Below are 121,896 nucleotides of genomic sequence, written 5' to 3' on the forward strand. Positions count from 1 at the left end.
TGTGATAGGTTTCGTTTGTGTCCGCTACTTTTCGAAAAGTGGGGCAAAAAGTTCCCAATGTCATTTGAACAAAATTTTAAATTACTTTAAAGTTAACTCCTTTTTTTATATTAAATGGTACCGTGAAGAAATTTGTCCGCGACTAAAAGAATTTAGTTTCCTACTAGAAGCAAAACAAATTATTTTCTTTGAAAGTTTGAAACCACCAATCATTCAAAAATTTCAACCTATTCAAAATCTTAAACAGACATAAAGATAGACATTTAGAGTAAGTATAAATTTAGTTTGTCTTGTGAACTAATTCACTGACCTATACTAACCTCCACATTTGAACGATCTAAGAATTACATAACATCTGCTCCAGACAAGACGCAAGAAGCCGTACTGGTGCTAAAGCTATTACTCAAACAAACATATACAACATATATGTATACAAAGGCTCCACACTTCCAACTAGTTCGTTTATTCAGTCCACAAGTAGGCTTAGAGTGAACAAGTGTATACTCGGTGCTAGATTATAAAAGTTTATTGTCGTACAGTTAGTGGATTTAAGATAGGTGTGATTGTAGTGTTGAAAGCACAGATTATTTCATACTAGTGGCCGCCCGCGACTTCGTTGGGGTTGAATTTTGTATTATCTCGCTTTAGTGAGCACCTACATTCTAAAAGGAACGTTCAAAAATCTAAGACTCCTAGAACTTGTAGTTTCTGAGATTTCGTGATGAGTGAGTAAGTCAGTGACCTCCCGCTTTTATATCTATAGACAAATACTTCTTCTTCTTATTCGTTACGCTCTTGGCAGAGCGGTCGTGGTCACGTTGAGGCGTTGTTCACATCGGTTGTAGAGGCGGATACAACTCTCCGCACGATCTCCCTCCATCTCTCTCTATTGGCAAATACTAGACAACCATGAAGGTCATGGTACTCGTGCCATGAGACCTAAATCAGTTGCATTAACCACACATCTTAACACCTGAATATTTTTATAGGTAGAGCCACTTCACTTGGATCTTTTTTCACATCACTAAGCAGGTGAATGTGTGTGCGTTATCCTCAGGCTGGATTGCACCATCTTAATTCAACTTTAACAAACGTCAAAAGTCTGTCAAACTCCATACAAAAACACCGGTTATCGTCAAAGTTACGGTCAAAGTTAGGTGGTGCACCTCAGCCTAAAAGTGCAGATGCAGTTTTGGATATACTGTACAATATCAATATCCACTCCTAACCTGAACTTAATTTAAAGCATAATAAACACAGTAACGTATGTATGCTAAGACAGGGATGAATTAAAATGAATTAGGATCATCCAATTCAGACAGCAATGAGTAAAACGATTAGGAAATCCTATGTTAATAAATTATGACTATCAAAGGCCAGAGAGGCGGAAGATTTTGAAAAGTATCATATTTTAAGCTAAAAAATACGAGCAACTTTTTAACCAGACTAAAAACTTCTTGGATTTTTTGTGCCAAAGAGTATTGACGTATTGACCATGAAAATAAGACAAGCATTGACAAGGTTCAACTTTCAACGCCAAAATGTCAGAGCTATCAAGATTTATGAATGAATCAAAGATGCGTTGCTTTCTGAATAACGCAAGGAAATTGAGAATGAGATTCATCTTACTGGCTCTAGCAATTCTCAGCTTGTATTTATTCATCTCGTACATTCTTCTTGAAGTGTGGTTCGTCAAAAGTGGTCAAAAGACCAAGTCTACTCCTATGTCAGTGAGTTTGACGTACGTCACGGTGCACGTAGACTTGAAGGGAACGCCTTTGAAGCTGTCATACTTGGAGTCTCTTCTGCCCTTGATGAAGGAGAATGGAGTGAACAGTCTGCTGATGGAGTATGAGGATATGTTCCCTTATGAAGGGAAGCTGGCCAATTTAAGCGCTGAGAACTGCTATAAGAAACCAGAGGTAAGCTGTTAATGTACTATCAGCCACAGTTCCAGCTACCAATTTCTGATCATGTCGTCTCGATTTATCGCAATGACTCGCCATTTGATGAGAGCGAGAGAAAAAACGAAAATGAGTAGCTGGAACTGTGACTGACACAGTCAGTCGTACAACCCGATCAAGTTAACTGCACACCTGGCAGCCGTGACGTCACATCGACGATCTGGTACGGGTGTGGGGCTGTGTGGGAGGGAGAGTCGCATTCCAACCAGGTGCGCATTTAACTTGTGGTTGTAGATGCACATGTCACCGTAATATTGTGAATTCCGTCAGATTATAAACTGACGTAGTTCGATTACAATCTAACCTAACCTAACCCACTTTTAGTTTACAATCTCACGCGTTATATTATAAACTGACGGAGTTCACAATTTCGCGTTGACACATTATAAAACGGGGCTAACGCCCGTATTCATAAACATTACTATGAGGTCTCACAGTGCACGTGAACGCACAGGGTCACACATGAACCAATCACAGAGCTATTCAACGCTGTACGTTCGATTTGCTGCTTTACTTGAGCAAGCATCGTTTGTGAATACGGGTGTAAAGGTGAGAGGTCTTACGGGGGTGGGCTACATTATATTTTTGTATTGGAAGACCCGTGCCCCATAGAGCTTTGTTTCCTATACTCCAACCAGATGGGCTTTCTTTCTCACCGCTACAACTCCTGTATAACCAGGATCTACAATTGGCATCCCATGAAACCCAACCAGTGAAGGTTCGAAAATCTAGTTCTTACATTTTGAAGTACTTACCGCTCACCTTGAGATAAAACTGATGAAGGCCACTGGAACAATTTTTGATTTAAAATAAACAACTGTGAGCTATAAAACGTTACAAAATTCGCCTAGTAATTTATTAAGATAGGCACTGAATACTTAATGAATATTACAAATGCTTGAAAGCGTTAAAAGGTCTTCTAATTTTGATACTGAATTACTATATTTTGGCTTATTAATATTTATCTTAACACAAAATTGAAACTAAAATCTTAATTACGAGATTTTAAGCACTACTGAACTTAGGCTTTTGTATTCGTATATTAATAACTAATTATGAATGCTCTAATTATTTGCTCCAAATAATTATCACAGCAAATCCGTAATCAGAAAACAGGAAAGCTTGTGCTAAAGAAACATACATTACATAACGAAGATAATTTATCTTGAACGTTTATTCATGATTCCAATCTAAAACATTTGCCTACTATACAGGGTGGAAACGATAAGTGATCTCACTCGATTATTTCTAAACTACACAAGATATCGAAAAACTGGTTACTCATCCTGAAAGTGCTTCACAAGCTCTTTCTAACGGTATCAGTAAATAGTTACAGAATTAACTGGATCTCTCCGAAAATTCAATGTTTTCAGCCTCCATACTAAATGTATGCCAGCCACACAATATTAAAAGTGTTATTTTTTTTTTACTAAATAATAAACACTTAAAATGAACTCGTAAATTGCATTCTTATTTAAAATTATTCATGGAAAACATTGATTCTAGGCTTTACTTGCTATAATATTATCAAGACATGAGTGCCATGACTGTGGCAGTATGGAAGTATGGAAGTTGGAAACATTGAATTTTCGGATAGATCCAGTTTATTTTGTAACTTATTATTATTACTATTAGATAGAGCTCGTGAAGCACTTTCAGGATCAGTAACCAGTTTATCGATATCTTGTATAGTTTAGAAATAATCGAGTGAGATCACTTATCGTTTCCACCCTGTAGATAGACTAGAGGGAATTATAGGTCTAGACCTACAATTCCCTCTAAGCGCTAGCGCTTAATTCCGTCAGTTCCTGAGGTATGGGAGCGTCACGACAGCGAGACTTATCTCCTTCAAACTTGTATGCTCTATCACGTCATAAATGTCAATGTCACCGCTCCCGTGCCGCTCCCATGCCTCAGGCACTGACTGAATTAACCGCTAGAGTTATTATAGACACGCTGCCATTAGCTGACGTTATAATCAGGTTCTTCACGCAACCTTTACCAGATCATCGGTCCACCTAGTAGGAGGCCTGCCAACGCTACGTCTTCCAGCCCGTGGTCGCCACTCGAGAACTTTTCTGCCCCTACGGCCATCGTCTCTACGAGCTATATGCCCCGCCCACTGCCACTTGATTTTAGCAATTCTGCGAGCTATGTCAGTCACTTTGGTTCTCCTGCGGATCTCCTCATTTCTAATTCGATCGCGCAGGGAAACTCCGAGCATAGCCCGCTCCATCGCCCTTTGGGTGACCTTGAGTCTTCTTGACTTGACTCATAGTTCTTACTTATTTCAGCTAGAAAGTTTTATCTACAAAGCATTAAAAGTGGGAATTGAAGTCATCCCTCTAGTACAAACCTTTGGACATTTAGAATATGCTTTAAAACTTGAAGAGTTCAAACACTTGAGAGAAGAAGTTCTATATCCTGACTCCATTTGTCCCAGCAAACGGGAGACCATGGTGTTCTTAGCGCACATGATAGGACAGGTATGATTTTTCTTTAATATACCTCAAAACAACACTTTTGAATGTAAAATGCGATGAGAATTTTTTTGCTAATACATAGCTTATAATTTGATAATTTAAAGGTTTCTATGTAACCGATTTTCTTTACCAATTTAAATGTCCCAATAGAAAATAAAACCCATTCCCCTCATTCTTTAATTTATTAACTTACTAATTGTGTTCCATAACATGTCCCATAATAAGTAATTTATTTATAAGTATGGCGCTGGATGCAGGCCGCCAACCCGCCACCAACCGAGTGATGTGGAAATCATTGGGGGAGGCCTATGTTCAGTAGTGGACGTTCAATGGCTGAAATGATAATGATGATGATGAGTAATTTATATTGTTGTTAAACTTCCAGATAATGGATTTCCACAATTCCATACGAACATTAAGGTATATTCACGTCGGTTGCGATGAGGTTTTCCATATCAATAAATGTCAGCACTGCTTGAAGAGAGATCTGGTTGACATGTAAGTAAACTAACTAACCTATCTTATTTCCATTATTGCTACTAATTTAATCATTATGTTGTAAAATATGTGCTCTATTTCAATTTGTGGAAATGTAAACCCGTGCAAAATAAAAACAGTTTCATTATTATTTTTTTATATCTGAAATCTCAATTAAAAAACGCAAGTTAGTTTATTTAAATTTTAATTGCTTGCATGTTTATTATAATAGGTATTTTTCGTAGTTGTCATAAAACAACATACAAAGCTTTTTGCTCATTGAATTTTATAGTGTTCCCGTTTTTACGACTGTTCGAAACAGATATATCAAGCTGACTTTATTCTACATTCCCAGGGATATCTTCCTACATCACGTAAAAACCCTATCCGACGTTATGAAATCCCAGTACAGCGATACGACACTGCTCATATGGGACGACATGCTCAGGGGGATCAAGCCAGGCGAATGGGACTACATCGAGGGTCTTGAGAACGTACAGCCTGTGTGTTGGGATTACGGAACCGAGATACAAATCTCGCACGCGAACCTGTTTAAATACCATAAAAAGTTCCAGCACTTGTGGATCTCTACTGCCTTTAAAGGCGCCGATGGAAGAACAGCCACCTTCCCAGATCTTAGGAACCGCTTCATGAATACCTACAGTTGGATGAACATGATATCCAACTACAAGTTTGGAGGGGAAAGCCAAGTTTACAATTTCAGAGGCGTAATTCTGACTGGCTGGTCCAGGTATAGCCACATGGATGCCCCGTGCGAACTTCTGCCTGTCGCTATACCCAGTCTGATTCTGAATTTAATGGTGATCCAAAAGTTTAAATCAGGTGTTACCACTGATGAGGGCAGCGACTTCTTGGAAGACTTCTTCAATAAGTACCTAGGCACAGAAATGATTCAAAGTCTGAAATGTGTGATTGACATCGATAATTTCGATAACTCCGAATGCGAATTCGACGGCAAACAACTGTATGAAGTTTTGAAGGCATACACTACTATTTCTGGTAATTTGGATGACATTTTCAACGATGATAAGCTTGGTTTGAAGTATGTTGAGTTCTATTCAAAACTCAACCTTATAAATAAGAATATAATGTCCAATCATTCGACACTTGTCGTCAAATATCTTAAAGATATCATGAATATTGAGAATTGTTTGGCAAAAGAAATGTCGAAATATTACGAAAGTGAATTTGTTGTTGAGTACGTAAATTACAAGATTAGTCCTATTAAGAAGAAACTCCAAAGGCTTCTAAATATCTACGATGTTGTTAACAATGTAAGCACTTGGACGAGGAGATCGAAAAATAACAATAGCTTTGCCGTTACTTAATATTGTAATTGTACTTTACTAAATACATACTTGTTATAATATATTTTTTAAATAATAAAGTGATTTATTTAAAAAAGCACTTGAACAATGCGCCAACAAAAATATCGAATTCCGTGTAATAGACAAATGTTTACGCGATGAACACAAGCAATAGTACCTAATATTTATCCAAAACCTACATGTAAAGAATTTACTTTAAAAATATTTGTACACGGATATCCGATTCAAAATAAATTCTCTCCAGTTAAAATATAAATTTCCAATGAAAAAAAGGCTAACTTAAAACATTTTAACATTTTTAACTATAGGATAAAGCGCGAACAATGCAAAACATTTGTTAACCTTTTTCTTGTAACCGCCAAACTCTGAAACCGCAACATTTGAGAAACATTTTTATTTGAATTGTTTCGGAGTTTATCCTGTTAAAGCGGAGTTCCTAATAATGTAAATTTATCTTCTATATACAGACCGTTTAGGGCAGTTACATCTCCCAAAGGACCTACCTAGTTAGACTTTCAACGTTACACTATAAGTTAGAAGTGAAACTTTTAGTGTAGGAGCGCTCTTACAAAATCTTCGATTCTTCATTATATTCCCTGTAAAACTAACTACTCATCATCATCATCATCATCAACTCAGCTATAGGACGTCCACTGCTGAACATAGGCCTCCCCCAATGCTTTCCATGTTGCTCGGTTGGCGGCCTGCATCCAGCGCCTTCCTGCTACATTTATAATGTCGTCGGTCCTATAAAACTAATAAATATAAAACTAACTACTATCAGGTAATATTAATATCAAGTAGACTCTGATGCAAATCAAATAATGAACATGGCAAAGAATACTAATTTTGTGCTAAGCCCGCATACAGCAAGCCATGCGAATCAGCGAATTTGGAAAAGACTCTATTTATACAGAATCATTGTCCACAAACAATGAGATCCTTAATCTTTTCTCCATTTTACATTAAAACGTTTAATTTTAAATACTTCAAAGACCATTCTAAAGAACCCAAAGCGAAACGATCGGGGTCCAATTAGTTTTAAACATTTTCTAAACTGAATGACAATGGGGACATCAGTTTAAGTCTACGATAGATACTTAAGATGAGTTGCACCGCCTTATTTTGACTTAATAGTCACGGTCTAACCATAACCGATGTTTTTTGTATGGAGTTTGACAGACTTTTGACGTTTGTTAAACTAAAAGTTTAAATAAGATGGTGCAACCGATCCTTATAGCTATAAAACGATTCGGTTTTCATTATTTGCCTACCTAATTGTTTAATCACACCGAGCATCCCTGAACACTTTTCAACTGTATTTATAAAAAAACTTCTAAAACTCAGACAGTATCCCCAAAAGTTCGAGTAATAAAATGGATACAGGGGTTTTTAATTCCCTTATTGGCTACTGCGACTTCGAAATTTGTTTTTTGTACCTTTAATTGAGAAGCCGTGTTCCCAGGCATTCACTAGACCAGTGATTCTCAAAGATGGGTAAATGGGTAAACCCCTTAAAAATAGAAAAAAATGACACCTAAATAACCTCCTTTTTCAAGTCGGTGAAAAATAGGCCCAATTTATAAAATATCTCCCTTTTACTTACCAGGGAGAGAATATCATGTAAATTTAAGACACAAATTACTCATTAGTAAGATTATTCTTGCTATTTGTAATTTTGATTATTGCAGACTTTATCATTATTATTGATCATTGCAACGAGAAAAAGCCCAACTGTCACTTATTAAACTGATTTTGTTTGGTTATTCGACTAGCGTGGTGGTGGAGTATTGGTGTCTTTTCGATTGTTTTTATAGCCGTTTTAATGCTGTTTTTTTAAATCGAAAAAAGTTACATGTAGCCATAAGTTTGAGAATAGCTGGACTACACAATCAATCAGGAGCAGACACAAACCCACACACGGAGGAAAGATAAAATCCCGAACTGTATTTCACGATCGTTATTCAGATAATGGCAGTTGGAATAGTCTAACGAACAGTTGTTGATTAAATGTGATTCCATTTGTTTCGTAATGTATTAAGTTTTACGTCCAGCCGTTTGTTTGATAGTGTTTTGTTTTTGTAGTGCGACTTATTTACGATTGGTAAATGAACTGACATTGGTATAGGTCGCGCAACAGACGGGTCAGAAGGGAAGTTGAGGGAGGCGAACACACTCACACTGATGTAATATTTGAATACAGAACACAGATCAGTCAGAATACATAAGACGTCAGCACAAAAAACAAAATCTTTGCTTGTGTTACATTAGTTAATTTAAATAATCGTTTCTTCAATGAGTCTAGGTATGTTAGTAAGTCCTTACCTAGTCCCTAAGGTAAAAAGCAATACACAAGATCTAAAGAGACTTAGCCGAAAGGATCCGTATAGCTCTTCATCGTTTGTCCCTAAGTATAGGGTTCTCCGCCGTTTGTCCCTAACTATGCATGAATAATTTTACATTTAAGTCACCCAGGAGGATAGTACCTACTTAGTCCCTTCGACCTACAGAGGTTAGGGCCCATCTGGCAAAGCCTACACCTCGACTAATATTGTCAGTAAGTACGAGACTGCCAATATGTACCATTTTAAGTATGCGCCATTATCGTCCAAAATCAATAACAACTTTTTGTTTATGCTAAGGTTTAGAGTAGGCGCACACCGTTGATTTTTCGTCGGCCGATAGTTTAGTCGGGCAGTTGATCAGTATGGGCATGTATGGGAGTGCGCACACTACGCCGATTCGATTTGGCCGATTCTTCATACAAATTAAAATCGGGCACAACTATCGGCCAACTAAAAATCAACGGTGTGCGCCTACTCTTAGGCAGACTGTATCTAAAAATAAAGCTATCGAATTGATTCCGCTTACATTTCGGATCGACTAGACTCTCGACGTCTGAATTCCGAGCAGCGTCCGTTACATGTCACTTTTCCAGCGATTCCACGAAATCGTAGTCCAGAGAGCTGTTGACGTTTCCGTAAAATTGGGAAAACGGTCCCATAGCACTGGCAGTTCTGATATTTTTCTTTTATGGTACATTTTGGGGATGATATCCTTCGTTTATTGACTTGAGGCGGATAGCTTGTTTATGTATGAAAGGAGGTCAATATTATTTATTACTGTTATGTCAATTTTACCTTGTTGACTCTTTATTATGAATACTAAAAATCGTGGACGTGTACAATGCATAATATAATAAATTAATTGTGTAACTAAACCTAATCGCTTTTTATGCAAGATATTCCCTATTGCCTGTTTCGTTGGTCCTTCGAGCCGGATCCATGTAACAAGTTAGTCTGGGATATTAGGATGATAGTGTTAATAACACCACCTGTAGACCGAGTAGGCTGGCCTTTTGAAATAAATTTAGGAGCAACTAATTCAAGACCAATTTTTTTGGTCTGTCTTGCAGAAATACCCTGCTGTTAGGGTAGCTATTTAATAAAAAAGTTCAAGATCAAAGTTGCAGAGCGTGCTATGGAAAATGCAGCGTGGGAAGTGTGAATCTACCAACGACTGTCAACCGAAGTCTTCAACACTACTGCGTGTATCTGCTAGCGCCTCTAGCGACAGAAATTGACAACTTGCTTCAACTTTCAACCAATTGTAACTGTATTAGGTAGCTGCAAACGCAAACTGGACTAAACTCCAGGTAAGACGGAGGTTTGTTAGCATCTAGTTTGCTAGAGTTTGTCACAAACTTTGCAGACGAACAAATCTGGTGTACCGATCTCCTCAGCGAGAACTACTGGAGGAATTAACTGTTGTTTGTTTTGGTAATGTTTCATACTTTGACAGGTTCTTTGTAAGTTAAGGTATGGCAACCTTTTCTATCTTTAAGGTCCGTATTACAAAACACTGCTTCAACAGTAGGAGTTCGATTCGATTTCAGTCATAAGTTAAAATAAAATCAAACAAAAGCCTCAATCTATGCTTGAAAATGTAAATGCGCTAACATTTTGTGGTAGAGTTGCTGTTAAGTGTACCAATCCTTTAAGCCCCTTATTAATAAAAGTTACGTTGAACTCTGGCTTAAATTGTCATTTAGTATGGAAATGTCATTTTAATCCTGTGTTCATCCTAGGTGTAACTTTTTATTAATAAGGGTGTGAAACTTTTAAGGCTGAGTTGCACCACCTAACTTTGACCGTAACTATAGCGATAACCAGTGCTTTTTTTGTATGGAGTTTGACAGATTTTTGATTAGTATGATACATTCCCTTTTAACCTGCGTTAAGTATACCTATTCACAGTTAAACTATTTATAACTGCACCGTAGAATACAGACACGTCCGTTTCATTTCTCCCGCATTGTCCGCGCAGCGCGGGTACAGACAATGGGTAGATGTCTCATGTATGATACAGTTGAGATAAATGAGCCAGGACAGATGCTCTTCGTGGATCAATTGCAGTATTTTTCGCTGTATTTTTTTCCTTGGTTGCAGTCATTTAGTATGTGCTGGATGTGTATTTCTAATACATTAATCGTTTAGCTCAGTGAAGTCAAAGTTAGCCATCTGCAAACAGCTGTTGCATAGCAGGAGTTAAGATAAATGAGCCAGGACAGAGGCGCTTAGCAATTGCCGTATTTTCCGCTCTATTTAAACGCTAGCTTGATGTACTTACCTCAGTAGCAGTGTGCTGGATACATGGAGCTGCATCATGACATTCTTATGCAGTTGTTCTGAAATGGAGTAGATGTATCATGTATAACACTGTTAGAAAAAATGAGCGAGGACAGATGCTCTTCGTGAGGCAATTGCCGGATTTTCTGCTCTATTTAACCACTAGCTTGATTTATCTCGGTTGCTGTCATGAGCTATAATGTGCTGGAAATACATTAAACGTTTTTTCTTATAGTTTTAAGCCTCTGGCAAACAAATGCTTGCTGCGTGCCATTATCTACATTTCTACACAATTGGATTTTGATACGGTTTTTTTTAGTAGATAGAGTGATTCAAGAGGAAGGTTTATTATGTATATTTAGCACCCGTGCGAAGCCGGGGCGGGTCGCTAGTCTTTATAATAAAACTACTACACGAAATTATTTTCAGTATTTTGTATCTATTCAGACAACATCTTTCAGCAAGATATAGGAATTTGTTAGGTGCAGTTGCTGAACTATTTGGGCTATGGCATTCACATTGTGAAACGATAAGCATGCACAGTGCACACATTAATTAACGTTTAGTTCGTTTAAATTCGCTTTAATCATATTACACAGTTCAAAGGATGCATTGTACATTCGACAACACATCAGATACACAATTATGTTGCAAAATTGCTTCTATTACCACTACATAAGATACACGATTTAGCTTGACGTGCCGTCGTCTATACAATACAATGCAACTATTATTATAGGTACTCCCCTACTTGTAGTTCGTCTGGAAAAGGATTGGTTCATTTATCACAGAAGAATGCTATAAATTCGCCAGGGATTCCCCGTGAAAAGCTTAAAACGTAACTTTTAAGCTTTTTGTAACGAATCTATTTTAAGAGACTTTGATGAAAACTAAAATAAGTTTTATCTGTGGTTGTGTTATACCGATTTTTCCTATATGTGATAAGTTACTTGTCCCAACAACGATTTATTGAGAAATTAGGTCACTAAATTTTCAAAACTTGTCTACGGAAAACATAAGTTAATAAAAATTATGTTAGACAAACGAGAGCAGCCGCATGAGTCTTGCTTTTGCTTTACAGCTTGTCCATTGTCCCCTTCTTAAGGCCGGGTAGCAGAGAAAATGGCGAAAATGAGGTTTTCATTTTTCATTTTTGAGGTACTAAACAGTAAAATTAAAGGCTAAGATTTTTATTGGGCATAGTTGAGGATATTTTCTAGGGCTATTAACGGATGGAAACACGATTTGATGAAGTTGACTCGATAGAATAAATTCCCAAAGTTACCTCTATTCGTTTTCTATTTATGGTTTTATTTTTAAAATAAGCGATTTGAGATTCTAAATCTTTTACTAAACTAAAGTTCAGAAATAACTTGAGGGCTTTTAACGGATGAAATTTTTATATTGCGTCTTATTTAGTTACTATGTTAAAAAATGTGGAAAAAATCGTCCATGACGGCTTGGACAATCTCAATCAGTCGCGCGGTGGCGCTTACGGAGGACGGACGCGTGTCAGTTTTTTGGCCGTGACAGTTCGCGATTTATCAATATTTTTGACAATGATGACTTTGATGAGTCACAGTATAATAATATCAGTGTTACTGGAGAAAGCTTAAATTTTTGATAATTAAAAATTATCAATTTTTTCTACCTATTGAAATTTAAATCGTTCGCATCCTTTTAAACGAAGACTCTACTCATGATACATAGTACATTCCTCAAATATGAGACAAAACCAATGAGTTAAAATTACATTTTAATAGTACCTACATACAATCGTCTTACACTCTTTAGAAGAGCACACTGACACAAATAAATAATAAAAATACTGTCTAAGGTCTGTAGCTAAAGGTCTAAGCTGTAAGATAGAAAAATCTTCTAGCCAAAAAGATGGCAGATGCAGCTGATGTCAACGGATTTAAAACTGGAGTTCATATGACTCCTTGTAGACTTGAGTCTCTAGAGCGTCCCTTCCTCCACCATGCGTAAGAACATTTCAAAAATACTGTCTAAGGTCTGTAGCTAAAGGTCTAAGCTGCAAGATAGAAGAATCTTCTAGCCAAAAAGATGGCAGATGCAGCAGATGTCAACGGATTTAAAACTGGAGTTCATGTGTATCCTTGTAGTTTTGAGTCTCTAGAGCAGTGGTTCTTAACCTTTAAGTCATGAGGGACCATTTTACCAAATTTCTGTCTTGTCAGGGACCACCTCATAATCGGTCAAAACCAGTTTGACTGCAAAAATCAGTTAAAAGTGGTTTTGACCAAGGTGTGCAAGTGCACATCGTGGACCACTTGGAATGCCTCCAGGGACCACCAGTGGTCCGCGGACCACCGGTTAAGAACCACTGCTCTAGAGCGTCCCTTCCTCCACCATGCGTAAGAATGTTTCAAAAATACTGTCTGAGGTCTGTAATAAAAGTCTAAACTGCAAGATAGAAGAATCTTTTAGCCAAAAACATGGCAGATGCAGCATATATCAACGGATTTAAGACTGGACTGGCACCACCTTGCAATGTCATCCTCTCATTGTTATCTGTAATGTAAATTATTTTTAAAATGTATTTAAAAAATAAAATGTTCGTTTTATTATTTCAATAATACCTCTCAACTCAACTACACTACACAAACACCTTTGTTCGCAACTGTACTGACGAAACCTCGATATTATACCGTTCATTTAAGATGGCAAGCTTTTTGCTGCGGTAATGCACTCCAGGTAACCGTGTGTGATGCTTATTGCTCATAGTGATATTCGATACAGAGCCCCGTACATACGATAAACATAAATTATGGAAAGAAAACACCCAGACCAATACAAACAAATATGTATGCAATTTTAGTATGATATTTTTATTTATTAATAAACAAAAAGACTGAACAAAATTGATGCGTGTCCTGATTAATGTAATTAACCACATGCAAAGCTTTGTGAATTGCAACAACTATAATTTATTATCCAAGCTCTAAATAATCGCTACTACGAGTAACTGATCATAAAATGTTTTTCCAATCGCTCAAGCTCCCGAGGATCTACCGATAGGTCGGGTGACGTAATCTTGAAATTCTTTTAGCCGGCGCGGAACTTCCGGAAGGTCGGGTGACGCCACGCCTCTTTGAACCGTGTTTACTTTGGGAGTTATATTCTATATTTATTCGATTCTAAAATATATTCCCAAAAATTTTGAAAGTTGTTTTAATTTGTATCACTTGGATATGATTTGTATTAGAAAGTGCTGTGAGTGTGACGCTTGAACGGAAGGAAGTCAACCTAACCTAACCAACTGCGTATTTCTAAACTGCGTATTTCTATACTGTGTAGCCGCGAGAGCTCTTTGGCGCGCTGTCTTCGGCGGAGTATTGCGCGCGCAGATTTTGACAGCGCGAAATACCTACTTTAGCAGAAATACCAAGCCTTAATTAAGGCTGAACAAGAATGCACAAAAACTTATCACAAAGCGCACTCTGAGACTAAAGCTAGAGCCACATGTACTTTCTTGTAGACCTTACATAATAATGTTATTATATTACGAGTAGGTAATGGAGAAGATTCAGGATAGATTTATTTTAGAAATAAATAGGTATGTGGTTTTTGTTACCATTGCACTTATCTGACCATAACACGGCTCAGATGTTATCATTTCCAATAAAGAAACAGCCAAAGGCAAACTGCAAATTTGCTTATAAGAGAGAATACAGTACTGAAAATATTAACAAGTTTTGCGATTATCTTAAATCCTTATCATTCACAGAGGTTTTGGAGGAAAATGATATAAATAAAGCTTTTGACAATTTTCACCAAACCTTTGGATTATTGTTTAAGTCCTGTTTCCCAAAAATAAAATTAAAAATAAATACAAATTCATCAAAACCTAAGTGGATAACTAGGGGATTGAAAATATCGACTAAAACAAAAAGACTACTACGTTTCAAATATTACAAGGGAAAAGAAAGACTTGATAGGACTAGATACATTAACTACTCTAAAATCCTTAGGAAGTGCATAAACAAAGCCCAAAAATTATGTAATGACCGTTACCTCCAGCGCAGCCAGAATATTTGTAAGGCTTCTTGGAGACTTATCAAAGATGAGACAGAGTGCTGTACAGAGGAAAACGTGATCTCAGAAATCCAATGTAATGGCAAAACAATAAAAAACGCCAAAGACATTGCAGAAGCATTTAATGAATACTACATTAAAGTAAGTAGTAAAGAAAATACTCAGGATCCCGACATTTATCTTAAAGCCTTATCTAAAATAAATCGTACCGCAAACTCTATATTCCTTGTACCTCTGACTGTGACGGAAACTATAAATATTATAACGTCACTAAAAAATACAAATTCATATGGCTTTGACGAAATATGCACTAAAATCCTAAAATTAAGCAAACATGTAATTGCCCCGGTTTTGACCCATATAATTAACTTGTCTTTCGAAACAGGTCGCTTCCCTAAAACACTCAAGCTCTCCGTAGTCAAACCTATTTACAAAAAAAACGATAAATCTGATATGGGAAACTATCGCCCCATAACATTAATACCCATCTTGTCAAAAGTCTTTGAAAGGGCCATGAAAGACAAACTAATGAGTTTTTGTCACAAATTTAAATTAATAGCGCCAGAACAATTTGGGTTTCAGAAGGGAAAGTCCACTACACTCGCATGCTTCAATCTAGTGCACAAGGTAATCTTTGGCCTTGATCAAAAACAATGTTCGACGGTACTTTTTCTTGATATGTAAAAGGCATTTGACTGTGTAGCCCATGACATTCTGTTAGCAAAACTGGAGAGATATGGGATACGTGGTCCAGCACTCTCTTGGCTCGAATCTTATCTTACGGATAGAGGCCAATGCGTTGAACTTAATAGGGTAAACAATAGAAACATTGAAACTTCCTACCGTTCAAATTATAAAATAAATGGGGTAGGTATCCCTCAGGGCAGCGTGCTGGGCCCTATCCTTTTTCTACTATATATCAATGACTTCCCGAAATTCATAGAACATGACTGTATCCTGTTTGCTGATGACATTTCTATAATAATAAATAATAAATCTGAAAATGTGATAAATTATGAATCTGACATTAATAATACAATTAAATATACAATAGATTACTTAGAGGCTAATAAATTAAACATAAACTTGAATAAAACCAAATATGTACAATTCAATGTAAAGGGACGCAAGGAAATCAACCTTAAGTTAAGACATCAAAATATTGATATTGAATCATCAAATGACATGCTATTTCTTGGTATAGTCTTAAACAAGAGCTTAAATTTCTCTAGCCATGTTCAAAGAGTCTGTAATAAGATAAACAGATTTGCTTACGTCCTTCGTCGTCTGACAGTAAAAACTTCTTTAAGTGTAACGCTATCTGCATATTACGGATATGTTGCCTCAAACATCAATTATGGACTTATAATTTGGGGGAACAGCACAGACATCCAAAGAGTATTTATTGCACAAAAAAAATGTATCCGAGCTATTTGTCGAAGTGGACCGATTGACTCTTGTAGGCCACTTTTTACCAAATTACGTATTCTTACTGTTCCTAGCATGTACATTCTCGAAATATTTAAATTTGTAAGTCAACAGCCTCAAATATTTCAGAGGGCAAAGGATATATACCCAAGGAACACAAGATTCCCTGATAGACTCGCAATAGATTTTTGTCCAAAAACTTCGTTATATAAAAAAAACTGTTACTATATGTGTATAAAAATCTATAACAAAATTCCAGATAGATTTAAGAAGGGGTCAACCACTGTCATGACACGGAACTTAAAAGACTGGCTTATAGACAATTGTATATATAGTGTAAAGGAATTCCTAGACACAAAATTTGCATGCTGATATTGTTAAGCAGAATAGTAGCACTCTACCTAAATTTAACACCTAAACCATTGTACCTATTCTTTGCAAATAAATACTTTGACTTTGACTTTGACTTTGTTTTTCATTTGTTTTGGGAAAGTGGTTGTGTTTTCTTACCACCTAGTATAAAATATGCCTTTATTAAATAATAGTCTAACACAATAAAAAAAATTAGATGATTTCCAATATTTTTTTTGATTAGGGGCATCATTATTCGTTCATTTACTAAAAATACAGCAACAGAACCTAAACTAATTTATTTTAAAGTTAAATTTGCACTAACGCTGTACCTAAGAATAGAACTTATAAATTTTTAAACTAAGTTCTACACAAAAAATATAATGCAAAAGGCTTAAATCTGGTAATGGGTTCTTACCCTAACAAAAAGTGACCGAAATCGTTTGCCGGGGCCTCAGAGGGAGTAATTAAATTCCTACAAAGCCTTTCAACTCGTTAGGCTATTTAAGGCTCTATTATAACCACTGTATGACTATAATTCCTTGGTCTCATTTTCTGCATCTCAATTAGATGTGTTTTTACCAAAACGATCTCTAATAGTATCAAGAGAGAGAAAACGGGTATATTCCCACATGTCGTTTCCACCGCTGCACGCTGCAATTTCTGTGAAGCCAGGATCTACAGCTTGTCCGCCAATAAAAACCCAACCAGTGAAGGCCAAGGCTGGTTTCAGTGTCACGCGGACCGTCCGGTGCGGACCCGCTCCGCACGGCCAATCTGTATGAACTTCTAGGGAGCGTTTTAGAGTAATGCGGTCCGGAGGAACCGCTCCGCTCCCTAGCAGTTCATACAAATCGGCTGTGCGGAGCGATCCGCACTGACAGTCCGCGTGACACTAAAACCAGCTCAAGTGGGAAGAAAGAATGAGAAGGGGATAATATGTCAAACTAGCGGCCGCCCGCGACTTCGTACGCGTGGATCCCGTTTTGCCCCTTTAGGGGTGTAGTTTCATAAAATTCTTTCTTAGCGGATTCCTACGTCATAACATCTACCTGCATGCCAAATTCCAGCCCGATCCGTCCAATCGTTTGGGCTGTGCGTTGATAGATCACTATGTCAGTCAGTCTGCAGTCAGTCAGTCACCTTTGAGATGAGGATACAGAATCCCTAGTTCAGGATTCCGACTCGCACTTAACTGGTTTTTTCACAAAAAGTGCCCGCAAACTGCCCGAGTCGGATTACCGGCGCATAATTAAATTCTTCCAAAGCCTTCCGCTGCATTACCGCTTCAACGCTTAGAACAAAATAGCATCGAAGAACGCCGATATCTGTGTTTTTCTTTTCTGCAGTTCTAGGGAAATTGTGTTGCAGTTGCAGCTTTATGAAAGCTAAAAAAAACTTACAACCAGCGCGATATATAACACTGTGGTATCTTATGTATTTATTTAGTGCTATTTATTAACAAAATTGTGTAATCTGTCTGCAGTGTGGCTAGAATCGTCAGAAACAAAGTAACCCACTCTATAGCAAAAGGTCACTGACTCACTCATCACGAAATCTTAGAAACTATAACACCTACAAACTTGAAATTTGGCTGGTAGGTTCCTTAAAGGTTGTAGACATCCGCTAAGAACGGATTTTACGAAACTCCACCCCTAAGGGGTCCATGCATACGAAATCGCGGGCGATAGTTCTCATTGAGTCTTAAAAATAGTTTCATTTAATAATAACTCGAATGTCTACGTTATAAAAATGACATCGGATGCACAAAAATAGGTCAGCTAGTCTAATTTTGTTCCCTATAATTGCGTTGCAGGCAGCTCTCTCGCTACGATAATCTAGGTAACCATTTTGCCGCGGAAAAAGTACCTACTTTTCATGCACTAACATTAATAGCAAAATTGGTCCAAAAAATATGTCACTATCGGGGATTTAAGTGGCTTTTTTCATTATTTAAATAGAAAGAGTAAAGAATTATGATTACTTATGTTCATCAGCAATAACTATCGACAACAACTGGCTAAGAAGTTGCTGTCCACAGCTGGACGTACCTAAGTAGTATCATATCTATCTATCTATAGCAGCCTTTAGGGGGTTCGCCTTCGAACATAGGCCTCCTCTTCAACCCTCCACCAACTTCTGTCCCTGGCCACACGCATCCAGTTCACTCCAGCCTGCTGCCTGATGTCGTCTGTCCACCGTTTAGGCGGTCTTCCCCTACAATGAAATGAGCAATGGAAAGACAGATGCTTGGCGTTTCCCTACAAGATCACAAAAGGAACGATTGTATCAGAGAAAAGACCGGGGTCAGCGACGTGGTGGAAGAGATTAAGAGCCGTAAATGGAAATGGGCAGGGCACAGTGCACGGATGAACCAGGATCGCTGGGCCAGAAAGACCCTGGAGTGGAGACCCCGCAACAACACCGCGCTTTTAAAATACCGTACAGTAAAAACCAAGTACGAGTAACGTCTCAGATTTAGTCCATTATCAGATTTCGACCTTTCTTTTAGCTTGTTTAGTGAATGTACTTATTCAATACATAAAATATGCCGCTTAGCTATTCAGTCTTTATGTTAAGTCCTACTATACTAATTACCTACTAAAAAATAAATAAATAAATCCCAAGCTTTAGCGTAGAAAAATATTGGTAGTACTGCCGTCCTAAGGTAATGTTCTTTGTCATTACTAACAAAGAAATAATGCTAAATTCATTAACCTTCTTTAAGATCTGCAATGAAAACGACCTCGCCATGTCTTATTACGGACCAACAATCTGTTTGATCTTCGCTTTCATAATTACCGCTTTTTTCATCAACCACAAGGTTTTCATTGAAAATGACGAGACAAAGACTTGTCCCGAAAATCTGACGAGATGGAACTGAATAAGGGATTGTGTACACTGGCTGTGGTATAAAAACCGAGATTTAAGAGCATAGCACACTTATCAACTCGGAAAGGGCGATACGGTGACGATCACCACAGTATATATATGAGCTAAAGCAGTACGGAAACTTAGCCCTTTCGGCGAGTTAAATACCTACACTTCGACTGAGTGTTAGGGTTGGCAGTGCCAACCTGCCAACTTGGCACTCTTAATCTTTATAAAATTAATAGGGTTCTTACTTACTTATTTATTAAAACGTTTATTTAGGTTTTTAGGGTTCCGTACCTCAAAAGGAAAAAACGGAACCCTTATAGGATCACTTTGTTGTCCGTCCGTCCGTCTGTCAAGACCCTTTTTCTCAGGAACGCGTGGAGGTATGAAGCTGAAATTTATATCAATTACTCAGGTCTACTGTCCCTTGAAGCTGTGAAAAAATCAAACTTCTAAGCCAACGCAATCAAAAGATACAGCCGTTTATGCCGCAAATTTTCGACACTTGCAAGGGAATCAAAACCTACAGGGTGCTTCCCGTGAACTCAGAATCTTGAAATTTGGTACGAAGCAACGTCTTATAGCATAGATAAAGGAAAAATTACGAAAACCATAAATTTTTAGTTACATCACATAATATATTTTTTTTAAATAATTTTAAACTTACTACCCATTTCCTCATAAACGCGTAGAGGTATTAACGGTCATTCTCCGGATCTGGATTATTTTGTTGATTACCCCGACCTTTTTTATTTTTGAATTTAGAGAAAGTTTAGGTAAAACATTTCAAAATAGACATTATTACGAGCATATTTTTAATATTGGCCCATCTGTAGCAAGCAGGAATAAAAAGTTAAGCGACATCAAAATTTTCAGGGTCGGGGTAATCAAAGTTGGGAGTAAGAGTAATCAAAAATAAAACAAAATATTTTATTTTCTAAGGTTTTTTTTAAGTTATGGTAAAATAAATGTTATTATAACTAGCCATTTGTTATTTTGATGTATAAACGACAATATTGTGAAGTTTTAACAAAATCTGTTAAGTTGTTGCGTAAAAGAGTAAAAAACATACATGTACATTATACATATAATATTAGTGACTCAATGTCCTATGTCTCCTATATGGGACAGAAGGCGTCCACAACAGTCCTCCATCGCATTTTTTTTTTAGACAATTTCACAAAGCGCCAGCTAGCCCCAAAGTAAGCAACTTAATGCTTGTGTTATGGGTGCTAGCTTAACGGATATACTACTTATATATACTTTTTTTTTTAAATACATAAATATTATACATAGTCACACCCAGACCCGTCACAGAAATTAAAATTCATCATTTCAATTTCAGCCCGGCCGGGAATCGAACCCGGGACCTCTCGGCATAGTAGTCCGTTCTGAACCACTACACCAAACGGCCGACATTCGGCATTCGGTCTTGAGCTTCGTGTTTGATCTCGCTCCAAGTCTTAACAGTGCGCCGCTATGTTTTTTTGGCGCGACCACGTTTGCATTTTCCCTGGGGGTTCCAATCTAGAGCCTGCTTGGGGATGTGATCGGGGATCGGATTCGGAGAGTGTGGCCGATCCAGTTCCACTTGCAGCGTTTATTCTGCTGAAAGATCGGTATTTCGTGGCAGCGTTCCAAAAGTTCGTCGTTTGAAGATTTTGGAGAATTCGGCGAAGACAGCGGCTGAAGAAGATCTGCAGCTGGTGCGAGATAACCTTAGTGACCTTCCACGTTTCACGCCCATAGAGCAGAACTGGTTTGACGTTGGACCCGAATATTTTGATCTTGCTTGGGTCAATTTCCGTGACTGCCATACGGCTCGAAGTTGTGCGAAGGTAGCTCTGGCCTTGGCAATGCGCGAAGTGATGTCCTCTTCGGTACCTCCAGGCTCTGAAACGATGCTCCCGAGGTAAGTGAAATTGTGGACTCGTTGGACATCCTCTGTACCAACGGTGTGCAATTCCTCACTCCAGATCGCATCTCTCGGTACTGATACCCTTGCTTTACCCTTTTTTCGGCACAATAATTAGAAGCCCCTTATGCCAGTCGTCTGGGAGTTCCTCTTCCATCCAGATGTTTTCGAAGACAGGTGTCAGGACGTTAACGGCGGAGTTTACATCAGCTTACAGCATTTCAGCGGTGATAAGGTCGAGTCCAGGGGTCTTGCCATTTTGAGGGATAATATTATGTATTAATAGGAGATAGGATTTTATTTTAGTAAAAGGTAATTTTGTTTGTTTAATCATTCATTAGTAAAATTACAGTATTATTGATTACTCGGTGACAAAAGTCGGGGTAATCAAGGTCGGGGTAGTCAAAAAATTAAGGTTTATCCTGAGCCCTGCCCAATCTGTAAGTTGAATCCCATATGTTTTAATACACAAAAATGCGGTTACATGGACCATTATTCCTGTACATTCTCAAGAACTTTCCATGTAAAGAAACCTAAAAAAACAGGATAGAGTAAATCAATCGTGCACTGAACCAAGGTCGGGGTAATCATATTCTTATCTCGATAACTCCGAAATCCTGCGACGAGTTGCATTACCGATCACCTCGGCACGCAGGCCACCACTAAAGGTTCACGGGGGAGGATAGAGCTCGTTTCTAAATTGCGTAGCTAGGGACGTAGGCGCACATTAGTGACGTGTCGGGGTAATCACGGTTAACGCCCGGACACAACTTCAAATAGTTATTTTACAAAACCTTTTAGTCATATAGTTATATCGTATTTAATTTATCAATGTTTATTTAATCAGTAATCGATTACATAAGCATTGAAAGCGGTAATAATAACGGATTAATTTATACGAGCAAATTTGTTCTGAAATCGGGAGCGCGGACACGTCGTGGTAATCAATTTTTGACGACTTACGATTTTTTTTAAATTACTTAATTAACTATTATTAACTATCTCTGTGGTTTAACAACAAGAACCAAAGTTATACTATTAGATAAAAATATTTGTTACTAAAATATTATGATATTCGGGTACTTTTTGGCCCCGGACACGTGATTTTCTTGGCCGGTGGAATGACCCTTAAATTGAAATTCATACCAAATACTCAGGTCTATAATACCTTTAAGTTGTAACAAAATCAAACTTCTATGTCAACGCAATCAAAAGAAACAGCAATTTAAGCTGCATATTTTGAAACTCGCAAGTACTCGCAAGGGAATCAAAACCTAAAGGGTACTTCCAGTCGACCTAGAATCTTGAAATTTGACATGAAGCAACGTTTTATAGCACACATGAAGGGAAAATTCCGAAAACCTTAAATTTTTAGTTACATTACAAAATATATATTTTTTAATAAATATAAACTTATGAATTTCATTTTGCAATAAAAATACCATAGTTATGACTCGATTGTCGTAATGAACGAACTTTGTAAACCTTGCAGGTTTGTACGGAACCCTCGGTGAGCGAGTCCGACTCGCACTTAGCCGGTTTTTTTAGGGTTCCGTACCTCAAAAGGAAAAAACGGAACCCTTATAGGATCACTTTGTTGTCCGTCCGTCCGTCTGTCAAGACCCTTTTTCTCAGGAACGCGTGGAGGTATGAAGCTGAAATTTATATCAATTACTCAGGTCTACTGTCCCTTGAAGCTGTGAAAAAATCAAACTTCTAAGCCAACGCAATCAAAAGATACAGCCGTTTATGCCGCAAATTTTCGACACTTGCAAGGGAATCAAAACCTACAGGGTGCTTCCCGTGAACTCAGAATCTTGAAATTTGGTACGAAGCAACGTCTTATAGCATAGATAAAGGAAAAATTACGAAAACCATAAATTTTTAGTTACATCACATAATATATTTTTTTTAAATAATTTTAAACTTACTACCCATTTCCTCATAAACGCGTAGAGGTATTAAATTGAAATTCATACCAAATACTCAGGTCTATAATACCTTTAAGTTGTAACAAAATCAAACTTCTATGTCAACGCAATCAAAAGAAACAGCAATTTAAGCTGCATATTTTGAAACTCGCAAGTACTCGCAAGGGAATCAAAACCTAAAGGGTACTTCCAGTCGACCTAGAATCTTGAAATTTGGCATGAAGCAACGTTTTATAGCACACATGAAGGAAAAATTCCGAAAACCTTAAATTTTTAGTTACATTACAAAATATATATTTTTTAATAAATATAAACTTATGAATTTCATTTTGCAATAAAAATACCATAGTTATGACTCGATTGTCGTAATGAACGAACTTTGTAAACCTTGCAGGTTTGTACGGAACCCTCGGTGAGCGAGTCCGACTCGCACTTGGCCGGTTTTTAATTATCAAATACCTAATGGAATAAATTAATTGACTAAGTAGTTAACAAAAAAATAAAACGTTAATTAGGTTCTATAATGATCGAATACATAATCGAATAAATTGATTAAGTACTATTAGAGGCCGTTAGAAGATCTATTCTCATAAATAAAATACCGGATACTTACTTTCACATACCTATTGCCTCATTTTAAATACAGTTCATCACTTAGTACAAAAGCGTGGTGCGGAGCAAATTACTTTATCAAATAGAATACATAAATTGTTAAAAAGCGTAATTACGTAATTTAAAAAGAACTATTACAAAATCAGATGTAAGCACTTTATTTAAAAAGTAATATTTAATCATTTTTACAATTCAGAATTATTACGAAGTTTAAAAAATAAAAGTTCTGGTTTTGAAGATGCCGAGTTCAAGCAGCCGTATACTACGCAATACACTCGTGGCATGTTTTTAAAAATACAGCGGACAGTGCATGCAATAAAATTATTATTAAAAACACAACGCGCGCGACACTCGCGACGGATGGACTGCGAGGTTCGCTTAGAGCTCGTGTAAAGCCTGCGTCTGTGTGCGTGAGTCTGATTTCGAGCGTTTGTATGAAGCTTCCGTACTGTTTGATTTATCTACTGTGCGATCACGGTATCGCCGCCTCACCGTCAACTAGGCGTCAACCTACGTAATCACGTAACGTAAGCGGATCAGTCGACACTACGTACTCTACGTACTCTAGTACGTCGACTCGGCTACGGCTAAGCGACAGCTAGTTTTTATTTCGCAAAACGTAAACATGTTGGTAGAGAAACATTTGAGCTCCATGCAACCTGAATGGCAGAGTGCGGAACTTAAAGCTTAAAATCTAGATTGTTTTCAAACCACACACAGAAGTTATTTAATATTTTGCTTAAGTAGTTAGACGTTCATACTTATATATTAGTAATTTTCTGCTTACTCAGAACATGGCAAGTTTATAGTTTCTAAACAATTTTTTGATAATAATTATGTAAATGTTCAAATTTTCAAAATTTATACAGGTTTATTATTATTTTCTATTTTTCGAAATGTTGCTTTCAAGATTCTATAGCAAGGTGGTCTAGTGAACAGGTTCCCTAAAATTACGTGGGTGCACCGCAGTTTATCCTAGCTAGCCGATCTCTTAGCAAGACTGGTTTTGTGGTGTCTTTTGTAGACTTGTAATACACCTAATAATCAAAATGTAGGGAGGTATTATATTTTGTTTGTATTGGACTGGGTGTTTTCTATGTATAATAAGTATGTATTTACAAAAAAAAAGTGGTTAAGTATGTTTATATCCGTTGTCTAGTACCCATAGTACAAGCTTTGCTTAGTTAGGACTGGAGGCGCGGTGTAAAATGTCCAAGGATATTGTTTTTTCCTACTCTATACTTTTCGAGACGCGTTTTACCCCCTTAGGGATTGAATTTTGCAAAATGCCGTCTTAGCGAACAGCTACGTTCTAAAAGGAACCCCAGCAAAATTTGAGGCTCTTAGAACTTGTAGTTTCTGAGATTTCGTGATGAGTGTGTGACTCAGTCAGTCAGTCAGTGATTATTATTTTAATTTTGTTTCGACACGGTGTGTAATGCGGCAACCATCTACTAACTTTTGATGGAATCATGTATGCCTGCATGTAATTTTAACATTCCATTTCATATCTTATTCTATCTATCCTTAATTATCTCATTCTAAACAGAATTAAAATGTGTCCTAATGAAGTTTTTTGTCCAAATCAATCAGGTACTCCAAATCAAATACCTACCAAATATACTTCTTTAAAACTTAGTATTTTCCAAGAACATGGCCTATCCTACTACTGAAGACACTGTCTTAAAAACTGAACTTTCAACATTTCTTTAAGTAGAACACGAGTGAAAACTTCATCCAAAGAAGGCCGTGAATAAGAAATGTTTGCCGTTCGGATGAGACGTGTGGAGATTTAAATTTTCACGGCCTATTTTTATTTTTAGTCGCAGCCTCAGACTGCTTGTGTTACACTCAATATAGACCTATACCACCCAATAAAGGCACGATATAAGAGCCATAGGAACTTATCTGCCAGATAAACTACTTGGGCCTATTTCGCGACTTGCTGTTATAAACCCTAAAACCTGTAAAATAAATTAATTGTAAGTAGGTAGGTGATCTGAAAATGTAATAAACACTTACTTTATATTACGAGTAGCATTATAGATAGGTATAGATGGGAAATAACTTTGAAAAATAAAATTTGTTCAATTACCGTTGGAACTGTTTGAAACTCTTGACCTCAGTAAGAGTATCTTTATACTATGAATCTGCAAATGTAGAGTTAATTCGAAAGGCAGAAACAAAGAAAACGTCGATTGTACAATACATGTTTTTCCTTTTACGATACGCTTACCTAAAAATGTTATTAGGTTACAAAGATTGAAACCCCAATATTTGTAAAGGAACAATGTTTGTTCATTAAGAATAATATAGCTCCGGGGCACGTCTCGTCGTACGAACTCGGATATATTTCTACATCGCAATTTAGCTAATTCTTGACTTATTTTTAGACTCCTTTATTAGATAGTACCTATAAACAAAATATATTTAATTTTGATTAAGTAAACAAAAATTAATCTTCTTTCTGCACTTAAAGTGAATAAGTTTCCATTTAAATTGGAACTATTAAATTAATTAAAATGCCTTTTTTTAATCGGGTTAACCGAAGGTCAGAGAGCAAGTCCATTTCTTTAAAACATTGGACATTTGCCAATAATTCAATTTTACAAGATCACTTCATTAGAAAAGGTGATACCATATTTTCAATCGGCATACCTACGAAATCAACGAAAGAAACGAGTTTCAAAAGTTTTTCAAATAAATATCCTACTCTCAAACCACTACCTAGACAGTATATTAGCTTTTTACTTCAAACTAATTTTGAACAAATACCTACATACCTACTTCAAACGACCATTTATCGTACGTTCATTATCGTTTACTACCTGAATTATACCCCAGCGAAAATAAAAACAAGGACTTCGCCTTTACGGGCCTTTTTTAATTACCTTTGTTTGTGGTAGAATCACCAGGAACAAATAAGGTAGTATCACCAGGAACAAATAATGGAACAGCTTGTCGTAAATCCCAAGATTATTTCTTTGATAATCAAACTGAAAGCCAACATGAGGAAAATATGATAGGTCTTATAATAAGGACAACGCTATGAGTATTTATGAGTTTTTTTTTTATTTTCATTTATATTTCAACAATTTTAAATTTGCAATTATTTACCTAATCGTTCGTTTCATTTCATTTGATTTCTCTAATTAAATAGTCTATAACGAATAAAGGTTCTTCCATAGGCTTTAACTTTGGTCCATACATTTTCAACCTCTATAAATAAAATCTCTACAATGTTTATAGACGTTTTATAATATGTTCTCTGATTTACTAGTGAATGTCGTACAGTAGGGTACAGTGGAAACTACAGGTCATTTAGTCTACATCATGATGAAGATGAATGAATGATAAAGCATTGAAAGCACACAAAAAAGCACAGAAAACTCGTAATCTCGGCAGCTTTAACAAAAACTTAACAAAGCCCCCACAGAAAACTCGTAATCTCGGCAGCTTTAACAAAGCCCCCGCAATACCTCAGCCAACCCAGGTCTAAACTCTAAAGCCAAAGCCCTCAAATTGAAATACAAAGTACCTTCGGAGGTACTTCAAAGAGAATTCCTCTGTATCCCACGCACTACAAAAAACATGTATGCGCGCATACACACGCGCGTGTATTACATGTTCATAAATTATTCCCACTCGGGAATTAAGTACAGGAGGTAGGCTAGGGGACAATGCCTAGGTATTGTGGACTAGGAAAAGGGAAACTCGTTCTTCTTCTTTATATTTTTCTTTCTTTCTTGTAGGTTGTAATAACTAAAACACAAGCAATAACATAAGTGACTGAGTTTCTTGCGCTACTTCTTCTCAGCACTGGCCCAAAAACGCAACGCCTGCTTTAAAAAATAAGCGAGTTTTATAAGTTTTGAGCTTAGACTAGTCGCTAAAGATTATCTGGACATGGTCCCGTAGGACCGATGGCATTTCCCTACGATAAACAGAATCAGTCCCCTTTAGAAATTAGGTTAATTCAAGCCTGGAATATTCTAAACCACGATGAAAAGTATTTCTTAAAGTGTTCTTTAAATGTAAATCTTCTATCTTCTATAAGAATGAATTGATGTTCGTTTGTCTGATTAAAACTCGAGAACGGCTGGGCCGATTGAGCTGATTTTGGTTTTAAAATGTTTGTCGTAGTCCAGGGTAGGTCTAAACGGTGAGCAAATACGCGCGCGATATTGTTTTTCTGTGACAGGCAAAATTCCACGCGGGCGAAGCCGCGGGTGGAAAGCTAGTTAGAAATAAATCTTGGTGAAACTGTGGTGAAACCAAGAGAAAGTTGGGACGACTTAAGGGCTATATTTTTCTCGTTTTCGTTTATACGTCTATAAACCCAAAACTACGAACTATAGCAACTACTTACAAGATTACGGCAAGATTTACACCCACTCCTGTAATGCCACGACACGGCTGTAATACTCATAAAGGTTTCGCAGGAAATCGTAAATCTCCCGGCAGGTCACCGGTAGCATTGCAAACGCCTCGAGTAAGATCTTGGGAGTATTTCGGACATATAATGGTTCTGAGGTCATCGTTTCGACAGAGGTCGTGTTATCGTTGGCTTTTTTTATTTATTTAACAGTCATGTGATTCAAGTTATACTCGTACACAATTTCAAAGGTTTCTTTCCCAGACTGATGGAGAAGTTTCCAGTTTGATTAGAATCTTGGAATATATTAGTTTGAATGCGTGGTTATTTCCGAAATCCTTTTTAAATGATAAACTTTTTACATAACTTTAATGGTGATGATTACTTATAAAAAGGAATGAATATTAAAATATATCGAGTCTTCTTAAGCTTTTATAAAAAAAATCCACTCGCGTGGATAAAAGAAAGGGTTAAGCTACATTCTTTATTAATTAGGTAATTGTTATTACGTAGTTTAACCCTTCGTAGGCACAAAGAGCTTAATTTCTCGAGAGCAATATGCGTAGAAATAAAGGAGATTTTTTTAGTATTTTTATTATAATATTTTTTTGCAACTCTGTCCCCAGGTCTAAGCCTAAAGGTGGGGTTGTGTACAGACAAAGCTTTATTGCACTCCTATAATATTCATACAAGATTGAGTTGGGAGTTTTCGTTTCAACGGCAAACAGTTTTCGGGAGTTCTCCCCGATTTGTCGGAATAAATTGCCAATCTACTTTCTTTTGTTTGATAAACCACTAGTTTGAGAGTTATAATGGTTAAAGTGGTATCCTTCCGTTTGGCCAAATTACTTTTCGCCAAATTTCACTTCGCAAACAACTTATCGCCAAAGTTTCATTTCCCAAATGAACTTTTAGCAACTGTACTTTTCGCAACTAATTCATTTGGTCAAATTATCATTTGGCAAAATTTTACTTGGCAAATGTTTATATAGCAAATGTTTTATTTTGCCAAATATTATATCCCAAATAATTTGTTTGGTCAAATCGACACTTCACATGATCATGGTTTTCACAATAATTTTATGTAAAACAAAGAGATTGCAGAAAATAGTATGGTTGCAGAAAGTAGGTATTGCTGAAAACAGTAGGTTAGGTTAGGTTAGAACAGTGACCCTTAACGCGCGAAGGCGAGCGAAGCGTGCCGCGGCAGCGGCCGCCGAGCGCTAGAATCACCCCTATTGTTAATTAATCATTTGGAAATTTCGATAAAAAGAATGAAATATGAAAATTAATTTAGAACAAATTTTATATTAACTACCCACTATTTAAACAAAATAATAACCACAAGCTAATTTGTATTCCATTCTATGCACCAATCAAATTATTTTGTAAATAGTTTATCGTGAAATATTTTTGCTAAATGAAACATTTGGCAAAGCATACTTTGCCAAAACCGACATTTGCGAATTAAAAGTTTGCAATAAGTTGTTTTGCCAAATGAGAATTTGCCAAATGAAAATTTGCGAAACGTTGTTTGCGATGTGATAATTTGGGAAACGTTTTTTGGCCAAACAATAGTAATCCGGTTAAAGTAGGTATCTATTAAAACAAATCTTATTTGACTTTAATATTCTGATATTCTTATTACACCAGAACATTTATAGGGTAGCAAAACTCAAAAGTAACTACATTATTCTTAAATTTCACCGTCCGAAGTGAGATCTCAAATCACAGAGATTTATCATTTTTGTGTTTCATGCTTGACTTTTGACTCTACAGCTTGATATTCTTCCGTCATCATTGTGAAAAAACAATGTTATATTATAAAAATAAAGAGCTTTTATCCTAAACGTATGTTATTCTAAGTGTAAACACATAACTTTTCGCCAAAACAAATGAACTTTTCAACACCAACACTACCTTAATCACATTAAGTTGGCAACTGCGGTGTGTGGTGAGAGACGCGTGCCGCACCTGATAACGGCGTGGGCTCAACGAATGCCATGATTAATGTCGCAATGGCCTCGCAAGATTATAACGTACCCTTTGGTATCCTGAGATGTATGACACCAGGCCGGGGCTTCCACACTGTGTTTTATAAATTAAAATAAGGTATTTTGCCCGCCAGCCCAACGGATTAGCAAGCTGAAGTGGCAATGGGCAGGGCATACCTATAGTACGCAGAACTGACGGCCGATGGGGCAGCAAGGTTCTGGAGTGGACGCCACGTACCCGAAAGCGCAGCGTAGAACGTCCACCCACAAGGTAGACCGACGACCTCATAAAGGTAGCGGGAAGGCGCTGAATGCAGGCCGCCACCAACCGGCCATTGTGGAAATCATTGCGGGAGGCCTATGCTCAGCAGTGAACGTCCTATGGCTGAAATGATGATGATGATGATGATGATGATTTTGCCAGCAGCTTCACCCGCGTGAAATTTGAACACCAAAATGCGTTCACTAGTTTTTGCGTGAAAGAGTAACATCAGGCAGGATGGATTACTCTCTTAGTTTATGAGGATGATCCTCACATACTTTTACATGTTTAATATTACGATAAGTACGATTTAGTAGAATATATTTCAGAGTAGGTAGGTATCCCTGATTTTAGTAAGTCTCCTGCAGTGTTTCTTTCAAAGCTTAACAGTCCATCTACTTACTATCCTAGGGTATACGACACCATTTCTTAATTAAGTAATGTAATGTTAATATTATAATATTACATTACTTAATCGGTGACCTTACACAAAAATGTTTTCCCTTGCAAACTTTGAGAGCTTAGTAGTAATCTGTTCTTTGAGAGTCAACTGTCAGAAATAACTTTAAGAAGGGAGGAAACTACAAACAATAAATCGTAGCGACAGGATTTCGGAAGTATAACTTTCTCGTATGTTCAGACACGAGAAAAGGCAAGTACAAGTACTTACCTATACTTATGTGTAAAATTGTAGCTATTTCCCGTAAAGTAGCAAAACGCACAGCCCTATAAGCAATGGCATTTTGATAAACGCTTGCCGCCGACATTATGTCGGATTACGACTTAGTTTGAGAGTTTGGGGTCTCAATGCGGGGCTGAGTTTTATCCTAAGCTAAATTAACTAGTTTGTTTGTAATACATAAGTAGGTAGTAGGTACGAGTATTATAATGTTGTATACTTTTTCCTGCGGAATGCGTGCGGATCTGAGGTGGAATTGTGTAAAGCAATCGTTATGATTTGACAGTTCATAACGTACGATTATACTGTCAAACGCTTTGTTTAACTGACTTTATCGTACGTTATGAATTACTGTCAAATGATTACGATTGCTTTACACAATTCCACCTCTGGTCCGGATACGGGCTGCCCGCATTAAATTTTCGTACATGTTTTTCCTATAACGCGAGCTACACCTACCTATGCGGACCAGACGTGTGCTTACCATGAGTTTACGTTAGGTGTGCTCGGTAGCGAGTACGTCAAAAAAATCTATGAAGATTTTATTTCTTGAAAGTAGCCCCTAGGGGCGCTGCTAGGGTTGCCAGGTGTCCGGCTTTAGACATGTTTGGCCTTTTACGGCCGTGTCCGGCCAAAAATGGTCTTGCCCGGCCTGTCCAGCTTTTGTTAGGCTTTTTATGTGGTTGTCGCGCTAGGCAAAAGTCCGCAATTACCGCACCTTCTCTTTTATTTGAATTCAATCCAGCTCACGTGAATTACGTAAAATCACGTAACACAACACTGCCCAAACAGGGATGTCACTTGACGGATTATTTTACCCGACGAATAAAAAATAACGTTTGTTTAGGAACAGAAAAAGGGTGTACACCCTTTCAGATTGGTTATTAGGTATCTTACTTGGAACATGGTTTTTTACTTGAAATAATCGATTGCCGCAGGTGAGATCTCTACTTACAAGCTTTCGTGGGCTAGCCACTGATTTGACACCTGGATCATAATTAAATAAGTTTTACAGTTTTTATAAGGGACTAGTCATAACAAGCATCCTTAAGGATGAAATAAATTATTAAATATTGAGTATTGAGGCGCGCACTCAGAACGCTCTGATAAAACTGATATAAAATGTTATACACTAGCAATTTATTCCGATAACGTAATAATCATGATTCATAAGGCTCCCGAAAGAACGCCACAAAACACGATTCTGCTGCCAGCTATTTTTTTGAGGTCGTTGGTCCATTCGAAACTCCACTCACTCTAACTTTCGTCAATTCTCCAATAGCTACTCGTAGGATTAATTAGCATGCCCCCTGTGTTACGTACGGAATCATATTGAGCAGAGACCTATTTGCGATCATTTTGTTTGTTATTATTAAATAAGTTGCATTGTACATATTGTCCTTTCTGGTCACTAATATGTTAGGCCAAATAAAATATTTTCTTTCTTTCTTTCTTTATGAATAAAAAAAAAAAATTAATTAATTTAATGGAAGAAATTAGGTAGAGTTCGATGGTAACCCTGCGGATAGAGACTAATAAAAATAACCATCAAATCGAGCGATTGCAGCGCACTCCTGCACTGAAGTGCAAGTGGAGAATCTTGAGAACCCTCAGATCATAGAAAGAGAATAGATATGAAGTCGCGCGTAACTACAACGAGAACCAGTGTCCCCACATTTCCCCCACCACAGCTCCCACACACACATTCAACTGTGTAAAAACAAAGCGACTGAGAGTCTACGACAACATGTGCAACCGGCTTAAAAGTGCTGTGATTGGCCAGAAGGCGTGCCTTAAGGCCAATCAATGGCCGCGTGACGTGACGCACACTTTGAAAAAAGCAATTAGAGAGAAGAAAGGTAAAATGGAGTCGATAAGATATCGATACTTTAAATCCTGGGGGCAAGGCTCGAAATTGGTTTAAAAAATGCTTGTATGAAAACCTTTTTATTATTATACGTTATTATTATGTTCTTTAACGATTTTTGCATAAAGGAGTCAGTTCCATTTTGTATGGACGAAAAACTCAGAATCAATTATTGGGACTAAATGAAGTTACCTTATATTAATTTACCCCAACCAAAGCTCAATGTCGTTATCGATGGAGTATAGAAGTTATAGACTGACAAAGTTTGTATGAAAAGTCATGGGTTAAGTAGGTACTTGCGATTTTTACCAGTATTTACAATATTGGTATTATATTATTATTTACTTTAATAATAATAACAGGATCACTGTAATTATTATTAACTACTATCGCGCATTAACTTTTTAATTATGGCGAAATTCGTACCGCCTATGTTTATCAAAAATAATGCCTATATTAGGCTTTCAACTAGCTCTTATAGTAATTACATAGTTGACAGTTACTAATCCCTTCTACTATTGTTATTGTTTTTGTAAAAACTTAAAAATCGCAAGCAACTCATGATTTTTTCATTCAAAATTAGAAAATAGAAAATAATAATTTACTTCTATTTATCGATAATAGGAAACAGTATTAGAACACGAGCCCTGCACTATGTTACGACCGGCACATGCGGCCGTACTGTGTATTTTCACGCGTCAGTGGATATCGGAAGAAATAAAATACATTGCGCAGTAGTTACGCATGACATAAAGTGGTTGCTAACTAAATCGTCAATGTACAACGTGTTTGAATTTTTATCACCACTAATTTCGATATCGCAGTAAATGTCACGGCACTGAATTCGTTCGTAAAAATGTTTAGTTTTTTTTATTTATAAGCAAAATACCAATGGATTTGCAATACTTACATGTGGTAAATGACTTCATTGTTCCTGTAGTTCTTCGTTTCACTTATGTTATTGCACGTTACGACGCAATATCTAACAATATCGGAGAACATTTCCTCAGTACGACTGAATCGCGACTAACCTGGCGTCGCGGGCGATGTTCGTTTCTGGGCATATCGCGGAGACACGCGCCACGCCCCCGTTTCACATCTATTCCCTTCTATGATCTGAGTGAGAACCCCTTCAAATTTTTATTTCGTTTTTCAGCGGGCGCGTCTAGTCCATGAAAGTGGTTTACGACTTAATTTGTACACTGTGTATATTAATTTTAGAGTTTATTTTTCCTTTTGCCATTCTAATACTACTGGTTCGGAGTAACCCACTAGCTCCCATTTTAAGAGCAAAACGATAGGTCTTAAAAAAATAAAAATAAATGCTACTGGTGTTTAAGTTCAGAAAAATTATGGGCATATTATTGGACAATAAGATAATATTTACACATTGTTAATTGATAAAAAAAATTTTTTTTCAACATTAAAATCGCATCCAGACCGTAATACAAAATCCTTCATTTAATATTGATTGGGCTTGATGTTATTGTGACCAGTTAAGTAGATTTAATAACATTCCAATATAAATAACGAAATAAAATACCTTTGCACGGCAAGTATACCTAATACTTGACTACTACGAAATGTATAATCCTGAATACCTACTATTCTACAAATTCTGAAAATGGAATAACATTATGAAATGTTATTCCATAATGTTATTCCATTTTCAGATAAATAATATGCTATAAGCACGAAAACTTCATATTTTATTTTGTTTGTTCATCAGAAATTGCAACGCTTCTACGCGAAAACGCTTCACGTTACCCTTTAAATATAGCTAGTTGAAAATTAATTCTACCCTTCATACTAAATGCATAAAACCCCAACAAATTGAAACAATGAAAACATTTAACAAAGGTTCGCATTAAATTCGTGTGCAAATGTGTTTTCTACATTAGTTCTACCCGCATCACAATGGCAGGATTAAAATACAGGGTGATTTTGAAATCAGTGTCCAATTTTTAGGAGTGACTCAGAATCAGTAACTTTTGATTTACGTAAAGAAAAAAATTTCTTTTTTTTTTCATATTTAATTATTTTTATCTACATATATTTTTAGGCACACGTAGATAATTTGCTTCGTTCATAGAAACATACGTACACACAGTTAACTGCAAAGCTTAATAGAAAAATGGTGAGCGAAATTCTTAACCTTAAAAAAATAAGAATTAGATTTTCAATATTTTTTCAACGAAAAATACCACGATTAAAAATAATAAACAAAAATTATTGTTCTATAGAGGTTATTAAAATACTACTAGATACTGATTGCAATTGACACCCTAAAAGTTGTCCCAAAACCTACATATGGTAGGGTGTAAGCAACTATTAAATTTTAAGGTCAAAGGTCACAAAAATCGTTTTTTTGCGCTTTTTTTGGAAATATCTCATTTCCTATGGGTTTTTTGGTATTTGTATTTATTATCAATATTGTAGAATACAAAATTCTCTACAAATTTTGTTCAAAAAATTTTTTGATACGGTGAACCGTTTTCGAGATAGAGGGCGGCCGCTAGTCCTTATAATAAATCTGTAGAGAGGTCAATTCTGTACATGAAATATATTTTCAAAATATCTATCAGGGGGTGATTAGTGATCGATACTGATGCCAAAAATGCAATCAGTAAAATTTTTGTCTGTCTGTCTGTCCGTCTGTATGTTCCTTATAGAAACAAAAACTACTCGACGGATTTTAACGAAACTTGGTACAATTATTCTTCATACTCCTGGGCAAGTTATAGTATACTTAGGAATTCCCACGGGAACAGGAATTAGCGGGAAAATCCTTTTGTATGAAAAATCTAAACGCTTAACGGAAGTTAGACGCTTGAAATTTGGCATGTAGGTACCTTAGTAAGCTTAAAGCTTAGTTACAACAAGGAATTCCCGAAATTCCCACGGGAATTAGCGGGAAAATCCTTTTGTATGAAAAATCTAAACCGCTTAAGTTGACCTGAAGTGATGCAGTGACCGCGCGCTCTCCGCCCTCTATCTCGAAAACGGTTCATCGTATAAAAAAAATTTTTGAACAAAATTTGTAGAGAATTTAGTATTCTACAATATTGATAATAAATACAAATAGCAAAAAAACCCATAGGAAATGAGTTATTTCTAAAAAAAGCGCAAAAAACCGATTTTTGTGACCGTTGACCTTGAAATTTAATAGTTGCTTACACCCTACCATATGTAGGTTTTGAGACAACTTTTAGGGTGTCAATATACACGTATTTACAGACTTACAGCTGGGTATCTCGAATTCCGATGTGAACTTACTATAATGACTGGACTATACCTATTTGGCTTGTGAAATAATTCGCAATGTATTTAATTAAGTCAATTAATAACTCTCCCGTCTCTCTATTTAAATACCTTTTGACGACGAAGCCAACCAATTTTTATTACTTTTTATTAAGGTTTATTATTCAAAATATCTCTGTACATTTTGCAGCAGAAATATGACATTGGTAAGTATTTTGGGGCAAAGTAAAAAATATATCTTTTGGGCTTAGTACAAAATTTAACAGTACAAGCCAAATATGTACCTACAAGAATAACAAATGGTAATTGAAGTAGCGTCTCTAATGCTTACTTTTCACACTTACGAGGAATGAGGAAAATCCGGGAAACTAGGACACATCCCAAGCAGAAAAGCCAACTCTATAAAATCACATTAGGTACTTAAAACGCTCTATTCACTTATGACGCAATAAGAACCAATAATTCCATGGAAAAAAAAGTTTCCTTTCATTTTGATATTCCCATTATTCACTTACTGAAAGGCGCCACTAACTGGCCATTGTGGAAATCATTGGGGGAGAGGCCTATGTTCAGCAGTGGACGTCCTTTGGAAATCGCTTCATCGTTAATATTTATAAACCATTTCTATATCATCACACTTACATCTGCACTTAGATTTATTAGAGAAGCATGTTTCAACTATTACGTTATGCATATTTACTAGAAAGTATTTCAATAGAGTGTGAGTGAAAATGAGAACTGTCTGTGCCAAATTTTGACTATTTCTCACTCAAAACCTGGTCGCTATTTACCTGACTGCGGAAAGAGGGTTATTTTATTTATTTTAATACACCACCATTTAGCTCATCTTACCCGAAATAACAGCTATCACTGCTAACTATATCTAACTGCACCATTTAACGTAAAGGTCCTACCATTACGTGAAAACAAAACACAACCGTGATTACCCAAAGCATTGAGTTTATCCTAAACGACGCTATTTCACTAAACAATGACCTTATAGTGAAGTAATAGGGCATAAGGGCAGCCATATTCGTTTATTGTACGACAAATATTTTCCGGGTCTGAAATGATCATTGGTGTGATAGAACTGCCCTGTTCTTTTTATTCGTGGGCGAAGGCTTACGTTATTTTTTTCATGTCCTTTAAGGTACTGCCAAATATTATTTTGTGTAAATGTTTAGGTAGCCAATGGCAGTGGTGGTACAGTCAGCATCAAATAGTTAGTGACACCCAGTAGCCAAAAAGTTGACAATCTTACTCCAATTTTATTGTAACTCCAATTTAGGGCACTTGGGGTGTCACGTACTATGTGACGCTGACTGTATGTACTCTATAGGGCACTTTTTTGTTCTTTTGCGCAACGCAACGCTCGACGAGAAAAGCCAGTTAAATTCGTGCATTTAGATTTTTTATTGGTTATCAGTTAGGTATTATACTTCATTTATCGGTTATCACAAACTACACGTTAACTCATTTACTGTAATAATAACTCTTAACAGCACATACTTTACCCATGTGACAATTCTCAACACTTGAACTCGACGACTCATGTCTCTATATTGACGCCCGTATTCACACACGATGCTTGCTTAAGTGAAGCACCAAATCGAACGCACAGCGTTGAATAGAGCTCATTGGTTCATGTGTCACCCTGTGCATCCACACGCACTGTAGACCTCATAGTAATGTTTGTGAATACGGGTGTTATTAGTCGTAATAAGTAATTATTAAAATTAGTAGTAATAAGTCGTAGCATTCTTTGGTACTATACATATTAAGAGAGACTTCTCTCAATATGTATAGTACCAAAGAATGCTACGACTCAGGACTAAGCCAAAGACGAATTCCTCACTCCAATGAATAATGACTTGCTCAAAAGCGTGATTATGCCGTAAGGTCACATTCCTGTGCGTCTGAGATGAGACGAGGGGTCCTATCACTGGATCGGTTCACGTGTAAAGACTAAACAAAAATAAATTAAAGTGATGGATGGACAGATATGGAAGTCATTTGGGGGAGGCCTATGTTCAACAGTGGACGTATATGGCTAAAATGATGATGATGATGAATGGATGGACAACGACACATCATTTTTTACTGGTATTTTATGTAGTGCTATAAGGTGCGATTTTGCAACAAATAAGTATCTGTCTACTGTAAAGCACACAAAGTAAAACCTACGACTTCACAAATTATACGTACAAATAAAGTACTAAAAGTTTAGTTAAGTTTCAAATGAAATAAATTAATGTTTGGACTAGGTTACAGACTTTCAGAATATAAAATTTATCTTCTAAAAGTCTGCCAATATTCAACAAAAAGCCGTAGGTAGGTCCCATTTGAGGCCGTCTAACTTTTCAAGTTTTAATGTTTGAGAGTATATTTAAATGAAAGCAAAAGTCCTCATAACTATCTACTTCACAATGTTTTTGTCCTCGCAACTATCTACTCTGCCGCACAATTTATAAACGCAGTAAGTAACACGTGAACAGTTTTGAGAAAAACGCGATCAAAGTTGAAATTTTATTTTGGGGTGTCTACAATTAGTTACGCAAATATTTGTAAAAAAAAATATATGGGCTTATAGAGCTAAACTCAAAGTTTATTTTGATATGAGGTTTTTGTATTTTAATTAATATTTTGTATTTAAAATTATTAAAAAACTGTTTATGTTATGGATTAACTAAGTTTTCGTTCGATACTTACTACCCATGAATGCAGTATGATTGTTCCTTACTGCGTTTATCAGTAGTTTTCGTTACTTACGGTACATGTGTTAAATGATTGATTTAAATTTTAATTCTTACAACGTAATATATGCGCCGTATCTTTACAACTTACTGCATTTATGAGTGGGAGTGTGAATCAAAATAATTTATCAAAACTTTAAATGCGCAGTAATAATACAATTATACTGCGCTTATCATAAGCCAATAACGCTTTCATGTTGAACTTTCCCAAATGACCAAGGGGTAAGTGAAACAAGATTACAAAATAATTGCTGAGATCGCTTGTTATTCAATCAAAAATTAAGATATGGCACCCACTTTTAGATCTTAAATATACCAATCTAATAAAATAAAGACTCGGTCGTTCGTTTCAGCCGAAAGGCGTCCACTGCTGGACAACGGCCTCCCCCAAGGATTTCCACAAAGACCGGTCCTGTGCCGCTCACATACAGGCACCTGACGCGACCTTCACCAGATCATCGGTCCACCTAGTGTGAGTCTTGCCCAAGCTGCGTCTTCCAGCTCATGGTCGCCACTCAAGAACTTTCCTGCCCCAGCGGCCATCAGACAACTTATAGTGTCTCCAACCTTCAGAGGAGTGGGTACAGCACGGCATTTGACATGATTTTTGTCTTGTCCATTAAAGACCCATTTGTTGAGAGGCTCTATTGAGGCAATCGAGGATTGAGCTTAGATCCTCCACGTTCTCAGCCATGACTACGATATCGTCCGCGAATCAAAGATGGGTGATGTACTCGCTGATGATATTTATGCCCAATCCGCTCCAGTCCAGAAGCTTGAAAACATCTTCCAGAGTGGTAGTGAACAGTTTTAGAAATATGACATCTCCCTGTCTTACCCCTCGCTGCAACTGAAGTCCTGATCCCGGAGACGGACTGACATTGTGGCCTATTAGTACAAGCCCTTCAACGATTATATCTATAGTAAATTTGGCACCGTTGGAGAGACTGTAGCTTGAAGAGAAAAGTCTTTCTCATAGACCAAAATGCCAGACAAAGTTGCTGAATATTCTCCTCAGTTTTCTGCCATAGATAAGTATGTGGTCTATCGTACTAAAGCCTTATCGGAAACCGATTCGTTCGGGAGGCTAGATTTCGCGTGAAACCATTCATGATGACTCTCAAAAACAGAATCAGAAGTGAGATGGGTATAAAATAAATTCTTCAACAAGGTTTTGTTGCCTTTTTTGAAGAAGAGTATCACCACACTTCTGTGCCATGTCGTAGGCGTTTTTCCCTCAAGGATGACGGAATCGAATAGCTTCTAAAGAGCTTTTAGTACCGGCGTTCCGCCTGATTTCAGAAGCTCAGCCGTGATTCCATCATCGCCCGGTGCCTTGTTGTTTTTCAGCTGTTTGGAGCCATTCTAATCTCGTACAGACACGTCCGGGATATCATCGGTATAGTGTCGGGTCAATCTAGCTCTTGGGTCTTCGGCTAGATTTGTCATTTGGACAGGTTTTCAACTTCTTCCAATAACGTAAGAGTCAGCCACTGCGTTCATAACATGTTAACACCTAGGCAGCACTCTGACAATCCTTAGTATGTACGCAGTATAATTGTAATTACTGCATTAATATTAAGTACAAGTCATCTGTTTTTCCTATGGAAACATAATATCAGTGTGTGTTTAAGTGGAATTACTGCACATATACTATGTGCAAGGTGAACTTAACAATTGTAGAAACATAATAAGAATGATGTAATTGGCACATACTGCACTATTACTGTGTAGCAAATTAAGTAAGCGCGAGTATTCACGTAATATTAAGTTATTATGTGCTCTTACTGCTAACATAGTATGTGAAGAAACCTTCAATCTGCTCTTTACTGCGTTTATGATAACATGTATCTTCCGTTCTAAGATAGATAGAAAAAAACGGGTCTTTGATTCTTATAGATCGCGATGTCAGGATTCAGAATATTCAAAACAATCATAAATGCAGTAAGTGGTACTTACTGCGTTTATAAATTGTGCGGCAGTACTCCACAATGATTATTTATTTTTTGTATGACTAGTGCTCTAATCGTAAATTATACGCACTGCCGGGCGCTCCAACTAGTTTCATATAACTCCATCTTATCGACAAGTTGTCGATCCCGACAGAGACAAGGGTCTTCGGCAAACAGCCAGAGAGACGAGCCTCGTCACTAATTTATACCCGGACATAGGGTTGTCAGGTCCAAAAACACTAAAACCGGACTTGGCGCGTAATTTGGCCGGACATTTTACCCTAAAAGCCGGACTTTTGTGGCTGTTTATTCCGAAAAATATTTTTTATGTGCTAGCAAATTCTTTTGTCCACCCACAAGGTGGACCGACGACCTGATAAAGGTAGCAGGAAGGCGCTGGAGGCACGCCGCTACCAACTGTGCGATGTGGAAGTCATTGGGGGAAGCCTATGTTCAGCAGTGGACGTCCTATGGCTGAAATGATGATGATGATGAAATTCTTTTATGTTCTTTTTAGTGCGTGATGCCCTAAGCAATTACTGAATTTCCTTATGGGTTAATCATACATTACATATACATTTACCTATGTTAGCCAGTGTTACTAACGTGCGTTACTCAAAAGATAGCAAAGAAGTCATATGACTGCAGGGCCTTATTTGCTATAACATGAAAAGCCTAACAAAAGTCGGACAGGCCGGACGAGAGAATATGTGGCCGGACACGTCTACCCTACCCGGCCAGCAGGGCTACTCCGAAGTACACCGAAACTCTATTTACTTTTGGGTCTATCTGTCACTGTCGCTCATGCTGGCATCTCGCATTGCGTGAAAGGGATGGCAACATTCGAAACTAGATAACGTTTTTCGGAGTAACCCTGCAGACGGTCCCGCAGATAACAAATTTGGTACCAATATTTAATTTTCTCTTGAATTGATTGTGTTTAGTACTGAAACGCAAAGTTTCATGTTTTGTTTAGGCTGTAAATCATTGATTGGTGCCATTTATTGTCTGTTTTGAATCGATTTAATGTAAATAGTGATTATTTGAGATATGTTTGGTTCGTAAAATTACCTCCAGGCAATATCAATTATCTGTGTCAATTACGTTACAAATAGGTGAGTTATTAATATGAATATTTCAGACATTCAGTCATTAGGTACCTACCTACATAAGATCCTACTTACTTGCTTACGATATTACGAGTACAGTACTTAAACAACTTCAGAAGATAGAAAAAGTTGAAGCAGCAAGCTATCAAAACAATGTTTAGACAAAGGTAAGTGAAAAACATCTTAAAATTATTATTATACATTACAAGTTTCACGTGAGGTACCTACAGTTAAAAGAATCTGTCTACTGTAATTGTAAGTAAAGTCGCGGGCAATTATCTACTTATTTATTACCAAGTCTGTACAAGTATACTCACGTTACCACAAGTAGACCATAACAATAATATTATTAGCTCTCGTGGAATCTCCAAAGTGTATTCTGTACACTAACGAGCTCTACACTGCAGTGCATCTCCAGGTAACTACCGTAGCGGGATGCCGCGGCCTCTACCAATGGATCACAAATCACGGTGGTTAATGCAAACGTTTTATTTTAGGAACTTTTCAACCGACTTCAAAAAAAAAAAGGAGGAGGTTCTCAATTCGACCCGTATGTTTTTTTTTTTTTCTATGTTTGTTACGCGATAACTCCGCCAATTACGAACCGATTTGAACAAATCTTTTTTCGGCGTATAGGTAATACCTCAAGGGTGGTCCCATTTAAATTTAATAATAGAAAAAACAACCCCCAAGGGTGGAAAATTGGGGATGAACTTTTTATACGCAATATCTCCGCCGATTATAAATCAATTTGAACGATTATTTTTTTGTTGAATAGGTATTATCAAAAGGGTGGTTTCATGCGAATTTGAAAAAAAAAATTTTACCCCCAAGGGTGGAAAATTGGGGATGAACTTTTTTATACGCAGTATTTTTAATTTTTAGTTTTTTTTTGTGTTCACGCATTTGAAGTCGGTTTTATTTTTTTAAAAAGTTATCATCTTTTTTTTAGTATTTTCATAAAATAATTAATTTAAAGTAGTCTCATCTTTATGCGCTACATTGTTAAACTTTTTGGTGCTACGGCTCTACGAGTCTCGTAGCTGCTACGAAATGTGCTACGGGTCTACGATGACTACGAAGACTGCGTGTAAATAGAAAAATAAATTGGAAACTCGTCGTTTCGGCCAAATGACGTCCAGTGCTGGACAAAGGCCTCAAGGATTTCCGTAACGACCGATCCTACGCCCGTATTCACAAACGATACTTCCTTAAGTAAAGGGGCAAATCGAACGCACTGCGTTGAATAGAGCTCTGTGATTGGTTCGTGTATCACACTGTGCGAGCACGCGCACTGTGACACCTCATAGCAATGTTTGTGAATACGGGCGCTAGAAAATCTCATTAAAAATCTTTCATCTCAACCTATGAGTAGTAACATGATACTTACTTACGATAAGATACGGGGTAAGTGTTCCTGAAGCCTCTCTTATCTTGAACCCTTTTGTTACATCTAAAATGTAACTTTAAGCCTACAGGCATCTATACTTCTGAAACATAGTACACTGACCCTCAAAACGGTGTGCGGTAGTTGAATCCAGTCAATCCAGTAATGCAATAAGCTAGCAATAAAATAGCAATAGCTAGGAAACTTAAAAAGTAATGTTTCTTTGCTACTTTTGCTACTGTTCTAATGTGATCGGTATAGGCTTGCATAAAACTTGGCTAAATAAACATGGCGGTTTTTTTATGCAGAACAAGGCAGTCAAGGATGGTACATAGGTACAAAGCTCTATAAATAAGTGCCTATTCCCTCTTAATTTAAGTATAATAAGGAGTATTATTAGAAAGACCCTTGTGGTCGTTGACTCTACAATTTATTTCAGCTACACTCCGGATTCTAGTCTCAAAATGGAAAAGTTATTTCTAGAAATCTTACCATTATTCCAAAGAACTTCGGAACTTTTTATTAACTACTTTTATATCGAATTCTTTATTATTTCTTAAAATCTTAGTAGCGGACCACTTGACTTGCTCTCCGAAACGGTTTGTTACATTCAAAAGAGTTTAAAACGAACGATACAGAACAATTCGCGAATTGTGAATATTATGGCTTGTCTGTCGATGGTGCTTCAATGCGACTGCAAATAGAATAAGCTATGGATTTTGATTTTCGTTTTAACTTTGTAATACAGTTTTGAAATGCCATTCTAAAAGTATTTTTATTTTACTTATTATATATTTTATTTCGTTCGAAAAACATACATTGAAACAATAACAGGTATGTCCAGTAAGTAAGTAGGTACCATATTGTTATGTTTTCCGCATATTATATTAAGTAGTCTTCGCCATTAGTTAGTTTTGATCACAGACTGTACCTCAGTCTGTTTCAAAATGTTTTAGTAAGTAATAAGTAATCTAATCTTTTTTGCGAAATTGCAAGTCTATTAGTGTGAACTACACTCGACAGCAAATAAATCGCACCACCCGCGACGCGAACTTTAAAGATTTTCTTTTGACACAATAATGGTGAGTGCCCCAACAATATTGGTGTTATTTGAAAGCCCAATAAATATCCTTAAAGAAAAACACATTTAATTTCTTAATAAATGATTAACATATATATATACCATAAATGTGACTTGAAAAAAGACCTCACTTTGGGCTCACCTCTGAGCTCTGGGATCAATTAGACCAAATTTTATGGTTATAAAACCAAATAATGATCACACGTGTCCTCTTTAACAGATGGATAGCGATTAATCCCAACTTAACAGTTTTATAGTCATAAAAAATGGCTATAGCGTAACTACCTATTTTTTGAAGAAGTGACTCTGGATTCTTGTAAAGACACATTTTTGGGGTAAAAACCTTTCCTTTAATAAAATGAAGTTTAGAACTAGGCTTTTAAATGGTGCCAATATTGGTGGGAAGTAGGGATGCTAACGTTTGAAAATGCTTGTCACGGGTGGTGCGATTTATTTGCTGTCGAGTGTAGTAGGTATAAAACTTGGCAATCTTGCAAACAAATAGATACTTAAGGCTGACTTTCTTTGACATAGTCGTCGTTTCAGCCGAATGACGTCTACTGCTGGACAAAGGCCTTAATTTGACATTAGTACTTACCTAATGTATTTTGATTGCTAAGCGAAATACCAGTGAAATCACATTTGTAGATTTCTATTCCATAGGCTTCTTCCATGTAGACTTTTTAATACGAGTAGATACTTACTATAGTGGATGGTACGTGCACAAAAGCCTTTAATTATGTAATATTGTACTGTAACTTAACAATGTATTTCAATTAACCTTCAAGACGCTAAGGGTACCTACCTGAGACAGAGCGAGGCCGTCTGTATAGAGTCGGGGCTCTTGGAAACAAGAATTAGGGGCCCAGGGAAATTGACAAGGGAATCCATTCCCATTCCCTGTTATATGAAATAAATACTGATGTGTCCAATTGACATATCAAGTTAGAATTCCGATACTCCTTTGTATGTACCAGCTGAATCTTTATTTTAACCTATGATGACCGTCTACTGCTGGACTAAAGAGCGACAAAGCACGATCTCCTGATTAGGCCTGCTTATTTTTTTATTTTTTCATTATTGTTTTTTTAACTTTAAAAAAAATTTAGGCCCCATGCACACATGTCTTACTAAAGACGGTACTGATGGAGCGTGTTAAACCCGTCGAGCCGTGAATTAGAGGACCTAACGAGAGGTACATACAAAATTACTTCTCGCGATCAAATTATGCTCAATCCAATAGCCAATACAATACTTAAGTACCTACCTATAACAATCAGTCAGTAACATATTCCCAACTGTTCCTATACTTAAATAAATCCAGATACACTTTCGTCTAAAGATAACCATTTGGGTCTATTGTTACTCAAACAATTGTGCTCCATTTGTATTCGTTATCTTGATACTGGGTCTTTATTGATTTGGAAAATATAGGGTCCATTCATCTCTCTCGCTCTCGCATGATCTAAGACAGTACATATTCCTTATTTTATTTTAATTATGTTTTATTGTGGTATCAGGATAAGTTCCAGAATCTGAATCTGGTATAATTTGAGACCTCATTATTGTAAACAAAGTACAAACCTGCGAGGGCCGTTGGTTGAATGTCCTCATCAAAAAACTAACTAAAGTAGATAGGTACGTACCTACATGTAGGTACCTACCTAATTTTATTCAGAGACTTGTAACATAATATAAGGCTCAGCAAATTACTTACCTATTGAAGTGTAGGTACTTACTTTTACAAAGTACAGAAATAGATGTTACATTATTTGTAGGTCGTTAGTCTGTACTGTACCTGACTAACTCATGTATTACCGTAAAAAGTTTCTATCAGGTTGATTTGCCTACAATCCTAAAACTGAAAATACCCTCCATAGAAGAAAAATAGAAGAAAAACTTACACAATAAACTAAACTAAAAGTTAAGCCGTAATACCGACAGCAGCTGGTAGAGATTCATCCTGAAAGTGAGAATTTCCTTTAGCCTAGGCGCAGACCACCGACTTTTAGTTGGCCGATAGTTGGGTCGGGCTGTTATGATCAGTATGGGCATGTATCAAAGCGCGCATTTAGTATCGGTGGATTCTTCATACAAATTATAATCGGGTCTAACGATCGGCCAACTAAAAGTCGGTGGTCTGCTGCGCCTAGGCTTAAACTCGCTTGTCTTTCCATGAGCGCATGCAACCTGAATTACCCAAATCTGCCGTACCTAGCTAGGATAATCCTGCAGCTAAGGTGACTATGTTCAGGAACACTCAAGCAAGGTGGAGCGATAGAACACTCATAAGCTCGAAGAGCGAAATACTTAGACTGCTGAAAATCTGGGCTAACGCCCGTATGCACAAACGATGCTTGCTTAAGTAAGTGAAGCAACAAATCGAACGCACAGCGTTGAATATAGCTCTGTGATTAGTTCGTGTGTCACCCTGTACGTCCACGCAAACTGTTAGACATAGTAATATTTGTGATGTGAATACGGGCGTTATAGACATAGGCAAGTAGGTACTTACTTATTATAAAGCCTGGGCCGTGAGCACGTAGAATCCCGTCCAATGACCCCAAGCTGCCCATCCTTGTCGCTCGCACGTAATTATGTTGCTGTCGCGCTCGCACACTCACTGCGGGCGCGCGTCGCACAGTCGCGACAGCAATATAATTACGCGCGAGCGATAAGGATGGGTAGCTTGGGGTCATTGGACGGGATTCTACGTGCTCACGAACCAGGCTTAGTTAGTTACATGCTGTCTATGTGTGGCTACAGTTGTTACATGACACGAAGGGCGTTAATAATAACTCAATTGAGATAATTAAGTATTACGAGTTTAACCGAACCAATACTTACTAAGCCCATGTAATCTAGATTCAATTCAAGATAATTAATTAATTTGGTAATTAATATCTTGCTAGTACTTAAGTAGGCCTGTAGGATATGGTAAATTATATCAGTTACCTACCTATCAAGTATCAACTAACTTTACAACCCTATAGCCCTGCCGATTTGAGGGTCTGTAGTTCGAATCCCGTGGCCCCTAGTAAGTAAGTGAACCTCCTACTGAAGCATATAAGAAATCTTATAAAAATTACTTAAGTAGGTTCATTTTTTACTCGGAAAATTAATCACCCCCTTAATTAGATTGAAAAACTAAAAATCGTTCCATCAATCATTATTTACGTTGTATCTGCGAAACACGAAATAATACCGGCAGCAGAAAGGCATGATTAATAGTATTCGTGTACCGTCGCATCTTTTACTTTGTTTGTTCGCCGAACAAAGCTCCGAAGTGCCGATATTTTGAGCAACGTTCGGCTGTTTCAATAGGCACCCTTTGAAAATCCCCCTTTGAAGGAAACACGCTAATAAATGCTCGCCTGGGGCAGAGCGACGAAATGCTTGCAATATTTTAGATATTGCAGCCCCTCTACCGAACACATGACGTTGTTTACATTTACCTACACACTTTAAACGCGATGCTGAGATGGATGGGAATTATTATACTTGGAAAATAACTATCTATCTATCTATGTCAGCCTTTGGGTTCGCCTTCGAACATAGGCCCCCTCTTCAACCCTCCACCGTTTTCTGTCCCTGGCCACACGCATCCAGTTCACTCCAGCCTGCTGCCGGATATCGTCTGTCCATCGTTTAGGCGGTCTTCCCCTGCCGCGGGTGATAATGAATGATAATAACAATGAGTAGTAATAGAAATGAAAATAACTATACTCGTACATATTTCCTCTATCCTTTACCAGTCATCCAACCATAAATGAAATCCAATTTGATTCCATCTGCATTTATAAAACACTAGCTGTGCCCGCGACTTCGTACGCGTGAAAACCCGTTTTCGCAACATTTTTCATTTTTGTTCTGCACCTATTACTCGTAGCGTGATGGTATAATAGCCTATAGCCTTCCTCGATAAATGAGCTATCTAACACTGAAATATTTTTTTCAAATCGGACAGGTAGTTCCTGAGATTAGCGCGTTCAAGTAAACAAACAAACAAACTCTTCAGCTTTATAATATTAGTATAGATTTATTTTAAGTATGTTACAGACGCATGACTCCGCGCTACGTATAGGGGGTGATTGCCTGAAATGATCAACACACAAAACTTCTCCCCGCGGGAATCAAACCCGCGATCTGTTGTAGACCGCTAAGCGCCCGAACAATATAAGTTCTATTTGTAAGTTACAAAATATGGTACAGACTTTTTTATTACTGTTTATTAATAAGTACAGGTCTACTGAACTGAAAATAGTAATAAAAAGAATGAAGCTGAAATAATAAATCGAAAATACTTACACATGAAACATTTAATACAAACCATAATTTCTCATACAGTTTATCATTATGCACAATTCTGAGGAAAATGTATTATGTCTATAGTGATAGGATATTTTATTGAACACCAACCACACTTAGGTATAGAAAAGAAAAATGCTTCGAAGGTGTAAAAAGTACAAATCATCTATAGTAAGCAACGTAAAGTTGTCCCAGAGATACTACCTTAATTAAAACTCTTACGTTTAACAACTGGCATGTAGAATACCAAATTAAAATCTCTGATAATTAACTTAGTCCTCAATATAAACCCTGTTTCTGTCAACCCGCACTTTAGGAGCGCTTTTCAATCTCTTAATAAACTTTTCAGCGATTCTATCGTCCACTTCTTGTCCAGTCATCTCTTGGTATTCAGATAAAACTTTCTTCTGTAGTCTCTTGAATGGCATCTCGTCGCCTTTCTTTTGTAAAACCGACATTATGACTGCATGCCAGTCAAACTTTTCACCTTTAGATACTACAACTTCATCGGTTTCTCCGTTTGCAACATTCTGATCATGCAAACAAACGCTTTCGTCAGCAGCTTCCTTCTCATCAATTTTCAATTTCTTTTTTAGAGTCTTTTCTTTATTAATAGGCACATTTTCAATGTTGTCGTTACCATTTTCCACAACCTCTATGGTGCTGCAGACGGTGTCTTGCCTCTTACGCTTCTTCTTCTTACCCTCAGCTGGCACGGCATCTTCTTCGTTATTTCCAGACTCAGTCCTGTTCTTCTTCTTTTTCCCCTTCTTGCTTGGAGCTTGGTTTTCATCATCTTCCTCTTCAGCCGGTGGAGCTTCGGCACTTTGTAATTCCGCCTCATATTTTTGCCTCTTTTTCTCCTCTTTGCGCTGTTTTTTGGTCAATTTCTTGTCATTAACCTTTTCACCTGTACCATTTTCAATTTTTTCTTCAGCCTCAACGTTTTCTGGTTCCGCATCACCATTTTCTTTGTTCTCTTCAGTTTCTGTATCTTTTATATCACCATTGGTTTCTTCAGCTTCCACATTTCCATTACTTTTGGGTGTGTCATTATTTTTACTTTGGTTCCTACTCTGATTAACATTAGATAACTCCGATAGCTTCACCGAAATGAGATCCCAGGCTTGATCGATATCTTTTGGGTTGGTCTTGTGACCGCATACATTTTTAACAAAGTTGATGAACTTTGGCTTCTTTCGCGGTGTGTTGTTGTGTTTGCTGATAGCCTCGACGATCTTGCGCACGTTGGCTGGCGCAGACTTTTGTTCGTCTAGGACCGACTGCAGCATCTCAACCCAGGCGTTCTGTTTCTTCTCACCCTTCTTCTCCTTGGCTTGGAAACCTTTTCCAGAGTATCTTTCTTCTTCGGTAATGCATTTGTAGTGATTCTCATAATCCTGGCCACTGAAATAATGGGAAAGGACCTTATTATTATACGTTATATTGACCGGCCATATGCTGAGATTTCAGAAAACAAGTCAAAAGTTATGGTGTCTTGTCCAGATCAGTGCTTAGGAAAGGTTAATTCTTTCTGAAGTAGTTTATTTATGTTATTGTTTACATTAAGGTTTATAACCTCAAAGCACACCTGAACTTGTAACTTTCTAGAACTTGGATTGACTTATCAAGAGTTATGCAATTTATAATATTACAAAAACATTCCTACGCGTTTATCAACCTGATAAATTGTTAGCACAACAACAACTCAAAATATCTTTTGTGATTGGTGTATTTAATTTTGTTGTTTAAACTTAAACCAATCACATGGAATGGCTTCTTGGATTTAAAACTATGTCGTGAAGTCATTGAACTATTCGGAATTTATCAGTTGCTAGCCAATTCTCTAATAAGAATAGAAATAGCACAACGTGGGGTGTACTTACAAATCCTTGAAACAATCCATGCAAGACAAATTGGGACTGCGGTTCCTGCATTTTGTCAAGTAATGCTTCTCGACCTTAGGTTTCTGTACAGACTCGCCGCAATGCCCGCAAGTAAATACAACCATGTTAAACAACTATTTCGCACGTGGACTCAAAAAATGGGTCGGAAATAATGTGTTCAATAAAAGTGACAATATTTTTCAGAATAAAACACAGATGTACTATTAAACTCTATTGCCTATTAGGAAAAAGTCTAATCTCCACTTGCTGGTTATTTAAAAACAGTAGAAACCAAAACTTTGCAAAAAATCGCCGAAAACAAAAATATTGCGAAGTTCCTGAAATATCTCGAAACGTCAGTCAGTTCAGCTGTCAAATATTTTTTGACATTTTTTTTCTAAATCAAATAGTGAGTCACCACTACCGATTAGTTAACCGGTATTTTATGAAAACTATCGATTATGATTAGGCGAAATTCTATATCTCAAAGCCATAATTCTTATACATTCATTCTGTTATCGTTCGCCATTCAATATTTCAAATTATCATTCGTTCAATCAAGTTTGTTGTGTTGCGGTGGGGTGTGTCCATTTAGAAATTAAATTTACGTTTTTCTATTGAATTTAGATATGAAATAGTAGTTATAACAATGGAATCTTATCGCCCCTTGATTGGCATTTTAATTATTGCCGGTAAGTGTTCAATTCATTCACAAAATCTTACTTAAAAGTTGAACTTCAGAAGTCGCAATTCAGTCCTGAAAACTTTGTGAAAAACAACAAACTATTGTAAAAACAGTTCTAGTTGGATAGTACCAACTATTATAACCCAAGAGCCTAATATAAATCACTACTATATTGTATTTTCAACGACATAACGGAGTCGTTGAAGTAACCTCGTTTTGTTCAATAAACTTGATGATATCTTTCAGTAACCGCACACTGTGATATTTGGAGCGAGACTATAGCGAACAGTCTGAAGGACCAGAGAGTGGAAGGGCAGTCTGTGATAACTTGGTGCACGATATCAGTACCGGAGCAGGAAAAATGCGAGAAGTTGATGAGAACTGCCATGCAGGATAAAGGGCTGTTCGGCGCGGACTACATTGAGCTTCAGTGCAAAAGGGTATGAAGAGAATGCATGTATTTGTCTTAAAATGGGTTTTAATAGCACAGTGTACAAATGAACAGTGGTATGAGACAAATGGTCTATGACTCACTGATTTCAGGAGACCTACAATTCCTACAAACCCTGTTATTTGCCATAACCAAAATATTTCGTCACTTACCATCAGGTGACATACAGGTCAAGAGATTCCTCGTTGTGGATAAAAATAAAAAAAAAACACTTTTAATTTGTGTTTATTTTCTTCTAGTAGGTACACAACTTCTAGAAAGACATGCAAATGCTTACAAACTCGTTCATTGAGAGCAATTTCCAAGCTCATTTATTTATTGATGATATTCATCTGGTATGATTTAATAACCCAAAGATAAATAAAATTCTTCTTGACAGCTTACCATTCATTAGTTTCAAGCATACAAGATTATAAGGTTTACAAATAGATAGGATCTCAAGCCTGAAAGAACCAACTGAATTGAGAACCTTCTCCTTTTGTTAAAATTGGTTAACAAAAAAAGAATGAATACTTTTGAAATTTTTAATTTACTGAAAAAACATTTCTATTTAATTTCCAGGCCTTCGACACTGAAGAGTGCATGACATGGGTGGACAGAGGAGAAGCGTCACTGATTGGGCTGGACGCTGGAGAAGTGTATGTTGCTGGAAGATACCACTCCCTTGTTCCGATTATGATGGAGGTAAAACTAAATTTAATAAATAATAAATACTTTTCTTTCTTTCTTTCTTTCTAAATTGATTTATAGACTAGAATATAGACTATATCTGTTTCTCTTAACACGTTCCAGGTGTGATATTTAAAATCCTTTTTAGGAATCTTTAATGGATTTAAGGGATACTTAAGAATCTGAACCTTACTTAAATCTTTAAAGGGAATCTTTAAGGGATACTAAGATTTTCAACCTTGCTTGTATCCTGAAATCAAATTAAAATGTATGTTTTACAGTAGGTAGTCCCTTGGCCAAATACAGCTACTTAGGCATGTTGTATTGAATAAAATTGTATTTCCAATGATTAATATAAATTATTTACCAACAGTTGTACGGCCGTTCAGAGCCGTACCAGTATGCAGTGGCAGTGGTGAACAAAGGAGGCCTCCCTCATGTGCAGCCTGGCACAGGCCTGGGAGCCCTGCGAGGGGCGAAGGCCTGCTTCCCAGGAGTCGGAGCGCTGGCGGGATGGGTCATGCCGATACATGTCGTGAGTGATCTTTTTGTGATGAGTAGGTCATTTTATTCAGAAAATAGTTGAATACAACCCGATTGAGTTAACTACGCATCTGGCAGCCGTGACGTCACATCAATGCTCTGTAGCCTTATTCACGTAACAAAACTTCAATGACAACAAGTCGCTAAGATGCGATCCTATCGAGAAATGACCCTTGTGAATACGGATTTAGAACTGTTTTTCAATGGGAAGACTTCTGAACGTCAGCGAGATCTTGACTGTCAAAATACGTGAATTAGGCAACTGGTACAGATGGGATGAATGAACGCAGAGAGGTGTGCGGGTGGGTGAGTGCTAGGGAGAGTTACATTCATCGTGGTGCGCAGTTAACTCAATTGGGTTGTATTCAACTATTTTCTTTCTGCATAAAATACTTGCCAAAAAGAATATTCCTGTTGAAATGTTGAATAGAAGTTTGAATTTGGTGTTTACTCTTCTAAAATGATTTTCTAATAAAAAATATTGTTTCAGTTAATGCAAGAAGGTGGACTGAAGATTACAGACTGCAACAACCATGTCAAATCGGCAACAGAGTTCTTTGGGGAATCCTGTGCTCCTAACTCCTTGAAAGACTATTATAATCCTATTGGAGATAATTCTGACAAGTAACTTTCTTTAACAAAAATCATACTTACAATAAATGTAAAGGTTGTAGGTTTGTTTGTAGAAAGAAAAATCTCAGGACCTACTGAACTGAATGATCTGCAATTATTTTGCCAGTGGAAAGCTACATTAATCCTGAACAAAGCCACCCAAAAGAAATAGTCACGGGTAAAAATTTGTCAACCATATTATTAAGAACATGATTCATGTCCCTTGCTTATTATTTTTCTTTTTTCTTCTTTATTAAGGAAACAAACGGCATGAATTGATACATGTGAACTTAAAAAATAAAAACAGCACAGTAGCCTAATCAGTTTCCACAGATAAACGATACAAGTTGATCTAAAGTGATGCAGAGTGAAAGCAACTTAACATTATTTATAATCAAAGCAACTACGTCTAATTTTACATAGACAATTTTGGGTTAGTGTTATTCAGAGAAGCTTGGAAAGTTCATCATTATTTCAGCCATAAAATGTCCATTTCTGAACATAGGCCTCACCCGATGATTTCCATAACGATCGATTGGTAGCGGCCTGCATCCAGGGTCGTCTTGCTACCTTTATGAGGTCGTCGGTGCACTTTCCAGTACGTGGTCTCCACTCCAGAACCTTGCTACCCCATCGGCAGTCAGTTCAACCTGTAAAGTTAATTTCTTAATTTCCAGGTTATGCAAACTCTGTACTGGCGCGGCAGGGTTCCGTTGTACCCTGGCGGATCCTTACGCGGGGTACGAAGGCGCTCTGAAGTGCCTCGTCGCCAACGGGACAGGGGACATCGCGTTTGTACGGGACACTACTATACAGCACGCTTTGTTGTCCAGAAAGATACTGGGTAAGTGTTGAATATGGATATATTTTATAGTGCCTATTATACCACTAACTGACTCCTAAAAGTTCTGGCCAGCATAGGAAGTGTAGTAAATATCCTCCATTTGCCTCTGGTAAAATAGAGAAAATCACACTGCTGCTGTAATGATTAAAATGATATGATATTGATGATACTACTAACTGAAACATACCAGCAGTAAGAACCTATCTGTTCTTGTGTTGAAGTGGCAGTGGTCATTGAGTTCGGGAAAATTATCAGCAGTTCTAGTTTCTAGCTATTTACATTGACTTTTTTTTAGAATACTTGTATTTCACAAGTTACTAATAGTCTCATTAACCCCTCGAGCTAAAAATACATGCCTGTGTTACGAGTAAGTTCACCACAATAGTCCAGTGGACAGGGTCCGAACTGTCAACCCTCAGTAAGTCCGAAATCGTCCGACACCGTCACCTTTGAGCTATTGTGGCCTCAATGTATAATCATGATCTTCTATTACCCCATAGGTGGAGTATCCGAAGACCACTTCGAGCTGATCTGCCGGGATGGATCCCGACGACCAGTCACAGACTGGGAAGAATGCAACTGGGGTCGCGTGCCTGCAGATGCTATTGTCACCAGCAGCGCCGCCACGCCGAAGCAGCGGCGGAGGTGAGAACTATTTATTTTTGAATGTCATTCTATTTGTGGTCACCAGTTGGCGCTACTAGCAAAGGAAGGTATTGTCGCCTGCTAGTGGCTTTAAGAGTGGCGCCAATGAAACTAGACTGCAGAATCTAAATGTACAGTGTAGAGATGAGACGTATTTACTAGAACAGATCCACACACTAGGTATTTTACAGTACTAAGTGGCACCTATTCAAATTTTTAAAATACTTGATCCACCTAGTATTTTTTAAATTACACGATTTCCGACCCTACCATCAAAGTAATAGAGGTTATTATTGCATAATCCGTAGTCGTCCACCTAGTATTTTTTAAATTACACGATTTCCGACCCTACCATCAAAGTAATAGAGGTTATTATTGCATAATCCGTAGTCGTGTATTACGCGCACCGCGTATTTCTCGCTAAGCTTATGTGCGAACGTAGAGATTCACTCCGTCTCTGTCTGACAAACAAATTTGAGCGCAGGCAGGTGTGAGATAGGAATAGCCTGTTGAAGTATGAAGGGAGGATATCAATAAATCAACAGCCAGCAAAAACATTATTATTCAATTTCAAATTGCATTATTAATACTAATTCTTTTCAAAGAAAATTGTATTTTAAAGTCATAATACGTGGATTAGTCCGCACTAGTCGCGTCAAGTATGGTAAATTACTACGTACTAGGTGGAATAGGTATTTGGATCAAGTATTAATAAATACTTGGAATAGGTGCACCTAGTATCAAATTTACCTAGTATAACCCATCTCTAGTACAGTTTTTTCATGCATTTTATAATGTTGCAAAGATGTTTGTAGGGACCGAATACTTCAATCCATACAACATTTGCATAATTATTTATTAGATTTCGGATTAATATGTCTTTATAAGTTTTTTTTTACTGAGGTAGTTTTTACGACCTCTCGCGACCCCCCTATAGAGGCTTCGCGACCCACAGGTTGAAAAACACTGGTGTAGATAATATGAAAATAAAAACTATAGATCGTGACTGTAGCATCGAGAGGTAACATTATTAAAACAGTGGCACCAACTTGTAAATTGAATGATGAAATGATAAGCGACTGCGCATATTGGGCGACAGTCGCTAGGAGGGCTACCTTATTTATACCTATCATTTGGCGCCGTAGATCCAGTGATTTCTTATGGAGACCCTAACCAGCTAAGCAGATAAAAAAAATACATACAGCCGAACATAGAACCTCCTCCTTTTTAGGGTTCCGTAGCCAAATGGCAAAAAACGGAACCCTTATTTGAAGTCGGTTCAAAAAGTCATCGATACTAGGTGTCGCATTACATAATAATTACAAGAATTTTAAAGAAAAGCCAGAATGTTTTAGAAAGAAACAAGTAAAGTAATTTTAGTGGCGCTTAAATTTATTCGCGCAATTTCAGGTACAAAACAGGTCTATCAAAGTTAACAAAACAATTTTGTCCACAGACTACAACACTTCCTGCACAAACTAGTCCAGCTGTACGGCCAGCCGAACCCCCTTAACCGTAACTCTAACCGCACCACCGGTTACCAATCGCGAGACGGTTACGGTAACCCGTTCACATCGAGTACGGAACCGCCGAGGTCGATTTACGACCCGTATAGAAGAGACAGCTATAATTATAACCCCAATACTGTGAATAATGATGAGTTTAGGTAAGTTTTATAATTACTATTTATAGTCCGGTCGCCGAGCACGTAGAATTTTGTCCAATGACCCCAAGCTACCCATCCTTATCGCTCGCGCGTAATTATATTGCTGTCGCGCTCGCACACTCACTGCGGGCGCCCGTCGCACAGTCGCGACGGGCGCCCGCAGTGAGCGTGCGAGTGTTGTAGTTCATATCGGAGACAATGAAATTAGTGGTTAGATGATACTCCTAATATACAAGCATCATTTCCACTAAATAATATTTATTATTATAGCTTGTTGAAAAAAAAAAGCTCTTCATCATTGACAACTTACACATATTACAGCTATCTCGTTGAAGTCATCGGTCCATCTAGCCTAAGTAACGTACTACACGAACCTTAAATCCCCAGGACGTGGTCTCTACTCTATCATTGGTTTACTCAAACTTTCGTCAATTGACACTAAAAACATTGCAAAACGACACCCAAGTATAATTTTACCCTCAAGCTGTAAATCTGTACTTGCTTCTTGGGTGTATTTTCGTTACCGCGAGGTAAAACCGTACAGCGCCATCTCTCGGTCAAGCCCAGAACTAACTCAAACATTGTCAACAGGTCAAGCACATACTCGCCGTTCCAACAGCGTGTGGACGCGGCTGGACAGCCTATCGAGTTACCCTTCCAGCTGTTTAGTTCAAATGGCACCACGGATTTGTTGCTACAGGTATGTAATAACAATCTTTAATTCGAGTTTATCTTACCAACTGTTTTGTGAAGAATGAAAAACACTAAGAAAACTATTGTAATCTATTTTTTCTGGTGGCTCATTTACATAGGTATCACATTTTTACCTTTCCCCAAAAAAGGACAGGGGCGCTACGCCTGGTTTAAATGGTTGAAAAATCCTAAAATATTTTCAGACCACCTCGACCCACCTTTTGCATAATGTCTAAATAAATAAACATCATTTTGGAAATTGGCCATTGTGGAAATCATTGGGGGATGCCTACGTTCAGCAGTGGATCGTGGCGTCCTATGGCTGAAATGATGATGATGTTGATGAAACATCATTTTTAAAAAATCATCATCATTTTTTTTTTGCATTATTCAGTATTGCATTACAGTATCCAGAAAGTATTTCTACCGGTTCATTTGCCGGATATTTATTGTAGATCACATACCTAATTTTGAAACAAATATTCTATTCTATATTTTCCATTCTCAGGACGCAACAATAAACTTCCTAGTCCTCAAAGAGGAGGAGCAAGCAGCCAAACACATTCTAAACAACAAGTTCGTCGGCGATCAAGCGGAGAAAGCTGTATTAGGGATCCGAGACTGCCCGGTCAAACGCGCCATGCTGTGTGTTACTAGCGATGCTGAGATGGAGAAGTGTATCAAAATGAGGGTAGGTTCAGTTCATACATAAATTGGCATACATATAGATAAAGCCTGGTCCGTGAGCACGTAGAATCCCGTCCAATGACCCCAAGCTACCCATCCTTCCTTATCGCTCGCGCGTAATTATATTGCTGTCTAACAGTGCGACGCGCGCCCGCAGTGAGTGTGCGAGCGCGACAGCAACATAATTACGTGCGAGCGACAAGGATGGGCAGCTTGGGGTCATTGGACGGGATTCTACGTGCTCACGGACCAGGCTTTAGTTTAGATAGGTATGCGGAAAATCCTAGGTAGCGGGTCTGGGCTGACTGCTATCACTCTTAGAGTAGGCGCACACCGTTGATTTTTCGTCGGCCGATAGTTTAGTCGGGCAGTTGATCAGTATGGGAGTGCGCACACTACGCCGATTCGATTTGGCCGATTCTTCATACAATTTAAAATCGGGCACAACTATCGGCCAACTAAAAATCAACGGTGTGCGCCTACTCTTAAACCGCGCGGCTCTTTACAACGACGCGCGGCGGTCGCGGTGTGGTAGCGGTTGGTGTGAGCAAGACAGATAGTTCACGATGACAAAAGTCACCCGTGTGCACGCGCCTTAAAGAGGCGGTGAGCAAGCGAGATAGGTAGTTGGTGTGCGAGAGAGAAAGTATTCGAGGGGCTTACTGCGCGCGCGTCTTCTTTTTATGTCGATGTTACACGTCGTCTAGTCCTTAAAGAGAAGTAGCAGCAGCTAGCGGTGGGTGTGAGCGAGACAGGTAGTTGGTGTGCAAGAGAAAGTATTCGACGGGATTGTTGCGCGCGCGTCTTTTGTTTTGTATTGATTACATCTAAAGCCTAGTCCGTGAGCACGTAGAATTTTGTCCATTGGACAAAATCGACGAGAGAAAGAAATCTCGTGACGTCACTTGCAGTAGAACGACATAGTCTCGTACTATGGGCGCGTGTCATATGACGTCACGCGTCAAAGTTTACACACTTTTCTTTGTTTCCAGTCTGATTTTCTCAAAAATATTTTACAGAAATTCGAGGATTATTAAACTGGAAGCGAAGAGTTTGACGACCCTCAATTTGCTCGTCACAAATGTCAAGCATTTGGTTCACATAGACTTAACCTACTTGTTATCATGTCCAGGTGGCGCTAAAAGCAGCGTTCTTATCTCCAACACTAGTATGTTGGCGTGCGCACAGCACACGACACTGCGAGCGAGCCATTGCTGAAGGCACGTGCGACTTCGCTCTGTTCGACGCTGCCGATATGCTGCGAGCCGCAAGCAATCATCGCCTCGTGCCCTTCATGCAGGAGGTACGTTAAGTCGTTGTAATAGGTGCCATTTTGCAAGAAACATGTAATATTACGTCACAGCACACGACACTGCGAGCGAGCCATCGCTGAAGGCACGTGCGACTTCGCTCTGTTCGACGCTGCCGATATGCTGCGAGCCGCGAGCAACCACCGCCTCGTGCCCTTCATGCAGGAGGTACGTTAAGTCATTGTAATAGGTGCCATTTTGCAAGAAACATGTAATATTACGTCACAGCACACGACACTGCGAGCGAGCCATTGCTGAAGGCACGTGCGACTTCGCTCTGTTCGACGCAGCTGACATGTTGCGAGCCGCAAGCAATCATCGTCTCGTGCCCTTCATGCAGGAGGTACGTTAAGTCGTTGTAATAGGTGCCATTTTGCAAGAAACATGTAATATTACGTCATAGCACACGTCACTGCGAGCGAGCGATCGCTGAAGGCACGTGCGACTTCGCGTTGTTCGACGCTGCCGATATGCTGCGAGCCGCGAGCAACCACCGTCTCGTGCCCTTCATGCAGGAGGTACGTTAAGTCATTGTAATAGGTGCCATTTTGCAAGAAACATGTAATATTACGTCACAGCACACGGCACTGAGAGCGAGCCATCGCTGAAGGCACGTGCGACTTCGCTCTGTTCGACGCAGCTGACATGCTACGAGCTGCGAGCAACCACCGCCTCGTGCCCTTCATGCAGGAGGTACGTTAAGTTGTTGTAATAGGTGCCATTTTGCAAGAAACATGTAATATTACGTCACAGCACACGACACTGCGAGCGAGCCATTGCTGAAGGCACGTGCGACTTCGCTCTGTTCGACGCTGCCGATATGCTGCGAGCCGCGAGCAACCACCGCCTCGTGCCCTTCATGCAGGAGGTACGTTAAGTCATTGTAATAGGTGCCATTTTGCAAGAAGCATGTAATATTACGTCACAGCACACGACACTGCGAGCGAGCCATTGCTGAAGGCACGTGCGACTTCGCTCTGTTCGACGCCGCCGATATGCTACGAGCCGCGAGCAACCACCGTCTCGTGCCCTTCATGCAGGAGGTAAGTCTGAGTCTAAAATCTGTCAAACTGTCCATACATAAAACACTGGTTATCGTTATGGTTTCGGTCAAAGTTAGGTGGTGCAACTCAGCCTAAGACACGTCCTTCATTCGTGCATCATCGTCATCATCAACATCATCATTAGGTCATTTAATCTCCATTGCAGAACTTGTCCTCTATTTAACACAGGCAAAAGGGTGGATTTGACCTTCACTTAGACAGTTTGAGAAGATCAGGTAATCTTCAACAGATCGTCAGTCCATCAAGTGAAAGGCCTACCTACACTACGACTTCAGTTTGATCTATGATCGCCACTCGAGAACGTTTTTTCTCCAACGGCCTGAGGGCCGTAGAACTGATGTTCTACATCATAAAATGTTGTCAACACTGAAGTCAGCTTTTCTTTGAACATTGTAAAGCCTGGTACGTGAGCACGTAGAATTTTGTCCAATGACCCCAAGCTACCCATCCTTATCGCTCGCGCGTAATTATATTGCTGTCGCGACTGTGCGACGGGCGCCCGCAGTGAGTGTGCGAGCGCGAGCAACATAATTACGCGCGAGCGATAAGGATAGGTAGCTTGGGGTCATTGGACAAAATTCTACGTGCTCACGGACCAGGCTTTATCTATTTAAAATCCTGAGGATTTAAATAGAAATAAAGTGAAATAATGTCATGACATGTCATAACCTCAACATCGTTTCCAGATTTACACAACCGGCGACAACTGGTACTATGCAGTGGCAGTGGCCAAAGAGCAAGATCCGGACACTGATCTGACCTACCTTCGCGGCAAGAACACCTGCCATACTGGGATTGGCATGGCGGCTGGCTGGGTGTACCCTTTGGCGTACCTCATCTCTAACGGGTGGATCAGGTAAGCTATAAAAAAAGGTAATTGCAAACAGGGCATCTAAAAAACGGCACAGAATAAGTAATAGTACAGGTACAGAAGGATTACTCCGCAAGACCATTTAAATAAATGCGAGTCTTGCTACGACGCGATACAGTCGAATTCAGCTCGCACAGCACTACGTACCTACAATTTTATTCACCTACAAGTTTTGTCTCTTTCTATCGCGTGCCTCTGAACTCTTCTTACGCTGTTAGGGTTGCTGTCTAGTAAAAAAATATTAATCTACTTATTTGTAATGAGGTACGTATGTATGTAGGTAAGTATGCATTCATTATGGAAAACCTTGGGAGAGGCCTTTGTCCAGCAGTGGACGTCATTTGGCTGAAACGAACGAACGCATTCTGAGCAGTAGTCATGGTAGGTTAGGTTCCTATACTATCCTAAGAATTATTGATTACCTACATGGCCAACATACATTATACATTCAGCATCTTTGGGAAGCGAAAAAAAAGATAAATCCGGTAGATTTCTTTTCGAATTTAAACACCCGAACGCCGCACAATAATATTTCTTTCTCTTTATGACCATTTTTAAATAATACTTCGATCATAGAATTAGGTACTACAACGCACGCCAGCGTTCTGACGGGCGCGCGCGTGACACTCGACTGATATAATACCCGCCGGCGGGGCGCTTCGCTGTAGGTAATATTAAAGGCCGGTAGATCTATTCTCATAAATAAAACACTGGATACTCATCTTTCACATTATATTGCCTTATTTTAGATACAATTCATCACTTAGCACAAAAGCGCGCGGAGTCGTCTCCGCGCGTCCCTCTATTCTGACGTTTGATGCTAGCGTGACATTGACGTATTGTCAATGTCACTATGACAGCATCTCATTGGCCACAACGATACCGTTATTTTAACGTTTTTGATTTTTCATAATTAACAGTTCGGCCATCCTACATTTCCTTCGCCCTCGAAGGTCTACTCTACTCATAGCACACTTGACGCCTCGTATTGGGATCCGGCTGTGCCACCATTCGCACCACACGCTGGCCGTGAACGCGCTCATAGGCGCCCACGACGTGCCCTTGGAACAACAGACTCATCCTCTTCCGATGTAGGCACGTATCCCGCTCTCGACGCCACGTCGGCTACGTTCAAGTGAGTGGGTACTCAAACGCTACTCCGACGGCCTTGTCTCCTCGGTGATCTCTTCAAGTCGATGCGCTCCGTAGGGTGTATAGCGGCGGCTTCCATTCCGCAGCCAATGCAACACAGTTTAGGAGTCACTCCAGTAGATAGTGTCTTCTACAGGCAGCCGATGCACTTCCGTTCATGCTGCTTGTAGCTCCAACCTCGATATCGTTTGTGTCTTCACTGGAGCCACTTTGACAGGCGCAGCTACCAGCACAACTTCCGCGTCCTTCCTGTCGTTGTAAGTGAGGTGCCAATACGCAACGGCGGCGTAGGCTTCCTCGCCTGCATCGCAGAAGATCTGCAGCTCTCGGAGTTTCATTTATCTCCCCCCGTAGTAGTATCGAGGAATAAACAGTCTCTTCATAATCTGCAGGTCTGACAGCCATTTCTCGAAGTATGCTGCGACGTCTTCCAGCACGGGCTCGTCCCATCCGGTCTTGAGGCACCACTGCTTTTCAGGAGCTTCTAGGGGAGTCGCTCCTTTCTTCGCGCGCCTGTCGCTCGGGGCGACTGCTAGCAGCCTGTCGTTGTTGCTGTTCCAGTTCCGGACATGGAAGACCGCCTTCCTGTGGTCTTCGTCCACTTGAAAAATCACTTCTTTGCTTGCTCGATGTCGTTGAAGCTTTCCACGAAGTCACCACTACAGCGCCCGGCGTATGCCTTTCTCAGTAGGTTCTCCATTTGCTCATGATACTGCATCTTCTCTTCGGTATTATTCAGAATTAATTTAGAACATTGTGAACTCCTAATGACGTTATTATAATGAAGTTATACAATGCAATACAAATAAAATAAATACTATCGGACCTAAATGATTTATGGGATTGGTTATGGTTCTTTTAACATTTTCTCTTTAAACCCACACAGATTAGGCCATTCCACACAGTTTGCGCCTCGCCACACAGCCCCATGATGTCGCTACACAAGCCAAAACATCATAGTTCATGATGTCTCCCACACAAGACACGACATCTTCACAATTCCTGATGTCACACCAGACATCCCACTCAGAATGACAATGTCCACACAGTTTCAAGACAATGCCACATGTCCTCCTCACACAGCTATCAGGACATCCATCTCACACAAAATGACAAAGTCCACCCAGTTTCATGACAATGCCCACTGGTGTATGATCCTCACATAGTACATCATACCCCTATTATTATTATTATTATCAAACCATTCCCATAATCACAACATCATAAGAAATTTGCTAAAATTATCCTTATTTAGATAATAAAATATTTCAATGTAAACTCTAAAATATTAAGATGAATAACACAACTACATAAATCATCATCAATAATGCCAGTAATAAACAGTGAAACAAATTATGCTTAACATTGCGTCTTAGTGAACACAAATTTGCTTCACACACAAATGCAACTTTATCATAATAAACTTACTGTTACTGTTATTGTTGTGTTGACAGCAATACACTTCCAACTATTATCTTTGGAAACTGCACATACTTCCATGAACTTACCATCCTCAAATAGGAACAAGCATTCATGGAAATATCCAAGAACTTTAATTTAACAAGTACAATACTTCTCTTCTCATGCTTGGCCAAAATTCACCCACAATGCAACTGACTTCATATTCAAGTATCTGTTGTTAACCCAGTCATTACAGGGAAGCACACAACACAATCATCACCAATATAAACTTTATTTGATCACTGCTAGTACTTTGCTCCATTGATACCATTATTCAAAAACATAACCCCCCTTCTGGCGCAGTCGGGTAAATAGCTAACTTTAGCACAGTACAGCAGTATACCACACAATAGGCCAATGCTAATGACCAATGATAAGCATTTATTTCTATTCAAACACATAACTCTCTTATTCACCATTATTAATAATAACTTTTTGCTTAAGACTGTTAGCGGCAGTTGGGAAGTTCTAAAGTCTAGCAGTAGACTGTAGCCAATTTATTATTACAATCTGTTCACACTCAAGTTAATTGTATGCAATTTCATGCCAATGACAAGAATAAGCACAGTTAAACAACCAAGCCGCAGTGGCACTGCTAGTCTCAGCTCAACCCTTGCAATAAAACATTAATTCAACTCACCAAATATCACAGCTGATTCCTTTTGTATTACATTTTCACTCACCAAATATCACAGCTGATGCCCTTTTGTATTGCATTACCTTCTGTCCAACTCCAAATCATTTATGTGAAGTACCCTTGTTCAGTGTTCAGCTTCACTCAGGTATTGTGCTTGACTGATTTGCTCACCACAGGGCCAACCCGCAGACAGATAAGTCACCATATCTAAAACTAAAGTCAAATCTAAAAATATGCACACACAACATGCTACAACCAGTAACCTTTTTATTAAACAGCTAATAAATAACCTCAAGATTTAAATCATTTTCACCATGTGGGAAGAATAACCAACAATAATGGCTGGTACACAAGAATACTCTTTAAGTTAAATGTACCACATTCTATATCTTTTTTTTAATTATAATAATTGGATAAATTTTAATCACCCACACTAATTTTCAATTTTAGTGATACAACCCAAATCACTACTGGCAGCAGAAATTAATTGATAAGTTGGAAAAGTTCAATATTAACATTATCTTAACTCAAAATATAGCATCATGTAACATAATAATAATTATGTTTCACAATAATTGAAGTTCAATCACTATAAGAGTACCAAAAATACACCACATGTTCAACGGCATAACTGGCTGCCTTACCTTATTTCAATTTACAAATTAAACTATTTAATAGATTTTATCTCATCTTATAGTGCTCAACATCAAGAAAGAAACATCATGATACTAAAACTGGTTTACACAACACAGACCTTAGCTTCAATTTACTTGAATAAAACTAATTATTAATTCTTCTCCAAAATAATGCCAAGAGGTTACTCGGGCATGATCACCAAACTTATAGCCTGACCAGGAACATAAAAACCCTCGCCATGTTGCGGAAAACTAATGGTACTAATTTCTTTTAATGGCAACAGTAACTGAAAACTTCATTGACATGTCACCTTGCATGTCAGTCTATTGCTGTCAAAGTGTAAACAAACTTTATTTTAAATGTGCGCAATTGATTTTGTGAATGAAATTGCTAAAATCTTTTTATAGTCGTGAAAGAAAAGTGGTTCACAATGTGTTAAAGTATTTGTCGAAGAGAAATACCAAGGGTTCGGACAATATTTTCATTGAATAATGTTTCCAACAAAGGTTGTCAAATTGACTGACATGTTTATCGTATAGTACAGTCCACTATGAAAATTAGCTGTGGTTTGTTTCAACTACCTATTTTAAAGTTTTTTGTCACTTTCTAAGTGTTGAATTTTATGGAATTGGGAAAGAAGTACCGAGTTTGAAGCGTTCATGAGCAGACATTGCAGTTGAATATTCAAGTTCTGAATTTGATTATTGATGAATAATAAAATAAATCCTACTAGCTCGATTGATGGTTTCATTTAATTTATTTAAACTAGGTTACCTATAATAATATTTTTTCGTTAATATATGAAAATATCAAATTAGCCCGTAATCCTGAATCCTGATACATAAAGTTAGCCTATTAATTTAACACGGGTGCGACTATACTCAGTGTTGCACTATCAAATGCAATTGACGCGCCTCTATGCCAGGGTTTTTATGTTCCTGGTCAGGCTATATTTAATTTATCTGACCAAATTCTATCTATTATTTATAGATTTTAAATCTCAACAAGTTATTCTTTGCAGAATGTAAACATGAACAAATGAACACCGTTCAATTTAATTTGATTTACTAAAATAGTTTATTAGGCATTGTAATTAAAGTGAGCACATACCATAGCTTTCACACACATTCCTGGCATTATCAGTAAAGACTGACAATACCTATAACATTTGATGCATCCGTGTTAATATTGTTGCTGTTAGAATAATCGATAATATTAATGAATCGTACCTGCTCTGGGGCCATCGTTAGTCAAATTGTTCACCACTTACGTGACCACAAGCCAAGTTACGGGAGGAGTATCTTCATCATTCGAGTCCATCATTTCTCGTACTTAAATACTTTTCTGCATCTCACACAGCTTGTCAGCGTGGTTTCCTTGACATTCTTTCTTCATCATATTCCATTATAATCATAGAATCGTGGGCGTTTTGTGATAACATTCGTGACAAATAACACGAAACATTGGTCACCTGGAACACTTTGAAATCACGTTACTATCATAGGTTTCAGATCTCACTTCTGAACTATTAAAGGCCGGTAGATCTATTCTCATAAATAAAACACTGGATACTCATCTTTCACATTATATTGCCTTATTTTAGATACAATTCATCACTTAGCACAAAAGCGCGCGGAGTCGTCTCCGCGCGTCCCTCTATTCTGACGTTTGATGCTAGTGTGACATTGACGTATTGTCAATGTCACTATGACAGCATCTCATTGGCCACAACGATACCGTTATTTTAACGTTTTTGATTTTTCATAATTAACAGTAATTATCGGATGTACCGCGCGGAGTGAGCTAGGCCTGCATTAGGTGTGCTCACTAGCGACAAAAAAATTAAATGACAGATTGTGCAGCGCCCCTAGCGGCTACTTTCAAGAACTAAAGTCTTCATAGATTTTTATGATGCACTCGCAAGCGAGCACACCTAACGTAATCTCATGGTGAGCACAGTTATCTACTCAAGCGGTAATAACTGGTACTACAAGAGCAAGATCCGGACACTGACCTGACCTACCTTCGCGGCAAGAACACCTGCCATACTGGGATTGGCATGGCGGCTGGCTGGGTGTACCCTTTGGCGTACCTCATCTCTAACGGGTGGATCAGGTAAGCCAGAAAAAGTTCATTGCAAACAGGTCATCAAAAAAAGGGCTATTGCAAACAGGGCATCTGAAAAAGGGTAATTGCAAACAGGGCATCTGAAAAAGGGTCATTGCAAATAGGGCATTTAAAAACGGGCGGGTCATTGCAAACAGGGCATCTAAAAAGGGTCAAGGGACAGGATAACCTGTGCCATTTGTGTCACGGGGCGTCGCTGAAAGATAGATCTGTTTGAAAGATTTAATTGTGATTAAATTATTTCTAATTAATGCTTCGTTTCCACTAGATAGTACTAGGATGCGTAGCGAGAGATGTGTTTGTAAATAACTAATACCTTGCCTCGGTAATACTGCCAAGCTAAACTAGCCTCTATCGCGCAGGTCATACAAGTGCGACGGCGCCCACGCGGCCGCCCAGTACTTCACCAAGTCGTGTGCACCTGGAGCGCTGAGCAGCGAATACGTCGACTCCAATACTATCCCGCAGGATAACCTGTGCCATTTGTGTCACGGAGCGTCTTTCAGGTAAGTTTGAATTTAATTTCTATTGTGATTTATGTTGATGCAAGTTTCTAGGTTTGTTTGACTTGCGTCATTTTAACAAAACTGTGCAATGTAAACATTATTTAGTGATGCATATTTGACGGTTGTGTGGAATAGCGGTTCACGTGCCAAACACTTATTGCATGCACTTGCACCCAGATATTAGAATCGTCAACAGCTAGTAGGGCGAGACAATGACATTTTATTTTCCCCCGGGACAAACTTGACCTTCACTGGTTGGGTTTTTATTGGCGGTCAAGCTGTAGATCCTGGCTACACAGGAGTTGTAGCGGTGGGAACGAGAGGTGGAAATAGTCTCGTAGTAGGGCGAGCGTTATAACAATGCCTCTTGGTTAAAATAGTAACGACACGGTTCTTAACGCGACGTTTATTAATGAGTTACATTATGTACTCACGGCTTGACGTTTCGGCTGCAATGCTGCAGCCGTGGTCACAAGCAGACTGGCGGTTCGCGGCGTCGTCCGTTCGGGCGGGCTTGAAGATTTTTAAACTACCCTCATATTGTCATTTGTTACACTACCACTAGTGATGTTACCACGACACACAACACTCACAGTATCCGTATTCGACGGCAAAATTCGCGGTTTGCATTTATTAATCACCGGATTCCACACTGGTGACAATTTAAATCCGTCCTCCCGATTGAATTTTGTTTTTTGTGTTTCTTAATTTCAATCGCTTCTCGAACTATTCTAGTGTAAAACTAAAAATTTTATGCCTCTTGGTTCTCTAGACGGTGCCGCCGAGACGCGTCCGAGCCATACTATGGTCACGTGGGCGCAGTCCGCTGCATGGTGGAAGGCGGCGGTGACGTGGCTTTCGTCCGGCACACTGCGCCCGCTGAAGTGTCCGGCGGCCGCCGCCGCGAGTGGTGGGCGCGCGACCTGCTGCCATTGGATCTGCAGTTGCTGTGTCCGGACGGTGAGTGTCCGCTCCCTCTCGAGTTGATGTGTCCAGATGGCAATTTCCTTCCCTCTAGAGTTGCTGTGTCCGGATGGTAAGGTGTTCCTTTCCTCTAGAGCCGCTGTGTCCGGACTATACGTGTGTGCCTACCCTACAACCTTCCCTCAAGACTATAGCTGGACCTGCAGTTGCTGTGCCCGGACGGTGAGTGTCCGCTCTAGTTGCTGTGCCCGGACGGTGAGTGTCCGCTCTAGTTGCTGTCACACTACACTCTACGGTCACGTGGGCGCAGTCCGCTGCATGGTGGAAGGCGGCGGTGACGTGGCCTTCGTGCGGCACACCGCGCCCGCTGAAGTGTCCGGCGGCCGCCGCCGCGAGTGGTGGGCGCGCGACCTGCTGCCGCTCGACCTGCAGCTGCTGTGCCCGGACGGTGAGTGTCCGCTCTAGTTGCTGTGCCCGGACGGTACGTGTCCCCACCCTACAACCTTCCCTCAAGACTATAGCTGGACCTGCAGCTGCTGTGCCCGGACGGTGAGTGTCCGCTCTAGAGTGGCTGTGCCCGGACGCTACAAAAAACACCTTCCTCCTCTCTCCTCTAGACCAGGGGTCTCCAAACTACGGCCCGCCACTGTCATCAATCGGGCCCGCGACAGCTTAAGACTAAGCCTATGTTTGCTCCGGACTGCCAGTGTCCCCTCTAGAGTTACTGTATCCGGACGGCAAGTTCCTTCTTTCTAGCGCTGCTGTGCCCGGACGGTACGAGAAACATCTTCCTCCTCTCTCCTCTAGACGATAGCTCGAGCAACTTTTGTGTCTATATAACTCGATTTGTCGCTACTGTGCCAAGACGATACGCGTGTCCCCAGCCTACTGCCCTCCCTCTAGAAGTCTAGACTATAGGTGGACCTGCAGTTGCTGTGCCCGGACGGTGAGTGTCCGCTCTAGTTGCTGTCACACTACACACTACGGTCACTGGGCGCAGTCCGCTGCATGGTGGAAGGCGGCGGTGACGTGGCTTTCGTCCGGCACACCGCGCCCGTTGAAGTGTCCGGCGGCCGCCGCCGCGAGTGGTGGGCGCGCGACCTGCTGCCGTTGGATCTGCAGTTGCTGTGTCCGGACGGTGAGTGTCCGCTCCCTGTAGAGTTGGCTTTCCTTCTAGAGTTACTGTGTCCGGACGGTGAGTGTCCGCTCCCTGTAGAGTTGGCTTTCCTTCTAGAGTTACTGTGTCCGGACGGCAATTTCCTTCCTTCTAGAATTGCTGTGTCCGGACAGCAATTTCCTTCCTTCTAAAGTTGCTGTATCCGGACGGCAAGTTCCGTCTTTCTAGCGTTGCTGTGCCCGGACGGTACGAGAAACACCTTTCTCCTCTCTCCTCTAGACGATAGCTCGAGCAACTTTTGTGTCTGTATTATAACTCGGATCTGTTGCTACAGTGCCAAAACGATACGCGTGTCTCCATCCTACTACCCTCCCTCTAACTAAACTATAGCTGGACCTGCAGCTGGTGTGCCCGGACGGTGAGTGTCCGCTCCCTGTAGAGTTTGCTTTCCTTCTAGAGTTACTGTGTCCGGACGGCAATTTCCTTCCTTCTAGAGTTGCTATGTCCGGACAGCAATATCCTTCTTTCTAGCGCTACTGTGTCCGGACGGTACGAGAAACACCTTCCTCCTCTCTCCTCTAGACGATAGCTCGATCAACTTTTGTGTCTGTATAACTCGATCTGTTGCTGCAGTGCCAAGACGATACGCGTGTCCCCAGCCTACTATCCTCCCTCTAGAAGTCTAGACTATAGCAGGACCTGCAGCTGCTGTGCCCGGACGGTGAGTGTCCGCTCTAGTTGCTGTCACACTACTCTCTACGGTCACTGGGCGCAGTCCGTTGCATGGTGGAAGGCGGCGGTGACGTAGCCTTCGTGCGGCACACTGCGCCCGCTGAAGTGTCCGGCGGCCGCCGCCGCGAGTGGTGGGCGCGCGACCTGCTGCCATTGGACCTGCAGCTGCTGTGCCCGGACGGTGAGTGTCCGCTCTAGTTGCTGTGCCCGGACGGTACGAGAAACACCTTCCTCTTCTCCTATAGACCAGGGGTCTCCAAACTACGGCCCGCGGACCATATCCGGCCCGCCACTGTCATCAATCCGGCCCGCGACAGCTTAAGACTAAGCCTATGTTTGCTCCGGACTGCCAGTGTCCCCTCTAGAGTTACTGTATCCAGACGGCAAGTTCCTTCTTTCTAGAGTTGCTGTGCCCGGACGGTACGAGAAATACCTTCCTCCTCTCTCCTCTAGACTAGACGATAGCTCGAGCAACTTTTGTGTCTGTATTATAACTCGATCTGTTGCTGCAGTGCTAAGATGATACACGTGTCTCCATCCTTCTACCCTCCCTCTAGAAGTCTAGACTATAGCAGGACCTGCAGCTGCTGTGCCCGGACGGTGAGTGTCCGCTCTAGTTGCTGTGCCCGGACGGTACGTGTCCCCACCCTACAACCTTCCCTCAAGACTATAGCTGGACCTGCAGCTGCTGTGCCCGGACGGTGAGTGTCCGCTCTAGAGTGGCTGTGCCCGGACGCTACAAAAAACACCTTCCTCCTCTCTCCTCTAGACCAGGGGTCTCCAAACTACGGCCCGCCACTGTCATCAATCGGGCCCGCGACAGCTTAAGACTAAGCCTATGTTTGCTCCGGACTGCCAGTGTCCCCTCTAGAGTTACTGTATCCGGACGGCAAGTTCCTTCTTTCTAGCGCTGCTGTGCCCGGACGGTACGAGAAACATCTTCCTCCTCTCTCCTCTAGACGATAGCTCGAGCAACTTTTGTGTCTGTATAACTCGATTTGTCGCTACTGTGCCAAGACGATACGCGTGTCCCCAGCCTACTGCCCTCCCTCTAGAAGTCTAGACTATAGGTGGACCTGCAGTTGCTGTGCCCGGACGGTGAGTGTCCGCTCTAGTTGCTGTCACACTACACACGACGGTCACTGGGCGCAGTCCGCTGCATGGTGGAAGGCGGCGGTGACGTGGCCTTCGTGCGGCACACCGCGCCCGCTGAAGTGTCCGGCGGCCGCCGCCGCGAGTGGTGGGCGCGCGACCTGCTGCCATTGGACCTGCAGCTGCTGTGCCCGGACGGTGAGTGTCCGCTCTAGTTGCTGTGCCCGGACGGTACGAGAAACACCTTCCTCTTCTCCTATAGACCAGGGGTCTCCAAACTACGGCCCGCGGACCATATCCGGCCCGCCACTGTCATCAATCCGGCCCGCGACAGCTTAAGACTAAGCCTATGTTTGCTCCGGACTGTCAGTGTCCCCTCTAGAGTTACTGTATCCGGACGGCAAGTTTCTTCTTTCTAGAGTTGCTGTGCCCGGACGGTACGAGACACACCTTCCTCATCTCTCCTCTAGGCGATAGCTCGATCAACTTTTGTGTCTGTATTATAAACTCGGATCTGTTGCTGCAATGCTAAGACGATACACGTGTCTCCATCCTTCTACCCTCTAGAAGTCTAGACTACAGCTGGACCTGCAGCTGCTGTGCCCGGACGGTTAGTGTCCGCTCTAGTTGCTGTCACACTACACACGACGGTCACTGGGCGCAGTCCGCTGCATGGTGGAAGGCGGCGGTGACGTGGCTTTCGTCCGGCACACTGCGCCCGCTGAAGTGTCCGGCGGCCGCCGCCGCGAGTGGTGGGCGCGCGACCTGCTGCCATTGGACCTGCAGATGCTGTGCCCGGACGGTGAGTGTCCGAACGGTCTAGAGTTGTCGTGCTCGGACGGTGCGTGTCCCCAGCCTACTACCCTCACTCTAAACTATAGCTGGACTTGCAGCTGCTGTGCCCGGACGGTGAGTGTCCGCTCTATTTGCTGTGACCGGACGGTACGAGAAACACCTTCCTCCTCTCCTCCAGACCAGGGGTCTCCAAACAAGCTTAAGACCAAGCCTATGTTTGCTCCGAACGGTGAGTGTCCCCTCTAGAGTTGCAGTTGCTGTATCCGGACGGCAAGTTCCTTCTTTCTAGAGTTGCTGTGTCCGGACAGTACAAGAAACACCTTCCTCCTCTCTCCTCTAGACGATAGCTCGAGCAACTTTTGTGTCTATATAACTCGATTTGTCGCTACTGTGCCAAGACGATACGCGTGTCCCCAGCCTACTGCCCTCCCTCTAAACGGGACTATCCCCACCTCTCATTCCCGCCGCTGCAACTCCTGTGTAGCCAGGATCTACAGTTGGTATGCCCACCCTCTCCCCTTAAGAATAAGAAGGGGACTAGACTAGAGTCTAGCCAATAGTCAAACTGCAGCTGCTGTGTCCAGACAGTACTTTTGTCTCCGCTCCTTTAGCTAGCTAGACAATACCTTGACCTAAAAAACCGTATTAACAAAATTAATGTCTCCAGGTACACGGGCCAAGATAAGCGAGTACAAGCACTGCAACCTGGGCAAGGTCCCGGGTTCGGTGCTGATGGGGCGCGCCAACCACACCGAGTTAGACACATATTCTAACCTCATGGTCTACGCGCAGCAATTGTACGGCGCTGCTACTACTGACGAGTTTAGGTATGAACTACTCCATCATGTTAAAATCTTGTCTTATTCCACAAAACCCCATATGCTTCAACACAGGTCGTGCGGCCCATGACAGTCCACGCGACCTGTCATTAATAAATAAATCTTTATCATTAATTAATAATAATCTTTCACTATCCTCACTCTCACACACATAATATTATATTAATTATAGCCTGACCAGGAACATAAAAACCCTCGCCATGTTGCGGAAATCTAATGGTACTAATTTATTTTAATGGCAACAATAACTAAAAACTTCATTGACATGTCACCTTGCATGTCAGTCTATTGCTGTCAAAGTGTACCTAAACAAACTTTATTTTAAATGTGCGCAATTGATTTTGTGAATGAAATTGCTAAAATCTTTTTATAGTCGTGAAAGAAAAGTGGTTCACAATGTGTTAAAGTATTTGTCGAAGAGAAATACCAAGGGTTCGGACAATATTTTCATTGAATAATGTTTCCAACAAAGGTTGTCAAATTGACTGACATGTTTATCGTATAGTACAGTCCACTATGAAAATTAGCTGTGGTTTGTTTCAACTACCTATTTTAAAGTTTTTTGTCACTTTCTAAGTGTTGAATTTTATGGAATTGGGAAAGAAGTACCGAGTTTGAAGCGTTCATGAGCAGACATTGCAGTTGAATATTCAAGTTCTGAATTTGATTATTGATGAATAATAAAATAAATCCTACTAGCTCGATTGATGGTTCCATTTAATTTATTTAAACCAGGTTACCTATAATAATATGTTTTCGTTAATTTATGAAAATATTAAATTAGCCCGTAATCCTGAATCCTGATACCTACATAAAGTTAGCCTATTAATTTAACACAGGTACGACTGTACTCAGTGTTGCACTATCAAATGCAATTGATGCGCCACTATGCCAGGGTTTTTATGTTCCTGGTCAGGCTATAACATCTTAATTTTCTGTAAAACGTAAAATGTAAACTGAGTTTCTGAAGTTTTGATGTAACATTCATTATTAACCTATACTTTATAGGATGCATGTTGTTAGGTTACAATTTAGTCCATAAGCTTACGTGCTATATAATTTGTGAAACCTTAATTGTAATCTGTTTTGCGTCTTTAATAAATAAATAAATAAATAATAAAATAATAAATAATTTATTTCTGTATAAAACTTAGCCTAGATAAAGTACACGTTTGGTTTCAATTAAAATTAGTGCACGGACATAATTAATAAAACCTAAACTAAGCAAAATATTTTGCCTGTATCTTACATTGGCCTATGATCGCACCGGCAATGGCGATCTGCACGCGTTGGTGTGGTTGAAGCTTTAGATGATCCCCTGCTAAGGGACTTTGTAGACTTTTTGTCCACATATCCCCTTGATTCTCTGCTCAGGGGATTTGTAGACAGTGTCCACCTATCATATCATGCGCCACGTTGGATTTCACATTTCTTTTGCAAAATTTTGTTTTCGTCTCCTCATAACACGTGATACACTATAAAATATAGGGGAATCCATAACGTCATACAAATATGAAATTTAAGAAAATCCATGACATGAACAAAAACGTCATAGCTCACATAGTGTTTGTCCAACTCAACCCCAGGGTTTATAATTTCATATACCGTGAAATGGCTATGCTCACGTGACAACGTGACACGTGGCAAACGTGGAAACACAATAGCCATAGACAAGAAGATTCCGTGACATGAACAAAAACGTCACAGCCCATGCCCATATAGTGTTTGTCCATGGTGTCCCCATTATAATGATTTATTTCTCTTCCAGTTTCAGCATGTTCTTCTCGCCTCCCCCATACGCGGATTTAATCTTCAGCGACGCAGCGGTCCGTCTAAAGCCGTTGCCACACAAGCAGCGGTCAGCGGACATCATAGCGGGCAAGGCGTTACCTCGCGCCGCACGCATAGTGTCGTGCGACGCGCCGCAAAGCGCTTACTATATCGCGGCAGATACGGACTTTTTGTCCGCTGGTTATAGGAACGGGGTGGTGGGGACTGTAATAGGATTGGCGATCTTTGTTGTCGCTTTACTACGATAATACATAATCTACCTTAAAACAGTGAACTTAGACAAGTGACACTTTTTGATCGATCCGAAATCGTTGAGAAGTAGCTACGTAAGAAAAAATTCTAGTTTATAATTTTTGACGTTTATTTATAGTTATAATGACAGCTATTTTGAAAATTTGACAGCTATTTCTGATATTACGATGCAGCGGTCCGCTAACAATGGTCCTTCGAGCCGGATGCATTTATTTAGAAGTTTTTACTTTGACGGTTTTATGGAAGGCTGGTGAAGAGAATAATTTACTATTTCGTTAGACCCAATATACTGAACTGTCCTATCCGTGACATTGACACCGGAGCCCCACCGTCAATAGCAAATCGCTGATTCCGATTTTTGCTATGTTGGAAACTATAAAGTTGAACGATGGTGGCGCCCCTCTGTCAATGAGTTTGGTGGGTCAGTTCAGTTTGGGTCATCTATAAAGCCTTTGCCGCACAAGCAGCGGTCAGCGGACATCATAGCGGGCAAGGCGTTACCTCGCGCCGCTCGCATAGTGTCGTGCGACGCGCCGCAAAGCGCTTACTACATTGCGGCTGATACGGACTTCTTGTCCGCTGGTTATAGGGACGGGGTGGTGGGGGCTGTAATAGGATTGGCGGTGTTTATTGTCGCTTTACTACGATAGGAAATAACTATGAAAAACAACGGGCATAGACAAGTGGCACTTTTTAATCGCTCCGAAATTCATATCCCTTTACATTAAAAACCAGCTACACATACAAATAAACGCCGGAGCGAAGGCATTTCAGAATTACAACTGTCACGTTCTGCCACTTGTCTATGGAGACTGATTTGAATGGAAAGAGCCAGAGGAAGGCAACAATTTCTCTAAAAACTCGCTATTTTAGCCCTTTTCTTTTGCTATACGAAATCTATGAGGAGTCAAATTTGGACAGCTCTTAAAAAGTGTATTTGTGGTAAATAAGTGAATCTTAGAATATTTCTTGTAATTATGCATTTATAAACATGTAAAATAGGTTAAACTGTAAGAAAACATTCTGTACTTTATACTTTCTGAAATTATGACAGCTATTTCTTATATTATGACAGCTATTTCTGATATTATAACAGCTATTTCTGATATTATGACAGCTATTTCTGAAATTATGACAGCTATTTCTGATATTATGACAGCTATTTTTTTATTATATAATTTTGAGTTATGAATGTATTAAATCCGTCCATCATAAGCTGAGCTTGTAGACTAGTATTAGTTAACAAACAATATTGTGTGTAAGTGTAAATCTAAAAATAATATTGTGTTATATTTATTTAGTAACAAGATGCAACTGTGTAAGTAATCTCATAACTGATATTTAATTTCTTTTCTACATTATTGTGGTATGTCTTTTTATATCAATGGTTTTCATTGTTTTACTAATAAGTACTAGATTATTTACTTTAAAAGTTTAGTACAAAATCTATTTTTTTACTATTTTGCTAAAAGACTTTTATTATATTTTTTTCTTATATGTCTGTAACAATAATATTATTATTGTTATTCTGAATTTTCAAGTCCAATCACTTGAAAATGGTAGCACCAGGTGCATTTTATAACAAAACCGTCCAAATGAAATCTCATAATTATAAGTTAGTAAGTTTTAATACAAACTGTATTATTTTATACAAAACAATAAATAGAGTGCCTTATGTAAAATCTGGTTTTTATTTTTATAACAGTAACAAAATAAGTTAATTGCTTTTTAAAAGTAATTTATGGTGGTAACACTGGAACCCTTCTGGTAGAGTATCAAACTTTTTGACTATGGCTCTCAAGTCTGTCCTTCTGCATACTACTTTCACAGCCTGTCGCAAGATGTTTCCATCAATATCGATCCTGCTTGCATGATCCCTCCACTTCCCAAACAAACAATTCGATTTCGCCAGTTCATCTTTGATAAACGGCACTAGCTTCAAACATTTAGGGGTCAATTTCGCACACAAACTCAACGCCAACCAAGAAATATACCGAAAATGGTTTATGCAATACATAAACGTATAATCCTTAGGCTTATTCTTCATCAGCACTTCCAAAATAGTGTTAGTAAGTCTTACAGTAACTTTCCTTTTGTACAACTTCAAGAGATCCCTCATTTCACACTCATCGCAAAGCATGGCTAATATTGTACAAAATTTATTCGCTGATAAAAAAAATGTGCTAAATATATGCCCCCAAACAATTTCCTCAGAGTTGTGAATAAAATTGAAAATATGGCCACTGATCTGACTTGACTGTCCGATACGTGTTTCTAAAAACTTGTAAATATTATCTATTGAACTATTAAATGTTATTTTATAACACATTTGACCGGTTAATACATTTTGTGCTCTGCTAACATGCAGCATAACAGTGTTATAGCAGTAACCCAAAAAAGTAATTTCTTCGCTATATTTAATCGTTGGGTGGGAAAAGTTTACAACAGTCTTCTCATAGTTCACATTATCATAGTTTGATAACGCTTTTAAAAACATTTCAGCATCTTCTAATGAATCTGTGACATACAGATAATCATCTACAACTCTGACAAATAGTTTTATGTTGTTTTCAGTCATTTTTATAAAATTTTCAAAATATTGTTCATCCAAATGATTATAATATAATTCTGATAGTGCTGGTGAATATTTGTATCCCTGTACCAGTCCCTTCTTCCATTCATAAACGGTAGAACCAGCCCGTATTAGTAGAGGCCTCCGAAGCTCAGAAATCATATCTTTAAATTGATGTAACATCTTTTCAGAGACACCAGCCTCTTCTTTCAGTTTCCGAAACCTCTCGTGTAGTATTGTTATAAGTTTTTCTTTATTCACACAGCCAAAAGCATTACTTAGATCTGTTCTGATAAAGTATAATTTTGGGCGATTTAATTTTAGCCAATTGGAATATAATACACTGAATTGGCTTTCAGTCTTCTTATGAGATCTACCTGTCAACTTTCTCAGAAAATTCAACCGTTCTTTTATTCTGTTCTTATCTGCAGGAGTTAGAGAATCATTTTTATATCGAACTATTGGCCTGCAATCATGATTTGCTTTCAAGACTAGATGCAGCTTAGGTATTTCCTTCATTAACATCTTAAGTTTAATTTTGTTTGAATGACTATGGTGTTGTTTATATTTTCTTCCCATACAATATGGAGGGGATATCTTTATAACGCTTCGGCAAATCATCTTATGGATAGTTTTATCGTAAAAACTCTGCCATTGGTTCTTCCAAAAGAAGTGCAGCTTGTTTTCATCTGCATCTAATTTACAAGTTGTAACGTAAAAATTCAAGCATATCATTGGAGACAATAAATTTCGAATTATCCACATAAGAATATGGTATAGAATTTTCTGAGAGACTGTTCTGTCTAGCTGATGCCACACATTCGGTGAAAAATCCCATTTTAAAAGTATTTTACTTAATAAAATATGTTGGCGTTTCATGCCATGTAGTACAATAATTTGTACAAACTTCTTGAATACATTTTCATTGTGCCCATTTCCATAGAGCTCCTTTGGTATAATATCATACAAGGCAAGCCAGCATTTTGAGAAGATTTCACTTTTATTCAGAGAGTTTAATTCTTTACTTTCTTTACTATCTCCAGTAAATCCATTTTCTGGAAAGTAATTTCTAAAGTCCTGCTTTGAATATTTTTGGACATTTTCTCTTAAAATCCTTAGATGTTGTAGCAAGTTAGGGCGCAATCCACTCACCAAATTTTCATCTTCAAAAATATTTCTCAGGAACTGTGTTTCATTTTCCTCCTTCAGGAGACTTTTCTTTAAAATATTTCCATAAGATCTCACATTCTGTTTATCCACAAAGTGTTGAGTGAAACAAATTGGGACATCCATGAAGATGTTTCAAAACTACATGAAAACTTTCACAGAATTTCAATTGTTTTGATTGTTTACAAGCGTCCAAACTCATTAAAATTCAAATATTGCGGCGACTTGTTACGACTTGTCCAAAATACTACACCACGTTCCGTTCCACAAATCATGTTCGACACGGGTTAATAAAATCACGAATAAAATAATAAAACCAAAGAATCAGTCATTCAATAATTTGCATGTTGGATTTATTATTATAGTACCCATTTTCCCTATTAAAATCAAATGATTTCTGTAGCTAAATATTGTAAACGTGAAGGTAGTCAAAATATTTAAAATTTACGACGCGACGCATGAAACGGAACTCAGAGCCCCGATTACGGTAACTTTTATAACGTCTACAATCCAGACGCGTTTCTGATTCTGCGATACGATTGGTCAAAACAGCTGACGTACGCTGTTGAACGACCAATCGTATCGCAGAATCGAGAAGCGTGTCTGGATTGTTGACGTTAAAAATTACCGTAATCGGGGCTCAGAACCAAAGAGCACTCAGAACTGTCAATGACAGTTTATTGCATTCCGTTACAGGCACCTGACGGTCAAATTTTTCTTGCACAAATTGTTCATAAATTGGTTATATTGAATGTATAATATAAATATTTAACGCAGTAACTTCTACTTCTATCGTAGGTATTATCTAAATAGGCAAATTATTAAAATCACCTTTTAGAAATTAAATAAACCTTAACAAAAACAGCTGATCAACGATGACATTGACATTTGTTATCAAAGTTTATGTTTTTTTGTTTTGTTATCAGTAGATAACACTCGCCACTTAGCAAAAGTACTTTTTATCATAATGTTGATAGCTTATTTGATCTCTTGAAACTGATTACAAAGAAATATTATCGTAAAATTAAAATGTTTTGTTATCGTATTCAGTTTTCAGTCCTTTGGCGAACTATCCACAGTCATAAGTTTTGTTTTTCTTACACCATGTCCAAGGCGACCTTTAGTGATTTGGTGCAAATATTCCGTAGTGGAGTTTTAGTAGTGCAACCGGACAAATTAATTAGAAACTCAGTAAATTACAATGCTACTACCGAAAAGTTAATAATAGCAGGTGATAGCTACAACTTGCAAAACAAAGATGTATTCCTAGTAGGAACAGGCAAGGCGGTACAGAATATGGCAAAAGAACTTGAAAAAATACTTGGTGGAAAAATCAAGCATGGAATTGTAAGCATACCTGATGGAAGTAAAAGTGAAACGGTCATAAACAAGTACGTCCGGTACAGTGAAGGTGCTAAGAACAATCTGCCAGACAAAAATGCCGAAGCTACTGCTATAAAAGTCAAGAAATTAGTCTCTAGTTTGACGTCAAATGATTTACTAATAGTCTTGATATCAGGCGGTGGGTCCTCACTTTTGCCGTTACCAAGAGAGCCAATAACTTTAGAAGAGAAATGTGGACTAGTGAAGAAACTGGCAAACGCAGGGGCAGATATAGTGGAACTGAACACAGTTAGAAAAAGAATATCTGAGCTAAAAGGAGGACAATTAGCTATGAGAGCTCAACCAGCTCAAGTTGTGTCTTTGATCCTCTCTGATATAGTTGGAGATCCTCTAGACTTAATAGCTAGTGGTCCTACAACAGAAAATAATGACGATCCAAATGCAGCTGCAGATATTATCAAAAAGTACAACCTTTATGAGCAGCTGCCTCTTTCTGTTAAAACTATATTGAATGAATTAAATGACTCAAAAGAATTTCCCAAAGATAAAGTGAACAACTACATCATTGGCTCGAATAAAGTAAGCATTCATGAAGCAGCTAATCAAGCTGAGAAACTTGGATATTTACCAATATGTCTATCACACCAAGTGATCGGTAATATTGAAATTGTAGCTCAGGAGTATGTTAAATTAGCTGAACTATTCTGCAAGCTTATTGAAGGTACACTGAATAAAGAAGAATTTAAAAGTTCAATCGATTCGCTGAATATTCCAGGAATAAGCACAAACTTTATTGAAGATGATAAGGTTATGGATTTATTAAAACATAAGGATGTCTGTTTAGTGTTGGGGGGAGAAATAACTGTAGAAGTAAAAGGAAAGGGTAAAGGAGGAAGAAACCAACAGCTGTCTTTGGAATTTTCCAACATCATCCACAAAATCAAAGGCAGATTCAGCCATTTTGAAGTTGATTTTCTTAGTGCAGGAACAGATGGCATAGATGGGCCTACAGACGCAGCAGGTGCTATGGGATATCTGGACTTAGTATCAGAGTCTAAGGAAGTTAATATTGATATAAATGATTATCTAAATAACAGTGATTCTTACAACTTCTACAAAAGATTTAAAAATGGTGAACTACATGTTTTCACTGGACATACTAACACTAATGTTATGGACATACATTTAATTGTGATAAGGAAGAAGAAATGATAATATTATAATATTTTTATGATTGTGAATGAATAAAACAATAAATAATCTATTGATAGACATATTTTATTTACACTAGTGTAACATAAAATATTGATAGGTAAACTACTAAAAATTAAATAAAGTAATAATATAAAAGTATTAAAACACCTAACCAGTTAGATCTTCATCATGATGATGGCTTCAAGAATAAATTCAATTTGTTTTGTTTTTCTTTCTCCTGTTTAAGCTTTGCTGACATCAGAACAGCCTGCTGACACAAACCAGCAAACTTATCCTTCTTCTTCTTATTGTTTTTGATAACTTTCTGGTCTTTAACACTTCCTTGTAATGTGTTGTTCTTATTTGATAGAGAAAATATCTCTTTTGTTTTAGCATACACATCTACTTCAGGTTTCTTCAATTGATTTTTAGGTTTATTGGTGTTAGTTGCCTTTGTATTTGGCTGAATCTTTTCTTTTATTCTTTGTTCTGTGATTTTAGTGCCTTCATTTATTGGAATTAATTTTGGCTTAGTAGGTTTGAGAATTGGTGTGATTGTACTATTTTTGCAAAAAGTGCAGATCTGTTTCTGAAAAAAAAAACAGTTTAGCACAGATAATAAAACTAGGTTTTAGGTTTATTTATCAGCAAGTTTTATGGAATTTAAAATAGATTTCAGATACTTACCAGTTCATTACTGTTTAACATTTGTTGTCTAGTTTTAACATAATCGTCCTTGTTGTTTTTGTTTACTTTTAATTGTTTTATTCTCCGCTTTTGGCCTTTACTAAGTTTTATAGGTTTAACCTAAAATTTAGAAAAAGAAAATACTGGTTAACTTTACAAATACATATACATGGACTTATAAAACCGTCCATAAATGATACTGTGCAGTTTTTAATGTATTAAATACATAAATAATTGATTTAGAGCATCTTTATACTTACTGTTGTTTCTGTGCCTTTTTTCCATTCTATGAAACACCTTGAACATCGAACTTTTGAAGAGAAGTGCTTATCTGGAAGGCCATGGTTTTTCGACAACTCTCTACACCGCATCCTTAAAATAAATAGAAATGTTTATGTTAATTCAATGAAATAAATACAACAAGCTTCGCAACTAAAATAACTCACAAATAATAACTTCTCAGCAATGTCTTCGTCTGATCATTTTGGGTTTGTGATAAAGATGAAGCTGCTTTAATTAGAAATGTAACTTTATCCTCGTTCATTTTTAAAAATATTTTTTTTATGTATTTTTGAGGTTATGTTTCCCGAAATTCGGAAGAAAACAACACAATGTCACTGTGTCACTGTCACTTTGACATACAGCGTCTATACATCTGTGAACAAAACGCATTAAATCGACAAAATAAAAAGTGCAGTTAATTTCTGAACGAACAAAACACGAAACATTCCCGCCAAAATGTCATAACAGCTACTTCAGCAGTGGTACTATCAAAACCCATTGTGATATCGTTCATCAGACATATTGACCTCTCTTTCTAATTTGATAGGATAAAATGAGAAAAGTATACACTTAGATGTGATTTATGTGTGAGATTTCATTAAGTGGTTTGATGTTGCCCATTCCGTGATCGCGCAAGTCGATTGATGTGAACTAAAATCTCTTTGTTTACTGTGAAAAAATAGTGATTATCTTCGGCGTTAAATCTTGTGTTAGATAAATAATTAATAAAACACCTAGATAAACACAAAACCTGTGAATTATGGATGTAGCCGACACTTATGCTACCCAAAGTCAAGTAAAAGATGAGGTTGGAGTCAGATGCCAGAAGCTTTTTCAAGATTTCTTAGAAGAGTGAGTATTTACTGCTTAATTTTTAATAATAAGATGTTACGAGACCCCTCATTAAACTTTTCTGGTCATTGATAGGCGGTCTTAATGCAAATGTTTACATTTTGCCAGTTTGAAAAAGTGAGGTTATCCGACTTTAATGTATTATTTGTTTTCATTCATAAAATGAGCATCCTTCTAAAGACGCAACTGTGATTAATTCCACAGATTCAAAGAAGACGATGAGCTAAAATATGAAAAACAGTCGAAAGAACTTCTGAAACCTGAACTTAGCACCTTAGAAGTCAGCTTCGACGATGTAGAGAAGTACAACCAGAATCTCGCTACCACGATCATCGAGGAGTATTACAGGATATATCCGTTTTTAAATCAGGCCATATTGAATTATGTTTTGAGTCTGGCCGATAGTGGTATGAAAAAAGATCTGCAGGACAAAGAATGTTACGTTTCATTCGTTGATGTGCCAACGAGACATAAAGTGAGGGAGCTGACCACTTCTAAGATTGGCACGTTGATCAGGATATCCGGTCAGATTGTGAGGACACACCCTGTGCATCCGGAACTAGTTTTGGGCACATTTGTTTGCTTAGACTGCCAGACAGTCATCAAAAATGTGGAGCAGCAATTTAAGGTGGTTATTTAATTCCTTTTTGATATAATTCATGGACGGATTAGCAAGCTGAAGTGGCAATGGGCAGGGCACATAGTACGCAGAACTGACGGCCGATGAGGCAGAAAGGTTCTGGAATGGAGGCCGCGTAACGGAAAACGCAGCGTGGGACGTCCACCTACAAGGTGGACCGACGACATCGTAAAGGTAGCAGGGAAACGCTGGACGCAGGCCGCTACCAATCGATCAACATGGAAAGCATTGGGGGAGGCCTATGTTCAGCAGTGGACGTCTTATGGCTGAAATGATGATGATGATAATTCATGGTTCCAACTTGTTATTCTTCTATCATAAATTTACCTAGACTACCTACTTTGGTGCCATCCTTTAGATTTTCCTTTTCATTTGTTATTTTCGTACCAAACAATTTTCTTTTTCAATTAGAAATTAATTTGACTCCAAACTGGAAACCATGTCCACAATAAATTATTAATTTTATATTTCCAGTACACAATCCCAACCATCTGCAGAAATCCAGTATGTGCAAACAGGCGAAGGTTCATGCTCGACGCAGACAAGTCAGTGTTTGTGGATTTCCAAAAGATACGGATCCAGGAGACACAAGCTGAACTACCGAGGGGCTGCATTCCACGATCCTTGGAAGTAATATTAAGGGCTGAAGCTGTGGAATCTGTTCAGGTTAGTTTTAAACAGATTTACTTTACCTACAAACCTAGTAAAACTAATTTCCACTCAAACTACACTCTTAGCTTACCACCACCTTAACTTTAACCGTAAGATGGTGCAAACCAGGGTTGATTTGTAGTGTATACCTCTGAAATTTTGTCACTGCTGTTACATTTTCAGATAATGTCCTCCTAGGATAAGTTAAATTGAACTAGGAACCAAAAAGTCTCATAAAATTCCAATAGATTGTAGCCAAGTACATTTCAGCATATTATTACTTCTTGTTTACATGAACTTATAGAAGGATCTTCTGATGGAGCTACTGTTAAGAACTTCATGTTTATATCCTATTCTATTGTAATCCTACAGGCTGGTGACAGATACGACTTCACGGGGACTCTCATAGTGGTCCCAGACGTAGGCTCCCTCTCGTTCCCGGGGGCGAAGGCCGAGATCACGACGCGCACGCGGCACGCCAACGAGGGCCAGATGGAAGGCATCAAGGGATTGAAGGCTTTGGGAGTGAGGGAACTACATTACAAGTAAGTGTATCCTCTAGTGACTAAAGCCTGGTCTGTGAGCACGTAGCGTAATTATATTGCTGTCGCCCGTCGCACAGTCGCGACAGCAATATAATTACGCGCGAGCGATAAGGATGGGTAGCTTGGGGTCATTGGACAAAATTCTACGTGCTCACAGACCAGACTATAGATTGAGCAAGAGTAGATAGTGTGCTTCATCGAACGAGAGTGCCTGACTTAGCACGGCTACGTCATTCGTACGTAAGTATATGGCGTCATTGACGAATGATAAGACCTTATCTTACCATGGTGCCAGCCAACCCGATTGAGCTCTTATCGCCTCAGCCAATGGTGAACATTGGCACAAGCTTGTTGGATTTGAAAATACCACAATAAGGTACCTAAGGCGTTAATGCTTCCTTCCTAAAGGTCCGGTTATTAACCGTCTCGGTTTTCTATTTATGCTAAGTCTGCAGAAACTCTGACACCGCAATGCAGGTTTGTATGGCTATGCCATAGCAAGGTAGGTGTCAGCGCCATCTGTTGTGTGATGACTGTAGTGGTGTGTTGATAGATGTCGCCACAAGCTCACTAAAGCCCGGTCCGTGAGCACGTAGAATTTCGTCCAATGACTCCAAGCTACCAATCCTTATCGCTCGCGCGTAATTATATTGCTGTCGCGACTCTGCGACGGGCGGCCGCAGTGAGTGTGCGAGCGCGATAGCAACATAATTACGCGCGAGCGATAAGGATGGGTAGCTAAGGGTCATTGGACAAAATTCTACGTGCTCACGGACCAGACTATAGTTGACGTCGATAGTGGTCCCGGACGTAGGCTCCCTCTCATTCCCGGGGGCGAAGGCCGAGATCACGACGCGCACGCGGCACGCCAACGAGGGCCAGATGGAAGGCATCAAGGGCCTGAAGGCTTTGGGAGTCAGGGAACTACATTACAAGTAAGTGTATCCTCTAGTCAGATATCCCATGACCCTTGATGATGAGAAGATATTGTGCTTCATTGAGTGAGAGTCGCCGAATTAGTACGGCTACGTCAACTCGTACGCAAGCTCACTAGTTGGCGTCATCAGGGAGTAATAAGAGGTCTAATATGAATGTATTTACAAAAAAAGCTATGTAAGTAGGCATCAAGGGCCTGAAGGCTTTGTGAGTGAGGGAACTGCATTACAAAGTATGTGGTTAGACTCTAGTAAAATTATCCTCTAGTAAAACTCACACCCGTACGCGTGGGTCGAAAGCAAAAAATAGTAGTATGAGCAGCGCATGCGTGTGACGTTTTTTACACGGCGTAAGTTTTAGCGGAGGCCCTTAATATCCCACGAACTGACGATACATAGATATTTTAACTTCATTGGGCGTGAGCCTGAGACTTAGCACGGATACGTCAATTCGTACGTAAAATATTCGTATTGCAAAAATTATTAATAGTCCCGTTAGCCCCTCATACTACGCTAATTATGCTAGTTACGAGTGGGCTCACTATAATAGTCGAGCCGCAACGTCGGACGACTTTTACAGACATGTTTAGCGACGCATCGCTGTTTAAAAGGCTCTGGCTCCTCTATGAATCCTCTAGCATTCCACATTTTAACCAAATTATAATTTTAATGACTTGAATATCGTATTTTTTTCCAGGACAGCCTTCCTCGCATGCAGTGTGCAAGCGATATCACGACGCTTTGGTACTGCAGAGCTTGCTACAGACGATTTGACCACCGAAGACATGAGAAAACAAATGACTGATAAGGAATGGGATAAGGTAAGAACATATGAAATAGATCGCGCAACGAATGTTGAGGCAAGCACATACTCACACTGATTTAAAATTTGAATTCAGAACGTTTGAAGTCAGAATACGAAGACTTCAGCGCGCCAAGCGTATACAGATACAAAATGTTGTGCCTCAACTCTTGCTAAGCGACCTATACAGTACACTTGACAGTACATTAGACTATTTTATTGTACATTTTTGTTGCAAAATCGTCTCTATTACAACTACTTTAAGATTTTCTAATTAATTAATACATTATTTAATATGGTTTTAGGTATACGAGATGTCTCGAGATCGAAATTTATACAACAATCTGATCACAAGCCTGTTCCCGAGTATTCACGGGAACAATGAGGTCAAGAGAGGGATTCTACTTATGTTGTTTGGAGGCGTTGCTAAAACTACAATTGAAGGTATGTAGACAAACCTGCGAATCGCCAATTTATTCACACAAAGTATATTATAGTATCTATGCATAAATATGGAGTGGACCCATAAGTTGAGTACATTTTCTAAAAAAAACACTGTTTTTGTCCACAAAATGTGTTGGTAGTCATTCCAACGTGCTCCATAGTTTTTAAGCGAGGTTTAGACTAGCAATAAAACTTGCAGAAGTTGACTTCCGCAAGCTTTCACCACTATGTGTATCTTGCAGAAGTTGGCTTGCCACAGCTATTTACACAGTGGTAAACAGCTTGCGGAAGTCTTCTTAGAAACTTCTGCGAGTTTTCTTGCTAGTCTAAACCTCGCAAAGAATTATGAGCAAGCGCTGCAGTGTATAATATGCCGTTAGGGCCGTTTTTCCTTATCTAATACTTTTCCAGCCACAACACTTTCATCCTTATCATGTACACCTTAAAGCTCATTTTCGCTTACCCAATCCTTCTATCCTCAGGCACAACCCTCCGAGGCGACATCAACGTATGCATAGTGGGTGATCCCAGTACGGCCAAGTCACAACTACTCAAGCAAGTGAGCGAGATTACGCCGCGGGCTGTCTATACCAGCGGGAAAGCATCATCTGCTGCTGGTCTTACTGCAGCTGTCGTGAAGGTAATTAAAAGGCCACCACGGGCGTACAAAAGTAGGGAAGGTCATCTACAAGGGCAGGGATTTGCACCTCTCCTGAAGCTACAAGGCCTATAAGGGAGAATGTCGTTATGTCAGTCTTCTTCTTTTAGTATATGGCCAGGTCCGGGCTATGTTAAAAAAATGGTTACAAAATTTTACTAAGCAAGAATCTTGAGTGATCCTGGCTGGAAAATTAAAAACTACTAGATTTTAAATAATTGGGTTGTCAACAGCACTGGACCAGAGTGATTCACTGTACTCCGAATGAGTGCCGTGACGTCACCGATCAAATAGCGCGAAATATTTGTTACTAGCTGACCCGGCGAACTTTGTTCCGCCTTAATGGCAATAAATAAGCAGACTTTTTTTTATTTCGAACGGGATAAAAAGTATCCTATGTCCTTCTCCTGGCTCTAAACTACCTCCCTGACAATTTTCAGCTAAATCGGTTCAGCCGTTCTTGAGTTATAAGTGGAGTAACTAACACGACTTTCTTTTATATACAGGGTGTCCCGTAATGTAACGTCAAGCCGGAACTGGGTGTTGAGGCAAGTTGTGCTGGTTATCAGAAAAATATAAAAAAAAATCTATGTGGCATATTTTCAAAATAATAGGCATTTAAAAAAAATCTAAAAATTCTACTCCAGGTGACGGTCCTTTTACTCGTGTTGCCACAAATCTTCACTTTTTCCAAATTTTTTTTTTGTTATGTAACCCTGAATAATGCTTCTCTAAACTGTTATCAAAATTACAAAACCAGCTGCTCCAGCTTGGATGAAAAAAATACATTATTCCCAAAAAAATTTTCAAAAAAAAATATTTTGCCTAGTTTAAACTGACTGTACTGAAAAAAAAATGTACTACGCGAGTGTGGCAAGTGACGTCATAATTTGGCGCATTTAGTAAGGATTCCAAAATGGTATAACACTTTGTAAAATCTTGCTGTAATTGTCGACAATTTTTGTTTTTTTGGAAATAGTCCCGTTTTTAACTTTATCTACCTTGGTTAAAAATTATTATTCTAATGTGCCCAAAATTCAAGTTTCTGTGACTGACTACCGTGGAGTCAGTCACAGAAACTTTTGTCACCATGACAGTAATTAGTAGTTGACATACTGTGACAAAAGTCACCCGTGCGCGCGCACCTTTACTACCTGCTCTGCCTGCACTTGTACTTGGTAACAGGGATATTAAGGATATGAAGTTTCTGTTATGGATACGGTTACGGATATTAGAATAATATTATACCGGTTTCGGTTACGGTCACGGATATGAAATCATTTCAGATTATCCGAAAGTTTCGCATAATTTCGGTTACGGAATTATTTCAAAAATGTAGGTAATACAAATAGCAAGATGCTGCGTGAGCGTGACCCACTTAGCTACTTTATGTACCAACTAAGACGACACCTATGTATGATAAAAGTAAAACAGGCTGGCATATTAGATGGTGCCAGGGAATGCCAGACAAGTTGGTAACAAATATTAAGATTTAAGGTACAATTCCAAGACGGGCCGCAGACTGCAAACTGCAACCGCAAACTGCAAAACTATGAAATCGGCAGCGCGGCATTGCAGCTGCGGCGTGTATACTGCAGATTGGAATTGTACCCTTAGACTCCGCCTTTATCCGAAACTATCCGTAACTTTTGAATCAGTTTCGGTTACGGTTATGGATATTTTTTTATTTCGGATATCCGATAGTTTCGGTTACGGTTACGGATATCCATAACATCCCTGCTTGGTAAGATGGCCCTCTCTGTCCCGCTCATACCTTTTAAAATGGCTTCTCCACCTCACTTAAGCCAGAAACTTGAATTTTGGGCACATTAGAATAAAATTTTTAACCAAGGTAGATAAAGTTAAAAACGGGACTATTTCCAAAAAACCAAAAATTGTCGACAATTACAGCAAGATTTTACAAGGTGTTATACCATTTTGGAATCCTTACTAAATGCGCCAAATTATGACGTCACTTGCCACACTCGCGTAGTACATTTTTTTTTTCAGTACAGTCAGTTTAAACAGGGCAAAATTTTTATTTTGAAAATTTTTTTGGGAAATTATTCCCAAAAAAATTTTTAAAATAAAAATTTGAAAATTTTTAAATTTGGATGAAAAAAATACATTAGTATTTTTTTCATCCAAGCTGGAGCAGCTGGTTTTGTAATTTTGATAACAGTTTAGAGAAGCATTATTCAGGGTTACATAACAAAAAAAAAAATTTGGAAAAAGTGAAGATTTGTGGCAACACGAGTAAAAGGACCGTCACCTGGAGTAGAATTTTTAGATTTTTTTTAAATGCCTATTATTTTGAAAATATGCCACATAGATTTTTTTTTATATTTTTCTGATAACCAGCACAACTTGCCTCAACACCCAGTTCCGGCTTGACGTTACATTACGGGACACCCTGTATATAGATGCGCAACTTTGGGGCCCTGTAACTTCTTTAATTGTAGAGATATTTTCATGATTCCTTCACAATTATTATTAGTTTTGCTTATTTTCAAGTTTTATTAAAAGAAAAAAATTGGTAACTTCTCCATTAAGCTTACACTTAGCATGAAATCAAATGTTATTGTTGTACATATCTAAAGTCTGGTCCGTGAGCACGTAGAATTTTGTCAAATGACCCCTAGCTACCCATCCTTATCGCTCGCGCGTAATTATGTTGCTATCGCGCTCGCACACTCACTGCGGGTGCCAGTCGCACAGTCGCGACAGCAATATAATTAAGCGAGCGATAAGGATGGGTAGCTAGGGGTCATTGGACAAAATTCTACGTGCTCACGGACCGGGCTTTAGATTAGTGTAAACTTGTTGATGATCTTTTTAAATAAATGAATAAACCCTGGTTTTTAATTACCACAGGACGAAGAATCCTTCGACTTCGTGATAGAAGCGGGCGCTTTGATGTTGGCAGACAACGGCGTGTGCTGCATCGACGAGTTCGACAAGATGGACCCGTCCGACCAGGTGGCCATCCACGAGGCCATGGAGCAGCAGACCATCTCGCTCGCCAAGGTCGGTACTGAAAGAAACTGGTAATTTTGTAAAGTCTGGTCGCCGAGCACGTAGAAATACGTCCAATGACCCCAAGCTACCCATCCTTATCGCTCGCGCGTAATTATATTGCTGTCGCGCTCACACTCACTGCGGCCGCCCGTCGCACAGGCGACACAAATAAATAAAGCATGGTTATAATATAACACATTATAATAAACCAATCACATCTGTTCCTGTTCTGTGCCATGCATCTTATCACGATGTCGCAGTCACAGACGTAGGCAATTTTGGAGTGTGCTCACGGACTATGAAAAGCCCTTATAATCAGATAAGATTCAACAGGGTGCAAAATATAATTGAAAATTGGAATATAACAAAATTAAAAAGAAAGTAACTTCAATACATAGAGAATAGGCTAGTTTCCTAAAAAAAATTTTTAGTCCGTCAATTTTAATATAAAAAAAATATTGGACACGTATATTTTCAATTGTCAATCAAACAAGTACAAAGTTATAGTGCGTTGAAGTTCCGCGCGACGTCACAAAGTGCTGCACTTTTACGCACTCACTGACGTCACGGGCCTTTTCTTTAGAACTTTGGCACGCTTTATCTCTTTACATTTTCATTAGTTTTAAAAAGTGAAAAATACGTGTCGAGTAGTTTTTGATAAGCAACTTGACGGACTAATTAAAACTCTTGCTTTTTTACCTAGGAAATATCCCTATTAAAAAATATTCCTTTCACAGGCGGGAGTCCGAGCAACACTCAACGCTCGCACGTCGATCTTAGCGGCCGCCAACCCAATAGGCGGGCGCTACGACCGCGCCAAGTCGCTGCAACAGAACGTAGCCTTGTCCGCGCCTATCATGTCGCGGTTCGACTTGTTCTTTATATTGATCGGTGAGCTTTCTACGACATATTTTATTTACCTATTAGGTACAGGCGACAGAAATGAGGAGATCCGCAAGAGAACCAAAGTAACCCACATAGCTCGCAGAATTGCTAAAATCAAGTGGCAGTGGGCGGGGCACATAGCTCGTAGAGACGATGGCCGTTGGGGCAGAAAAGTTCTCGAGTGGCGACCACGGACTGGAAGACGTAGCGTGGGCAGGCCTCCTACTAGGTGGACCGACGATCTGGTAAAGGTCGCGGGAGGGACTGGATGCGGGCAGCGCAGGACCGTTCATCGTGGAAAACCTTTGGGGAAGCCTTTGTCTAGCAGTGGACGTCATTTGGCTGAAACGAACGAACAGGTGACAGCACACCAGGCTATACATTTTTGTTGCAAAATAGCCTGTATTACAACGCGATAAGACACTAGAGTAAAGATTGTTGTGCTGTCACTCGCACGTCGATCCTAGCGGCTGCAAATCCGATCGGCGGGCGCTACGACCGCGCCAAGTCGCTGCAACAGAACGTGGCGCTGTCCGCGCCTATTATGTCGCGATTCGACTTGTTCTTTATATTGATTGGTGAGCTTTCTACGACATTTTATTTAGCTATTAGGTACAGTACAGGTGACAGAAATGAGGAAATCCGCAGGAGAACCAAAGTGACCGACATAGCTCGCAGAATTGCTAAATCAAGTGGCAGTGGGCGGGGCACATAGCTCATAGATACGATGGCCGTTGGGGCAGAAAAGTTCTCGAGTGGCGACCACGGACTGGAAGACGTAGCGTGGGCAGGCCTCCTACTAGGTGGACCGACGATCTGGTAAAGGTCGCGGGAGGGACTGGATGCGGGCAGCGCAGGACCGTTCATCGTGGAAAACCTTGGGGGAGGCCTTTGTCCAGCAGTGGACGTCATTTGGCTGAAACGAACGAACAGGCGACAGCACACCAGGCTACATTTTTGTTGCAAAATAGCCTGTATTACAACGCGATAAGACACTAGAGTAGATATTGCTGTGCTGTCGCTCGCACGTCGATTCTAGCGGCCGCCAACCCAATAGGCGGGCGCTACGACCGCGCCAAGTCGCTGCAACAGAACGTGGCGTTGTCCGCTCCTATCATGTCGCGGTTCGACTTGTTCTTTATATTGATCGGTGAGCTTTCTACGACATATTTTATTTACCTATTAGGTACAGGCGACAGAAATGAGGAGATCCGCAAGAGAACCAAAGTAACCGACATAGCTCGCAGAATTGCTAAAATCAAGTGGCAGTGGGCGGGGCATATAGCTCGTAGAGACGATGGCCGTTGGGGCAGAAAAGTTCTCGAGTGGCGACCACGGGCTGGAAGATGTAGCGTGGGCAAGCCTCCTACTAGGTGGACCGACGGTCTGGTAAAGGTCGCGGGAGGGACTGGATGCGGGCAGCGCAGGACCGTTCATCGTGGAAAACCTTGGGGGAGGCCTTTGTCCAGCAGTGGACGTCATTTGGCTGAAACGAACGAACAGGCGACAGCACACCAGGCTACATTTTTGTTGCAAAATAGCCTGTATTACAACGCGATAAGACACTAGAGTAAAGATTGTTGTGCTGTCGCTCGCACGTCGATCCTAGCGGCTGCGAATCCGATCGGCGGGCGCTACGACCGCGCCAAGTCGCTGCAACAGAACGTGGCGTTGTCCGCGCCTATCATGTCGCGGTTCGACTTGTTCTTTATATTGATTGGTGAGCTTTCTACGACATATTTTATTTACCTATTAGGTACAGGTGACAGAAATGAGGAGAACCAAAGTGACCGACATAGCTCGGAGAATTACTAAATCAAGTGGCAGTACATAGCTCGTAGAGACGATGGCCGTTGGGGCAGAAAAGTTATCGAGTGGCGACCACGGGCTGGAAGACGTAGCGTGGGCAGGCCTCCTTTTAGGTGGACCAACGATCTGGCAAAGGTCGCTCCCGCGACCAGAACTTGGGGTGCAAGTCTGGTTGTGTTCCCCAGTCGATAAAGCACATGATGTCGTGCCCTGCGTGCCCAATCAACTGCACGCAGGATGATTTAATTAATGCTACTGATAACGCCACTCTTGTAGCAGAGTTTTGGGCTTACACTGTGTAGGTTTGTTGTCGCGGATGCCTTCCTTCACACTATAAAAACGCTGTTACGCTTCTGACTTCCTAATGTAAAAGCGGTCTAAGTAAGATAGACGAACACGATTAAATGTGAAAAGTGTCATACGAGTAAATAGGCTAGTTTCCTAAAAAAATTGTTTTTAGTCCGTCAATTTTAATATAAAAAAATATTGGACACGTATATTTTGAATTGTCAATCGAACAAATAATTACAAAGTTATAATGCGTTGAAGTTCCGCGCGACGTCACAAAGTGCTGCACTTTTACGCACTCATTGACGTCACGGGCCTTCACTTTAGAACTTTGGCACGCTTTATCTCTTTACTTTTTCATTAGTTTTAAAAAGTAAAAAATACGTGTCGAGTAGTTTTTGATAAGCTAACTGACGGACTAATTAAAACTCCTGCTTTTTTACCCAGGAAAGATCCCTATTGTACTAACGACGCCAGTTTCAAATTGTACTGACACTGGCATATCCCTCTTTTTTGATGATGACAGTCCATCCAGTGGGAACAGGCTCTCTCTCTCTCTCTCTCTCCTTCACTATCTCTCTCTCATTATCATGTATAATGGTTACATTTTATACATAGATGAAAGCAGTGAGATGGTGGACTACGCAATCGCCCGCAAAATCGTCGATCTGCACTGCAACAAGGAGGAGACCTATGACTGCGTGTACACGAGAGAAGATCTGCTCCGGTACATCGCTTTCGCGAGGTCCTTCAAGCCTATCATTACTGAGGTAAGATTAATGAAGTTTGTTTTAGAAAAACGTTACCTTATTCTACAGTCAAATCAAAAGGGAAATCCTGGATTAGGATAACAAGTTCTTCTTTTCTGTTTCAAGTTTTTTTACTTGTTCGTTTGCATAATGGATGCGTCGCGAAGTGGGGGAACGTCTTTTGTTTTTCTGGAAAATTCTGTAGTCAAGCGAGAGCATCGCAAGAAGTATCCGTTTCGTATTACGCAACGCCTTTCTTTATGCACTTTCTTTATTTTTTTAAATATTATATTCCTCTTCTTGCTTGGTTGTGGTAGGTGTAGTTTCACCACAATTGTCAGGGAACGAGGAGAATCAAATTACCGACTTTGAAATCGACAGTCTGCCATTGACACTCTTGGGTTATTGTCGCCTTGTAACTGGGTACTTTATAGTGAAATAATGCGCAGCGTTTATTTTGCGAGCATAGAAAACTGTTTCTATGTATATTTTGAAGTCTGTAAACCCTTGAAAAAGAGGCTGACAATAGTGACTTGACTTTCTTGCGCTGCTTCATCTCAGCACTGGCCCATTTATTGTCCTGAAGCAGTGGTAGGGTTAACCCTACCCAGTATTACGGGCATTTACGGGATGTGTAAAAGTGCTTTTGCCCAGCATAAATAGGAAAACCAGGATGGTGTAAATTGGACCTTGGTCCCCGAGCACAACACCCGCTCGGAAGGAAGCACTAACACCATAGCTTCCTTATTATTGTGGTTGAGCATCATATCCCACATTAAACAAATAAATATATCCTTATACATTTTACACTGCGCTTCTAGTCCCAAACTAAGCAAAGCTTGTACTATGGGTCAACACCACCACACCAAACGTCCGACATTATTTAATGTGCAAGTGCAATGCAAGTAGGCATTTGCCTACTTGCATAAATAAATGTGTTTTCTATTCCAACAGGAAGCCGGCAAGCTCCTAGTGGAATACTACACGGTGCTCCGCGGGCGCGACGGCAGCGGCGCGTCCGGCGGCGGCTCGTGGCGCATCACCGTGCGCCAGCTCGAGTCCATGCTGCGCCTCGCCGAGGCCATGGCCAAGATGCACTGCAGCGGCCACGTGGCGCCGCAGCACGTGCACGAGGCCTACAGGTGATTAATCGATTGTTAATTAGTCGATTATGCAGAAACACTATTTTACTCAGATACACCAGAGGCACCAGTATACACCCCTGGGATGGACGTTGTTTTACAAAATCACATCCTGTATATTATGGACACAAGTTCTGCACTCACCTGGATTATCGATTATGCGGCAACACTATCTCACATAGACAGCTGTAGAACCGGACAACTAGACCGGTTACAACATTGCCTCAATAAGTCGAATAGTCGCGGTTTAGTGACGGCTGTGTAACCGAAAGGTGGGTTAAGATCGCAAGAGGCAGAGGCCATGGCCAAGATGCACTGCAGCGGGCACGTGGCGCCGCAGCACGTGCACGAGGCCTACAGGTGATTATAGCCCGGTCGCCGAGCACCTACAGGTGACGAATCCATTGTTAATTAGTCGATTATGCCCATAATCGATTGTTAATTAGTCGATTATACCCATAATCGATTATTTCCGCAACACTATTTAACTCAGACAGATAACTTCTGCACTCACCGGGATTATGTATGTGGCAACACTATGTCATATAGACAGCCTTAGACACTTATATTCTCTCACTATGGGTGATTATAGCCCGGTCGCCGAGCCGGTACAATTTCGTCCAATGACCCCAAGCTCGCACACTCACTGCGGCCGCCCGTCGCACAGTCGCGACAGCAATATAATTACGCGCGAGCGATAAGGATGGGTAGCTTGGGGTCATTGGACGAAATTCTACGTGCTCGGCGACCGGGCTTTAGTCAATTATGCCCATAATCGATATGCGGCAACACTATTTTATTTAGACACAACAGTACATGGATACAAGTTACACACTCATCTGGATTATCAATACACTATCGATTATGTATGCGGCAACACTATGCCACATAGCCGTAGACACTGTTACTCAGACCAGCTACAGCTATACCTGTGACCGGCATATTATTAACATTCAAACTACTTTTCACAGATTGCTGAACAAATCCATTATTCGCGTGGAACAGCCTGACATCCATTTGGACGAAGAAGAACCTCAGCTGGAGCCGACGATGGACGTCGATCAAGATGTACCCAACGGCACTGCGGATACTAGTGAGTGATGATTTATTAACGTTGATAGTAAGGTAGTTGAAGGAGCCATCAGCCAATGACATATGTACTTCTTATAAGCTGTCAAAACGCAACTCACTGGGGGCTATGACGTCACTTATTTGGGACTATTCCCATGTCTCGTTCCCACTGCTGCGAGTTGCAGCAGTGGTAGACCGCTAATAAAAACCCAACTAATGAACGTCAAGTTTGTCCCGAGGGAATATTCTCACAAGTTTGTTGATTGCAAAGCAACTAAAAATCAGGCTAGAACGAAGCGATTTATAAAGTAGTTGTGTTTTAAAAAAAAATAACAACATTTAACAAGCAATGCTTCGTATGCTTGTCATTGAGGTTATAAAATAATCGTATGTTTTAACTAAGTTTTCAAATTATTACGTGATTTGGTTGGTTACTTTAAATAAATGAACCACATGTATCATCTGATATTCGCTCTCTTCTAGACGGCCACGTGAACGGAGACTCCGCGCCCAAACAGAAATTAACTCTCTCCTTCGAAGACTACAAGTCCCTCAGCGACATGCTGGTCGTGTTCATGAGGAAGGAAGAGGCGGAAGCTGAGACTAGAGGTGGGTAGCACTTTGAAGTGGGAATATATTTCCCAAGTATGTATTTTGAACTTTATTGCCTTGTTTGAAGGTTTAAAAACCATGATTTTATAAAGAATTGTGTTAAAGGATTATGAATAGTCTTGGTTGAAGGTTCAAAAACAGAGATTTTACAATATTTGTTTAAACAAATAAGAAAACTAATTTTGATAAGATTGTTTTACTTATTGATTGCTTCAAATGAGACTTCAACCATCGAACTTTCTGACTTACTTTAGAATTGTGGGTTCAAAAAAAATCTTGTTTTAGATAAATAAATGTGAATTATTAAATTGTTGCGTATTTACTAAATTACACACATTAGTAATAATTCACATTCTGTCTGTCAATTTCAAGTAACTTTTACCAGGCCTGGCTCACTCCGCGCGGTACATCCGATAATTACCTACAGCGAAGCGCCCCGCCGGCGGGTATTATATCAGTCGAGTGTCACGCGCGCGCCCGTCAGGACGCTGGCGTGCGTTGTAGTACCTAATTCTATGATCGAAGTATAATTTAAAAATGGACATAAAGAGAAAGAAATATTATTGTGCGGCGTTCGGGTGTTTAAATTCGAAAAGAAATCTACCGGATTTATCTTTTTTTTCGCTTCCCAAAGATGCTGAAAGGTATGTAATCAATAATTCTTAGGATAGTATAGGAACCTAACCTACCATGACTACTGCTCAGAATGCGTTCGTTCGTTTCAGCCAAATGACGTCCACTGGACAAAGGCCTCTCCCAAGGTTTTCCATAATGAATGCGTACTTACCTACATACGTACCTCATTACAAATAAGTAGATTGTTTATTTTTTCACTAGACAGCAACCCTAACAGCGTAAGAAGAGTTCAGAGGCACGCGATTGAAAGAGACAAAACTTGTAGGTGAATAAAATTGTAGGTACGTAGTGCTGTGCAAGCTGAATTCCACTGTATCGCGTCGTAGCAAGACTCGCATTTATTTAAATCGTCTTGCGGAGTAATCCTTCTGTACCTGTACTATTACTTATTCTGTGCTTTTACTTTCCATGTGATTGCAGCCCGCTAATGGACAGATAGCGGAGGTATAGATCGTTTCTTCCATGAAGACGCGCCCCACAAATTAGTGGTCGAAGGAAGCGTGGGGTGTGCACTCATGGATAATTTAGCGGCTTAGTCATCAAAATGACAACTTCTCAAAATGACAACCGGGACGCAAAATGTCCACAAATAATCTAAATATCCGAAATAGACAATATTATTATGAGAAGTTGTCGTTTAGCGAAGTAGACATTTTAAGAAGTTGTAATTTCGAGAAGTGGACATTTTGCATCCCGGTTGTCATTTTGAGAAGTTGTCATTTTGATGACTAACGCCCGTTTCCTATATTCAATCCTTGTCCAAATCCGGATTACAACTGTCAAATTGAATTCAGTTTTAGATTAAATTTCCGAAATGTTCGATGCATTTACACTTTAATATTGTTTAAATAGTCTTATAAACAATATAAAAATGTAAAAACATCAAAAACCGCAGATATTTTGGCAAAAAACGTATTAAAATTTGACAGTTGACAATCCAAATCCGTCCAATTTGGATTAGGATTGAATATAGAAATCCAGCATAAGCCAATTTAGCGTGTACCGTTATCACTCAAACATTTGCGGAAGAATGGTGGGGCGCGTCTTCGTGGATGAAACGATCTATACGGAATCCCAACCCAGTCTAATAACTAATTGAAACCTTATTTCCATGGCAATACAGGCGAAGAAAGCGCGGGCATGCGTAAGAGTGCCGTGGTCAGCTGGTATTTAGAACAGCTGGTAGCGCGCGGACACATCGAGAGTGAGAGCGAGTTACTACAGAGGAAAACACTCGTCGAGAAGGTCATCGACCGTCTTATGTACCACGTGAGTGTCGCCTTTATAGTGTTTCCACTAAAGCGGAGCGGAGACGTGCGGAGACTACGTATAGACTAAGAGCTAGTGAACGTCATTTTATAAAAGCTGAAAGTTTGTCTGCGTATGCTCCCAATATAGGATATAATGTTGGTGAATTATAAAGTTTGGGTCATCGTGGTTTTGGGAGCTACCCTAAAAAAACTGTCTGGCAGTTGGGGAAAATACTTCTAATTATTGCCCTAATATTATACATAAAAAATCAGATTTTATGCTGCAACGAAAGATTAGACGCTCGTCTATGAACAATAAGACATCCTCTGTTCCCACTGGCGAATATCGGGAGAAGTTTCTATGTCCGTTATTAGTAGAGGCCAACTCTAAAGGTGATCATCAAAGGACACTAATGTGTTGCCTGTGGTCACCTAGGCGATTTGATTAAAGTGGAATAGACCGAAATTGCGCCTTTGTGTTACATGCGCCAGCCTCGTTATCATACTGTTCATACAAAAAGGTTCCGTAGAATAAAGTTATTAAAATTAACTTTGTGTCCTATCTTACAATTATATTATATTACTACTTGCATTAAAAAAAACTAGTGTCACACATTCCTTCGTTCCACAACGCAAGAAACTTGGTGACTGTAACATTACACTAAATAACCTCTATTTTCCAGGACCAAGTGATAATCCCTCTGTCCACGACGGGTCTGAAGGCCACCCAGAAGTCCGCCGACCAGGAGTTAGAAGACGACCCGCTGCTCGTGGTGCACCCTAACTATGTGGTCGACTCGTGAACTGTGAAGCAGTGACGTCACGGGTGTTAGGCTTAAGCGAATCTTTTTGAATACAATTTGGATGTTTGTACTTTTGGTTTTATTTATCTACTTCACTAGTATGCTCACTCAATGCACATGCAAACTAATAAATAGCAATGCAATTTCCCTGTTTTAAACGCTACCGAAACGTATGCTATTCAATCTGTGCTAACCGCCCCGTTAAAAAACTAGCCGGGTTAGATGATAACTATGCCATACCATCTACCCCGTAAATTGAAGGGGTCGGAGCTACCGGGGTCGATGAAAATGACTTAATATTTTGAAGTAAGTATGGAAAAACATTTTCTTCTCTAAAAACGAACCTACAGAGACGACTAATTTCAGTCAATAAGAAAAACTGTTTTCCCAGTACCAAAATATAATAATAATCCGCGCTGAAGGATGGAAGGAAGACGCTGGATGCAGGCCGCCACCAACCGGCCATTGTGGAAATCATTGGGGGAGGCCTATGTTCAGCAGTGGACGTCCTGTGGCTGAAATGATGATGATACAATAATAATCCCTCTGTCCACGACGGGTCTGAAGGCCACGCAGAAGTCCGCCGACCAGGAGTTGGAAGACGACCCGCTGCTCGTGGTACACCCTAACTATGTGGTCGACACGTGAACTGTGCAGCTGTGACGTCACGGGTGTTAGGCTTAAGCAAAACTTTTTGAATACAATTTGGATGTTTGTACTTTTTGTTTTATTTTTCTACTTAGACTTGGCGCCTTCCCCATTTCATCTCGAAATAGCTGGCCGACCCGGCGAAATTCGTACCGCCTGTTCATCAGAAATAATGTAGGATTCTGGGGTTTTTTTCTTCAAATCTGTCTAGTAGTTTTGGAGCCTATTCTATGCAAATAATCAAATCTTTCCTCTTTATAATATTAGTGTAGAGCTTGTGTTCTCTGGAAAAGATCGCTTTCTAGCGATAAAGCAGAATAAATTGTGCTGTTTCAATTTTGCATTATTTTGTTTTTTCATATTATTTATCCTGCTTTGCTTGAACTAGCTGAAGGAGCTGTGAGTGATTTAATTAATGTAAACCGTATAACTGTTCTTGATAAGATTAAATAAATAATTTCTAAACAAACTAATTAGTGAAATGGAAATCTTGTAACATACAGGAAAATAAAACCACAGTATCTTTTAAACTTAAAACGTAACAGTCTTTTTAATTTCATATTACATTAAACTTAACATTTTTAACGATTTCAATATAACTTTTACACTTTTCTTCACAAACTAACACCTTTCGAATACTTTGTACAGGTCATTAAGGTTTGCTATTTGCAATATGGCGCCGTTGTTCACAAAACTAGTTGGCGGTAGAAAATTTCTTCTAATAGCGGGAAAGATCACGTGTTCCTGTTTCCAAAATTCAGAATTCCGGGCTTCTAAGTTCGTGTCTGGATTGGGTTGGGAGTAAAAAATGGCGGTCTGTCGGCTGAAGGTATCGAAGCAATCCTTTTCTGATTCCCAATTAACTTCAGTCACGAGTCGCACTAGATAGGTCGGTAGTGCGCCCATGAATGGTGTGTGGTTATCTGAAAAAGAAAATACAAAATTAGTTAACATATCACCTCTTTTTTTTATCCACAACGAGGAAGCTCTTGACCTGTATCTCACCTGATGGTAAGTGATGATCATGCCGAAGGTGGAAGCGAGCTTCACCCGGAATCCTCAACCACGGAGGAACTGGCTATCTTACCTCCAACTGCCGGAACACAACAATGCTGTTAACATCGCTGTCGATGGTGGTAGCTAGCCAGGCGGACTTAGAACAAGCCCTACCACCAACCAAACCGAACAGAGAAATCCCCACTGGGAATCGAACCCGGGACCTCTGCGTCTGAAGCAGGTGGTCTTACCACTAGACCACAGAGGTCTGTCCAGTATTTATAGATGGATTTTCCCAAAGTTCGATTTACAGATGCGACACATTGTAAAATCACTTTTATTTCCACTCCCAGAACATTGCAGTTTGACTGATAATCCGAAATAAGATGAGCCGGAAGATGTAGTGTGTAGGCCTCCCTAGGTGGATCGACGATCTGGTGTAGGTCACGGGAAGTACCTGGATGCGGGCAGCGCAGGACCGGTCGTTGTGGAAATCCTTAAGGCTTTTGTCCAGCAGTGAACGTCATTTGGCTGAAACGAACGAACGATAGGTTGTTCTTTCTTACCTAAAAGCAAAGGTAAGGCCAATAAGTCCCCGTGTTCATTCATTTCTAGTGAGAAGTATTCGTATAACATCGCTCTTTTGCTCAACAGAAGTTCCGTCATTTGTCGCGCCATTTCACGCATATCACCTGAAAAATGAAGTAATAGAAAATTGCTTCATGCATCAAAATAGTATGATTAACACAAGCATTTCTACGAACTTAAGCTTTCCCCCAGGACCAACTTAACCTTCAATGGTTGGGTTTTTATTGGCGGTCAAGCTATAGATCCTGGCTACACAGGAGTTGCAGTGGTGGGAAAACTGAATAGTAAGCATTTCTAAGCGTTTTGGACGTCTATAATGTAGTTTTTCTTTGGTAAATTATAAAATTACCTAAATCAGGATCCCATTCATTTTCCTGTGAACTCAGTCCGAGAACAATCAACTCTTCTAGCGGCAGTGGATTCGACATCTTTATCAAACCGAAGTTCTGAAAGTCGTACAGCATTGTTTCATAGAATAATTCCTCCCTTGAAAATAATGCAAAATATTAGATTATTTGCACTATACAGGCATGTTTAGGTAAAATTTTATAATAGAGAAACGCGGGTCTCTCAACGCGACATTTTTATATGAGTTACATACAGTCTGCTTGTGAGTTGTGCTTGTGACCATGGCTGTAGCAACATAGTTGAAATGTCAAGCCGTGAGTACTTACATAATGTAAGTCGCCCAAAAAATTTACGTTGAGATTCGTGTTTCTCTTTTTTAAAATGGATAGCGAAAGTTTAAAATCTTATAAAATTTTATGAGAATGATTGTTCAATTGCGATTTAAGTTTGATTCGATCAATTTATTTATACGTACGTTAATCTCGTAGTATCGCACAAGTACAACTTAGTCGAGTGTTGAATCAGGGACTTGTGGCAATCGATGCAGGCTATAAAAATTAAATTCGCCAGAATCTCTCTCAAATTCATGTTACACTTGTTCTCAACGTCTATTCTTAGTTGCTTCACACTGCTTAACTTGGTTTCTATACGTTCATATTTAAAAGTTCTAGTTTTGAAAGACTCCTTAGGGTCAATGTATGTAGCGTTCGCTTGGTCAGCTGCTGTATGGGCTTTCCATCTATCTGGCATCTTTTTTACAGCTTCACTAGGTTCATTTACTATTGAACTTTCTAACACATCCTCATTTGCTTCATCTATCACTATATTAGGTATTTCTCTACTTAAGTTGGGTATTTCTTCAGCCATTGAGACATCTTCTTCGAACAAGTCTTCGTCTTCAATTTTCTCATTATTTTGGACTCTATTCTCAACATTTTTGTCTGTTACGTCAACTTTTTCCATGTTTTCAGGTTCTTTAACAATTGTAGGGAAGAACTTGTTAATTTTCTGAACATCAGGGTTTACTCGCACCATATTATTGGCGTACACTTTGGCCCCTTCAGTGGTTTTTTTCACTATTTCTTCAACAGCAGTCGCGCCAGGTAAGCGGGCCTGAAATTTCGATTTTGTCAAAACGTAGTCGGCGGGAAGTCTAGTGGTGTATAATTTGGGTTGTAGGACAGTGAATTTGGTGTCGTAATAGGCATAATAATTTAGAAAATAAGGTGGTTACGAAAACGATAAAATTTAATTTTTATTAAAGACTTAAAGTGACTTGTGTGATTTTAAATGACATTTATGATTTAGGCATGTCACTTTCCAAAAAAAGGTGTATGTAATCTGATTTAAAAAGGTGCACTGATGCATTAACTTATACAGGGTGTTTAAAATCAATTGATTAAATTCAATCACATAAGTTTGTTTACTAATTTAATAGACTGACCGCATCTAGCATTGCAAACAAACCTCAGTGGTTAATGCCAATGCATTTAATTGTAATAATGTTTAAGAACTTCCTTTTTAAAATGATAATAAATGAAAAAAAAGTAATAATACATTTACCTGTGTGTACATGACCCTTGTAGAGTTACAACTGAGCAGTTTGCTTTCAATGCAGGACTTAATTTTCTCAATGATCTGTTCTTCGTACAAAAATTGCACTTCATGTTTAGTAGGATGCACATTTACGTCCACATTTCTTGGATCTGTGAAATTAATTGCATGGAAAGAAAGAAAGAAACATTATTTAATTACAATGTTGCAATTATGATACGAATTATATATAAATAACAACTTACCTAGTTGCAAGCTAAGATATACAAAGGAATGGGCGTTTTTCGGAAGATATGTTGAGTATACAGACTCCACTGCTTTTCGTATAGCTGAAAAAAGTAATTAATGTTATAAAACGCTTAATTTTGAACCTTCTACTGAACATATTTAAAGTTAAAATTACTTAAAAGTACAAAATACCCTTACCTACTGAATCGACCAGCCTGTGGTTAATGAATAGCAGCATTGTGCCCTTTTTGTGCGAATAGTTCACGTTTGTGATGTGTCCGTGGAGAACCAGTTTCAGCTGAGGGTCCTCAAGCTGAATCTCCATTAACTCCCTGGCTATTGCATTGCCGTGGATCTAAAACAGACGCTTATGTTGAAAGTGGCAGGGCTGAAAAGAGGAACGAAAGTGGCAGGGAATGATAAAGCTAGCCCATTTTACTCAGCAAGGTCAAGTGTAGTTGCACTGGTTATGTGAAAGAATCAGGGTCACATAACCAGTGCAACTACACTACACAATTCAGAAGCAAAAAATAAAATAAAAATTCCAGACTTTTTTTACACTGTATATGAGCCTGGATCCATTAACCACCGCCGTAACACGGCACGTACCACAGCCGTCTATGTTTTACAGTCGGTCTGATCATTGTGCTTGTCTAGATACCTAATATAATTTATTTATTTCTCTCACAACAGATCAGTAACATACTTAAGAGATAACATTTTGGATATTATATCTGCATTGTAGATGGATTGTTTTTGGAGAATTCTTCTTCAGTTCTTACTAAGATGGCAACTTTTTAACAAAGAATGAATGACGACGTCGTGCCGTGTTTTGTGGGGCCAGGCCCTATAACAAAATTATTTAATAAAATTAGTTATGAACACAAACTTACAATTCTAACATTATCAACAACAGTTGACTTTATAGGTGTTTTCAGATCAGTTGTCTCCCCAAACTTTTTCAACGTAAACCCAACATGACTATTATGTATTGCGTATCCGCCTACGACTTCCATTATATGGGCGTATTCTTCTGTAGGGCTCCTAAGGGCTTTTTTACGAGCTATCACGTTGTAAAAAAGGTCCTCCACAGTGATTTGTGTACCATTATTGCCAGCACAAGCTTTTGTTGGACCTTTTAGCTTTCCGTTTTCATATGCTGCTCTGAAAATGAGCAAAATAGACCAAATCATTTTCAACTGAAGTAAGTATTCATAGAAAAAAATTCCTGTATAAAGTGTGAGTCTTGATAAAGTGCACATATGAAAATAGGTGAAACTAGACTTATGGGTATTTTATGTGTTTTTTTAGTATCACCTGTTATTTAGCATTATTGCTGTTTTTATTTTATCAGGATACACCTCTTAGTTTAAAAGTTATTACGTTTTCTTTACAATAAATAATTGAAAGAAAAAAAAATCTATAAAAATTTAAAAAAGAACTTAGATATTTTTTTACCTTTTTTTGTCGGTAACAATAGGTCTAGTTTCACTTATGTTCATATGTGCACTTTATGAAGACTCACACTGTATTTATTCAGCTCTTTTAACTTGAATAAATAAATAAATTATTCGAATCTAAACATTTAAAAATGTAATATTTCTGACATACTTGTATGCACATTTCCCAGCTGCAGTTTTACTGAGAATAGTAAGATGTGCGATATGGCTGATGCTTGCCAATGCTTCGCCTCGGAACCCATACGTACTGATCTCCCTCAAGTCTTCGTATTGCTCCAATTTGGACGTGGTAAACCTCTCACAAACGATCTCGAAATCTTCATGTCTTATTCCTGTGCCATTGTCTTGGATCTGTAAATATACAACGTGTCCCAAAATTCAACGATAAGCCGGCGCCACAGGTGATTATAGTCATGACTTTTAAAAAATAAGAAAAAATTTTTTACCTGTAAGTACTTGAGACCACCTGCTTTTACTGTTATTATTATATTGGTGGACTTAGCGTCTAAACTGAAAAATAAGAAATCATTTTAATAAGCACTTTATGTACCTACGTAATAATCATCCTAACTGAAAGAAACCTAAGACCACAAAATAGTTAACGTACCAAGTACATAAGTTTTAATTACTATTAAAAGTTTATAACAGCATAATTTTAGGCTAAGTGTTCTTAGATATTACCACTTAAAGTCGTCTATAATCAAAAATATAATAGTTTTTAGTCAAAAATAAATACGAGACATTTTCTAACCTGTTTTCTATTAATTCTTTTAGAGCATTTGCTGGTCTTTGTACGATTTCACCGGCAGCAATGCGATTTACAACTTCTTCGCTTAGTTTTCTAATAATTCCTGGCTCTCCCATCATAGCAATGAAATGTAAATAAAAAGAAAATGTCCAAACAATACATTGATTCCAAATCAACCAAACTCCGCCAATTTTAATTTGACTTTTTGTTTTTTTTTTGGATTTACGGCTCTGGGTCACCTGGGTGCAAGCCGATTTATTTTGACATCTCCATTCGCCAAATTTTTCCTACCGCTGAACGCAGCCATTGATGACGTCACGTCCGTCACTCACGTGTCACTGTCAGCTGTCAGTCAGTCAGTTCGCGTCATCTCGTCAGCTGTGTTCAGCATTCAAGTTTACTATATTCTAAAAATCTAGTTTCACGATAAAAAAATCTCGTAACTTAATATAATTTGAGTATTAAATTCACGGGACGTTCTGGACGAGTCGGTGAAACTTATAAACATCCTCAAGACATACAATGCAAAATGGTTGGCCCATTACTCCTGTTGAAAGTGCTGCACTGCAAGCAAATCTGCAAAAACCGCGCTGAAACATGTAATAAAGAAGGCATTTCGTACGAATCTACCGATGAAGTTAAAGAGGAGGAAACAAACTGTCGAGTTTGTTTGAAGGAAGGCCACATTCCAATTTACGGCAATGATATGGTGGAAGATGTGTCTGAAGCTTTAAAAACTTTTGGGGGCATAGAACTTGAAGTAGACGACGCCTACACGAAATATCTATGCCAAAATTGCTACACACAGATTCACAATGCGATAGAATTTAGGAAGACTGCACAAGAGACAGACTATGTTCTAAAAAATCCAGGTTCAACACAATCATACAATTTTGACGTTGATGTTGATGCACGCTCTATTGACGATAATGATCATCCCGAATCAGATATGGACATTCCTTTAATTGAGTTTAAAAGTAAAAAAGAGAAGAAGGAAAGAAAGTGGCAGTGTAGAAGATGTGACTTAGATTTTAAAGGCTTTGACGACTATCAGGAACACAGATTATCCGATGAACATGAAAATTTCAGGAAGACTTGCCCAATTTGTAATAGATCATTCACCTATTCCTCATATAGAAATCATATGAAGCTGCATGGAAGAGAAAAACCTTTCATGTGCGACTTTTGTGGCAAAAAGTTCATAATGCAGGGTCAGTTCACTCGTCACCGTGCCACTCATATAGACCATTTACCGTTCCAATGTACAATGTGTCCGTATCGTGGAAGGTTTAATGAATGTCTTAAAATGCATATGAGGACTCATACTGGAGAAAAACCATATCAATGTAGCGAGTGCCCAGCACGGTTTGTTAACAAAAGTAACCTCTCCAGACATGTACTCATTCACAGAGAAGAACGAGACTTTAAATGTGACACATGTGATCGGGGATTTTACACTAAGAGAGAGTTCGATTTGCACTTGAAAGTTGATCATACAGGAGTAAAGGATCACATTTGTAATATGTGCGGCAAAGCTTTCGGTTACAGAAGACAGTTACTGAAACATCAGTTAAAAGTACATAAAAGAGAGAAATTGAGAGGTGGTAGAATTCCTGTATATTTGACTCTCGAATCTGAGAAAAGAAAACGGGAACTAGCAATGAATCAAGGATTAATTTTAGATATGGATACATAATATTATGCTGTTATTAATAAGTTAGTTTTGTGCGCTTCCATAAATTGTCAATATTGTTGATGTAATCAAAGTATTTATTTAAGACACATTATCAGTACAAAAAGACAATCAGTACAATTTAAAAAGTAAATAAAATGGTTTCTTTTAAACAGCTTTACTTACTTTTGTAAAATGTTTTTAACTTTGAATTGACTGTGACAATGTGCTTAATGAATTGTACAATAAAATGTAATTTATTACTATTCTGTTATTAACTTGGGGTGCTAATTGACTTAAAATAAAACAAATAATAGCTGTATTAACTTTTATTATTAAAACCCTCTAGATTTAACTGGAGTCAGTTTTACATTGAACTATGTATTTCATTTTTGATTTTTTTATCTGGAGGCTGGTCAGCATCATTGTGGTCTCGTAATTGCAAAGAAAGGGCTCTCTTTCTACCGCTTATTAATTTTTCCCTTTTATGTACTTTTAACTGATGCTTCGTCATGCTCTTTCTGTATCCGAATGCCTTTCCGCAAATATTGCAAAGGTGCTCTCTTGCCCCATCGTGATCTGCTTTAGTATGCATTGATAATTCACGCTCCGTATAAAAACCTTTTTCACATTTATCACACGGATATAAAGGTAATTGATTTCTGTGAGTGTACTCATGCCTGGTAAGATTGCTTTTGTTAATAAACTTGGCCGTACATTGCTGACATTGATAAGGCCTTTCACCGGTGTGTTTTCTCAAGTGCACCTTGTAGTCTCCACCGAAACGTGTTCGGTATGGACATTCCGTACATTTGTATGTTGGAGAGGAGAAATGAGTGTCTTTATGACGTTTTATCAACGATTCTAAGTACTTATGATTACAAATCTCACACTTTACTGTCTTAAAATTTCGGTGATGGGTTAAATGCTTTTGAATGTAATTAAACTTTCTATTGCAAAATGGGCATTTGTCCCTGACTCTACTATGCATATCAGTCAGCATATGGGTCCCATAATCGGTTGAATTATCAAAGTCTATTTTGCATAATTTACAATTATACTTTGTATTTATATCAGCCAGTGTTTCCTGGAATATATCATCATCAATATCCAAATATTCTTGCTTTACTGACAATGCATACTCTACTTCTTCTTTTTGTTCGGTTACTCTGAGGAATTGGTCGGTTTCTATGGCTGTTTTCCTAAACATAATGGCATTTTGAAGCTGCTCATGACATGCGTGGCATAAAAACTTTGGAAAGTTATCACTTTCTAGAACCTCTATGCCCCCATAAAATATTAGGGATTCAGATAAATCTTCTATCGTTTCGTCGCCGTGGATTGGAATGTCGCCTGCATTTAAACATACTCGGCACAATTTTATTGGTTTGTCTTTCAATTTCCTTTCATACATATTCTGGAAAGCACCTCCAGTAGGAACCCCAGTAGGTCTCAGCTTCTTTTCCAATTTTAATGGCCGACCTTTTTTTCTAACGATTCGATTGCTGGAGCTCATGTCTTCGAGTTTTAATGGTAGTTCTTCATCCATCATCAAAGTCCAACTATTTCCTTGTTTATCTATGTTGTAAGTTTCAATGAAATTTCGTATGACTATTAAAGATATTTCCTAAAATATTAATGTCAGTTGTAACTTGAATTAGTATTTATCGAGTAAATAGGTTTTTAAATACAATTAATGGTTTTTTAGTTAATTTTTTTCTTATTTTCGCTTGAGTGAGATGATTTCAATCAGAATTTCAGAAACGCTAAATGTCAAAAGTCTTATTTATTTTAACGTTTATTTATTCGATACTGGCTACTCATTGACAGTACTAGACCTGTGACTTTCTAAAATCATAGTGAAAAAGTCGGTCAACTGTACACGTGCAGTCTGTGGTTACTCGTCTCGTACGTACGTTAAAATAGCAAACAACAACAATCAATCAATCAGCTGTTTTTAAAACTTGAAAAGGTTGTTCATCAAATTAATTTTATATTGTTGATTTGATTCAGTTAATCAATCATTTATTGTGTTTGCGGCTCACTAAATAATAGCTTCAGTTTTCAGATACCGACTCGTTGTTAACAATCGCCTCTTATGAATCTTGTCAGGGTGAGGTTATGTTCCTAATACATCTTATTTACTTTATTGTATCGTTTTCTAAATGAAACTTTATCATTTTAGAGTATCTGGCGTTCAGCGCCAGCCGTACGTAATGCGTTCGTCAACAATCACGCCAGTTTGCGGCCTCTTTCAACCACCGTAACACCAGTCACTCCAGTTCCAAATTTAGAAGATGTCCCATCGACAGTGGAACTCGATAAACTGTTTAAGAGAGTGGAGTTGGAGATGAGAGGCATAGATCCCGCAGTTCTGTTGAGTTACTCCTGGTTTTGTGTGGCAGCTGCTTCCCATTTGGGCATTGAAGTCACTAAAAAGTTTGTATACCTGATATAACCAAAAATATTACACATTGAATTAAAGAGGTCTTGTATTTATCAAATGTAATAAATATAAAGTTATTATTACTACACAGACCCATGAATCAATACAATAGAAATAAATTGTTACTGTGGTCTCATGTGACTGCTTAGAGTGATGGGTTTTACCAAATCTTTACGTTGTCAGCATGATTGTATTTAAAATTGTATTTTTTCTTTCAGTTGGGCCTTAAGAAAATCAGAAAAAGAAAGGCACACTCTACTCAGAGCTGTGCATATTTACAAAAAACATAGAGTACAATATGAAATCCGTACATACTTCAGATTCTTACACTTGCAACGACTTACTGGATCAACTTGCGACACATACTTGGAATACATTGAAAGAAATCTCCCAGAAGGATGTGCTCTAAAGGTCACAAAAGTGGAATGTCAGAAAATGCCAGAACACATAAAACCACCAAGTCAAGAATAATTAAATAAGTTCTTTGTAGATTTGTTAATAAAACTTATTGTTAGACTATATCAGTGTTTATTCTAAAACAAACCTGTTTACATTGTATTAAAAATAGTGTGTTCACTTATTCTAATAGTAAAGACTAGTATCTACTAAATAAAAATGGCAATAATATGAACCAATTACTGGTTACTATCAGATCTTGTTGGAGTTAACCGTTCATAATCTCTCTATCTCTCTCATAGTTATATTACACATTATATTAAAATATAATATTGAGCTTTTAATGTTACTATTTAGTACCAATTTACAATATTTTGTATCTGAAGCAAATATCAGATTTAGTTTAATAATAAATGCATTGTATGTACACACTTGCCTATCAAACATTTCAAAGAGATGAATTGCAAAATTTACACAATAGATTAAAAACAATGGAATGTAATGTATTATTATCACTGTCCTTAAATACATTTGGCATTAGATTTATCTTTGGCCATTACTTCAATAAAATAGTAACGTTTAAAATTATGCTATTCAAACAAGAAATTTATACACTAAAGATGAATAAGGTTGCAAAAACTTACTTCAGAGTATGCAATATGAGTCAGAGAAACAATTCTAATTTCTTTTCTAATATCAAACATTTGGCATTAATATTTCTTTGGCAAAGAGCTCTCTGTAAATGTATTCTATTTAAACTGCTGGTGTTTACACACAGTAAATATGAAGAGAATGGCGAAGGCAAGCTCCAGGGCATGGAATATCAGCATCACAGCACACCAAATGTATTCCAGGCGGAGAATGTAGGTTTGGTAAATTAAAAAATAGCACACTCCTACTGCAGAGGGGATTGTTAGGATTACTGAGAAGAATACTGGAATTTCTGTAAAGGGAAAACCAAAATGTTAATTTCTTTTATGCTTCAGGCATAGTAGATGGAAGTCAAACAAAGCACTTTTATAGTTTCTTACTTTTGCTAGCCAAATTTCCTCTTCGTCCCAAGAAAATTCGGATCACTTCGACCAGACAGAGGGCACAAAATATTCCTGCCTCAGTCAGCAAGGCATTCTCTGGATAAGAAACATTTATCGCCTTTAGAATCCCCATAGCGACTTCACACACGAAGAACATACCTAAATAAAAACTATTTAAGTAAAGCAGAATTTCATACGCTAAACTAGAGTTCACATTTGTTACTTTGGACATTTTATTTGGTAAAGTAAAAAAAATTTAAATTATTTGTTTACAATTTCGTGTTTGACGTCTACGACGAATGAATCTGACGTCACCTGTCATTTTTTCGATCGATGAAAACCGGATGTGGGCTACGGTTGGAGGGAGACTTGTGTGGGGTAAGTGAAAGAGACAGAAAAAAGTTTTTGGCAAGCGCGGGCAAATGAGCGAGAGCATAAGGTTCCGGAAAATTGTAATAGATGGCAGCTCTAGTCATGTAGTATTTTATCTGTTTAATCTAATTAATTAAAATATTAATTAAATAATTAATTGTTGATTGATGATTACAATGCACACCCCGAGTCAAGTTCCTAATCTTTCGAGTACCTAGGTAGTTATTAGCTAACGTAAAAACAAAATTGTGGTGGAAATGGAAAACCACTAGTTAATGGGCCATTCTTATTCTTACGCATTTTTGTGTGAGATGTAAGAATAGCATATGTTTTTAAAGAAAATCAGTGCACTGTATATTAATTTACTTAGTAAAATACCTCTATTATCAAGGCCCAATATCATTTTTATCATAAAACTATTAGAAGAATATTAAAAAAAAGTTACAAGTCCAAAATGTCACGGACCGTGTAGTGTGAGATTCCCGGATTTGGACATACAATATTTTTTTCTGAAGAGATGTTATGTTATTTTGATAAATATTACAGTAATTATGCAAGATTAATACATGTTATATAAGACTGTTAAAAATTTATATCAATAATAATTACCATTTTTGATTTTGAACACCAAACATTGTGTGAGCAGTTTTTGTGTCACAACCACGTGCGCCACTTTAAATATGCGTAACTCGGTAAAAAACTATCTTTGATATTGACATCCCTTGCTAAGTTTTTTTAGAACAGTAACATTGTCATCTTATTAAATTTGCAAATGGCTGAACGTAGTGAGTGAGCCGCAAAAAATTATTTCCTATTTATTTGAAAAAAGGGACAACCTTATCACGTCCATCCCGTGTACGGTTTTTAAAGGTAGGTATCAAATTCAATGTCACGCTATTGTATAAAACATAATTATGTACCTCATGCAGTATAGTTTCAGATAATTGCACAAGATCTGCTAATTCACAGATAGTTTTTTGGATATATCGGACACATTCCAAATTGTCACGGCCATGGTATTAAAAATGTGTCACTACCGCAAACTATTTAAGTACATGGTCGTGACATTACAACGCGTGGTTGTGACATTCTATTTTTATTATTTTAATAGTTTTTGTTGTTCTGCTAAATTATTTTGTGTATTGTGCAATTTTTAGGAGTAGCCTTTTAGTAAGTGTACTTATTTTTCGCTAGTGTGATTTTCTAGATGCCACGAAGGAAAAATTATTGCACTTTCTCATTTCTGCAGTAATATCAAATTTTACTGAGACAGCTCCCGGTAAGGCCCTGCAGAGGTGGTCGGAGTTGTTTTAAAAGGAATTGCTATTAACCATATTTTTAGTGGTACGGTGACTATGAAACATGTTTAAGTTGTCAAAACCAACTGTTATGTGAATCCTACAGAAATCTCATTTGATACTCAATTAGGTACCTACTGTGTTTAAGATTTACTAATTTGTTAAGCATATTATCATATCGAAACCATGTAGGTAGCATATCGGAAGCATGATCAGATAGTGCCAATAATATGAAAGACTATTTTTTTATTATCTAGTAGATATATTAACTACCTGACGGTATTTTTGATCTCAATTTTAATTAAATTTTTGGATGTTCAGAAAAAAGTACATAATTTACCAAATAACACCTTTGTTGATGAAACGAATTTAGTGTATTTTATTGTTAATCAATTTAAACTATTATGATATAAATTTAACAACATAAATATTATTATTTACAGTAAAAATGTAAAACTGTCACATCCGTGTCATGCAGTGTCACAGCCGTGTTTACGTAGGCTATTTTGTTTCCTTTCCGAGGGCTTTAAGGTTGTCCATATACATCAAAAGTATGCTTTTGGTTTATACTTTCGATACACATCGCAAAAAGTTAAAAAAAAAATCTTTAATTTTTTTAAAAAAATTGGCACAAATTTAAGAATGGCCCTAATATTACTCGTAACATAATTTTAATAAAGTTTCCCTTAGATTAGGCGGTTATTACATAATAAGCTGTTGCATAAACTTGCAGATGGTATTCCTAACTTGCGAATTACACGTTACGCACGTAAACCACAGTAAAGGTAAGGTCATACCGACAGAAATTAATGAGTACATAATAAGCATAGCTCTAAACGGGAGGGGGTTGGTCCTACGAGAGTGGGCTACATGACCTTTTCGCCTTGGTTCGACATGATCTAGATGAGGGCAGCATAGATTTGCGAAAATTTGAACTTTTTGGCAGATGGTTGGTCCTACGGGGATGAACTATGTGACCATTTTTCTCGGTTTGAGGTCCCCTACACGATGGCATCAAAAGAGTTGTCAGTTTCGGAAAAAAGATTTTTCGTTTCAATTTTTATCACGTATAAGTATGTTAAATCTTCCGAAATGTAACGTTTTATCGTTTAACGAAGCTAATTTTTAGAATGGATAAACGAAGTTAATTATTTGATTAACGGTTCCCAGCAATGTAAATAATATCTTAAGAAGTAAAGTCTTCAATGTTTCGTGTCTTAAATTAACGTATGACGAACTTAGTGAACTTCATAGAATCGATCACATAAAATCTTTTGTAAGTTGTAAATGTGGGCTTATTTTACTCCAGTTAATTTTATTTTTGTTGTTCTACTTATGCACACCTAATAAAAAGTTAAAAAAAACTTTTTTAAAAACAAGCTATAACCTAAAATGTTAGGTTCAAAGAATTTCGAAAGCTTGTTGCGCAAACAGAAAAAAAGAGAAATAAATTCCATGCGCGATAGCATACAATTATTTTTTTCGTTTTAGTACAACTGCATTTCAGGATAAAGCTTGTTTTTAAAAAAGTTTTTTTTTAATTATAATTTTATTTTACACTTTTTAGTTGTGTCTCAATCTCTGGGCCCTGGTCATCATTTAGCACCAAAGTGCTCGGGAAGTCGAATCCAACGAACCCAAACTCGATAAGTTTCCGCCGTTTCGTTTAGGAGTTCCTATGGCCACCTCCTGACTCCATCATCAGGACCCTGGAAATCATCTAGCACTAAACTACTCGAAAAGACAAATCCAACGAACCCAAACTCGATGAGTTTCTGCCGTTTCGTTTAGGAGTTCCTATGGCCACCTCCCGAATCCATCATCAGGACCCTGAGCATCATCTACCACTAAAGTGCTCAAAAAGGCACATCCAAGGAACCCAAATTCGATGCGATTCCGCCGTTTCGTTTAGGAGTTCCTATGGCCACCTCCTGACTCCATCATCAGACCAGCTCAATGGTACCATAACATTGCATTGTCATCGTACTTACATAAGTATACCAAATTTCAGATTAATCGGTTGAGGAGAAGTGGTCTTAAATTCAGTTGCAAGATTTGTCCCACACATACTAACAAGTGAAGTCAACAATATAACGCTTGTAAAAAAGTAGGTAGGTACAGTGCGAAGAATAGCGAAGCAAGGTTCCAAAAATACCTACCGAATGTCACGAATGTGGGTGCTGATTTTTTTACGTATTAATTATAATAAAGATATGATAAAGATATAGGTAATTATGTTGTGATTAGATTATTGTCTTTTAAAGAAGACCGCATCAAAAGGTTGATAAAGATATAACTTATGAGTACCTACAATGGCTGTTTTAATGCTACATACTACTGATATAAAATAATACTCATATAATAATTTTATACTAAAAAAAAGCATCAAGCAAGAGCAATCTAGTCGCACTATCAGGGTTGCTATGTGAACGACAGTGGTGCCACAAAATGTGGTGCTCTCTCTCATTTAATTTCTACTCTTTTATGTCGCACTGTAGATAGGTACGGCAAAGGTACAGCAGAGTTATTGTCTAAGTTCACAGATGAGGTTAACGGGCATTTAAACAATAAAAAAATTGTAATGGCTCTCTTTATTGATTTCTCACGTGCATTTGACACATTAGAACATAGATAACTAGTTCATAAGCTCGACAAATGTGGCCTATACGCGGACCATTGCATAAATGGTGCGAGGACTACCTGAAAAATCGTAAATACTTTGTTAAAATTAACCAATCGTTAAGTGAATCTGTCGAGGCAACGGTTGGCACGGCTCAAGGCTCTGTATTAGGACCTCTCCACTTCTTGACATGAGCAATTGCCTCAGTAACTGTACTTGCTATCAGTTTGCCGACGATACGTGCCTTAACATTGCGGATAAAGACCCGCAAAAAGCTTGTGCGCTACTATAATCTGATCTAAATGCACTATTATCACAGAATAATAATAAGTATGCTATTACGATGGTGTCACGATGCAGGTCTAGTAATTAACTGCGAAAAAACTTAACTCATGGTCATAAAATCTCCTGACATGAAACGAATACCGCCCAATCCCATAGTAGCTCATAACCACAACTGCCTGCATACATTAGTGTGTACATGCAGCTGCCCTCCGCTGGAGGTAATAAATAGCATAAGATACCTAGGGTTAATAATTGATGATACTTTCAACTGGTCCAATCATGTTCAACACATTTGTAATAAATTAAGACAATTTTTGGCCAATATAATAATTTAAAAAAAGCGCATACCATTCAAAACTAAATTAATGTTGTATCACGCAATGGCTGATTCATAATACAGTGTGTCCGGGCATGTAGTGATCAAACTTTAAGGGCGTAATCTATGGACAATTTTATCGATGAAAATACTTCAAATTTGGGGCTTGACCCATTTCTCGCAAATTTACAAGCATTTAAGTTTTTAATTTTAAGTTTTCACCTCTTCCTTCAAAAACAAGTGATAGCGTGGGTAGTTTAACACTAATAAGCAAAAATTTTATATCATGCGATAGCCAATAAAATTATCTATTAGTAGAAGTAGAAAACAGATACTAGTTTCATACATTTTTAGGGTGTAAGAATGGATTTAATTAGAAATAAACATATTTTTTTTACTTCTTTTTCAGTTATTTCCCAACACAAGAAAAACCAGGTCGTTAAGGTATGTTTTATTTGCATTGTATTATTAGTATTTGAGCTATTCTACAAAACGAATGTAAATTTATCAGTCTACGTCTATTAGTTTCGACGTAATTGTTGAACAAAGATACCCCTTCCCAGCGGTTTCCATAGCGCACGCGACATGCGAAAATGCACTGCCTGAAAGAATTACACAACCTATTCCGATTACATACTAGCCGCGCTATGGAATAGCTGGGAAGGGGTCTTTATTCAACAATTACATCGAAACTAATAGACGTAGACTGATAAATTTACATTCGTTTTGTACATCTGTTTTCTACTTCTACTTGTAGAGAATTTTATTGGCTATTAATAATCCTTGTCATTTTGCGAGAAATGGGTCAAGCCCCAAATTTGAAGTATTTTTGTCGATAAATTTGTCCATAGATTACGCCCTTAAAGTTTGATCACTACATGCCCGGACACATTGTATATTCAATATGGACTATGTAGCTATGGTCGTACTCGTACGTACAATAATCATACCTCGAAAAAATATAGATATAAGCTTCAAGTAAAAAATAAAAAAAATATAGTTTCTGTTAAAATTAAAAACCAACTTCTAGATGACGATATTAGCTTATTTCAACATTGCAAAATCTTACCCATTCATTCACAATTTAAAAACGTTTTTCTTAAACAATATTTCTTCGAAGAAATGCTACGAGAACAACGCGTTCACCCTGTATTCACTCGGGCGGTCGCTGCGGGCCGGCTTTGCACACGCCGAGCAAACAATACCTACGGCAAGCGCACAGCGACGTATTTGTTACCGCGAGTTACCCTCGGAACTTAAAAATAATATATTATAACGCCAATTAATATTAAACATAAAATTAAAACGGATTTGCTTCTGAATATGAAATAAATGAGATGTCAACATATCGGGTATTGTTTAGATTCTGGATTAATTGTTTGTACGCTTTGGAGCTCACGGGTCAAAAGTGGCCCGGTCCTTTATAAGGCTTGCGTGGGGATACAGATCCAACACGTAGAGGCCGTTTTAAGCGCAAAATAATTGACAAAAGTGAAAGTGGTGCACATGCTGGATCTAGTCTCTGACTATATCATGGGATGTAGCTAGATACCATCCCCAGCCTGTGCACAGGAGCTATTGCAGTTATTGGAGAATGGATTAGGGTTATGGATGAAGGATGGATAGACTGGTTACTGGGCTATGGATGGAGACTACGGGTCACCTGCCTGGTTCATAGTCTCGGACTGAAAAAATGGCAGGCGGTGACTAGCCAGCGACTAAATGGCCCCCCCCTGGCGTCATGGGTCGTATAGACCGGACTGAGGGGCAACATTGGCGTCTGCCAGCTCAGGGGTGTAGAGAGGTGTGCTGCGCTTTCTCCGAAGTTACTCGCGGCGTTATGCCCTTTAACACTTTCACCCCTGGAGCATATCGCACCCTTCCTGGTATAAGTACGCAAGTGAAAAATGCCAACTTTTCAGGAGCGTAAAAAAACTGTCTTAAAAATTTATTACCATTATTAAAAATATGTGTTATACATCAAAAGATAGCTAAAAATGTCTGTGAGGGGCCTATGTATTTATATTTAAAATACACTTAATAGGTTTTGAGAAAAACTTAAAAAAGAGCGTTGCGTACTTATTCCGCGAAACATATTTAACTAATTGTTGTTGTAATTGTTGTTGTAATTATGAATATTGCATTGTTGACATGTTAAGGAATACTTGCTGTTTGGTTTTATTGCAGATAACCATTTATTGGCGTTCAGATTTAGTCGTGCATTCAACGTGTAAGTGTGGTTTACGTAGTTTTTCCTCGAACTATTTGTAATTAAATAAATTCGTAGAAAGGATAACGTTCTTTTACGTTGTGAAATATTACATTACTTATGGTAGTAAGTATTTAAAATTATTGCTCAGAGCGGGTGCCTGCGGCAGATAACCGCGTGTGATGCTCATAGTGATTTTCGATACAGAGCCCCGTACATAGGTACGTTATACATAAATTATGGAAAGAAAACACCCAGACCAATACAAACAAATATGTATGCAATTTTAGTATATATTTTTATTTATTAATAAACAAAAAGATTGAACAAAATTGATGCGTGTACTGATTAATGTAATTAACCACATGCAAAGCTTCGTGAATTGCAACAACTATAATTTATTATCCAAGCTCTAAATAATCGCTACTACGAGTAACTGATCATAAAATGTTTTTCCAATCGCTCAAGCTCCCGAGGACCTACCGATAGGTCGAGTGACGTAATCTTGAAAATAAAACAATATTTTTATATCAACAACCTTTTATCAGGAGCGGACTGGTCAATTGAAGCTATAATGCTATAATTTAATGAGAACTTACAGAGCAGATAATAATACATCTGATATGACCATCCACCAGGTTACACTTCAATACTATAATACGAACAGGTCGCTGCCTGCTGCTCTCTCCTGAACTATAATCCGGACCTTATAGGCACTTACAGGTAGATATCTACCATCTTATACTGCATCTCACTTAACATCACATGAAATTGCGGTCAAATACCTTTTGCTACCTAGTTCTGCGTTGAGTTTATGAAGTCAATAGAAGTTTGAAACGAAATTAATTGCTAAAAAACTCAAGTGCTCTCTAAAACCTGTTTTTCTTTCACCACGTCTTGAGCTATATGGTGCTTTTAGTAAACTGGATGAAGCAAATGAGAAGAAATAATGTGAAGAATACCAACCTCACAGATGTTCGCACACTATGAACAGATTTTTCTATTGTGATCACCTAGCTGTCTGGAGAGACGAATAGGTGGAAATCTATTGTTGCAAACCGCGTCGTGGAGATTGTCGAAAACGTTTATATTAATACTGACATTATGTTAATTCACAAGAAAGCTGATACAGCTCCACATTTTGGATTATCAAGGCGAAGAAAATAAGTTCACAGATATTTCAATTGTGCTAAATTAAGTAATGGGAGATTTACCAGAACAGCAAGTTACTCAATCTAGACAATTCATGAACAAGGGAGACGATTTTGAAGGACCCTTTCAAATTTTGATGTCCAAGGGAACAAAACTATAGAAGCCTATAATATAGTGATATTTATTGTCTGCATGACTACAAAAGTTACCCACATTGAACTCGTTGGTGACATCACTTTCGAATCCTATCACACTCGATCAGCCGGCGCGCAGCGATAGCGATCGATGCATTTTGTCTGATCGCCATCACTGCACGCCGGCTGATTCTGTCTTGTCAGGGACCACCTCAATCGGTCAAAACCAGTTTGACTGCAAAAATCAGTTAAAATTGGTTTTGACCAAGGTGTGCAAGTGCACTTCGTGGACCACTTGGAATGCCTCCAGGGACCACCAGTGGTCCGCGGACCACCGGTTAAGAACCACTGGTTTAGCTGAACCTTTAAAGAAAGAAAGAACAATTTTAATTTGGTCCAAAACCTATAGGTGCTTTTATACGCTTTGTTGAAGAGTGACCGGACCTGTGAAGCAACCAGGATAGGAACTTTGTCTGAGCCAGGAGTTTCATAAGGCCTGGAAAAATAATTTAATTTACTGGACAAATAAGGTCAACACTAGATATAGAAGGCACTTAATGGCACTAT

At 38.8% G+C, this 121,896-nt stretch overlaps 10 protein-coding genes across 14 annotated transcripts; 5 read left to right on the forward strand and 5 right to left on the reverse strand.

The window, feature by feature from the left end:
- The first annotated feature begins 1,504 nt into the window (after positions 1–1,504).
- On the forward strand, positions 1,505–6,273 carry LOC135083616 (hexosaminidase D-like). Its single transcript, XM_063978315.1, has 4 exons — positions 1,505–1,922; positions 4,259–4,450; positions 4,833–4,945; positions 5,280–6,273. Exons 1-4 carry the CDS (start codon positions 1,542–1,544, stop codon positions 6,271–6,273), a joined length of 1,680 nt encoding a protein of 559 aa, XP_063834385.1. The 5' UTR covers positions 1,505–1,541.
- Positions 6,274–49,095: 42,822 nt separating this feature from the next.
- LOC135083972 (cell growth-regulating nucleolar protein) lies at positions 49,096–51,359 on the reverse strand. Its single transcript, XM_063978735.1, has 2 exons — positions 50,989–51,359; positions 49,096–50,509 (listed from the first exon to the last, which is right to left on the reverse strand). Exons 1-2 carry the CDS (start codon positions 51,111–51,113, stop codon positions 49,375–49,377), a joined length of 1,260 nt encoding a protein of 419 aa, XP_063834805.1. The 5' UTR covers positions 51,114–51,359; the 3' UTR covers positions 49,096–49,374.
- Positions 51,360–51,551: 192 nt separating this feature from the next.
- On the forward strand, positions 51,552–77,471 carry LOC135083845 (transferrin 2). The gene is made up of 16 exons (XM_063978585.1): positions 51,552–51,680; positions 51,920–52,113; positions 52,686–52,808; positions 53,167–53,328; positions 53,827–53,960; positions 54,626–54,792; positions 55,293–55,437; positions 56,894–57,103; positions 57,695–57,803; positions 58,305–58,487; positions 59,616–59,786; positions 61,544–61,713; positions 68,104–68,247; positions 69,020–69,207; positions 73,575–73,734; positions 75,515–77,471. Exons 1-16 carry the CDS (start codon positions 51,638–51,640, stop codon positions 75,783–75,785), a joined length of 2,574 nt encoding a protein of 857 aa, XP_063834655.1. The 5' UTR covers positions 51,552–51,637; the 3' UTR covers positions 75,786–77,471.
- Positions 77,462–79,885, reverse strand: LOC135083844 (telomerase reverse transcriptase-like). The gene has a single exon (XM_063978583.1). It carries the CDS (start codon positions 79,652–79,654, stop codon positions 77,507–77,509), a length of 2,148 nt encoding a protein of 715 aa, XP_063834653.1. The 5' UTR covers positions 79,655–79,885; the 3' UTR covers positions 77,462–77,506.
- A 576-nt stretch (positions 79,886–80,461) lies between these two features.
- Positions 80,462–82,142, forward strand: LOC135083924 (glycerate kinase). Its single transcript, XM_063978681.1, has one exon. It carries the CDS (start codon positions 80,558–80,560, stop codon positions 82,082–82,084), a length of 1,527 nt encoding a protein of 508 aa, XP_063834751.1. The 5' UTR covers positions 80,462–80,557; the 3' UTR covers positions 82,085–82,142.
- A 111-nt stretch (positions 82,143–82,253) lies between these two features.
- On the reverse strand, positions 82,254–83,363 carry LOC135083926 (uncharacterized). 2 transcript variants are annotated; one of them, XM_063978683.1, is made up of 4 exons: positions 83,200–83,363; positions 83,014–83,125; positions 82,754–82,873; positions 82,254–82,655 (listed from the first exon to the last, which is right to left on the reverse strand). In XM_063978683.1, exons 1-4 carry the CDS (start codon positions 83,295–83,297, stop codon positions 82,254–82,256), a joined length of 732 nt encoding a protein of 243 aa, XP_063834753.1. In that variant the 5' UTR covers positions 83,298–83,363. The 2 variants fall into 2 exon arrangements, 1 of the variants encoding a protein (XP_063834753.1); XR_010259734.1 differs by having other exon boundaries at positions 82,565–82,655; positions 83,172–83,363.
- A 59-nt stretch (positions 83,364–83,422) lies between these two features.
- Positions 83,423–100,862, forward strand: LOC135083923 (DNA replication licensing factor Mcm6). 2 transcript variants are annotated; one of them, XM_063978679.1, is made up of 15 exons: positions 83,423–83,887; positions 84,092–84,515; positions 85,002–85,193; positions 85,551–85,723; positions 87,356–87,479; positions 87,766–87,904; positions 88,387–88,544; positions 91,437–91,589; positions 92,318–92,471; positions 95,181–95,332; positions 96,266–96,453; positions 97,425–97,546; positions 98,008–98,133; positions 99,896–100,041; positions 100,706–100,862. In XM_063978679.1, the coding sequence occupies exons 1-15, from the start codon at positions 83,796–83,798 to the stop codon at positions 100,823–100,825; spliced, it is 2,463 nt and encodes an 820-aa protein (XP_063834749.1). In that variant the 5' UTR covers positions 83,423–83,795; the 3' UTR covers positions 100,826–100,862. The 2 variants fall into 2 exon arrangements, with proteins under 2 accessions (XP_063834749.1, XP_063834748.1); XM_063978678.1 differs by lacking the exons at positions 83,423–83,887; positions 84,092–84,515; positions 85,002–85,193; positions 85,551–85,723 and adding an exon at positions 86,504–86,658.
- A 1,132-nt stretch (positions 100,863–101,994) lies between these two features.
- LOC135083929 (DNA mismatch repair protein Mlh1) lies at positions 101,995–107,585 on the reverse strand. Its single transcript, XM_063978687.1, has 11 exons — positions 107,399–107,585; positions 107,094–107,157; positions 106,799–106,998; positions 106,081–106,351; positions 105,386–105,542; positions 105,205–105,288; positions 104,969–105,111; positions 103,881–104,518; positions 103,407–103,543; positions 103,036–103,161; positions 101,995–102,396 (listed from the first exon to the last, which is right to left on the reverse strand). The coding sequence occupies exons 1-11, from the start codon at positions 107,512–107,514 to the stop codon at positions 102,095–102,097; spliced, it is 2,238 nt and encodes a 745-aa protein (XP_063834757.1). The 5' UTR covers positions 107,515–107,585; the 3' UTR covers positions 101,995–102,094.
- Positions 107,586–107,765: 180 nt separating this feature from the next.
- On the forward strand, positions 107,766–112,032 carry LOC135083932 (small ribosomal subunit protein uS10m). 3 transcript variants are annotated; one of them, XM_063978690.1, is made up of 4 exons: positions 107,766–107,994; positions 111,129–111,180; positions 111,253–111,506; positions 111,732–112,032. In XM_063978690.1, the coding sequence occupies exons 2-4, from the start codon at positions 111,166–111,168 to the stop codon at positions 111,982–111,984; spliced, it is 522 nt and encodes a 173-aa protein (XP_063834760.1). In that variant the 5' UTR covers positions 107,766–107,994; positions 111,129–111,165; the 3' UTR covers positions 111,985–112,032. The 3 variants fall into 3 exon arrangements, with proteins under 3 accessions (XP_063834760.1, XP_063834759.1, XP_063834761.1); XM_063978689.1 differs by lacking the exon at positions 107,766–107,994 and adding an exon at positions 110,953–111,039; XM_063978691.1 differs by lacking the exon at positions 107,766–107,994 and adding an exon at positions 111,006–111,039 and having other exon boundaries at positions 111,136–111,180.
- A 19-nt stretch (positions 112,033–112,051) lies between these two features.
- LOC135083933 (transmembrane protein 216-like) lies at positions 112,052–113,322 on the reverse strand. The gene is made up of 2 exons (XM_063978692.1): positions 112,941–113,322; positions 112,052–112,852 (listed from the first exon to the last, which is right to left on the reverse strand). Exons 1-2 carry the CDS (start codon positions 113,173–113,175, stop codon positions 112,659–112,661), a joined length of 429 nt encoding a protein of 142 aa, XP_063834762.1. The 5' UTR covers positions 113,176–113,322; the 3' UTR covers positions 112,052–112,658.
- Positions 113,323–121,896: the final 8,574 nt, after the last annotated feature.

The sequence above is a fragment of the Ostrinia nubilalis genome, chromosome 24, assembly GCF_963855985.1.
Source record: "Ostrinia nubilalis chromosome 24, ilOstNubi1.1, whole genome shotgun sequence".
Taxonomy (NCBI): Eukaryota; Metazoa; Arthropoda; class Insecta; order Lepidoptera; family Crambidae; genus Ostrinia; species Ostrinia nubilalis.

Coding starts and splice junctions, on each gene's coding strand:
- LOC135083616 (XM_063978315.1), top strand. CDS start 1,542: ATGTCAGAGCTATCAAGATTTATGAATGAATCAAAGATGCGTTGCTTT. Junction 1,923..4,258: donor ACTGCTATAAGAAACCAGAG/GTAAGCTGTTAA, acceptor TACTTATTTCAG/CTAGAAAGTTTTATCTACAA. Junction 4,946..5,279: donor AAGAGAGATCTGGTTGACAT/GTAAGTAAACTA, acceptor CTACATTCCCAG/GGATATCTTCCTACATCACG.
- LOC135083972 (XM_063978735.1), bottom strand. CDS start 51,113: ATGGTTGTATTTACTTGCGGGCATTGCGGCGAGTCTGTACAGAAACCT. Junction 50,510..50,988: donor ATGGATTGTTTCAAGGATTT/GTAAGTACACCC, acceptor CCATTATTTCAG/TGGCCAGGATTATGAGAATC.
- LOC135083845 (XM_063978585.1), top strand. CDS start 51,638: ATGGAATCTTATCGCCCCTTGATTGGCATTTTAATTATTGCCG. Junction 57,104..57,694: donor GTGAATAATGATGAGTTTAG/GTAAGTTTTATA, acceptor CATTGTCAACAG/GTCAAGCACATACTCGCCGT. Junction 69,208..73,574: donor GCAGTTGCTGTGTCCGGACG/GTGAGTGTCCGC, acceptor TAATGTCTCCAG/GTACACGGGCCAAGATAAGC.
- LOC135083844 (XM_063978583.1), bottom strand. CDS start 79,654: ATGGATGTCCCAATTTGTTTCACTCAACACTTTGTGGATAAACAGAAT.
- LOC135083924 (XM_063978681.1), top strand. CDS start 80,558: ATGTTTTGTTATCGTATTCAGTTTTCAGTCCTTTGGCGAACTATCCAC.
- LOC135083926 (XM_063978683.1), bottom strand. CDS start 83,297: ATGAACGAGGATAAAGTTACATTTCTAATTAAAGCAGCTTCATCTTTA. Junction 83,126..83,199: donor TTGCTGAGAAGTTATTATTT/GTGAGTTATTTT, acceptor ATTTATTTTAAG/GATGCGGTGTAGAGAGTTGT. Junction 82,874..83,013: donor AAAAAGGCACAGAAACAACA/GTAAGTATAAAG, acceptor TCTAAATTTTAG/GTTAAACCTATAAAACTTAG.
- LOC135083923 (XM_063978679.1), top strand. CDS start 83,796: ATGGATGTAGCCGACACTTATGCTACCCAAAGTCAAGTAAAAGATGAG. Junction 98,134..99,895: donor GGCGGAAGCTGAGACTAGAG/GTGGGTAGCACT, acceptor ATGGCAATACAG/GCGAAGAAAGCGCGGGCATG. Junction 100,042..100,705: donor TCGACCGTCTTATGTACCAC/GTGAGTGTCGCC, acceptor TCTATTTTCCAG/GACCAAGTGATAATCCCTCT.
- LOC135083929 (XM_063978687.1), bottom strand. CDS start 107,514: ATGATGGGAGAGCCAGGAATTATTAGAAAACTAAGCGAAGAAGTTGTA. Junction 107,158..107,398: donor AAAGAATTAATAGAAAACAG/GTTAGAAAATGT, acceptor CTTATTTTTCAG/TTTAGACGCTAAGTCCACCA. Junction 102,397..103,035: donor GGCCTTACCTTTGCTTTTAG/GTAAGAAAGAAC, acceptor TTTCTTTTTCAG/ATAACCACACACCATTCATG.
- LOC135083932 (XM_063978690.1), top strand. Junction 111,507..111,731: donor GGCATTGAAGTCACTAAAAA/GTTTGTATACCT, acceptor TTTTTCTTTCAG/TTGGGCCTTAAGAAAATCAG.
- LOC135083933 (XM_063978692.1), bottom strand. CDS start 113,175: ATGTCCAAAGTAACAAATGTGAACTCTAGTTTAGCGTATGAAATTCTG. Junction 112,853..112,940: donor AGGAAATTTGGCTAGCAAAA/GTAAGAAACTAT, acceptor TTCCCTTTACAG/AAATTCCAGTATTCTTCTCA.